Source organism: Thermobia domestica, chromosome 11 (genome assembly GCF_964235325.1).
Source record: "Thermobia domestica chromosome 11, izTheDome1.hap1.1, whole genome shotgun sequence".
NCBI classification, from domain to species: Eukaryota; Metazoa; Arthropoda; class Insecta; order Zygentoma; family Lepismatidae; genus Thermobia; species Thermobia domestica.
Window position 1 is genome coordinate 109784060 of NC_137464.1, and position 144179 is coordinate 109928238.

A 144179-nucleotide genomic window follows, 5' to 3' on the forward strand; every position below is an offset into this window, starting at 1 on the left:
TAGTTACGGGATACTAAAGATGGTCAGGGACTATTTAGGGAATTTTTACAGGGGGAATACTAAAGAAAGTCATGGGGTATACTAAGAATAAAAAAGGACTATTCAAGGAATATTCAAAGGATATTCAAGGACTATTTAGGGGATATTTAAGGAATATTTAGGGGATATTAAAGGAATATTTATGGTATATTCAAGAACTATTTAGGGGAAGCTTAATTATAGAGTACAGAATGAGGGCCTTTTCTTTTTTGTTATACTTAGTTTGAGAATGAATATTGCGGTGGGGCACAGTACAGAATGAGGACCTTTTTTATTGGTATATTTAGTTTGAGAATGAATATTGTTGTAGGCAGCAGTACAGAATGAGGCCCATTTGTTTTGGTATATTTAGTTTAAGTATAAATTTTGCGGTTGGCCGCAGTACAGAATGAGACCTTTTTTTTGCGATACTTAGTTTCAGAATAAATATTACGGTGGGGCGCAGTACAGAATGAGGACCTTTTCTATTAGTATATTTAGTTGAGAATGAATATTGTTGTAGGCAGCAGTACAGAATGAGGCCCATTTGTTTTGCGATACTTAGTTTCAGAATAAATATTACGGTGGGGCGCAGTACAGAATGAGGACCTTTTCTATTGGTATATTTAGTTTGAGAATGAATATTGCTGTAGACTGCAGTACAGAATGAGGTCCATTTGTTTTGGTATATTTAGTTTAAGTATAAATTTTGCGGTTGGCCGCAGTACAGAATGAGACCTTTTATATATATATATATATATATATATATATATATATATATAGAGAGAGAGAGAGAGAGAGAGTTTTAGAATAAATTTTGGGCTGGGCTGCAGTACAGAATGAGGGCTTTTTCTTTTGGTATATATATATAGTTACAGAATAAATTTTGTGGTGGGTTGCAGTACAGAATGAGGGACTTTTTCTTTTGGTATATTTAGTTTCAGAATAAATTTTGCGGTGGGCTGTAGTACACAATGAGGGCCTTTTGTTTTGGCATATTTAGTTTGAGAATAAATATTGTTGTGGGGCAGAATGTTCCTTAGCTTATTTTAGAATTGGAATAAGGCAACATACAGGTATACTGTTAACGCAAATGTGTATAAAATGGGCTTTAGGATATTTTAGGATTGGGATAAGCCTACATAGATGTATACTGTCAACGCAAATACGTATAGAATGGGCTTTAGGATATTTTAGGATTGGAATAAGCCTACATAGATATGTACTGTTAATGAAAATGCATGTAGAATGGGTTTTAGAGTATTTTAAAATTGTAATAACCCTACATAGATATGTACTGTTATTGCAAAGGGATATAGAATGGGAATCGGAAAAAAATGCGCAGAGACATGTTGTTTTATAATTTTGCTTGCAGACGACTTAATACTATACTGAATGCTTTTGAATAAGACCGCTAAGTGGCAATACTTAACATATGAATGCATGAAAACATGGGTGAACTTGTTGATGATATATATATATATATATATATATATATATATATATATATATATTATCATAATATTTTACTTGGCATTATTTTGTATGTCTAGACATATATGATTACAGTACTAAAGACGGAGTCTTGTTTTTGTACATCCATTAACGAAGAACTTAAGACATGAACTGAGGTTTTGCGCGCGTTGAAAACCCGGATGAATTGACCTTTGTACGATTAGATAAACTTGTTGAACGACGAAACATCATGTGACGATGAGTAATTTTGACCGTTGATACATGACTAAACATCATGTGACTATGAGTAATTTTGACCCTTGATACATGATTAAACATCATGTGATAAGTAATTGGGGTCATTGACGTATGACTAAACATTATGTGATAAGTAATTTGGGGCTACAACCGTATGATTAAGTAACATGTGATTGATAACTAACCACGTTTGATTATGCATAAGGTGAACACGTGATGGGATGTTCACCAACAGATGAATAAACAATATATGACACTGCCACAAGTAATGTTGATTTTGCGTATTGTGAACATGTGATGGGAACGCTATGATAAGATATTATAAAATAAACTGTTGACGTACTACGAAATAAGATAGATAGGGTATTGAACTTATATGATTAAAGATCCTTGTTACTAATTAAGATTGCCAGAGCGTTGAATACACAAGCGAGAGATTACCAATGATAAATAAAACTGAATTTAACATTATAGATGTTTTGAACTTTGAAAACTTGTTGTTTTCGAAATAATATTTGTTTTAATAGGTCGGTTTAAAATATCATGTGGTTTGACTACAACATGATAGCATATTGTTTACGTGTTTTTGTATATCATGTGCTTATGATGACGGGTTGTTTTTGAAATTATATTTGAAAAAATATAATGATCATGTGATATGACGTTGGTGATAAAATGTTTCCTTATATACTGGGGGTTTGAAGAGAAGTTGTTCATAGAGGCATCAACGCTGTAGAGTCGATTAAAAGTTAAGTAGAGAGGCAGATTTGAGATGGATTCTAATATTGAACCGGCATTGAAGAAGTTTAAGTCTTTAGACGCTCCGGAATCTCCAGAAATAATTATTGAGGAGGAGATTATTCATCTTAGACATGAACCGGTTTTAATTCCAACATCACCAGTGGGATCACCTTCATTATTGAGAGCATCAAATACTGGATCATTGTTTGGTACAACATTAAAAGTACCAACAATGAAATGGACGCTGGATGTTGAGAAAGAAGAAGAAGCAAGACAATCACCACCACCAGCGATATATGTGGAGGATGAGGAAGCAAGACCCCCATCGCCGGATTTATTTATTGAAGAGGAGGAAGAAGGAAGAACAGCAGCACAACCACCATTGATATATGTGGAGGAGGAGGAGGAAGAAGGAAGAACACCAGCACAACCACCATTGATATATGTGGAGGAGCAGGAGGAAGAAGGAAGAACACCAGCACAACTACCATTGATATTTGTGAATGAGGAAGAAGCAACATCAGCACAACCACCATTGATATATGTGGAGGATGAGGAAGCAAGACCCCCATTGCCAGATTTATTTATTGAAGAGGATGAAGAAGCAAGGGTTCCATCATTATATGTGGATGCGGAGGAAGCAAGACCACCATTGACAAGTTTATTCATTGAAGAGGAGGAAGAAGCAAGACCACCAATGTCACATGTAAAGGAGGAGGAAGAAGAAGTAAGGCCCCCATCGCCAGACTTATTTAGTGAGGTGGAAGAAGAGGAAATTCTTCGTTTATTTGAGGAATTGGACGAATGTAAACCTGATACACCAATTGCAAGTGTGACACCGTCACCACAAAAAGAACCAATGGATTTATCAGTGCGACGAAAAGAAAAGTGTGAGTGCGGTTTTGATATTGTGGACAAAAACTGTGTACATAAAAGTATTTTAAATTGGAAACCTGAAAATGTATTATTGTGTCAAGGCTGCAACTTTAATTATTACAATCAGCTTGGGCATCATTGTTTGCTGGCTAACCAACTGTCATTAGAGGCGGAAGCATGGCTTATTATGTCAAGGGAAAATGTAAGAAACGACGTTTATATTATTTATCTGATTTCACATGCTAATATGTATGTTAATGAACAATTGTTTAAGAAACAATATAATGAATTATTACAAAATCCGAAATACATTGAGGAATTACCCAATATACTATTGGAAAAAGATAGAAATGTAACATTTAAAGCATAATTTTTGTATACATATTTTGTTTTGTACATATATTATTTCTTTGTATTATTATTTTGCTTGTATATATTTTTCTGTTAGTGAAATAAATATTTAACCAAAATTTTATTTTTGATTTTTATTTATTATTAAAAACTTTTCCTGAATAATAATAAAAATAGGTAATATTATTGGATATAAGAATTGGTATTTACAATGAGCTTTAATCCGAAGAAACTTATTTTTCAAATACACAACTTGTAAATTATAAAAAGTTATACGTTAATTAGAAATGCAATATGAAAACTAAAAACTTTTTCATATACATATGGCATAAAAATTTCAAAACAAGTTTAAAACAAAATGAAAATAAAAATACAAGTTTAAAAACTAAATGCAAAAAAAAACGCAAACGAAAAAAGTTTTTTACTTGCATGCATTATAAAATGCACAAGTAAATTTTATGACATGTGAATTTTGTCTTGTTATATGCACATGTTAAAGTTTTTTTTACTTGCATGAATTAATTTTCACAGAATACTTTAAGTATAATAATATTGTAAAACGCATTTACACAAAACAAAAACACATTTAAGGAAATAATAATAAAAAAATGAAAACAAGTAATATACACTGATAAAATTTTATTCACAATAAGATATACACACAGATACATTTGTATTTTTAATAATGTTAACATTCTTTGATATATTGTTTAATACATTTAAGATTTATATTAGTATATGAACATTTACATATTGGTCAGTTTTCACTAATTTATACACATTGTTTTATTATTTGTAATTGATTAACAGAAGAGTTTCCATTACAACTTTTTAAAATGTGGATTATATAGTAAATCTTTTTGTAAAAATAATTTGGTAATTAATTCAATGTTGTCTTTGTTTAATAAAATGTTATATAATGTCCATGTAAATTCCCAATCATCAATTTCAGTATTAGAATGCACTGTTGCAAATTGTTCATATAACTCATCAAAAGTTTGTGCGCTTACCATTGTACGCCATGCATTATAGCATAACATATTATAGTCCGAAGTAATACAATCGTGTTCTTCTATTTTGCTTCTGTTTTGAAAACATCCGTAACACAAAAGTTCTCGATGTGGTTTCCAACGGGCAATACACATTAACACACAGTGTTCTTTTATAGAAAAAGAAGAACAATGATATTCGCATTCCTTGTATCTATTTAGGAAAATACAACGATGTTTACAATAACGATTTTTGAAACACATTTTTGTCCTTTTCCAGATATGCTTCTCTTAAATCAAAAATATGATAATCATTTAATGTAATTTCTTGATATGAATAGTTAAATTTGTTTATAAGATTTAGAATATTGTTGGTATTTATATATTTTACATGAATTTTCAAATATTGTTTTAATATTTGATCACGTGTTGATTTTTTAATTAGAAAATTCCACACAACAGTATTTAATTCCTCATCGGTTTCAGTTAAACATTTATGCACAGTTTTATTTTCACTACGATTTGCACAACCTTCACAAAGTAAAGGTTCAGAAAGTTTATAATTTTCTAGTAATTGTTTTACACAAATTTCACTTACGTTATTAGGAGTACAATTACACTTTACTTCATTGAATATAAGATTATCATTAGAAATTGTATCTTGACTTGTTACTTTCTCTTGAAATGGTATTTCACTTAATTCTCTAAAACTTCTTCTATACACTTGTTCGGGTATTGGCTCCTGTGTTGGAAATATTATGCGACATGTATCATCTTCTTCAGGAATTTCAGGATCATTTGGATTAACAAGTATAATTTTCTTTTTGTTTTTCAAGTTGAAACTGTTTTTCACGTGGTGAAATATACTTAGACTCTACAGTATTACTTTTGGATAATAAAAGATTAGTTTGAATTTCACCTTTTTGTTTTTTATTATAAGAAGTTGAAAATGGTTTTATATGTAGTGATGTATTTCTTTTTCGTTTTGCACTAGCTGAAACAGACGGCCTTTGACTGTACATTTTATCACGGTAGAATCCGCTTTATATCAGTATGAGCCATGACCTGATTTATAATCACAAACCTGCGCAGAAGATTGAGCATGAAATCTTATGAGCATAAGCCTTTTTACATAAGATTTCATGCTCAATCTTCTGCGCAGGTTTGTGATTATAAATCAGGTCATGGCTCATACTGATATAAAGCGGATTCTACCGTGATAAAATGTACAGTCAAAGGCCGTCTGTTTCAGCTAGTGCAAAACGAAAAAGAAATACATCACTACATATAAAACCATTTTCAACTTCTTATAATAAAAAACAAAAAGGTGAAATTCAAACTAATCTTTTATTATCCAAAAGTAATACTGTAGAGTCTAAGTATATTTCACCACGTGAAAAACAGTTTCAACTTGAAAAACAAAAAGAAAATTATACTTGTTAATCCAAATGATCCTGAAATTCCTGAAGAAGATGATACATGTCGCATAATATTTCCAACACAGGAGCCAATACCCGAACAAGTGTATAGAAGAAGTTTTAGAGAATTAAGTGAAATACCATTTCAAGAGAAAGTAACAAGTCAAGATACAATTTCTAATGATAATCTTATATTCAATGAAGTAAAGTGTAATTGTACTCCTAATAACGTAAGTGAAATTTGTGTAAAACAATTACTAGAAAATTATAAACTTTCTGAACCTTTACTTTGTGAAGGTTGTGCAAATCGTAGTGAAAATAAAACTGTGCATAAATGTTTAACTGAAACCGATGAGGAATTAAATACTGTTGTGTGGAATTTTCTAATTAAAAAATCAACACGTGATCAAATATTAAAACAATATTTGAAAATTCATGTAAAATATATAAATACCAACAATATTCTAAATCTTATAAACAAATTTAACTATTCATATCAAGAAATTACATTAAATGATTATCATATTTTTGATTTAAGAGAAGCATATCTGGAAAAGGACAAAAATGTGTTTCAAAAATCGTTATTGTAAACATCGTTGTATTTTCCTAAATAGATACGAGGAATGCGAATATCATTGTTCTTCTTTTTCTATAAAAGAACACTGTGTGTTAATGTGTATTGCCCGTTGGAAACCACATCGAGAACTTTTGTGTTACGGATGTTTTCAAAACAGAAGCAAAATAGAAGAACACGATTGTATTACTTCGGACTATAATATGTTATGCTATAATGCATGGCGTACAATGGTAAGCGCACAAACTTTTGATGAGTTATATGAACAATTTGCAACAGTGCATTCTAATACTGAAATTGATGATTGGGAATTTACATGGACATTATATAACATTTTATTAAACAAAGACAACATTGAATTAATTACTAAATTATTTTTACAAAAAGATTTACTATATAATCCACATTTTAAAAAGTTGTAATGGAAACTCTTCTGTTAATCAATTACAAATAATAAAACAATGTGTATAAATTAGTGAAAACTGACCAATATGTAAATGTTCATATACTAATATAAATCTTAAATGTATTAAACAATATATCAAAGAATGTTAACATTATTAAAAATACAAATGTATCTGTGTGTATATCTTATTGTGAATAAAATTTTATCAGTGTATATTACTTGTTTTCATTTTTTTATTATTATTTCCTTAAATGTGTTTTTGTTTTGTGTAAATGCGTTTTACAATATTATTATACTTAAAGTATTCTGTGAAAATTAATTCATGCAAGTAAAAAAAACTTTAACATGTGCATATAACAAGACAAAATTCACATGTCATAAAATTTACTTGTGCATTTTATAATGCATGCAAGTAAAAAACTTTTTTTCGTTTGCGTTTTTTTTTTGCATTTAGTTTTTAAACTTGTATTTTTATTTTCATTTTGTTTTAAACTTGTTTTGAAATTTTTATGCCATATGTATATGAAAAAGTTTTTAGTTTTCATATTGCATTTCTAATTAACGTATAACTTTTTATAATTTACAAGTTGTGTATTTGAAAAATAAGTTTCTTCGGATTAAAGCTCATTGTAAATACCAATTCTTATATCCAATAATATTACCTATTTTTATTATTATTCAGGAAAAGTTTTTAATAATAAATAAAAATCAAAAATAAAATTTTGGTTAAATATTTATTTCACTAACAGAAAAATATATACAAGCAAAATAATAATACAAAGAAATAATATATGTACAAAACAAAATATGTATACAAAAATTATGCTTTAAATGTTACATTTCTATCTTTTTCCAATAGTATATTGGGTAATTCCTCAATGTATTTCGGATTTTGTAATAATTCATTATATTGTTTCTTAAACAATTGTTCATTAACATACATATTAGCATGTGAAATCAGATAAATAATATAAACGTCGTTTCTTACATTTTCCCTTGACATAATAAGCCATGCTTCCGCCTCTAATGACAGTTGGTTAGCCAGCAAACAATGATGCCCAAGCTGATTGTAATAATTAAAGTTGCAGCCTTGACACAATAATACATTTTCAGGTTTCCAATTTAAAATACTTTTATGTACACAGTTTTTGTCCACAATATCAAAACCGCACTCACACTTTTCTTTTCGTCGCACTGATAAATCCATTGGTTCTTTTTGTGGTGACGGTGTCACACTTGCAATTGGTGTATCAGGTTTACATTCGTCCAATTCCTCAAATAAACGAAGAATTTCCTCTTCTTCCACCTCACTAAATAAGTCTGGCGATGGGGGCCTTACTTCTTCTTCCTCCTCCTTTACATGTGACATTGGTGGTCTTGCTTCTTCCTCCTCTTCAATGAATAAACTTGTCAATGGTGGTCTTGCTTCCTCCGCATCCACATATAATGATGGAACCCTTGCTTCTTCATCCTCTTCAATAAATAAATCTGGCAATGGGGGTCTTGCTTCCTCATCCTCCACATATATCAATGGTGGTTGTGCTGATGTTGCTTCTTCCTCATTCACAAATATCAATGGTAGTTGTGCTGGTGTTCTTCCTTCTTCCTCCTGCTCCTCCACATATATCAATGGTGGTTGTGCTGGTGTTCTTCCTTCTTCCTCCTCTTCAATAAATAAATCCGGCGATGGGGGTCTTGCTTCCTCATCCTCCACATATATCGCTGGTGGTGGTGATTGTCTTGCTTCTTCTTCTTTCTCAACATCCAGCGTCCATTTCATTGTTGGTACTTTTAATGTTGTACCAAACAATGATCCAGTATTTAATGCTCTCAATAATGAAGGTGATCCCACTGGTGATGTTGGAATTAAAACCGGTTCATGTCTAAGATGAATAATCTCCTCCTCAATAATTATTTCTGGAGATTCCGGAGCGTCTAAAGACTTAAACTTCTTCAATGCCGGTTCAATATTAGAATCCATCTCAAATCTGCCTCTCTACTTAACTTTTAATCGACTCTACAGCGTTGATGCCTCTATGAACAACTTCTCTTCAAACCCCCAGTATATAAGGAAACATTTTATCACCAACGTCATATCACATGATCATTATATTTTTTCAAATATAATTTCAAAAACAACCCGTCATCATAAGCACATGATATACAAAAACACGTAAACAATATGCTATCATGTTGTAGTCAAACCACATGATATTTTAAACCGACCTATTAAAACAAATATTATTTCGAAAACAACAAGTTTTCAAAGTTCAAAACATCTATAATGTTAAATTCAGTTTTATTTATCATTGGTAATCTCTCGCTTGTGTATTCAACGCTCTGGCAATCTTAATTAGTAACAAGGATCTTTAATCATATAAGTTCAATACCCTATCTATCTTATTTCGTAGTACGTCAACAGTTTATTTTATAATATCTTATCATAGCGTTCCCATCACATGTTCACAATACGTAAAATCAACATTACTTGTGGCAGTGTCATATATTGTTTATTCATCTGTTGGTGAACATTCCATCACGTGTTCACCTTATGCATAATCAAACGTGGTTAGTTATCAATCACATGTTACTTAATCATACGGTTGTAGCCCCAAATTACTTATCACATAATGTTTAGTCATACGTCAATGACCCCAATTACTTATCACATGATGTTTAATCATGTATCAAGGGTCAAAATTACTCATAGTCACATGATGTTTAGTCATGTATCAACGGTCAAAATTACTCATCGTCACATGATGTTTCGTCGTTCAACAAGTTTATCTAATCGTACAAAGGTCAATTCATCCGGGTTTTCAAAGCGCGCAAAACCTCAGTTCATGTCTTAAGTTCTTCGGTGATGGATGTGCAAGAACAAGACTCCGTCTTTAGTACTGTAATCAAATATGTCTAGACATACAAAATAATGCCAAGTAAAATATTATGATAATATATATATATATATATATATATATATATATATATATATATATATATATATATATCATCAACAAGTTCACCCATGTTTTCATGCATTCATATGTTAAGTATTGCCACTTAGCGGTCTTATTCAAAAGCATTCAGTATAGTATTAAGTCGTCTGCAAGCAAAATTATAAAACAACATGTCTCTGCGCATTTTTTTCCGATTCCCATTCTATATCCCTTTGCAATAACAGTACATATCTATGTAGGGTTATTACAATTTTAAAATACTCTAAAACCCATTCTACATGCATTTTCATTAACAGTACATATCTATGTAGGCTTATTCCAATCCTAAAATATCCTAAAGCCCATTCTATACGTATTTGCGTTGACAGTATACATCTATGTAGGCTTATCCCAATCCTAAAATATCCTAAAGCCCATTTTATACACATTTGCGTTAACAGTATACCTGTATGTTGCCTTATTCCAATTCTAAAATAAGCTAAGGAACATTCTGCCCCACAACAATATTTATTCTCAAACTAAATATGCCAAAACAAAAGGCCCTCATTGTGTACTACAGCCCACCGCAAAATTTATTCTGAAACTAAATATACCAAAAGAAAAAGTCCCTCATTCTGTACTGCAACCCACCACAAAATTTATTCTGTAACTATATATATATACCAAAAGAAAAAGCCCTCATTCTGTACTGCAGCCCAGCACAAAATTTATTCTAAAACTCTATATATATATATATATATATATATATATATATATATATATATATAAAAGGTCTCATTCTGTACTGCGGCCAACCGCAAAATTTATACTTAAACTAAATATACCAAAACAAATGGACCTCATTCTGTACTGCAGTCTACAGCAATATTCATTCTCAAACTAAATATACCAATAGAAAAGGTCCTCATTCTGTACTGCGCCCCACCGTAATATTTATTCTGAAACTAAGTATCGCAAAACAAATGGGCCTCATTCTGTACTGCTGCCTACAACAATATTCATTCTCAACTAAATATACTAATAGAAAAGGTCCTCATTCTGTACTGCGCCCCACCGTAATATTTATTCTGAAACTAAGTATCGCAAAAAAAAAAAAAGGTCTCATTCTGTACTGCGGCCAACCGCAAAATTTATACTTAAACTAAATATACCAAAACAAATGGGCCTCATTCTGTACTGCTGCCTACAACAATATTCATTCTCAAACTAAATATACCAATAAAAAAGGTCCTCATTCTGTACTGTGCCCCACCGCAATATTCATTCTCAAACTAAGTATAACAAAAAAGAAAAGGCCCTCATTCTGTACTCTATAATTAAGCTTCCCCTAAATAGTTCTTGAATATACCATAAATATTCCTTTAATATCCCCTAAATATTCCTTGAATATCCCCTAAATAGTCCTTGAATATCCTTTGAATATTCCTTGAATAGTCCTTTTTTATTCTTAGTATACCCCATGACTTTCTTTAGTATTCCCCCTGTAAAAATTCCCTAAATAGTCCCTGACCATCTTTAGTATCCCGTAACTACCCCCCTTGACTATCTTTAGTATACCCCGTTTGATTATCCAGTAAATAGTCCTTGATTATCTTTAGTATTCCGTAACTAACCCCTGATTACCACCTAAATAAACCTTAACTATTCTTAGTTTGCCCTAAATAGTCTTTCATTAACACAATGTTTCTTACTAAGTTGTCTGTTACTAACACATTGTGTCTTACTAAATTGTCTTCGCATTCTAGTTTGCGTAAATAATCCATCGCAAAGTACATAAAATAAGCAAATGTGTTACATTATAGTCTGTGGCTTGCAGTCTAAATATCATAAAGGGTAGTAAATCGGCTCATATTCCTACAGGCTACAATACAAATTGACCTAAAGCATTTTCATTTATTTTTATTTTACAAACTAGGCAACACATATACTTTTTCTGCACTTGTAAATAAAGTATACCAAAAACAATTCCCCATTTCATAATAATTTCTTATATATTAATCTCTTTAAATCAAAAATCTTCCATTACCATTCTCTAACTAAACACAAAGTATTAAGATTTACCAACACTGCTACAGGAAGTTGAGTCACTTCCTGTCCACGCGCATATAGGAGTACGTATAGTTCAAAATGTGGTTTCGAGATGTAATTCAAAAGAAGATTATATATAAAGGTAAGTTTAATATCATTTTTAGCATTAAATTATTTAGTATATAATAGAAATGAAATATTTCAAATTGATAATCTTTTTTTTCTACATTTATTTTATAAATACTTATGAAAATCGTATTCGTCACTATGTGCGTTAAGCAAATGATGGTACTCTACACTATTTAATGGTATTTCAACCAAGTAAATGTTAGCCGAATGCAGGCTAATGTTGTTTTCCGTGTTTTAAAATCAATTATATTTAGTATTTGTTAATGTAGGTGCATAAAAATATAGCAGTAATTAATTTTAAAAGCGTGGCAATTGGTTCCCATGCGTGCGTGCATTTATACGGAAGCATGTTTATAATTATTAATTTCTAGCCGTAGCAGTCGATTTCCATGTGGAAAAACGTGCCTGCATTTATACGGAAGCATGCATGCATTAATTACATTTATTAGTTTAAACGTATAGCAGTGCAAGTCCATTCGGAAAAATTGCAAGTCCATTATTAGTTCTAATCGTGTAGCAGACGGTGTACATGTGAAAAACGTGTTTGCATTTATAGGGAAGCATGCGTACAATAATTACATTAATTAGTTTTTAAAGCCGTGGCAGTCAATGTCCATTTATATAACAAAAAAAAAACATCCGCGGCAACAAGTGTGCAGGGCGGGGCAGGGCAAAACATACGCGCAAACAAGTGGTTCAGGGTAGGGCAAAGTCGGTGTGCATTTCCAAGCAATTATTCAGTATTAGCAAACGCGTAGCAACAAGTTAAAACAAAATAATAATTATTTTATACATTATTATCAAAGGTGAATAATGTTGCGTTAAGTTAGGTTATACGGTAAAGGCGCGTTACCGACGGTTACGTTACCATAGGTGGCGTTAGCAGGTATAACCAGTTTAAGTTACTTTAGTAAGGAACCATATGGTTTTCCAGTAATGGCGCGTTAGCGACGGTTACGTTACAATAGCTTAGTAAAAAAATGTGGTTTTCCACTAAGGCGCATTAGCAAATATAAACATCTTAGGTTAGCTTAGTAAAAAAAACATGTGGTTTTCCACTAATGCACATTAGCAAGTATAGCCATCTTAGCTTAGCTTAATAATGGATAGGCAATTTAATTTTTGTGCTAGGCAACTAATTTTTCCGCGGAAGTTATATATAACACAAACTATTTTATAATGCGTTCTTAAATGTAAGTTGGTGGGCGTACATACAATTTTAAAAAGTACAACCAGTATGTGCTAGGTGTACACATTAATTTTTATTTTATGTTCGCGTTAGTGCAATTGTAAAAAGTGCAACCAATATGTGCTAGGTGCACACAGTAATTTTTATTTTATGTTCGCGTACGTGCAATTTTAAAAAGTACAACCAATATGTGTTAGGTGAACACAGTAATTTTTATTTTGCTTTCGCGTTAGTGCAATTTTAAAAAGTACAACCAACATGTGTTAGGTGAACACACTGATTTTTATTTTGCTTTCGCGTAAGTGTAATTATAACAAAGGCGTAACCAATATGTGATAGGGGAAAATGGTATTTTAAAATTATTTCCGTAAATGTTTGCTATAATAAAAATAAATTTTTGTGTAAGCGCTCAACATAAATAGCATTCTAAACAAACGCGTAGCATTAATGCCAAAATATTTTACAATTAATCACTTTTTTCTCACGTTTCAATGTAAATGCCTGTGGTGGCACGTTAACGATTATGTAATATACTTTTAAAGTGAATTACAATTTTACATTTGTTCGTTAGCCCTAGGTTTAAATATTAATGTACAAAAGGCGCGTCAGTGAATATGTGTAAATATATACATCAACTACAATAATAACTTACAATTTTCGCTGGTCGTCCAAACTTTTTAAAAATAGCAAACACACAGACACACACACACACACACACACACACACACACGTAAAATCATACAATTAATTACTATAAAAGACACTATCAGTAGCAATAATTATAATATATAAAAAAGGGAACATAGGGATTTATATATAAGTACTTTATTTAGTATAGGTGGAACCATTTTTTTTTTTACCCATAAGTCCATATGCTTTATTGCATATAAGTGGTGCATGCTCAATGTTCTCACCGTGAACATTAAATCCATACAATAATAATAATAATAATAATAATAATAATAATAATTGTGCAGTTCAAGGTATTAATCTCTAAAGTTGCAGTTTATTTTTTTTAGTATTAAATTCTAATAACAAAATAAATGTTTTCGCCATTCTCTGGTTATCTCTAAGTAATAACGTTTCCAAATTGTTTATATATATTTACAAATACAAGTTCAGTTTGTAATAGGGCAAGCGTTCAATAACCCATCAGTTCTCGTAATTATCGGTTTATTTTTTCTCTATCGTCAATATCATTTAAACTTAGACACATAAACTCGTGATCCATCTGTGATTAACTCTGTTAGATATCACTCATGGTTGTCAATAATAAAGGTTTTTAACCTTGCACGTGATTGTTATTCAAAGTTCTGATTAAGTTCAAATCATACAAATGTTTGTAGATGATTGCCAGTAATCTGTGATTCGTGTAAATAAGTAAAGTCTATAATCACTTTTATCATTCTGATACGGTACAAAGTTAACCTTGACGTCACTAAAGCCACGCCAAACGCCTTCTTGCTCGTTCATTTCAATTTCAACGGCTCTCAAGGAAGGACGTCTGTGCCACTCAGTCTTCAGCTCACAAGTAAAAATAATGTTTTAATAAATATTACTCTTTTCATAGTATACTTGTAGGAGGGGGAGGGGCTTATTTTTAACTTTTCACTTTGTTCAAGTCGAGGGATGCTCACATCTTTTTAACAGGTAGCTTCTAATCAATTATATATGCTCACATACTGTTCGTATAGGTCCTGCATAGGGGCAATGGGTCCTGGGAGTCATATTTTTACCAACGAGTAATATTTTACATATTACGAACCATTACATAAGCTGCAAGGCAGGGAAGGGAACCATTTCCTTTTATCTGCTCCTACCTTTTTAACATGGAGTATGGCTTGCCATACGAAACATTCTCACATCTTTTTAACAGGTAGCTTCTAATCAATTATATATGCTCACATACTGTTCGTATAGGTCCTGCATAGGGGCTATGGGTCCTGGGAGTCATATTTTTACCAACGAGTAATATTTTACATATTACGAACCATTACATAAGCTGCAAGGCAGGGAAGGGAACCATTTCCTTTTATCTGCTCCCACCTTTTTAGCAATGAGTATGGCTTGCTATATTTTTCACTTCTCACATTCTGTTCGTATGGGTGCTGCATAGGGGCCATGGTTCCTGCACAGGGGGCAATCTTCAGGGGCCATGGGTTGGGGTCATTTCCAGGGGGCCATGAGGCCTGCTGTCATTCACTGTTCCTGCAAGCAGGGAAGGAAACCATTTCCTTTTATTTGCTTTTTAATAGGTAGCTTCTATTGAAGCGTAGGGGCCATAGGTCCTGCATAGGGGCTATGGGTCCTGCATAGGGGCTATGGGTCCTGGGGTCATTTCCAGGGGTCATGGAAACCATAATTTGTACCATATAATCTTGCCTTTTGTCCGAAATATTGTAACACTTTCTATTTTCTACCAAATTTTCTTTTCTTTTTTCTTTTCTCAAACCACACTGACGCCAAAAATGATTTTTCATTCCACAAGAATAACACTGTCTATTTTGACTCTGATTGACTCTAATATTAGGTACATTTAAACCACTAGGTACTTGTGACTGCAAGGTCGCATTAGCATAATCTACATTATACTTCCGGTTAGAATCGTATGTTTCAGCAAAGGACAATAATACATGCTTTTGATTGGGAGTTGAAGTTAACAGAAATATGTTACGAATCTCAGGAGTGATAAGATTTACTATCATGTTACAAAATTCTACGTCACCCATATACATGTTAAATATTTCTAAAATGTTCTCTTTTTCTAGAATAAATTCCTTAAATGTTTCCTCGGGACGCATTACTCGGTACAACTTTCCCTTTATAATTTCTGTTTTGATAATACTGCTTACATATTTTTCTACAATTCTATTGCGTACTATAGGCCAATTTGCGTTTTCATTTATAAATTGTTGGAAATCCAGAAATAATGGACCTGTAATTCTACCTAATAAAAGCACTAATATGATATCTGAAGGTGCTACATTCTGTTTTATCAAACTGTTAGCCTGCATTAAGAAATGACAAATATGGTAGCCATCTACGGAATTTAATATGGGTATATCATTAACCAAACTTTCTACTGCTTTATATGCACTTAAATTTTTAAATTTACTGAAATCACATCTAATACCTGAATTTTGTCCTATATTAGGAGCATGACTTACGGTGTCGTGAGGGATTGTAGCTCCCGCAAAATCAATCAGATCCTCAACGGGTCGCATCTGACTGCTTCTGCCCGGTTCCACATGCCCAGACGAACACAAATTTCCCACATTAGCATTATAACCACTGCTATTTAAATGGGAAGTTTCTTGATAGCGGTTAGGAATATAATTCCCCCTATTAAATTGGTTATAATTATCATATGCCTCTGCAGCGTACATGAAATTCATACTGACTTATGTATAGTTTAACGTGTTTCTCGGTTACAAATCTAAACTTCAATTTACAGGTTGAATTTATCAGGTTACAAATTTTCCTAATAGGTTTACAATCCAAACAAATATAAATTTTCTCTTGAGCATAAAGCTCTGGCTTAATGAGAAACACCTGACTTATGAAGACAGGGTATTTTTGTCTTGTTGCGGTATCTAAGTAAATTAATACTAAACCGCTCGGATAGAACGTTTTGTGGTGTTTTCTCAGGTTAAATATAGAATTAAAGATTTGGATTTCAACTAAACAAATATAACAAATTTTATTAATAAGCCAAATGCGGAAACAAATGTAAAAATAACTTCTTAAAAAAGAAATATTTAATTCAAATGAATGTAAACGAAATGTCAAGTAATATCGACTATCCGCGAACTGCACAAAATAGCAATTTAACAAAAAGTTTACTAGATAGCATGTTATCTGAATGTACAAATTAAGTTTCAAATTAATGTTCCTTTCCAGTCGGCATGCCAAATATAGAAAAAGACATACATACCAAAAGTCTTCTTGTATTAACATCTAATAGTCCAATTCAAAGTAACTTTCCTTATGTCAAACTGGTACGAAATAAACTTTCCTTTTATATATTCACTTTTCACACAACTAAACATTGAAACAATTTACACATAACTAATAGCAATTTCTTTTCACTTTTAGAGATTCACTGTATGCCAAAATTATGCCTAAATTAACAAATAACATGCTTCCATTCGATAAATTATGCCTACAAAAGAAAAGTAGGTGTTTCGATACGTACCCCGTCTTCATAAGTGAAGAGGGGAGGTTAGATGCACAACCACGAAAACTCGTAGAGGGCACCACCTTCCACAAAACAGTCATGAGACAGGATAGCCAACTCGTAAGCTTCTGGGATAGTTACCTATCTCAGAGGTTTACTTCTGTTGGAACTTCTTTACTTTTTTTTTCTGAACAAATAAATTTAGTCACACAACAAAAGCCATGGGGCAAATCAAATGATGTTGTTGCGGGGCCATCCAGGGCCGCCTTTCATGGGGGCTCAGGCCCAACTTAGAAATTTTAAACGAAAATATGGGTCAAGTGATACCTCTTTCGATAATCTTCATACACTAAGCAGCGTTGTGGCAAAAGATTGTCCATATGGGTCACCATTTTCAAAATGGCCGCCAAGACATGGTGTCTGTATCAGATAAAACGTCCAGTACCACTAATATGAAAATTATTGGAGATAAATGAACACGATAAAACTCATATAGGAACTCGCAGAAGATATTTATCATTCCACGCCTCGAGAATAATCCAACGGAGAAAAAGATTATTAAAGTGTAAGTGACATAATGCTAAAGAGGAAATCTAATTCTTAGAAAATTATCTTTCCCATTTCCCTCCCTAAGTGGGTGAAGTGGGAATGAATGGTAAAATCTCAAATGAGAACCCCGCTTTTACTTGCAATAGGTTTGGTTTGTCTGAAACACTTGGGTGTACAAGTGACTGGTACTGTAATGAACCAATATTGTACAGGCGGCTTTTGAGCAAAACCAACGTTTGTACACATTGTTCTTAAATGGCATTGTTCGACAAATTGGTTTCGCATTGCAATTGTTTCATTTTTGTACAAATCCTTGTCTTTAATCAAAATGGAAGGTACAATTTAACAAGAATTTTACCTATTTTTTCCATTACAGACATCTATCTCTTATAAAAACACATTTCAGATAATTTTATTGTGTAGACACAATTTGAAAAAAACTAAGATTCTCATTTGCAATTTCACCGTAACTTCCCGTTCTGCTTCACCCACTTACGGAGGACGTTGGAACGATGATTTTCTACGAATTAGTATTCCTTCTTTGCACTACGGCACTTTTTCTCTAATCATCTTCTCCTCTGTTGCAACATTTTCAAGAAGTGGAGTGATAAATACTCTCTGTGATTTCCCATAAGAGTTTTATTCTGTTCATCCGTTATTATCTTCAACCGCTTTCATTTTAGTGGTACTAGACGTTTTATCTGATACAGGCATCATGACTTGGCGGCCATCTTGAAAACGGTGACCCATATGGACAATCTTTTGTCATAACGCTGTTTAGTGTATGAAGATCTATCGAAAGAGGTATCACTTGACCCATATTTTCGTTTAAAATTTCTAATTTGGGCCTGGGCCCCCATGAAAGGTGGCCCTGAGGGGCACCGTGACATCACAATTTGATTTGCCCCATGGTATTTCCTATTTGAGTATCTGTTGAGTTCCTTATGTTCAACCGTTTTAGAGATATTTCCGTGGAAAGATTAAAATGTGCCACCCTGTATATAGTAAGAGATATATAAAAAGGATCCTATAGGTAGTCTATACAATGATTTCGTAACTTTTTAAAAAATTATCTTCTGGAATAGCTACTCTCCAATTTAATAGTCATGACTAAAACAGAAATTTTAATTTCCCAAATTCTTATTCTCTTCTCTCTTACAGATCCCTTTGATATTTTATACCTACTAATTATTTCAGTGTAGATCTGTATCAATAGGCAAAAGTAATCAAGTTTGATTACGACTTTCTACTTACTTGCTATGTAAATTCGATCATATGTAGGGTAATCATTAAACACCAATTTATTGAGAAAAATAATGACCAAAATCAGATTGATTGATAAATAATAATAATAATAATAATAATAATAATAATAATAATAATAATAATAATAATAATACTGTTTATGGAAAGAATATTGTTTAGAATTTACAATTATATCGTTTCTGCAAATTTCAGATTTACAGTTTTGGTTTAAGAGAAAATTATTTTTCTTTCTTAATGTGTACAGTAGGCTTTCAATACACGTAAATTTTAGTTTATTTTTTTTTTAGAAATAATTAACGTTTTATTTCTTTTTTTAATTATTGTTTTACCTTGTTACATACTCCGTAAAACTTGTTGATGTGTTAATTAAGTTTCGGTTTATTAAAAATTTTATTGTCGTTAAAATATTCAGGATTTCTTTTATATTAAATTCAAGAATTGAAAAGAATATTTCCATCTTCTAATTAGCTCAATTAGAAAAATTACATAAATATTACTATTCATTGTTTAAGAACATGATATTTTATTTTTCATCTCTACTGTTTCTAATTCATAACCAGTTACTTTTTAATTTCTATAACTGAATTTTCAGTACTGAGATTTTTTTTATCTTTAGTTACTATTTCGTTACTTACCATTTCTTGCATAATTTCTAATTCATCTATTCTTTGTTTTTTTTCTGAATTAATAAGGACTCTTTCGAAAAAAAAATCCCCTTTCATACTATATTTTCAAACTGTTCATTTTTTTTTTTCAAATTTGGCTTTTAACTTGTAAATATAATCATCACAATCATCAAGTAAAACTTCGTTTTCTCTATTTACTAACATCAATAATCCTTTCTTCAACTAAGTTCTCTGTTTGAATCATTATTAAGCAGCTGTTTAAAGAGATCTGAAAGAAGACTCTCGTCTGTTAAACCAATATTTATATTAATTCCTTTCTAATTATTCAATGATCGAATTTCTAACCACCTCATTATCTTGATTATAAGCTATGTTACTTCTACCAAGTTCTAAATCGCGATCAAATTCTTCCTTAAAACCCTATTCCTCGGTTTCGAAAAAAAAAAAATATTGACCGCTAATAGTAGCAGCACTATCCGCAATATCGCTTGAGTCGCATCTACTGAATACTTCTTCCCTAAGTGATCTATTTTGTGAATCTAATTTATATTTTTTATATCAAAAGTTTTCTACAATTTTATCTGAAAAATAACTGTACATAATATAGTTTATATTTGATTTACCTTTGTTTTCAATAGCTAATTCTATAAATAAATTTTCTTCTTCTTCTTTCCACTATTGAGAATCCGAATTAACTTTATCTCTTTTTTTCCCTTTCGACTTCCTCCCGCTACTATTCCCTAGGATCCGTCTCCTTTAGCCTAACCGGCATAACTGTGGGACGTAAAACTCAAAGATTTCATTTCATTTTTTCCCCTAGGATTTCTTTTTTTCTCTCGGTGTATAGCAAGGCTGCATAACTTGTCCAATGACACTGAAAGAAATCACTTTTCGCTATCTGCTCTACAGTGATCAACGAAAAAAGCGGAATCCCCAAGTTACTGTATTTGTGGATAATCCATAAAATAATAATTAAAAAATATTATCTTTCCATATAATCGTAGTCTTCGTTGTTTCGAGGTAATCTCTGTCTCATCAAACTCGAGATATCGATACTTTACTGTATATGTTAAGTGAGTATTTCTGTAGGAGTAGCAATAACAATTAAAGCCTGCATTAGTGGCGTAAACAAGGGTAGACTTCGGGTTTGAATCCCCCTTTCCTTCAATAAGATATTACGAAAAATAAATATTTACGTATTAAGATCTATATATTTCTATTTAAAAAAAAAATCTGAAACGATTCGAATTTTGGAGCTTGAATTTCTTCCTTGATGTAATACTATGTACATCATTAGCCTGTATAAATATTAAAAGACACAAAATTAAAAGAAAATAACTCGTGTGGGCTTTTACAAGGAATGCGATAAATAACCTCTTAGAATTCAAAAAAAAGAAGAAAGAAAGAAAGAAAGAAGTAAAGCCATCGATGCTAAATTAAGAAACATGTTTTTCTTTAATATACATGAAGGTTGATATTCTCAAATTCTTGCATCACCTTTTCAATTATGAACATGTCTTTCTTCAACTCTATTCTAAATAGAATATGTAGGAATAAGAGACTGACTTTTTTTTTTTTTTTTTTTTTTGTTAAGGTGGGATGATTCTTAAGAGAATCAACTATGTCAATAACAAATTCCCGAGGAAATCTTCAAAAACTGCAATTTGCGATCTTGTTTTTCTTCTTCTTTCTCTACATCTCCTTTCAAATTTCCTCTGCTTCTAGCAACAACCAGTTAAATGAAGTTTTCTTCGAACCATAGTTTCAAACTTGCGTAATTTTGTTGAAGCTTTTTGCTGCTGGGTCAAAATAAAAAGAAAATATAGGGCAAATTGAAAATAAAAAGTAAGGGAGAAAGAAACAACCATTAAATCAATGCAACGAAACAAAAACCATAAATTATGAAAAACATTTTGTTTAAAAGAAATAATGTGAAATTAGAAAACTGTTTTTCACATCAACTATGAACTATGATTCTCACATTAGTAATTCCTGGACGTAATTAAAGTATATTTTTATTACTATTATTGCGGTATAATTCTAGAAAACGGGAAATGATGTTATTTAATCCCTTTTCAACTGTTTCAAAAGCACATTTTTCTTAAACTACATTTAACAAAAGGAAAACAAATTAGCAGTTTGTGAAGAAAAAAGAACTTGGTAATAAGGTATTCTTGTCATAACCTTGAAGTCTTTACTTTCTTAGTTTAAAAAATAAAAATAGTTCTTTAACTATTTGTAACAAAAGCTTTAAAAAGAAAAATACAGCACCTCTATGGCTCCCATGTCTTTGATACTGAATACTCGGAATAAATGTCCAGTAAAACGTTAGTTAGAGACACTGCAATACACTGAAATGCCAAAAGTCTACCTACCTAAGAACCTGAAGGATCTCCTCGAACACGGGGAAGTATGGCAGCTCAACGTGGCAGGGAGTGACAAGTCCCTCGTATTCCACTGGAGGGATGTGCAGTCATGCAGCTTTGATTGTCATACACAATTCCGTGGTTGTCAAAAGTGAAGGATTCTGAGCAAGAGTCGTCCGCTCGATGATATCCCATATGTGCTCGATAAGATTCATGTCTGGAGATCTAGGGGACCAAATCATGCTTTGGACGTGGCCAGTGTGTTCCTCAAAGCAGATTCGCACCATTACAGCCTGATAACATTGCACATTGTCATCCTTGAAAAGCTCATAGTTGGCAGAGTGCAAGAAGTCCAAAAAGGGCTTCAGATGGTGTACCAAGCAACTGAGTATAGCGATGACCGGTCAATATCTAGTTCAACTGGACCAGAGGACCCAAACCATGATACGTAAATACATTTCAAACCATTTCCGACTCACCAGCAGCTTGAAGAATGTTTTGTTGACAACTTTAGTCCATGGCCTTATGCGGTTTGCGCCACTACCATCCGACCGTATCAACTGGAAACAAAACTCATCTAATCACGCTACAGGTTGCCAGCAAGCTAAGACCTAATCCACGTGTTCCAGAGTCCGTGTGAATCGCCGTTGCCAATGGCCAGTAGTTAGTAATGGCATTCGTATCGGTCTGTAGCTGCGCTATCCCATGTATATTAAATTATGTTGCATTAATCTGAGACATGTTGATGGGACATCCGCATTGATTCATGTTGTCAGTTCACACACTATCTGGTTGCCCTGACGAGTATACCCAGACGTAACCGGTTGCAGTCATTCAGCACATGTGGGTGGCCCCTGTGTTGTCCCTAATGGGTCGTAATCCCTCCCATGCTTTATTCATGGTCCATCCTTGACACTCTGGAGCAAGAAAAGTTTAATGTAAGGCAAACTTTCGAAATCGCATGCCATATTCGTATTACACCACTTATCATCCTGCGACAATTCCCATCGGGTTGCTATCACTACCGTAACGAAGTTTCAATGTACTCACAAAAATCCAACTGACAGCACTGAAACTGCTTCCCGTCTTTTGACCGTTTTCCGTTATGTTTCCATGACTCCATGGCCCCCATGTTCCCATGTTAATAAGTTTCCTACTACTATCCCATGACTTTCGTCGCTTTAGTTTATAAATTGTAGCTCAGTTCTCATTGAACGTTATTTACAATCTACTATCGTTTTCAGCTTCGAGAAAAATTGTTTCTTTATTGAAATTTAGCGTCCCTTTGTAGTATCAAAGTTATAAGACATTGAGACTATAAGATAGATTAGGAACTACTGTAACACGATTAATGATTCCGTATCGAAATTACAATCCAGGAGCATGTGCAAGAAATGCCTGCGTCCTAACCACTACATCAGAAGGAAGGTTAGTTCAGCACCGAGGAGATGCGAAGTAGATGAACTCCTACTGGAAAGTTTAACTCAGATTTTTCACTCTTGAAATAAATTGGAGATGTAACCATTTCCTCAAGAAGGAGCCAGAACACTAAGGTAGCCTTCACACTAGGATCCTGTGAGCCGCTCCCGTGAGCTGTAAGTGCTAGCTTTACATTGTCTTAAACGTACGCCTTCACACATGCGCTTCGGTGCAAGTGAGTCGTGGCTCTGAGCTGCTACGATCACCCCACCAGTAACTGACTCGAGCCGGCAGCTGGCAGGGAAGAAAATAACACAGTCTTATGAGAACCCTTCACACGTGAGCATGAACTCAATTGGAATGGAGAAAAGTGTACATATATTTGATACTGAAAATTTTCTCATTTTGGTGTTACTGTCATGAAATGCACACTTTATACTATTATGCAGTTCGACAAAAGAAGATATAGACATCTTGTAGTAACTGAAAAATTTTCTTTCATGTTATCTCAGTTTAGGAAACAGACTGTAAAATGAACGTTCTTCCAATATTGATTGATTTATGGGATGAATCCACATTGTCCTATATCTTCTTTTCCTTTCTTCTTGGCAATTATTATTATTATTATTATTATTATTATTATTATTATTCAATAATCAATAATTAGATTGTGGATTTCGGAAGAAATAACCCTGTGGAAATCCAACTTTGGCACAAACTGAAATATAATGGTAATTATTCTAATTACAAATTATATTCTAGTTATTAGCTTGTTGCGTGCTTTCTCCAGTCGTAGTGATTGCCGTCGTGGCATTTCCCCGTAATGATTCTTTATCGTGGTAATTGCCCGAAAATATTGATTCCGAGTCTAAGGTTGAAGAATTTGTTGCTTCTATCTGAATAGCAAAAAAAAATCAAAGAACAAATTTGAAAAAAATTAAATTGGGTTTCCTTCATCTTCAATTGAAACAAAACGACACACTATAATTATAGATAGATAGATAGATAGATAGATAGATAGATAGATAGATAGATAGATAGATAGATAGATAGATAGATAGATACACGTTTTCTTACATTTTAGATTGCTGTTTATATGAAGTTGGTTAGCCTCCTTACCTGTTTTGTTCATTTCTTTGAAAGGGGAATGTTTTGAAAAGTAACTTTGAATTTGCAAATTTCTTTGCAAATATTTGATATTAAATACGAGTTCGGTATGTTAGAAGAAAATATAATTTGTATTGGGCATGTACGGTTATAGCATTTGATTTTTCGGTTTTCCATGGATGTAGAAATTCTTGTATTTTTTTTTCCTAATCTTTCAGTGAGTTTCATTTCACGGTACTGTTTATGTAGATAGGAGCTTTTATTCTTATTTCATATAATTTTAATTCATGTGAAATTTGTACACACTTCGAGACAGATCGGTCACAAATATTTCCTAAGATTGATTATAACAATGTCCACCTGTGATCAAAATAAGTAATCTTGTGTCAAATTCTGACTCTGGCAAGTTGTTCGATTATTAATTCCATAATCCTTCGTTACAAGTATCTCATTTTCATACTACAACATCCGTGGGTTTCCTCGGGATACTCCCGTTTCCTCCCACAGTCTCATTCCACCAATTCTTCCATTATCATTCACTTGCCTTAATCACCCGTCTCCCTTAGCCTAAAGGGCATAATCGTGGGACGTTAAACGAACTATTTCATTTTTCAATTTCGTACTAACAAAGAACTTCGAGTAACTATTGGCAATTAGTTACTGGAAAATTGTTAAGAAAACCAAATTTTAGAAAAACTAGAAATTTCCTTTTTAATACCGTGGACAGGGTTTGTTCACATTTTTAAGTTTTGTCCAATCAAAATCAAGCATTTGTTTGTATCTTTTAGGTGTGTCCTTTACTACGTACCCTAGTAATTTCCTTTCATTTTTCTATAAATTATCCCAATATTTGTGTATACACCATAGTTATTGTTCTTAAGTTCTACGATAAAGATTGTCAAAATTATAGTGCACAATTTTGCTATTTTCAAAGTTTCAAGATTTGAATGCTCTAATGATTAATAATATGTGCTAGTAAGTATAACTATTCATTCTCTTTTGATTTATTTTGTACCCTTGAGCAAGACCAGTTCTTTTAGGACGAAAACCATAACAAAATTCTTTTAGAGAAAAACCGTAACAATATTCTTTTAGAGAAAACCACGAAATTTGCGAATGGATAATCACCATGACAGGTAAAAACCACGTAGCTGTTTCGCTACACAAGAGGAAAAAGTTAAATTTTGTGTCAGCAAAGTACGCTGAAAATTCAAACGAATAAAAAGATATACGTCCTTCTCATCCCATATGAATGAGCTAACCCATCGAAGTCCCATTTCTGAAAATAAATAATAAAAATAGAACGAAAACAATCCACTCAAATCTTTTTCGGATTTCAACATTTTGCTGCATGGTAACCCCACCTCTTTTTAAAAAGTAAAGGTGAGAACTTACACTCCGTATTGTATCTCAAACTAACAAATGTTGCAAGTTTTGGTTGGAGTAGAAGAGAGAAATGTCCATCTACGCTTTAAGAGGTTCCCATCTGGATCACGCTTAAAAATATATAGATTCAGTAACTACTACTGTATTTTAAATGCGACTTCGCATCTGATGTTTCAGAAATCTGATTTAAAATCCTAATGAGCACACAAGACTTAATAGTATTCTACTTTTCAGTTAAGCTTCGATCAGCTAAATTTCCTCAAAATTATAGAGTTCTTTATTCTCATCTCACACCAGAACGATAACTTCCCTCTAACATCATACATCCGTTCAGCACCTCCAGCAATGATCAAAAAACTGGAAACTTAAAGAAAAATTGCTATAACAGCCCGGAGCTGAGGTCTTTTTTTCCCTCAAGAAATATTTAAACAACGAGAGGAAAGGCCCTGCCCTTACCAGTGAATTTCAATCATGTTGGCATTTATGTTAATAACGGCCGGCAATTGGCAGTTGTTTTGATTCTGGGCGTATGAACGAGACGTCTTTCTTTCCTCTTGCCAAGTGGCTGTTGAGTTTTCGTGCTGGGAATTTTACTGGGTGAACACACTTACTTTTTGAATATTCTTTGAAAATGTTTTTCCTAACATATATGTATATACATACATATATATGTGTCCTATGTATTACTTCCTGTGAATATGTTCTATATGCGTGTAAAATGTACGTTTAACATGTCACGACTTGGTTTTGGTAAGATTTTTTTTATTATTACGTTTATTGTTTGAATTGTTATTATCCTCTGGAAATGGTAATAACTATATAGAAAAGGAATGATTTTCTTCACACTCTAAACATTTGAAACGTTTTTCTTTTCGAAATGTATACAAGTTGGTAGATAAGTGCTGTAGCTCTCAGGCGGAGTCAATTTTCAACATGTTACTGAAGTAAGCAATTTACATGCATTTATACAAACGTATCCATTAACCTCACAACATTAAGAGCTAGAATTTTTAGGAAGATATTGTGACAATAACACATATAATATTCAATCATTTCTATTCATACTTGTAAATAATTTGACTTTTAAAGAAAAATAGACAAATTTTCTGACAAAGTAGCATTCTGAATATTCAACATTTTTTCATCTTAACAGTAAAGTATCAACATTATAACTATTTTGGAATCATTAGGCATTACTTATTATATCTAACCATTTGCTTATCAAATTTAAATCTCTAGCTAAAAGGAAGGATATAACCAGATTTTTTTAATGATTAATACTCGTACTTTCTAACGAAACAAGAAATAACGGTTATAATGTAAAATTAATTTGGATCGTAATTTCATGGGAGATTAATTTGTTTGGCTTGTCACTGACACAGTTTTCAAAAAGTTTTATAGAATAATGACTTTCTTAAAGCGCTTTATTATTACTAATGCATGTAGTAGATTGCCATTTCTTTGTACGGAAAGAATAAGCTTTATGAAAAATATTTGGAGGCTATATACAACATGTTTCTTGTTTCAAATACTAATCAATGCAAAGTTTGATTTCGCTTAAATTTCCTACGTAACTACTATTTTCTGCGTGATAACCAAGTCCAGTCGTTTTCTCGCGATTGGAAATAGTCAATTCACTCAGTTTCATAGAAATCGTTGGGCAAATTGTTAGTCGATTTCTGACTCTTGAAATATATATTTTCAAATGAGTCTACTTAGTCAAAGTTATATTATAAAATCGCTTCCTCATACGCGGAATCGGAATATTTTTCTCAATTTCGCCGAAATTGTTGCTTAAAATTTATATCTCTCGAACTCAGTTTTCAAAAAAAAAATAATAATAATAATAATAATAATAATAATAATAAAATAAATAAATAAATAAATAAAAATAAAATTAACCTTAATTCTTATTCCAGTGTCGATCATTAGCCACATTGTCTTCTTGTATGAGTTATTCATATTGTTCGTATCAAAATACATCACAGTTTATGGTTGTATATGCTGAACGTTTCAAAACAAATTCGCAATAATAATGTAAAACTTTCAACAAATCTTTAGAATTTATATCTCACAGTAGAATTACTCAAAGTTCGTCTTAGAAAATGTCAACTTCCTAGACCGAAAATAGTTTTATTCCCCTTTCGTGCCCTCTTAAATCTCGAATTTCAGAAATGTGTATCTTATCCGTAATCTAGAATCTGAGAAAAATATTTTTAGTAAATTTAATCACCTACGCCCAACTTTTCTGCAGATCTGGTGAACAACGAAAAACACTCCAAGCCCGCTTTTTCCACTTAGGTTCACTTTTCATAAAACTCTATTCCGTCCTCAGCCTAGCATTCAAAGATCAAATTTATACAAAATATCAAGTTCTATAGCCGTATTTCAGAAAAGTACATCTTATCTAGAGTTTAAACTGCAAGGAGGAAATTGATATAAAATTTGAGAGCTGTACGTATAATAGTTTTGGAGATCTGACGAACAGCAAAAACTCATCCAAAATCCCTTATCTTCTCTTAGGGCCCGCATTTCTCAAAATCCCATCTTATCTACAGTCTAAGACTCAAGAGCAACATTTGAATAAATTTTCAAGGTTCTATACTTAATAGTTTCGGAGATCTCTTGATGAGTGAAGCAATAAGTGAGTGAGTGTATTTACTTTTATATATGGATTATTATTTTCAGAAACTTTCAGTGAGTTAAGACAACATTTGGAAGTAGTCAGCTAATCAAGTAAAGTATCTCCCAAATTCATATTTATCAAATTTGGTTCCTAAATTTTAGAAGCATCTTGGACTCAAACATGATGAACATGATGTGTGAAAAAAAAATGAACAAATTTAAAATTTAAAATTTTTATACTAAAAGGTTTTATTCTTTTTTAGAGTGCAAAATGTTCAAACTTGGAAAATTTAAACAAATATCTTCAAAAACAAAATTAAAACAATGATCGAAAAGAATTAAAAGTTTTCAAAAATAATTTTTTAAAGAATTAAACAACGATTTGAAAGTGATCAACCAATCAGATGACGCCGAAGATAGCTATCCACTAATGATCTTAGACTGAGTTGTGATTAAAGTTCAAAGTGTGAAATTGTTGCTAAATATCAAAAAGTTTTAATAATTAACTATTAGGTTTCAAGCTCTAGATTTTTCCACCAATGATCTTAGACTATGAGTCGTAACTGCAAATTCTAAGGTTCAACAAATTTTTGAAATAAAATTTTAAAACAGTTATCAAAGAAATAAAAGTTCTCAAAACACTGGAAAATATTTAAACTAAAATTTCGAAGTAATAAGCCAATCCGATTGGATCAAGGAGAGTTTTCACCAATGATCTTAGACTATGAGTTGTGACTAAAGTTGAAATTGTGAAATTGTAGTTGCACATTAATTGGTTTTAATAATTATTAATCAGATTTCAAGTTCTAATTTTCTTCCACAGTAATAATAATAATAATAATAATAATAATAATAATAATAATAATAATAATAATAATAATAATAATAATGTTATGTTCAATATTATTATGTTCAATGCATTTTTTGCATAAAATATGATTGCTCTTTGTTGTTGCCATTTCAGATTCTATTACAATAAAATATCATAAATAAAAGTGAAGTTTTTGCTTCTCACAAGTCTATGTTTACTCCATATCCTGGATATCGCAATGAATGATAAGGAAAAAGAAACTCCTCAAGCAACCGAATGAGTTAGTGTCCTTTTTTCTTTTTTTCATCTTGCTCCGTGGTCCCGGCTTCGATTTTCGATGAAGACTGAATATTGGTATTGATTCAGTACATCCAGCAACAACGTTTCACGTAAGTCGAGGATAGGGAAACGAGCGAATTTAAATCCTGCTTTATAAATTCACGTTTATTGTGAGACAAAGAGTGAGAAAAATGGATCTTTGTGACGAGATTTCAATATTCCTGTCTTTTGATTCTTCATAAAAAATCATTTTGCTCCAAAAATACATTAATTAAATTAAAAAAAAAACGGTTGAGAAACTTTAAAGGAAACAAATCTAGTTACCCCTTCTTTCCTATTAATTATTAAGTTATTATTATCTATTAGTAATCTTCCAGATCAATAGTTAGAGATGAATGGAAAACTTCTCTTATCGTAAGCCGTAAGTACCTATAATAAATGGCAGGAAACAGTGGCGTAACTGAGGGGTCCGCAGGGACTGCAGTGCGAAGGGGGGGGGCAGAGATTGAGGGCCCACCGCGAAGCAAATGCCAAGAATTATAGGGTACAAAAAGTGAGCTGAATACGGAATATCCATTTCCTGAATATTATTTACTTTAGAAAAGAAAAATATGCTCTGGGTGAAAATTCATCCATTCTAGCAACATCAGTTTTAAAAATCATCTTAGCACTCGTAGGTTAAAGGAAAATAATTTTTGATTTTTTCGGTGAGTATTAACTTTAATTGTAATTTTATTATATAGCATGGATCTATTAACCATTGTCTTCTACAAAGACATAATATAGTGAGAATTTAATGGGCGTGGGAAGGAGTGCCCAAAAATAATCCTGCGGAGGGGCCGACATATTTCTGTTACGCTACTGGTAGGAAAGGATTTGTTACAAAGAAGTTGGCTGAATCCAATACATACACAATACACATAAAATACAAGACGTGAGGTTTTCCTAGATTTTGTTCCGTCCTATATCGCAAATACCACTTTAAAAGTATATCTATATCTACGTGCATATAGGCTATAGATGTAGATAGGTATTTGAAGTAGTATTTGCCTAGTAGGACGGATAATACAAAACCTAGGAAAACTTTCGTCAGATTAGATTACCCAGCGTATGCTTCTAAGCCCAAAATATTCTGATCCCGAAGCGAGAACTTTCGCTCATTCTAATATTCAAAATTCAGAATTACAACTCGAAAGCCTCGGTAAAAGTTAAGATCAAATAATTTCCCATTATGAACATAAACACGAATTTGAGAGGGGTGCACTGAAATTGCGCAAAGTTTTACTTCCTTATCTGTTCACACAGATAAAGCCTTAATGACCAGGCAACAAAATTGGAAATTGCGCAAAAAACGTTGTGCAACGTTGCCATCATCACCATAAGCATTTCGGCTAATAAAAACAGTAATCAAAACGCAAGTCGTTTTAGAAAAAAAAAAAAACAAAGTAATAGATGACAATAGCTTTTTCAGTCATCGCTATTATATGTGTGCACGGGTGTCGTTCAAGAGCGAGATGGGGCAACATGTCCTATTTTCTGTATCATGCCTAACTGTGAGATTGTCCGTAAGATTAAAATTGTAATAAAATAGTTAATGGACAACTGTAAAGAAAACAAACTTAAATAAACTAAAAATATAAATATTTCTAGAAGTTCCCTTTAAATATCGTGGACAGACGTTCGACCAATAAGAAATAAGGATTAGTTAGCATTTACTAGTTTTGGCAGATCACAAACCAGCATTTGCTTACATATTTCAGGTGTGTCTACCACGTATCTTAGTAATTGTCCTTTCATCTTCCTTTAAATGATCCTTATATTTGCATTTGCATCTTAGTTACTGTTTTTGAGTGCTGTGAGAAAGATTTGCTAGATATCATCACCGTATAAATTGTTACAAGAATGAGTGGTCAGTGTCGCACAACAAATGGAGCAGGTTTTCATAGACACTACAATAGTCAATATTACTTCCCTGCTCCTGATGTTCATACGGGATTTCTGATTTGCTAGAGATCCAAACGGAAACTGACATGAAAATGACGTCGATAATGAAAGAAATTTCAAAGGACCAAAAACTAGCAGAAGTCAAAAGGGGCGGGTGTTTTGAGGAAATACGCTGAGTTCAGGAATTCACAGATAAACCGTGAGAAGGCACGTATGACATTTTTAAGAGCTGTAGGATTTAAATTCTAAGGATTCAACCTATAAATGTGAAATGTTCTGTAAATATATAATTTGTTTTGTAAATATTGGAATGTAATATAAGTATATCTCACAAAGGAATGGCGCTTATACAGTTAATTTCGGTGCAAAATTTCACACAATTTCCTGAATCCTGATATTCGCAACGTCGTGGTGGAAATTTGCGCAATTTCAGCATTTTCTCCTCTTCGTTAGTAAGTCATAGATTACAAAAATTATTAACGATCTAATCCTTAGAAAAATTTGAGCAATGTCGTTGCACCGTTTGAGAGTATAGAGTATAAAAGTCTAATGAGCTCACCAATAGTGTAAAGCGTTCGATTCCATATCATGAGAGTTTGTGGTGGGAATTATGTTCCTGAGTTATCTCAGCGTTCTACCGTTTTCTCGGTATCAGATCACCAATTCTTATTATTGTTAAAATTCCTTTGTGTTCAGACCTCACGTTACACTATAGACCAGTGGTATGCGGTGGTTCTCAAACCTACTGAAACAATCCAATTTTAATAGAGATAATAAACTTAATATTAGATCTATCCATATAAGCTTTGCAAATGCCAATATATAAAATTACAGATTTGGATTTATAACTTGAATATTGTTGCGTAATTCTCTGTTAAGAGGGGACAATGTAGTCTAATGATCAGAGCGTTTGACTCACGCTCGCATAGTTCCGGGTTCAATTTCCGTCCAGTGTTTCCTAATTTTCGTGAGGCAAATTGGGGAGTCACATGAATAAAAGACGTGACGGACACGAGATTCAGAACGTATTCCCTGCTCAAAGAAGAACTGTGACTTTCAAGCGATGAAGTTATTGATGCAATTTTTTAAAAATATATTACCAGGGTTTGCAAAGCGCTGGCCAGAAACTGTATGCCAAGTTTGAAGGAGCAAGATCAGGTAAATATCCTGCATATGGAAGAACTTCAAAATCCAGGTTGAAGATTATTTCTTTCTTAACAAAGTGACATGTGGACGAGCGTTGTCATGCAACAGTGTGACCTCCTGCGTTTCTTGGCCACTAGAAGATCGTTTCTCCTCGATGTTTTCGTTCAGACGGAGCAATTGAATTTTGTTGCGTTCGATCTTGATGGTTTCAGCAACTCGTAACAGAGCACACCCTTCATGTCCCACGAGATCCATAACAAAATCATTTTCTCATGCAAATTTTCTTTAACTTTCATCTTTTGGCTACCAATTCGACAATTCAACGAGATAAGGCCGATTTTTAGAAGAAAACCTATATTTCATAGTTATTTTTAAATGTTCATAGCTCAGGTCCTAATTGGTCTAGACATAAGAAAGAAGAGGTAAGATACCAAGAATAGAACAAGGACGTAGAAAATGTATGATTTACATACATTTATACACATTCAGAGGACAAGAGATGCGAAGGTAAATGATCTGCAAGTATGGTTCTTATTTTGTTCTATCCATAGGTACATTATAACTTGGCTATCACTGCAGGGTGGATTTTAGGAAGTACAGAATCCAATTGGGATTAATTGTGCGGAGCTCCACATTCCCAACCAACTTTCACCAAAGGTCTACAGGCTCTCTCTGTAGTAAAATGGAAAACAATCAAAATGTACTCTTAAAAAGTACATGTGAGTTAATAAATAAAACAGATGTAAGACATATTTTAATATAAAATTGCATTATATATATATATATATATATATATATATATATATATATATATATATATATATATATACCAACAAGTAGGCTTAACTGACAATTTGTAAATCATCTCTTAAAAGTACATTGTCACAATACCTTTTTTATAGCAACTGTGAAATGATTAATTAATTGAGGAAAATATTTACTTATCAGAAAAAAGAATGAAAATTTAAGCGCAGTTAGAAACAAATTATATTTTTTAAACTTCTAAAAATTAACATTCATAACATTAAATGAGTAATTACTGTTTATTTCTATTAAATTTATTTCTCTTGCTTTTTTTATCTGCGAAGTTTTAGAATTTAGTCTAACAGGTAAATTCAAATTCCTGGTAATTTCAGATTCGATGGACAAAATTACCACACTAATCAAATGTTCTTGCTCAATTGATGATTTCAACTGTTTTGATCAGTTTCAACTTGGGAAAACTTCTTTCTCCGAATACCACAGTGACTGAAATTGTCAACAAAAACGTATATTGCGATACATTTTTTTGTATGTATTTGACAACCAAGAGTAGATTACATCTTAGCCCGGGGTCCGATTCAAAACACTTGGTCCAATCGACTTAAATCCGGCCCTGTATCACTGTGTTATGTTACATGGGTAAATGTTGATACCTAAAGGATACCTCCAGAACAACTATTAAGAATCGGTAAACGTGTAAATTTTAACGTAGAAAATTTCCTCCAAAATATTTAGTCCATGTTCATTCGTAGTAAACTTGGGGTCCTCTTTTTTTTTATCAATATTTTAGTTTAGACCATCCTTCCAAGAAAAGGGATCGTCTACGAATCTGAAAGAGTAATAAATCAAGGAAATAATTAAAAGTAAATATTCAAAATAAAAAAAAAATACTGGCACTAAACATTTAATTAAATACTTCAATCACACGAATTTTAATAAATATAATGTCAACCGAATAACATAAAACAAACTTTTAAAAGTTCAATAAAAACTAAATAAATACCATTTTTCAGTGCTTGTAGCAACACCCCATAGGAATATTATTATTGTTGTATTTACATTACATTATTTAATGGTTTTCATTCCATTTCCTCCATACCAACGATATAACTACCTATAGGCCTATATTATAATTATTTTATGACGTTAATTTTGATACTTCTAATTTATGCATTATTCAGTAAGTTTTACCATCAATTGTCCACCGAAGAGCTGGATAAATTGGTTACTACTACTAATTTATCCATTTGCGCAAATTTCATAGAATATTATTATTATTATTATTATTATTATTATTATTATTATTATTATTATTATTAACAAGGTTAAGTATAAATTCAAGACTTATGATTCGTTGATTGAAACAATCTTTCACGACAATAGTTAAGTATAATGTTCAACTATTGAAGCGAGCGTAGTAAGTTTCTACTGTTAGATTCAACCGACATTTCTTTGTCTGTTGTACGATAAACCTCGTGAAATTCATTCGATTATAATGAAACTTCCTCCAACTTTGAGAAGTAAATTTATTGTTTAGGGATGCAATCCAACAATAAGATGTAAATTCGGACAATTCAACCTTATATTGCAACGTTGCACTTATACATACAATACAATGTTTCAGCAAAAAATACGTAAAAATTATTCGATTTTGACAAAACACAATCCATACTTTCTTTAGAATATTCTGATCATCCTCATTGCATACTGATAAAATCGTCCATGGATACGTGAACAAAAGAGGTTCACTTTCCCACACTTATCAGTTTCTTTGTTGAAGGTCAGTGTAAAGATACCTCAACTGCAAATAGAGGCCAACACGTTCTCTTATCTTTATTTCTCATGGATCAACAATGACTAACTAACTCTATAGTCTATGGAACCCGGAGGTTCAATGCCGCGTTCACAGAAGCTCTCCACTGACTTCTATCCTTAGCCAACTGCATCCAGTTTCTACTTTGTATTCCTATTTCTGCGAGATCCATCTTAATATTGTCCTCCTATCTGCGCCTAGGTCTTCCTAATGGTCGTTTTCTGGTTGATCTTCCAGTCAAGACTTTGAAAGTGTTTCTACTTTCTTCCATTCTAGCTACATGACCTGCCCACCTAAACCTCTAGACTTGATAACCCTAACGATGTTTGGTAAACCGTATAAATTATGTAGTTCCTCGTTATGAAGTTTCCGCCATTTCCCATTCCCGTTCCTCATGGATCCGAATATTCGCCTCAAGATCTTGTTTTCTATGTTCTCCCCTCAGAGTAAGCTTCCATGTTTTGCAACCATACAGAACAACAGGCATGATTATATATTATATATTTTACAGGCGTTTTATATATTTTAAGCTTCAAATTCTTCGACAGAGTTCGCGACGACTAGAGATTTTGAACTGAATAATATCACGAATTCCCTGCTTTTAATCGACATTTAATTTCTTCGAGAATATAATTTTCGTCCGTTAATATTGATCCTAGATATTTCAAACTATCCACTTCATCAAAAGTATTATTTAATATTTTATCGCATCCATAATTTGCCGTATTATGATCCTGACGCACTTCCATGTATTTAGTTTTCTCTGCATTTACTTCTAAACCCATGTCCCTGCAAGCGTTTAATAAGACCTCTGCATTTCTTTCTATTATCCTACTATCATCCCCTATTAAATTTACATCATCAACCGGTAAACACCGCTCAACTCTAGGCCCTGGTTGCTATCTTTGATTTTCCTTATAGCCTATTCCAGGACAAAGTTGAATAATAATTGCGACAACGCATCTCCTTGTTTCAGGACATTCTTGACGTGAAAGCTCGTGGACAAAAATTTTCCTACCGGTCTTTACTTTGGGATTCATTTAAACATACCTTAATTAATCCAATTAAGTTTTTCGGTATTCCAAATTCTGTAAGGGCGTTGTACAATGTTTCTCTCCTAGCCGAGTTGTACGCTTTCTAAAATCAATAAATAGTTGATGTACCGGAGTTTTGAATTTCCACTTCTTTTCGAGTATTTGGTGAATTGTAAATATTTGGTCGATAGTTGATCGATTTCGTCCAAAATTGCACTGATAATCTCCAATAATTTCATTTGCGTATGGGGCCAATCTTGCTAATAGAATGTTTGAGAGGATTTTATAGGATGTTGACAGAAGAGAAATGCCTCGATGATTATTAGTCAGTTTTGTTGCTTTGTTTTTCTTTGTGAATTGGAACAATGATTAATTCTTTCCACTCTTGTGGCAATTCTTCCTTGTTCCAGATAAGGAGAATGTGTTTGTGTATCTTGTTCCACAATTTTTCGGATCCAGCTAAAATTAATTCAGCCGGAATTTTCTCTACATCCGGAGATTTGTTTCTTTAATTTATTTATAGCGTTTTCTACTTCTATTCGGTTGGGTTCTGAAATATACGGTTCTGCGGTGTGTATCTCCCTTTCTCCACAAATAGAGCCTATTAGTTTTTGGCTGCGTGTTAAGCAAATCGTAATATTAAAAAAACTTTCTATCTATTTATGAAGCTATCTGTATCCGTGAGAACTGTTTCGTCAGCTTTCTTTAATATATACAATAGCCCTTCTTAAATTCATTGATCCCCTTGCACATGTCTCGAATGTTTTTGTTTTCGCTAATGTCTTCAAGTTCCTTAATTTTAGCTTTCAAAAAATCGCGTTTCTTTGTTCTAAAAATTTTGGAAGCTTCCCGCCTGATGTCTTCGAACTTTTGTATAGTTATTTCATTCGGATTTTGTAGCCAACGTAATTTTGCATGTTTTCTCCTCTCTGCTAGTTTAATGCATTCCCGGCCGAACCATGGTTTGTTCCTATGTATTTCCGCGTGTCCCAATTTTTCTTTTGCTGAAATTTTAATGCTAACTCTAATTTCAATCCAAGTATCATCAACACTGGTGCACTCCGAATCTTCTAAAGCCAAGAATCTATTTGAAACTTCAATTGACAATAATTCTATTCAAGAAATGAAAAGTTGAAACCTCATTAAAAAGAAAAGATATGAAATGAAATCTTTCAATATAATGTCCTACAGTTATGTCCTTTAGGCTAAGGGAAACGTATGATTAAAGCAAGTGAATGATAATGGAAGAATTGGTGGAATGAGAAAATAGGAGGAAATAAGAGTACACCGAGATAACTCACGGACACGATGTTGCCCACCAAAAATTTGCTTAGCCGGAGATCGAACCAGAGACTCCCACACACGAGTGAGCCACCGTACCCTCCACTGAAGATATTGAATCAATTAGTAAAAGACATTGAATCAATCATCGAAGAAGAATAATCCGTGTCCCTTTTTAATATTATTCTGTTTCTTTGAATGTTGAAAATATTTTCATTTACAACCCGAAAACATGTTTCCAATAATAAATATATCTCAACAATGATGGAAATACAATAACAAAAGAATGCACGGATTAAAGCAGGGGCGTCATTTGGGGATAGGAAGGGGTGCCCCTTAGTTTGAGAAACACAGGCTTTTTAGTAGAATATATACAAATATATATTATTTTTTTTAAAAAAAGCGTGAAATTCTAACGTCGGTAGACAATCTTGTCCCCTCCTTGCAAAATCCGAAATGACGTTACTGGATGATTCAAGGTTGATTATTGAATGAATTTGCTTATATTTGTGACGAAGTTTCAACATTCATATCTTCACATTGCCTGAATTATTAAGAGTACTTATTACTTCGTTACAAATACATTAGAAAGTTAGAAGAGATGTGCTGCCATCTATTGACAATACTGATATGTTTTCTACTCAACTTTCCTCACTGTTATTCGATTTGATGCATAAATTCGTCGTAGTGACTTCGCTCCCTGATAAGCGGCGCTGCTGGTAATAATAATAATTTTCTTTTTAACTTTCTTAGGAAAATTTCGGGAACTTTTACCATATTTATGGATCGTGACAAGCATGAATTGTGTCACTCAAAAGCCTGATTCAATCTAAAGACAATGATACATGAACTGTTAGTCTAAGGCAGGATTTCTCAACCTGGGAGTCGTGATCCCTAGTGGGGTCCCAAGAGGCTTTCATGGGGGGTCGCGAAGATAAGCAAAAGATATAAATATAATTAGAACCTAATATAGGAAAATTTTAAAACTATTTTGAATTTTTTCTGATAGGCATATTTTTATTTTTATATATACTGTTAAGAACAACAAAAAATAGGTTTACTAAATATTTTCAACAGGTGCAAAGTTGTTTAAAAATCAAATTAAATGAAAGAAGTACGATATGAAACTAATGAAAACTGCATATTCAAATATTACAAAAATACAAATGCCTGCATATAATAAAATACAAAAAACTTGCATATTGAAATACACCCTCCATTCCGAAAGAAACCGAACTTTTGAAAACAAATAGTACCACTAGTGCCATCTGTTGTAATATTTTACCGGTAGATGGCGTAGTCCCTCATTGACAACTGGTATAAATGTCATGACATTTGGATGCACGGCAACAAAGTTATTGCGTTTCAACTATCAGTGTGTTGTGTACATCGGTCGGAAATCGGCCCGAATATCGCGAAATCGGCAGTTGGACTCTTTTGGACGATAATGCACCATCACATCGTTCGCGACTTGTAACTGAATTTTTGGTCAAAAATCACATTATTCGGTTGCATCATCCGCCCTATTCACCAGATCTCGCTCCGTGCGATTTCTATCTGTTCCCGAAACTGCATTTGGCGATGAAAGGAAAGTGGCACGCATCGATTGATGCCATTGAGAAGGCGACGACCGCCGTCCTAAAGACCATTCCAATAAAGGACATGGAGAAGTCGTTTGACAACTTGTTGGAGCGTGCAAATATGTGTATCGATGCAGAAGGGGAATACATTGATTAATAAAAATGATTTGTTCCAAAATGTACATTGCTTTTTTGTTTTTTTAAAACGTTCGGTTTCTTTTGGAATGGAGGGTGTACAATTAAACTTGAAAACACTAATCCGCAATAGCTGTGTTGCGTTTGTTGATAAATCAACAATGGACAAATTATTCTGTCGGCAATAAAAGGGATTGCTTTTGTTTAGAATCCTTTGTTGTTATTTGCAGAATTGTATATGTGTGAGCGAATAGTCTTTTTTCCAGCTAGTTGCCCACAATGAACTGGGGCGCGGTGGCTCAGTGGTAGAACATTCACCTCCCAGTGCTTGGGGTCCCTGATTCGATCCCAGCTCGCGCCGTGTGGACTTCGTGGTGGACCAACACCGTGTACGTGGGTTTTCTCGTGGTTTTCCCGTTTCCTCCCACTTTCTATATTCCACCATTTCACTCATTTCTTATTATCACCGTCTCGTTTAGCCTAACCGGCATAACCGTGGGACGTTAAACTTAAAGATTTCTTTTCATTTTCATTTCATTTTGGCCTCAAAGAAGGTATATTTTTGGTGTGGAGTTTTATTTGTTTCCTAAATTTTAAATCTAAACAAGTTGCTTTTATCAGTTTTTGTAATACTGAACACATACACAACAATGTACCAAATTCACAACAATATTAGGTAACTCAAGATGGCGGCCTCTCGAAAATTAAAATACTCAATAACTTTTTCAACAACTGTCCAAGTTTTTTTTAACAAAAATTAGAAATAATTTGCGTTTTTTAATCATATGAGCCAACATTTAGGGAGTTATGAAGTTTTAAAATTTTCAAACGGCCTCCATTTTGAAACAGTATGACGGATCGGATTTGATATTTGTAATATGAATGAACTAACCAAATTTGGTTTTAATGCATTCGCTTTTAGGGGAGTTACTATATCCATTATACACAAGAAATGGATTCTACTATTATAGATATAGATGGATATCCTTATTACAAACCAGAAATTATACGCGGGTTGCTGGCAAGAGGATGCGATAAAATGGGGGTCGTGATAGGAATTAGATTGAGAACCGCTGATCTAAGATAACCATACGACAGGGCGCAAAATTTCAAAGCCAGACGCACTCACCAATCCAAAAATGATGGTCGCCAGTATCTCTCACGTAAAAATCATGAGAGGTGCCTCGCTCTCCCTAGCCTTTGGTTTGAGAAAGAAAGAAATTATATCAGGGCATAAAATTTCAAAACCAGACAACTAGATTCAGGATAATCAATATTTTGAAGTGGACAATTCATATACGTGTTAAAGAATATCGTACCTTAAGACTTCATGTTTGTGTAACGCTCTCTCTCTCTGTACTGAATTACCAGTTGTCGACCGCAGTTTTCGGAACAAAGTCCTTAAGTGAAGGACCATTGGTGGAAATTGTCAACAAATCTGCACAAAATGTGACAATTGGAAGCTAATTTGGGAATCTCGTAATGAAGTTTTCACTGTAAATCTTTTTCAGTGTCTGATTGAGCGTCAGTAAACAAAACAGAAGTTTATATTCTGCCCACTGTGCTAAAACAAGGTCCACTTTTTCACTGTATACATCTGGTTGCAAGTATTTAAAAAACAGTTCTATTTCTTCCACACCAAATTCAAGGAATTTCAAGACCACATTTGATGTCCGTTGTGAAGACTTACTCAGGAACAATTATTTTCGTGCGGAACAGACATTACGCAGGCCTGTGCGTTTAGGCAAAAACCATTGCTAATAACCACTGGTCGCCAGCTCTAAATTTCTAGTCGCCAATGGCGACCTGGCTACTGAAAATTTTGCGCCCTGCTGCACTACGATCTCAGGAGAACCACTTTTATCTTCAACTTCCTGATTGAAAGTCTGCAGTTTCCTAAGGAAATCCATGGTTTTAAAAGGATAAAATATTTTTTATGCAAGCAAAACTTAATGAATCGAGAAGTACCGTTCATAGAAGGGAGAAGAGGCTACGACTTTTACAATTTTGAAAAGTCTTGTTATTCCGTAACCTGGAGAAGATGTCTGTCAACTATCTTACACATATTTTACATTGAATTCCATTATATATTTATTTAAGATAATTTTATTTTTTAAAAATATTATCGACTGCAGGTGATGGAGATACATGTACTTCGGCTGCTAAGTTAAACTGTAGATCTATCGCTCCTAAAAAAAGGGTGTTAAACTACAGCAACATCCTAGAAACAAAATTAATTCATAACCATATCCGTGCTTACAATTTGAAGTTCTCAGTTAAAAAATAATAATAATAGGAATAAAGGAGCACGTTGAGAACAACGTGATACTAAATATTACATAAAATGTTGTGAATGTTATGAAGCGTCCTTTTGTGTCCTGTGTTATATATAGGCCTACTACTTTGTATTGCTATTACTTTAATTATCATTACGTTACACCCATATTACTTTATGTTAACTACAATGCCATTCTTATTATACTGTGTTTGTTGTATTTATGAGTCAAGGTTGCTGGTTGAAATTCTGCTGTTTTTCTCTTCACAATTCATCTTTTAATAGGAGGATTAAGGCGAACATATTCCTGACTTATATACAGGGTAGCCCAAAACTAGGTATACGATACCGTACTGATCATTTCTTATTGTTATCCATCAGGTAGACTTATGTGTTTGTTCTTTAGTGTTTGTTCTTAATTTGTTTTTACTTATATCTTAAGCTCGGAAGAGTTGAAGCAACTAAACTCATAAACTTGAATGTTATACTTGATCAGTGCAGGGGTATATACCTACTTTTCGGCCACCCTGTATATAGTTTTCTTTAAATTCGGCGGAGAAGGGGGAAAGAGAGGTGGAAATTATTACCTTAATATGCCCATATCTCGGAACCTCTGAATGTTAGAGGCATGAAATATGGTATTTAGAGTTTTCATCTTAAATAATTAAAGACGTATCCCGTTAATAGTTCGTATATCAGCAAGGGCGCCCATGTTGTAGTTTCCATGGTGGGGCAAGTATAAGCGACATTTCAAATATAGTTTCAAATTTTGCTTTAACTAATGTAAAAATTCTATTCGGTTTTCGATATTCTCAAGTATAATTTCCTCTTAGGGGGGGCGAGCGCCCCACCTTCCCCCCTAATGAGCGCCCTTGTACCAGTGTCTTTAGAATGAATTAAGCTTTCAAGTTACACAATTCATGCGTGTCACAACCATAAATACAGTAAAATTTCCCGGAATTTTCCAGACAAAGTTAAAAAGGAAATTATTAATACCAACAGCGCCGTCCATCAGGGTGCGAAGTTACTACGGCAAATGTTGAGGAGGCTTTGGGGACCCCGTAAAAAAAAATATATATATATAGGTCTATATATATATATATATATAGGTCTATATATATATATATATATATATATATATATATATATATATATATATATATATATATAATTCGTGATTTTTTCCATTTAAATTTCCAACCGAATTATTCTGGGAGCTCATGAAAGCTATGGGTGGCACCGCTACCAGGTCACCAGGTTTAGGTATGTGCACGACAGATATCCCCAAAAATACCATGTCTTGAAGGCTACACAATTTATAGATATTTCAAACCATATCTAACAAAAGTATTCAGTTGGAGCCCAATTGTGTTATTACGGTGGATGATTTTGTGAAAGGACTTTTCTTAAATGTTATTTATGCGGAAATGTAGGATTTTCAACGAAACATTGTTAACTTAATATGAAGAAAATGTCCTCAGTCTCTTCTGAGAAAATCGTCAAAAAAATCTCAAGAATAAAAATCCATCTGGAATATTTTTAAAAAAGTCATTTACACTATATTATAGAATTGTTAATGAAACATTGATTTATGAAAAAATAACAAAATCGGTTTTGAGGAAATCGGATTATTTTTAATTTCATCTTCCAATAAATTAGCCTTATTTTGGGGGGTGGGGAAATTCGAAAACTCCTCGTGGAGAATCTTATAAAGTCCTTAAGTCTAAAATATGGTTTGGGTACATCCAAGTATGACCTCTATACGAGTAGGTATACATCGCAACCAGTGGATGGAGAAATATGCAAATATAGCTTACATAGTATGTGTTGCCATAAAATGTGTAAATCCGTGAAATGTCGAAATTAAAATTTCAGAATCACTATACTTTCTTCTCTTCTATAACCACTCGAAAGTTTTGTCTTTTTTTAGAAAAAGAAGACCAAGTAGGCATCTTTGTGAATCACTCTATTTTAAAACTATTTCATGTGTCTTCTGAACTCGCAAGAGTTGATTTCACACCGTACTAGTGATAAGATTTATCTCTTTTTATAACATTGTCCCATACACATCAGCATTACGTGAAAGTGACACTCGCGTAATTCTAAAAATCGACTGCATTACTTGGAAAAATTCCGACTACGAGGTGAAAAACGGAGATTCACCCACTGAAAACTAATGCCTATGTCTTCTGCTCTACGACGATAGTTGTATTGTGATCTATTCATCTGTACAGAACTGTCTAAGCTTATGGACACATATAGAAGACCATATTTTGTCCACCTTTCTAGTAGTCTCTCTCTCTCTCTCTCTCTCTCTCTCTCTCTCTTTCTCAAAATGGCATTTTGTCGTTCTTTCCTTCTTTTCCAGACATTCCTTTTATAGAACTCTCTTTTGGAATTGTGCCCTTTTCTCACATTTTCTTTCTTTACTTTGTTCTTCGGGCAATGTTATTGAAGCGAAGAACGGAAAACAATTTTGGAAAATGCTTCATGTTTATTGAACCGTTCAGCAGATATGTGCCAGCAGCCCAAAAGTGCCGTTAGGGAGACTCATTCGGAAGATCTTTCCAGAGACGGTTTCAACAAGAAGTCAACGGAAATAGGGGAGAGAAGTGTTGCAGAGGGGAGAAGTGCTGAATGTGCTGAAATATCAGGAGAAAAAACTTGAAAAAAGAAAATTGTAAAAAAAAAAAAAACGGGAAAATGTAAGAGAAAATTTAGAATGAAAAAATATATCTTTATTCACAAAAATAGAGACTAGTTTGCTCTTGCATAGGTATTAGCATCAGCGTCTGTACTTCGCACGAGGACAATAAAACCCACAGAAAATATTCAATAAATATAGACATTTCTGGTTTTAGGATACTTGTTGACAAAAGTTCAATTTCACTGGAGTTGCGTTAATCCATACCATCATCTGTAAATAACTTTCCAGAACGTCAGGACAGAATCTACTCTGTTTTGTCACACCCATAAGCAGTTAATTCATCCTAATTCATACAAAACGTTAATAATAATAATAATAATAATAATAATAATAATAATAATAATAATAATAATAATAATAATAATAATAATAATCAGGGGTGCCCACAAGGGGGGGCTATGACGCAAACTGCGTCATTGAAATATTGGGGGGTTAAAAATCTATATAAATATGTTTGAGGGGGTGTAAAAATTAATCGAAAAGTTTTTTTTTCATGGAAGAACACCTACGGATAGACAATTGAAGGGGGTGCGTCATGGACATGAGGGGGGTTGGGCACCACTGTAATAATAATAATAATAATAATAATAATAATAATAATAATAATAATAATAATAATAATAATAATAATAATAATAATAATGTCCATTCCCATCGCACCCATCTCTCGAAATTCACTTTTTCAGAGGCGCTTTCTAAATGAATTTTTTGTCCAAGTTAAGTTAATTTGAATCGCTTTCTTTTACCCGATATCCGAAGATTATCTTCTTTGTCCGGAGACTGTTACTCAAAACTTTCCCAAAAAATGTCCAAAAGTCGCCCAAAAATGTCTCTTATGTCACCTCTTTGCATTAGATATTCACAATAACACTGTCCATGGCTTTGGTTTGGATATTGAACAAAAGGAATACTGACAAAAGCTTCAACAAACACTATATTTTAAACTATAATGTGTTACAATTTCTTATATCTACCATATCCTTCATCAGACACTATATAAACACATAGAACATAACTGAATATATATATATATATATATATATATATATAGTCATCCTTATGAAAAAGTCTAAATTCGATTGGCTGAAGCTAAATTCTATTAATTATTCTGAAGCAATTAGCTAAATTCTATTGTTAATCATACTTGTTCGCACAGATTGCTGCAACTTCAAGATGGCGTGGCGTTTGAACTAGCCATTTTCAACCTTCGATTTCCTATCTCAAAATACGTATATTCTCTCTTCTATCATCTGTATAAATTTGACCGAAGAGGTTATGGACATCCTGTATATATAAATCCCATGTTAAATTTTATGAATGTTTGCTAAACGTTTCAAAGGAACATAGAAAAACAGTGGAAAACCTTATTCTCCTGCTCACTCTTTTGAATGGAATTTCTCCGTTTTCAAGTGTGGATCACTTTTATTAACCAAACTTCAAATCCAAACTTTTGTCCCCTTCAAAATCTTTTTTAAAACTCTTTTTGTGTTGTGTGTGTGTGTGTGTGTATCTACTCCGTCTACCCATGTTTTCGTCCGGTAGAAGAATCTCCAGAACTACCGTAGTCGATGGACCACCATCAAGCTCAATCAAGACGCAGAGAGTCGAAAATTAGGAGTTAATTTCGTTGAAGATGATGGTATTCAATCCGGGACTGGTAAAAATCAACGATTTCCGGTTTGAACGTTGATCACTTATAAAGCAAAAACTATAATAGATAACGATAAGTGGTTTCCTGCAATCGATTAAACGACAAAAAAAACTACCCTTACACTCTATTTTTAATCTATACTGAAACCGGAAGTGATAGAAATCCACTACAACTTCCGGTTTTAATTTTCGATCTACATAGAGCAAAAACAATAAGAGAACAAAATTTTTAAAAATCTAATTTAGCGTTCTAAGAATACCAATATCATGTTCCTTCTTAATCCGTATTTAAACAGGAGGTGGCAAAAATCATCTGTTTGGTTTTAACTAGGGATGGGCAAAACCGGTTTTATAAAAATCGAAAACCAGTTTCTAGAAAAACCGAAATCCGAAAAACCGACATTTTGGTTTTCTCCAAAAACCGGTTTGTTTTTCACCGAAACCGGTTTCGATTTTCTTAAAAACCGGTTCGGTTATAACCGAAACTGGTTTCGCTGAAAACTTTTGGAAAACACATAAAACTATTTCTGTTGAAACGGAATCGGTTTACGGAGAACAACGAAACACTATTCTGATCAGAAATAGAACAAATTTTGGAAGAAACCGAAAGCGGATACGGTGAAAAACCAAACCGGTTTTGGAGAAAACCGATAACCGGTTTCGGTGAAAACCGAACCGGGTTTTAGGAAAGCCGAAACCGGTTTCTGAAGAAAAACGAAACCGTTTTTGAAAAGTTTCAAAAACCGGTTTTGGTTTTCCAAAACCGGAAATTGTAGAAACCTACTACTGTCTCCGGATTCAAAGTTAACTAAGAAAATATCACACTTACAAAACCAAACTCCTTCACGTGGTGTGCACGTGACGCTGCTACTTGTTTTTATTTTATATTTTTCATTTTTATTTATTGTTTATATTGAGTATATACCAGTATAATTACATTTTTAGAATAATATTAATTAAAATTTATTTTATATTATTTTATTAACAGAAAAATTAGTATTCTTTTAAATAATTAAAAGCTATCAAGATTTTTTTATAATAGAGTCTAATGTATCTATATAATCTATTAGAAATTCCATGCTCTTTACGTTATCAAATTGAATAATTTATATTTGTTTGAATTTCTGAACTATAGCAATTGACACGCAATTCATTTGAATTTATTTTGTTTTATTTATTTTCAGATACTTATCAACTTAATGGAAAATAGAATTGAAAACATGCCAACTCTCTGGTTTGGCAACGATCAGGCGGCGACTGCAGCACCGAGATCTTGGTGTTGTTGTATTAGTGCAAACTTCGTACTGCATGAGGAGTGATAGAACGTCAGCGTGCAGTGAACTGAGCACGTAATGATTGTGTAAATAGGGAGACCTCTCTGATTTTAAAACGGAGTAAATTGTTAGCACTCGGTTATATGATACAGAGTGACAAAAGTGGCAAGTGTGTAAAAAGTGTCGCGAGGGACAGTGTCCAAGGTGATGACAGCATAAAGAACTCACTGTAAAATTCCATCGGCAAAGAGGAATAGTGGTAGAAGGAAAATTCTCAGTGATAGGTTCCGCCGAGGGTTAAAAACGGATTGTCACTCAATACCGCCGTGCGATTGCGGTGTATGTGACAGTAACTCAAGGAGTACTTCCTATAGTATGTGTCGACTATCACAGTACGCCATGAGTTACATGACATGGACATAAGGGGTCGAATTGCATGGGTAAAACCGATTATAAGGTTTCATAACGTTTTAGTACAATTCTAATGGAGCTATGAAAATGCAACATGGACCGCTGATGACTAGGAACGTGTAATAAAGTTGTATGAGTTACGTTCACTTTACTTTAAATCACAGGTCATTTTTTTGTGTGTGGTGTGCTGTTTATATTTTTTTATATTATGTTCTCTTTATAGGTCAGGTTTTGTATCAACAGAGCGCATTGGTATACAACCTTTCCCCTCATACCAATTTCGTCTATCAAAACAAAACTTGGCACACTCATTTCTTATCCCCCATAGTTTTTTTCGAGATACATTTGGATTACGTGCTTTTACTCGGATTCACTCCAGAGGGGACCAAAATTGATGGGAGGGATTTCTGGAGGAAATTTTCCAGACATTCTCCCAATTTTTCCTGTTCAAGTACATTTTTCACTGTGAGTCTACCATTTTCTTTATACCAACAGGTTAGTGTATCCCACGGACTTACCCCTTGTCAATGGCACTTTTTTTTATTTTCTTTTGCATGAACATATCTTTGTTATGTTTATCGAATGGACTAGGTTTGATTCGGATGTCCGGATCACACGTTCATGTCCGTTCTTTGTTAGTATCCGCAGAATTTCAAGATTTAGTAAACGTCAGAAAAAATGTTCAAAGCCCGCTTTTACCCACTTAGGGGTACACAATAGCAAAACCACTGTCACATTTGCAATTTAGGGTTTATGGAGAACACTGCAAAAAAAAATTAAGTTCCCGTGTTCAACAAGCTTTGGAGATCTGTTAATCCTTTGGATATCCAAAGGAGGTACAAATGTACCCCATGCATATGTTTTACTGTATATTTTATGTCACAGACACCAGACGTTGACTAGCGTTCTTTACATTGTGGGCCGGACTGTAAGGAAACTTATTTCCTCAATAACAACTATGTCGTAAGATGATCTGCTTACGTATGTGGCTAAAACTACACTTGGAGTATATTTGTATCTCCCTTGTGTATCTAATATTAGAGCCTATTGCAATATTGCATTCATATTGCAATTTTGCAACCTTTCCTGCCACAAGAATGTTACGAAATTAAGACAATTCTGTAGCGTATAAACAAATTTCCGTTTCGCTAACGTAACCTACCTAAACTTACCCTAAAGTAACCTACACTAATAAAACCAACATAACCTAACAAACACAACCATACATAAACTAACATACCAATATTATCGATGCCACAAATAAGGGTTTCTAATTGAAAAGAAAATATTGGGGTACACCTTTACCCCTGCTGGGTATCAGAAGGTTAAACGAAAAGAAACGATTCAATCCCCTCCTTTCTCTTCATTGCCGAGAATATTTGTAAAAGCTCCTTTGTTTCACTGTTGATCCAGTGTCGTGAGACAATTGACCATCAGAAACTCAGAAACAATGGAAATGGAATTAATCCTATGTGCTGACCACACATCACCTTGTACCCCTGCGTGAGGTGTAAAGCAAGGAAGATTTTAGGTTTTTATACATTTCCTATACCGTTAGTTCTCTTTCATATTTTTTTTCGTTAATTAATCCAAATAAAATAAATAGGTAAATACGGTATTCCATTTCTGCATTCAGTTATATTTTAATATGAACGTTACATGTTCATTTGAGTTTTAATAAGTTCACTAAAGCGAAACGCAGGTGTACTATATGTATAGGAGAAATGGGCTTGTCATGACTCACTCCACTACCAATTTGTGATTCCCCCGCAGACTGAACGACTGAGTGACTGCCTCATCAAAACTGGTGTTGTGACATGAGATCAAACACAGGCTACACACATTTGCGTGTGATTATTAAAGAAAAGAAGAAAACAGAAACAGAAGCGAAATAAATAAAAGAAAAAAATATAACGAGTGCACATTTAATAGTCGAAACGGGAGCATTTTGCGGGTTTTTATCTTCTTTTTTCCATCTCTTTATAACGATTATCATTTGTCATTTCCCCGTGAGCGAATATTCATCACATTTTTATGTACATGCTACGTAGCAAATATGCTCTTTTACTCTTCTTCATATGCTCCTATTCTGTATTCCGAATGAAAGATTGTGACATGCATGCTGTAAGTTGATGGTGTTCAGGTGCTTAATGTCACTTTATATATGACCGTGCGACGACCATTACCCATTTAACTGGAAACTCGAGAAATGAGACGTGTATCAGGTTTTTTTTTTTTCTTTCTTCAGAAAAGTTAGTTTGTATAGATAAACAAAACAGCTTGCACACACGCAGATCACAATATATCGTTTTGACTGTTAATATTTAGTCCCATAAAATTTAATCACACAGATAAAGCAGAAAGTCTCTCAACAGTGAACAACAAAGTCTAGTACAGGGAGGGGGGACACGCTGATATTATTATTTACTTTATTATATGTACTGAATATAAAACAGTTATATTCCGTAAATGTGAATGGGAACTACTTCCACCGGGAATCAAGCCCAAGATCATTTCACATTACAGGAAAATGTGTTAAGTTTCTAGTCTCTCAAGAATAGAACTAGATGTTTACACAGATCTGTTCAAGATTCGAGCGTAGACCGGACACGTAATTGAGGTATGACATCATCTATCGCAATCAGAACAAAAGCACTTTAAAAAAAAAAAAAAAAGTTTTGTTTCTCATGAAATATCTCGGTTATGAAGGATAGAACGTACTATTATTAACGTGAACACCAAACTAATGTTTTTAAAATTCGAATAATTCATTATTCGAACATTCGGGTTCTTAAACTATTCATTATTCTAATATTCGGATTCTTACAATATTCACTTTTCGAATAGTAGATTCTTAGAAAATTAACTAATCGAATATTCGTGTTCTTAGAATATGCCACGCAAATACTTGCATACAATATTTGGGTAGACAACTACCATTAACGGCAACGCAAGCCAGATTCCGGATTTTTTCCGAAATCCAGAAAGTGGAATTTCCGATTCCGGAAAGTTTTTGGCATCCCTAGTACGAACCTTTGTTGCATTGCTTACAGTACTGACCCTCGGTTCGGGTTTCCTGTCCTCTAGTTAGTATACGGCCTGGCCTAAACTGATAATCATATCAAGATGAAGGACTCATGTTGGTTACTTGCTTTGATTAAACTATCAAAGTCGAAACTTGTCTACAGGAAAGCGGACGCGTGCTGAAATACATCTATCAATATTTGAAGTGATTTGTAAATGTTGAAAAATGAAAATGAAATGAAATCTTTGAGTTTTACGTCCCACGGTTATGCCGGTTAGGCTAAAGGAGACGGTGATGATGAGAGATGAGTGAAATGGTGGAATGAAGAAAGTGGGAGGAAACGGGAGAACCCCGAGAAAACCCACGAGCACGGTGTTTGTCCACCACAAAGTTCACTTGGCGGGGGCTGGGATCGAACCCGGGACCCCAAGCACCAGAGGTGAACGCTCTACCACTGAGCCACCGCGCCCCCCATGTAAATGTTGAAAGATATACGAACGCTTTAGTGTTCAATACATCATGGTTTAGAAAAGTAAAACTAAAAGCACGTAACTAAAGTTTAAAAAATCTTGTTAATGCAACTATTTACGTGTGTATTATTTGTATGAATGCACTTGTATAATATTAACAGAAATACAGTGATCCCTTCAGTAACATTATATGAGATGTTACATTTCTTGCAAGAAGAAGTAAAAATGTAAGGTTTTCAAAAAGAAAAGAAACAAATTGAGGATTGTAATATTAGTAGTACGGGCCCTGGCCATAGGTCTCGTAGGAATGGTACGTCTGACAGCTCTTCTCTCCGGATCCGGAAAATACAATCAAAAACAAGTAAAAAAAAAAAAAAAAAAAACGGGTGACATTCTGAATTCCGAGCAGATTTTTTCTATGACGTCATCAATATGACCGCCAACGAATTTCGACTTACCAAGTTTAAAATTTAATAACCTTCTTACTGTTCAAAATAAAAGCTTCGTTCTTCTTGTATTTATCAGAGAATATATTAGGCTTTTATTGTAATTATAGAAATTTGCCTTCTATTGCCGCCATTTTAAATATGGCCGCTCAAACTAGAGAGAGGACAATTTTCACTTTTTTTTTGTTTGTTTGTTTGTTTGTTTAATTTTATGGCAAATAACGTTGAAACGGCTATGTTTAAGGAAAAACATCCTGCAAGAAAAGTTATGGAGCATTGCAACAGCTTTTAAACGCGACCAGAATCATTGATGTATTTCAATTATTAACAGAGATATTCAATTTTATGTTAAGTGTAAAATTTTCTTCAGTAAGTTCGAGGCATTAAAATTGTATCCATAGATGTCGGCGTCGTGAACTTTCGGTGCCAGATCTGAAAATACCGAGAAGTAAGGTTTCTGGAAATATTTAGAAATAGATTTGCTTTGGAAACGAGAAGTAAGGTTGAATTGGTTAGGTTGAGGATAGCTTTAAAAGACTAATGGGGCGTTTACACTTAGTCGATTTAGTCGCACGACTAAATCGACTCGCTGCATTTGCCACTAAATCGAAGAAACTAGGCCGAATCAGATTGATGCATGTGTTCAATTATTTCAACCACAGAAAATAGAACGTCTTTTAATTCAGTTGCCAGTCGATTAGTCGCCTTCGATCAACAAGCGATTAAGTTGAAGTCCCGTTTACACGGTCGATTAAGTTGAAAGTGACGTCAATTCAACTGAATCGAACGCAAATCGACTAAGTGTAAACCCCCCATAAGCCGCAAAACTCGAAAATCAAAATTAGGTTGGATTAGAGATGCTTAAAATACTAATCATTTCAAATCTCTTTAAATGCCTTTTCACCTTAGTTACCTTAGATTTTCGGCTGTAATTCCTTAAAATATACACTGGGTTCCCAAACATAACGCACCCATAACTTATTCAGTAGTCTGACATAACTATCATTATTTTCTGTAAAATAACGCGATATTGAGCATAAAATAATCACTTAACATTCCTTCAGGTGTATATTAATATTATTGCTACTGGAGTTAGGAATTTCTTTTGATGTTTACAAAGTACTATTTCCACTTTCTGGATGATGGCCAGATGTGCAATTTATGTTTAATTATTATTTATTCAGTTACTATATATATATATATATATATATATATATATATATATATATATATATATATAGGGTTGATTAATTCGTGTGTCAAAGTGGTATGAGGTAAAGCCATGCATTTGGTGTAACTTTAGACGAAGGACATAAGTTTTGTTTCGTTATAGAAGCATGCCACTTGTACTAAAGATTTAAGAGATATAGGTTGAAAGGTCAAATTTTGATTATTTTTTTCTTATGGGACTGCAATGGTAAATTCTGAAAGAGCCTAAAAAAACATAAATCGAAGTGTTAACAAAGAGAAAGCTGTATGGTATGATTCTATGTCGCAAGCCGACCAAATATGCGTCAATCAAGTGTCAAGGTCAGAGGTCACGGTCAGATCAAGGTCACAGGTCATTTTGAGAACCCATTTGAATTCACTGAAAACAACGCAATGTCCGTACCTCATCATGTCAAATGGGTTCTCAAGGTGACCTGTGACCTAGATCTGACCGTGACCTATGATCATGACACTTGATTGACGCATATTTGGTCGGCTTGCGACATAGAATCATACCATACAGCTTTTCTTTGTTATCACTTCGATTTACGTTTTTTCAGGCTCTTTCAGAATTTAAAATTGCAGTCCCATAAGAAAAAAATCGAAATTTGACCTTTCACCCTATATCTCTTAAATCTTTAGTACAAGTGGCATGCTTCTATGACGAAACAAAACTTATGTCCTTTGTCTAAAGTTACACCAAATTGCACGGCTTTACCTCATACCACTTTTGCACAGTGAACAAATGAAATTGACACACGAATTAATCAACCCTCTGTGTATATATATACCAATAATTCTAATTATATTTTTCTTAGTTTCAGGCTATATGAAATATTGAACTTGTAAGGACCAGAAACATCCTGTACCATGGCATCGAAAGCCTATTCATCTCAATCATTAGTTGGAATTATATTGGCAGCAGGAAGAATGAAAGATCATGAGACTAGTATCCATTTTGACATTAACAAATGTATTATCTGTCCACAAGCTATGAAAGGAAAGACATGTACACCTTGTCTCAAAAAGGTTGAGCGCATTCTTTATTGGTATTTTGAGGCAATAATTTTCTAAGTCCAGCTTCGGGTATCTTCGGGAAAAAGTAAGCCAGATTCGAACCTCCAAGCCAGCCTTTGCAATCGGGAAAAAGTTTGCAGATGTGTTTTTCTTCTTTCAAATATAATAAGACGTGTTACCAAGTGTTTAAAAAAGCAACATTGATTGAAATACTTAATGATACAATATTTCGGAACTTTTTTTTTTCAATGTCAGCACATGCTTGTTAATCATTTAGCTCTCCATACGTAATGGAACATTTAAATACGTTAAAGAATCTTTTCATATGTAAAAGAATGCTCAAAGTTAAGAAATAGAACATAATTATCGCCTGAGTACTAAAATAAAAGTCAAAGTAGAACAGAAACAGAGTTTGTAATGGATATGAATGTCATAATTATCTTGAGATCCGTTATACATCGCTAGAAGCTTGTGTTCATTCGTGCTCGTGCTTTCGAGCAGTTCAGATCGCAAAGCCTGCTGGGAGCATACTTCATACGATTGTCACCCATTGGTAGTGTGGTGAACTGAGTGGCATCTTGTTTTGCCTATTTAGGCTCGTACGTTTAATATTTGTGGTGATTCCAATTTCTGTGTCTAGAGACTTTGAGCGTCATGTCTTATAAGAAAGAATTACAATACAAATTCATGTTCGATAAGCGTTATCGAAGTTCTCGACCTAATTCCAGTCAAGTGTACCAATGGCTGTTGGAGAAGTTTCCTCGCCTGTTTGACCAGATTTGTGCTCTTCAACTTCATGAAGAAACTTTTAGTATTTATATTAAGTTTAAATCAATCAAAGATTATGACCAGTTTGCCTCGACAGTGCCTGAGACTGTGAACTTTACTCACATGGACGGAAACGTAAGTACCGTAAGGATTTTACCCGCCGAGGACCCTGTGAAATTGGTGAGAGTTTATGATTTTCCATTGGAAGCTCCAGTACAATTATTGGAAGAACATTTTCGTGCCTATGGATTGGTAAGGCGAGTAGAACGACAGTATTGGGCGGCACCGTTTCCTACAGGCATTGACAGTGGTGTGCGGGTCATACATATTGAGCTAACTAAGCATATTCCCTCTAGATTGATCGTCCAAGGTTACAAAGTGAATGTTTCATATGAAGGTCAGCCAATTACTTGTTTTTTTTGCCAGAGCACGTCGCATACCGTCTCTAATTGTCATTTGAAGAAGAAAAATAGTACTATGGGGGGGAAACCGACCCCGCCGCCAGTGGTAATGACTGAATTGGGGAAGGTATGGCGATCTAATCCACTTCCGGCTTCTTCCGTTCATGTAAGTGACGAACCAAGTTTATCTAAGACTGGGTTTGCAAAGGATAACAGTGTTCCCGATGAGTCTCAGTTTCCTGCTTTACCAACGAGTTCCGTCGCGCCTTTACCATTGCCAACCATGTCGTCAGTTTTGGAGGAGAAAAAAATCTTGGTGTCTGAGCAACAGCCCTCCGAGTCGTCTCTGGTCTCTACGATACATTCGGAGAATCTCAAGAATGTAGATGTGCCCATGTGTCCAAGTGACCCCCTCCCCCCCTCGCAGGGTCTTGATCCTCTTAGCAATTCCGTTATCTCACCCAGTGCTACGATGATTGCCGTTGATCCGGCTTCCCAACAAAAACGCCGAAGGGTATCTAGATCGACTACAAAAAAGAAAGAACAGACAGCTGTTGTTGGTGCTTCTCAAGGTACAATACAGTCCAAGTCACGTGATCACAGCCTCAAAAGCCGTGCTACCTCCGATTCCGAGATATAGCGTGCCTGCATTGTGTGTTTTTTCTTCTTTTTTGCGCCTTCAGTTCACGAGTGTTTTTTAGTTGCATTGAGCTGTGTGTTTCGCACGGTGAAGCTTTCTTTTTCCAGTTTTTATGTGTTATACATTTCTTGTCTACTGCAGTGTCTTTTTATGGGAGATACAAGTAAGTTTTTGTTTGTATTGCTGTTAGTGTTTTTGTGTGGAAGTATGGCGCAGATCAATGCTTTTACTTTAATTACACTCAATATTAATAGAATTAGTTCTGCACAGAACTTAGCGTTATTACAACAATTTATTGAACGGAATCGTGCAGACGTTTATTGTTTAACTGAAGTAACTTTTCATACAGTTGACTTTCTCTCTGACTATAATACTATAGTGAATTCCGAAAAAACCACTGGTGTCGCGATGTTAGTACGAAAGGGTCTACATTATGATAGGGTTATGCTATCTCCGGATGGGAGAGCCATCCGTTGCTATATTAACGGTATATGTATTATTTGTTTATATGCCCCTAGTGGTTTTCTTAAAACACGAGAGAGGGAAGATTTTTTTTCCAGTGTCATTCCATCGTTATTACCTCCCGGTCTTACTTATTGTTTATTTGCCGGCGATTATAATGCGGTGATCGACGCCCGTGATTCGCTCACGCCATCACCTCCCTGTCATGCCTTAGTTGAGTTGGTGAGAGTTCTACAGCTCCATGACGCTCTTCTAGCATCTCACTCTAAGCATGCAATGACGTTCACCTGTACTACGACACGCAGTCGCTTAGATAGGATTTACGTCGATGCTCGCTTAGGTAAGGCTGTCCTCGCTGTCCATACACGGCCTGTATCGTTCACAAATCATGCAGCTGTATTAGTTCATTTTAAGCTGCCTTTTTTTCTTCCGGCGGGAAGGGGTCGTTCCTTCTGGAAAATCAACAACGAAGTGCTATTAAGAGAAGACACTGTTGAAGAGTTTACCGAGCGTTTTAAGTACTGGCGTAAAATGCAACGTTATTTTCCAACGGAGGTTGCGTGGTGGACTACTTATTGTAAACCCAAATTCCGTAGTTTCTTTCAATGGAGAGGGAAATTGTCCCAACAGCACGATCGTCAGCTATATGAGTTTTATTATAGGGCACTATGTGACCTCTGGGCTGCACAGCCTTCCCTACTTAATCTGGCTTGTATTAACGATATTAAACGTAGAATGCGTCAAATCGATACTCGAGTATCGTTGCAGGCGTATTTTTCAGACGATCTATATCATTGTTTTCCGGAAGAATCGTCTTCCTTGTATCATGTAGATCGCCTTTTTCGACAGCGACGAGCTACATGTATTGAATCGTTAGTATTGGCCAACGGCGATACCATTTCCGACCCTTTACAGATCTTACAAGAATTTACGCAACACTTTATAGCCTTCACGAGCGCATCGCATTCGGATCTTCTTTTTGCTCCTGAGTTTCTATCAGCAATTCCCCAGCGGCTGCCTGCAGAAGATTGTCAGGCTCTATTGCGCCCAATTACGGCTGACGACATCTTGGCGGTTCTCAATAAGTCTAAGGGACGTAGTTCTCCCGGCATAGATGGCTTGAGTGTATCTTTTTACCGTCATTACTGGCCTATTCTTCGTGGTACCCTTGTGACACTTTTTAATTCCTGGTTGTCTAATGTGCCCTTTCATTCTAATACTGCGGTTGTCGCACTTATACCCAAATCGTCCAAGGCGAAGGTTGTGGCTGATTACCGCCCTATCTCTTTATTGCCAGTTGATTTGAAATTGTTTACTAAAGTTCTTACAGCCCGATTACGACCCATCATACAGAAACTTATCAGTCCGTATCAAGCAGCCCTGCACGAATCGAATAACATTCAATTCACCCTTCGTACTCTTCGAGACCTCTTTGCATACTTTCAGTCTCGCGGTGTCCCAGCCGGAGCGTTAGCAGTAGACCTAGAGAAGGCTTATGATAGTGTCGATCATAATTTCCTTCGTCTAACCCTCGACGCTTGGGGTTTTCCCGCAGCTTTCTGTCAAGTAATTTCGAATTTATACACCACCGCCACGTTTCGTCTCCAAATTAATGGACATCTATCTGACCTCATTCCCTTAAAACGAGGATTGCGTCAGGGCTGTAGTTTAAGCTCTATTTTGTTTTCTTTAGTTATAGACCCTCTTCTCCATCGTTTGGCGCTAATGTCTCCCCCAGGCCCTACCCTCTTTACTTGTCAAAACATCTATTGTTTCGCTGATGATTTGACTATCACAGGGGTTGACGCAGTTGCTCTCCAGGGTGTCTTTCTGGTTCTCAAACGATTCTCGCGTTGCTCTGGTCTTCAGTTTAATGAAAAGAAAACTCAAGTGTTACAATTTCACGGCTTTCAGTTACCCTCTCCTACCCCAGGTACGCAGCCTATACCGCATGTGACATCCTTAACTATTTTAGGCATTCCATTCACGTCCCTTCCCACTCCCCATTATGACGAAGTTTGGCAACCTCTCCTTCAGCAAATTCGAGGGTTGTTCTTCACCCTCCGATTTCGTCGACTTCATTTATGGCATCGCATTCAGTTTATCAATATCTACGTGGCATCTAAATTGTGGTATAGGGCTCGGGTCTTTCCCCTCCCTGAGATTTACGCCAAAAGATTTGAATCTCTGTTCCTTTGGCACATATGGCGGGGTTACTATTTTCGCATCCCCAGAACTGCCATTTATCTCTCACGTTCCCGCGGTGGTCTCGGTTTAGTTCATATCCGTCTCAAATGTCAAACTCTCTTCATGGCAGATTCCTACGTGGGTCTTTCATCCGTCGATTCTATTACGAACCATTGGTTTAGTTGTTTTTGGCCGGAGTACGCTCACCCTGTCAATCCCCCTTTTATTCAATTTGCCGATCAGTGTCCGAAATATGTGTTGATCTTTATTCGATATTGGATTTATGCCGGGGTGCCTTTGGTCCCCCAGCAGCACAATGCTCGCTCATTATATTCTGTTCTCTTCACATTGTCCTCTCAGCCGACTCAGTTACGAGTAGTACAACACTTTCCACATATAGAGTGGCGGCAAGTCTGGGCTAACATTTGGAACCCAATCTTACCTCCCTATATGCAAGTGTTATGGTTTCAAGTAGTCCATCAACTTATCCCAACACGTGCGCGGCTTTATGCTATACAACGAGCACCTGATGCTTTGTGTACTATATGTCGTTCTGAGGACACTTTGGCTCATCGGTTTACAACATGTGAGGGAGCGCCAGTGATATGGAACGCCTTGCAGGTGATGGTGGGTCGTATCACTCGTCGTCCGAGTGCACAGTTTCACATTGATCATCTGCTCCTGCCGGACTTTCATTTTTTTCCCCCCACTAAGCATCGGACAGTGCTTTTCCTGCTAGCCAGCACTTTACTATATTTCCAGCGGCATATCACGTTACTGGATGCACGCACTTATTTTGATTTTCTTCAACGTACACGCCGGAAATGTTATTCTCCGCAGCAGGAAAGGATTTCTTTTAGTAGGTTTTTAGAAGTGCTTTTGTCATGAACTAAAGTTCCTCTCTCGTGTTTTTTTTTTTTTTTTTTGTTATTATTATTATTATTATTATTATTATTATTATCATTGTTCATATTATTATTATTATTATTATTATTATTTTTTACTTTTGCATTTCTTTATTTCTAGTTCTCTGCATTTATAGTTGTAGACCCAGAATTGGTGATTTTTATATTTATGTCTAGTACTTTTCATGTTTAGACTCAGCTAGTTGAGTCCATTTTGTATTTTTCAAGAAGGTAATAATAAAACTAGTGTTGGCTCATTGGTAAGCTGTCGGATTTCAAATCATAAGGTTGAGAGTTCGAATCCCGTCTAGGTTAATCCTTTTTTTTTAAATCATATTTTCCGCAATGCATGGAAAATTATATAAAATAATTACATTAGAATACATAAGTTGTGTATATATAACATAATCATTGCAGAACATAGTAATTATTATGTTTAAAATATAACATCTGAGATAATTTTCACAGTAGGTCGGTATTATACATGAGGATGTAAATACAAGTTAGGAAAAACATTTAATAGCAATAAATAAGTTATTTAGTGTATTTATTTGCATCTATTTGTCATACAGATGTAACTTCTCAATATTCTGATTACAGAATGTCATTTACATTCGTGAAATACAATATATTCCTACGGATATAGAAAGTATCCAAAGACGTATCCTGCTTCAAGACACATAACTTTTCCCGATCCCCTTAACGTCACGGGAAGAAACACAAATTCTCTTTAGAACGGAATGTCGTTACTTAGAGTCTCATTCGAATACGTTGAATATGTTTTTGTATATTCATCTCTCTCTCTCTCTCTCTCTCTTTCGCTTTGTTTATTTGTGTGTGTGTGTGTTGCGGAATATCCCAAGTTGAATACAACATTTGCCAAGTATATGAGCATCATTGTCATCGAATACCAGAAATTGAAAGTCGTGTTTCTTCAGGTTGGGTTTGCGTGTTCATGTTAGCTCACTGGTAGAGTACGGACTTGCCAATAAAGAGGTCTTGAGTTCAAAGCCTACAGCTAATTATCATTCTTTTTTTGGTAGGATTGCACAGAAATCGGATACAAGGAGTGGTTTACTTCTAGAAATATTTTCAGAAGCGTTTAGGTAGCCCTGAAAAGGGCTGTTTTCGGGAGTTAAGGGGGGACATTAATATTGTGTCCAAGGCCCTTCTGAATTTATTACACGCTGCATTCTTCTGGGCATGGAATCTATTACATGGGTGACAAATCTATCTCCTTCCCCTACCTCCAGCCATGCTCCGGAAACAAGATGTCACAGGTCATCCTGAGTTCTTGGTGGATCTGCCTCAGGCCAACTGTCCCTTAGAGTACGCTTCACTTCTGCCCACATATTTTCTATGGGATTGAAGTCTGCTCCACGAGGCGGCCAGTCAATTAAATCAATCTCAGGCTGCCCTGCGAACCATTCCTGAACCACACGGGAAGTATGTATTGGCGACTGGTCTTGCTGGAACTGAATTACACCATCAGGCTGAAATACTCGTACAGATGGCACCATGATATTACTCATAATGTCTAAGTACTGAGCACTGTCCAGATGTCCTTCAATTCTGTGAAGCTGTCCTGCTCCGCGACTAAAAATCCATCCCCAACATGAAATAGATACATGGCCACTGCGATTGCAAGCAGCCACATATCGAGGGTCATATCGGGTGCCTCTCGGACGATACACAAAACGGCGTCCCTCATTTGATGTTGTGAATATGGATTCATCTGAGAAAACTACGTTTCCCCGATTGCGACACATTCGCCTGTGCAAACGCGAGACGGTAAATTTTGTGGTCGTCTGAGAATTTTTCCTTCACGGCAGCAACACAGCCACGTAACCCAGCATGACGAAGCCTTCGTAGAGCTGTATGCTTACTACCAGGAAAGAGAGAAGCTTCCCTTAGCTGTCTAGACGTCCTTAGTGGGTCTAACCGGGCTTCGTTTACTAATCTCGCATCTTGGGCTTCGGTTGACACATGCGGACGACCAGGAGATCGTAAATTATCAGTCTGACCTGTAGCACGATATTTCCGAATCCATCACCTTCCTGTAGAGGCCGGGACACCTACTCGCCTGCTAGCTGCAGTTGCAGAATAACCTTCCAACTCCCATAAAGTAATTACTGCTGTACGTCTATCCATAGTTACCAATGTTCTGAGCTGTGAGAAGGAAGCAATAGGTAAAAGCTAGTACCTGACGTGTGATTGGTTACTTGCACGACACGCCTATTGTGGGGTGGGGAACGACTTGGTCAACGACTCGCAAAAGAAATCTGAAAATGGTGCGCTGTAATAATAATATTAAAAACAGTTTTTATAAAGGAATATTAATACATACGAAAAGCTGTTTAAAGAATGAATTGTTATACTGACTTTACACGTATAAAAACATATACCATATACCAAACAGATTGAGCGATATGATGATAGCTGTTTTGAGACAAACACTTTCGAAGTCCAACTTCGGGTATCTTCGGAAATCAGTAAACTAAAGCTGCTGGTTCGAACCTCCAAAGCCAACCTTAGTAATCGGGAAACGATGTACAGATATGTTTTTCCTTCTGTTAAATATAATAAGACATGTTGAAATGGTATTAAGTGTAGAAAAAAGTAACATTGAAATAATTAATGATACAATGTTTCGAGACTATGTATTCACACTCTCGTTTCGTCATTGTGATTTCCATACGGAAAAGAGCATTTACGTATGAGCTCAGTTATATTTCAGAAGCAGCTTCCGAAAAGCGGTCATGTTAGCTCAGTTGTACACCACCGAACGTTTAAATCGTGAGTTCGATTCCCGTTCAGGTGAAATTCTTTTATGATATTTTACTTTCCTCAATGCATGAAAATTATGTAAAATAGTTACATTACAATTCATCAGTTGTATATATCAGTTGAATATATATATTCATATCATCAGTTGTATATATCAGTTGAATATATATATTCATATCATTTCACGACATAAGTAATTCTTATCTTTAAAATATAACATCTGAGGTATTGACAGAACGTCGGTGTGTTATGTGTGAATATTGAATACAAATTTAAAAAATCGTGTAATAGCAATAAATAAGTTATGTAATGTATTTATTTGCAGCTACTCTCATCGCAGATAACTTCTCAATATTCGCATTACAGCATTTAGGTAGAGCATATCGAAAATCGGATCGTGGTCCAAGACAAAAAACTAGCTAGCCCCAAACTGTCACGCAAGAAATTCGCGAATCGCAAAAGTAAAGTGAAGAGATTGAGAGCGGTAATTCCTTAATCGCTCTCTCTCAACTCTCTCTTATCTGCATTTATACACATAAAAGTGTATGTATGTATGTTCCAACATAACTCATGTATGCCTAGAGCATGGTTTCTCAACCTGGGAGTCGCGACCCCTAGGGGATCGCGAAATAGGCGGAAGAGATAAATATAGTTAGAATCTAATACCAGAAATTATTTTTAATTTTGTTCTGATAAGCACACTTTTATTTTTTATACACAATGTAAAGAACAATAAAAAATAAGTCTACTGAACATTTTCAAAGGGTGTAGAATTCGTGTTACTATTCGGTTCAAAGTCTCTTGTCGTCGCGAATTCTGTTGAGAAATTTGAAGCTTAAAATATACAAAACGATAATCATGCCTGTTGTTCTGTATGGTTGCAAAACATGGTCGCTTACTCTGAGGGAAGAACATAGACTGAAAGTATTTGAGAACAAGATCCTTAGACGAATATTCGGACCCAAGAGGAACGGGAATGGGGAATGGCGGAAACTTCATAACGAGGAACTACATAATTTATACGGTTTACCCAACATTGTTAGGGTCGTCAAGTCTGGAAGGCTTAGGTGGGCAGGTCATGTAGCTAGAATGGAAGAAAGTAGAAACGCTTTCAAAATCTTGACTGGAAGACCAATCGGAAAACGACCATTAGGAAGACCTAGGCGCAGATGGGAGGACAATATTAAGATGGATCTCGCTGAGATAAGAATACAAAGTAGAAACTGGATCCAATTGGCTAAGGATAGAAGTCAGTGTAGAGCTTTTGTGAACGCGGCATTGAACCTCCGGATTCCATAGGCCATAGAGTTAGTTAGTTAGTAGAGTTGTTTAAAAATGAATTTAAATCAAAGAGGTATGATATAAAACTAATGAGAACTGTATATAGAAATACTAGAAAAATACACATGCAACAAAACCTGCACATTGAAATACAATTAAAATTAAAACCTAATGAGATACCTAAGCATGGTGTAATTTCATTAGTGCAGCAATGTCCGGTTCAATCTTCATGACGAACATTATCAAGCCATTTCCAACTGATAAGCGATTTCTTATCTTTGTTTTAATGTTTACCATAAAAAAAAAACACACTTTCGCACAAGTACGATATAGCAAATGGAATTATTACTTTTAAAGCAGCAATCCCCAGACCAGGATATTCTTCTCTCCTCATCAGGCAGAACTTGTCCAAGTCTTCGTTACAAAAAAACAGTTGCAAAGACTTGTCGCATGATCATTCTATTATTTGGTCAAGAAGTTGTGGGCTTAGATCGGATACGTTAATGGCCTCTTCAATGAAGGAGTTTAACATTCATCTTGAACCAGCACCTTCGTCGTTGGGAATATAGATATTACAGTTACTGTATCCACTGTCAGTGCCGGGCGCCGAAAAAAGGGGCCACACATTTCGGAGGAAGTGTGTTACTCATGTTAGGAAAGTACATGTGCACATGTGTAAAATAGAAGGAAAAAAGTAATAAAATGTGCTCAAAATTAAGGAAAGGTAGGGTTTATTTTGAAAATGTTATTGAGCTTCGTGCCAACCATGGTGGCGCTTCGTAGGTAGTCTGTCGACGTCACTCATATATACGGTGACATCGTACTATACTGTCGCCCCGGGCGCTGATTTTCCATGGCACTGTTCACTATAAACAAAAAAATGGATTCTAGTATTATAGAAATAGGTATGTTAGAAATCCCACACAAGCTTATTATAAAACAAATTATAAAAGGGTCGCTGGCAAGAGCGTGTGATAAAAGGGGATCGTGATAGGAATTAGATTGAGAACCACTGGCCTAGAGTAATTTTAACCACATTTCTTATAGTTTCAAAAAGATTGCTGTCGGGTTACCTATGGTGAATGGGAGAGGGATACATATAAAAGATTGCTAGAAAATGATCGATATTAGATTCATAGCTTTTGGGGTCGCTTAGATAAATAGTGAGACTTTCAATTTCGCTTAACTCCGATTAAGCTCTCATTAGTAGGGATGGGCACGAACGACTTTTCTTTGAAACTCGACTCGACTCGAAACAGACATCTTTGAGGTCTACTCTTGGACTCGGCGCGAAAAATATCTTCCAACTCGACTCGGATTAGAGTCAAGTCGAACCAAAACGAGCCAAATCCTGTGTGTAGTCCTACCTAGACAATACATAGACAATAATTATTCTATCATCAATTATACTATTATTACTACAAATAATAATAATAATAATAATAATAATAATAATAATAATAATAATAATAATAATATTATTATTATTATTATTAGTATTATTATTATTATTATTATTATTATTATTATTATTATTATTATTATTATGACAACACCGTGTACAAACATGAACAATAGATGGTTAGTAAAGGAATACTAAAAGCTAGTTGACTGCCGACGTCTGTAGTCATGAACTCTACAAGGCAAAGACATCGTTCATTACTCTATGCCGTAAGCGTCGGTGGACTACAGATGGTCAACTATTGACCTCTCGCCAGAAATTGGTGACCCCGCAGCGACGATCCGTGGTGGCCCAAGTTCCATTTTGAAAACTTTACTACCAGCAGCAGAGACGCGATGAAACGCCAACGAACCACAAAATTACTCTCCCAAAATATGTCAAAATGCCTATATGTGTGATTTGTTTATATTTAGGTGAATCAAAAAAAACACAAAACAAATACCCGGGGTGGACACAAACTATCAATATTACGATTACTAGGCACGTGTTCTTCTGACTTCTCCACGGAAACGATCATAAAAAGCTTGGTTGTTGAAGGATAAATCATTGACGTCTTAATTTACCCAATCAGACAAACCCCTACATCTCGAGTTCTAGAAGGTGATACCGTGAACCGTTTCAGATTTATTGCTTCCTGGTGGAGTACTATCCATGAGCAAAATTTGAGCATAATAGCCGACATGCATCTTCGGTGCCTCTTATCTTTAGTACAATTTTAACCAGAGATAGTGTGGGTCAATGAAAATTTGATCCACGACCCACCATGACCCACTATCACCCACCACCCAAATGCCCCATTGGCCCACTCTGACCCATCAACCATCGTGATCCACTCTGACCCACCACCAACTATGAACCACTCTGAACCATTGCGACCAACTCCGACCCACCAAAACCCATCGACATCAACTCTGACCGATGGCCCACGTCCTCCTCTCCATTGACTAAAGAGGTTACACTTGTATTAATAATAAAACAAGACTGTGAAATTATCACTTATCGGAGTTTGAATTTCTACCGTCAATGGCTCAAGCACCTCTCTGTTACAATACTGGTGAGTCTGGTGAGTCTGGTGAGTCTTTACGATATATAATGGCAAAGTGTTTCTCATCTTCCAAATTAAAATGAATTTAAATTTATCATATATAATTATTTCTTTGTTGCCTTACAGACACATTTCAGTAGAAAATAGGGTGAAATTTGAAAGTTTCAAATCAAGGAAAAGTAGACCAACGTAAAAAAAAAAAAAAAAAAAAAAAAAAGAGAGAGAGAGAGAGAAATTAATTTTCTATATAATTAAGCATGCCGTACTAATTGAAAATGCCCATGTAATTAAGTTTAGAATACAAATTTTATGGCCATTTTTCTCTAACTTTATGGCTTGATTGCCTTATGCTCGGAACGCTCCATATATTAAACACCAGCTTCAGCAATTATAAATAGAAAGCAGTGGGTATAAAATTCAAAAAGAACTTTAGTTTGTATTACTCAATTTGTTTCTCAACTAATATCCCCAATCGTTTTCGATTATTTTTACAAATCAACCCACTACCAATTTCCAATATATAGAAAATGCACCCCCGTCCCCCCGCTCATAAAAGATAATTTTAAAAAATGCCAGGACATATTCTCTTTATTTTTAATAAAGAGTTATATGCTGAATTTCAGCTCTCAGTTGAACGGCTTGTAAGATACTAAATTTTTCGCAAAAATTCGGACTTCTACTCCCCCTAAGGATATGTATTATAATGAAAGTGACACGCGTATGATAACTTCCCAGTTGGGAACGGAGACTGATTATATACCGAACGTCAATTCATTTGACTTTGCAATTTGACCGTGATGATTACGCATAGTTACTTTCAATTTTTTATGATACATATCCTTATTTCATATGTTACAGATGATTCAAAAATATTTTTTCAAGCAGTTAGCTCCTCTAGAATCTCACAGGCTGCATCCCAAAATCCAACTCCTACTATCCTATGACAATCCAAAAGTAACTGAACTTTTTTTATTAGGAACAAATGACAAAAGAAAAATGGAGATCTTGAAAGTAAAATGTAGAAAAGCTCGGTGCCCCCAATAACTACATACTTCTCCGCCCCTTCATCCCGAACTTAAAAATAAAACTTAATTCGAATATGGTTAATTAGTGAATTTATTACAGTTAAATTCCACTCACTACATGCTACAGCTACAACTATGTAACAAAAAATAACAACTGTGAAACATGTTCTCAATTACTATTAGATTTCTTACGCTATTATTAAACATATTAGAATAGTAAAAGAGGATTGTTCGTGAAGTAGTATATTTGCTATTGATTTATAACTTTTTCATACGGAAAAAAATTAAAATTTTATTCAAGTTTTAAACTTTGCACTCTGCAAATATGTTGTCCTCTAGGCAATGGGACTAATGTGAAATGTGGACTAATGTGGACTAATGGGAAATGCTGCACTGTTAGCGGCGCTGAAAACTTACGATTCGATTCTAATATCGAATGATTTCGATATCTTTTTGTCGCTACGTAACCACCCTGGGTGCTAATGGAAGCTTAATTGGACTTGAATTGAAAGTAGAACTATTCACCTAAGCGACCACGAAACTATGGATTCGATACTAATATCGACCCGTTTCTAGCATTTTTGATATGTATCCCGACAGTACTCTTTTTCCAGACTGTAAGAAATATAGTTAAAATTGCTCTAGATATATCAGAATTATGTTGAAATACACACATAAATCCACTTTTATATTCTGTATAAATAGAGAGTGAGCGAGCGAGCGAGCGAGAGAGGTCGACTCAAGGCATCACCACTTCCACATTGCAAAAGCATATATCAGGAATTGAATTGAAAATCTATGTAAAGACTTTCTGCTGTGGCATGTTTCACAAGGACAATTCCAGTCTGCTCACGTGACCTTTGGGGTTCATGAATTTTTTGCGAGCGTTCCGACTTTGGATTCTCTGTTTATACCTTCTGTTTATGCATCGAATAACTTTTCAAGAACATAAATGACAATCTGTATTATGAATGTTGAGAATTACCCTCTATATGACAAATAGCTGCAAATAAATACACTACATGATTTATTTATTGCTATTGAACGAGTTTCTTAACTTGTATTTACATCCTCATATATAATACCGACCTACTGTGAAAATTATCTCAGATGTTATATTTTAAACATAATAATTACTATGTTCTGCAATGATTATGTTATATATACACAACTTATGTATTCTAATGTAATTATTTTATATAATTTTCCATGCATTGCGGAAAATATGATTTAAAAAAAGGATTAACCTAGACGGGATTCGAACTCTCAACCTTATGATTTGAAATCCGACAGCTTACTAATGAGCTAACACAAGCTTCTAGCGATGTATAACGGATCTCAAGATAATTATGACATTCATATCCATTACAAACGCTGTTTCTGTTCTACTTTGACTTTTATTTTAGTACTCAGGCGATAATTATGTTCTATTTCTTAACTTTGAGCATTCTTTTACATATGGAAAGATTCTTTAACGTATTTAAATGTTCCATTACGTATGGAGAGCTAAATGACAAACAAGCATGTGCTGACATTGAAAAAAAAAAAGTTTCGAAATATTGTATCATTAAGTATTTCAATCAATGTTGCTGTTTTAAACACTTGGTAACAAGTCTTATTATATTTAAAAGAAGAAACACACATCTGCAAACTTTTTCCCGATTGCAAAGGCTGGCTTGGAGGTTCGAACCTGGCTTACTTTTTCCCGAAGATACCCGAAGCTGGACTTAGAAAATTATTGCCTCAAAACACCAGTAAAGAATGCGCTCAACCTTTTTGAGACAAGGTGTACGTCAGTACTTGGAAGGAAAAATACTCTTCATGCTGCTGAAATAAAGAAAGATGTAGTTTATCAAAGAATTTCTGCAGAAATTCTGCAAACAGGAATAGAGTTTATTTATCATTGCACTAATACATGTTACAAACAGTACACTTTAAAGAAGATATTGCTGAAGTTAGATTAAAGCTTAATTGGAGAAGAAGGAAAAGATGATGATGGACTTGATAATATTGAGCAGAAGATGAAAAAAAATTTCGATCAGATATCACATCTCGAGAAAAGCATCCCAAAACATAAATCCTTTCGTAATGAATTGTGTACTGTGTGGTTATAACAAACGTGGCGATAGCAAAGAAAAATGTCGTGTTTGTGAAAGTTCCAGAGATTCAGTATTTGTTGAAGTAACTTTCTATATGAAAGATGATGTATGTACTTGGAACATGAAACATCTATTGAGACTTGGAAGATGAAACATCTGTTTTTGGAGCTGACCTGTTCTATCACATGATATGCCTTAAAACTTTCTTACTAAGAAAGCAGAAAGAAAATGAAAATAAAGAAAAGTTAGTACAGGTAATCAACAAAGAAGAAATGTTGTTAAATGTTTTTCTATTAATTAAAGATATTCTAGATAAAGGTAAAGGTTGACACTATGTATATATTTCCTGAAAACTTGGGTCAAGGTAAGATCAAAACCGGTTACCAAAATTGGGGAGGTCTCATGCATTCCGCTTGGGAGCAGCACCTTACTCATTGTTATTAAAATCTTTAAGCGTGTCTATAAAGCCCAACGGTGAGACAGATATGAAAACATAAGAACATGTCTTTCATCATTTCAAAAGTACAACGTATCGAAGTAAAATAAATTGTTTCAGGGTCCCAGGTGGGGTCCAACTCAAAATTGTTAAATGGAAAGGGGATCAACTTGCATATCGTAGGAAAATTGGTGTTAAATGAAAGAAGGTAAATCAAGTCTCGACTCTCTATGATAAGCCTGTGCAAAATAGTAGTGGGTCAAAATATCAACACAATCTTCATTGCAAAGTCTATGGCCACTCGTATGAATCTGAAACTGTGGGATACGTGTAAAAGCAAAAACACGGATATGTTATTACTTCAAAAGTATAATGATTCAAAGTAAGAAAAGACGTTCTAGGTTCCCTCGCAGGGTTCCAGACGGGGTCCAACTAATAATGTTGAAATGGGGAAGGGGTTCAAGTTGAGTATAGTATGAAAGCTGATGAGAAGTGAAAGATGAAACAAATCTCCACTCTTAATATGTATCTTCTGGTATTGGCACAGGAACCGCATTCTGATAGTTTAGCATATGTCGCCTAGAAATGCCAACTGAGGGGGGAAAAATCCCCACAAACTGATTTCCCTTGGTTGCTCTTTATATCTAAGAATATTATCCTACACGTAATCAGTGTAATATTTACGGGGTTTGGGGCTTTCAGGCTGAAGCCCACTCAAATTGCATAATTTCTTTTTTTTTTTTTTAAATATAATGTTAGTCATTCCTATGCATATAAGCTTCAGGCTTCTCCCCCCCCCAAAAAAAAATCTAGTGCTTTCAAAAAAAACTATGCTTTTCTGAATGAAGCCCCTACCAAACTGTTTTCTGGATCCGCCACTGTTCGTAACATTTTCAAACAAGAAATCCATTCCGGCATCTACCTAAATAGGAAATTTACCTCAAATTAGAGGCCATATGGTACCAGTAGTAGTAATTTCCTATCTAAGGGATTATTTTGGACCGATTAGAGGCTGAAACTGCGTTCTCCCTCTTTTTTTAATGAGTTTAAAACGTTTCACAGTTCAATTTCAACTATTGCTTCAAAGTCCTGCTACACACAGTAGTGTTGTATGAAATTGATTTAACTATGACGGAAATTCTTGTAGGCAGTGACGGATTTACGTATAAACTAAACAAGCTATAGTTTAGGGTCCCACTTGCTTGGGAACCAAAAAAAAAAAAAAATGATTGTAATGTAGATTTTCAAATAACAAGAAAAAGCAAATAAAGTAAAACGCACATACAACAATGGTGTTTTGTATTATGTACTAGGCTTTTATGAAGCAAGTAAAGGGCTCTATTTCTCAGTCCCACTTGTAATGAGGCCCATGTTATCCAGCCCCGATTATAATGGAGCCCCGGTTTCCCAGCCCTGCTTGTAATGGTCCAATGTTTCCAGTTAGATATCCATCAGGTCCATAAATTAGCATATAGCATATATTAAAACCTAAATTAACGGTAACATTTTATCGCTGAGAAAGAAAGCTTGACGTATAAGGGGCCCCTAAAGCTTGAAGTATAAAGGATCCCTTTCAATAGCTTAGGGCCCCATCAAACCGAAATCCGGCACTGCGTGCAGGTGATCTCTTTTAAATTTTGTCGGCCTTTACAGTGACTGCTTTCCATGCCTCTACAACAACAAACCAACTGGGTAATTAGAACCGCCAACATTATAGCCAAAATACAATTAGATGTTCTATCTTACGGTGGCAGTTGAAAGTTTGTCTTTACAGTTCATGGTTTTACCGACAGGGGACTGTGAAACTCATTTCATATTTTATGCAAAGTTACCCTTGATGTGCAAAGTAACCCTGTCTTACGGTAAATGTAAAGTGAATGTAAAATCATTTCAGTAATATTATCTAGAAAACAGATATGTTTAATTGTGTGTAAAGTTCAAACACACAATTGCGTTGATTTGTTGTGTTAGTTTGGCTGATAATTGAAGTTTATTCTGTCCTTATATAGCCCCAAGCTATCACAATCAGCCAATGAACGGTGCCGGTGCAACGACATTGCACATTTTTTTCTGAATATTAGACCGTTGATAATCTCTTTAATCTATGACTTATTAACGAGGAGCAGAAAGTGCTGAAACGGCGCAAATTTCCACTGTGACGTTGCCAACAACAGGATTCAGGAAATTTTGACCGAAATGAAATGTATAAACGCCATTCCTTGTGAGATATACTTGTATTGTATTATAACATATACAAAGCAAAATACAGCTTGAATCCTGGGATTTAAAACTTACCGGTAAGGCTTCTATCTGTGAATTCCCAAGCTTTGCGAACTCGCTCCTTTTGGCATCAATCATACAAAACTCCTTTCACTATCGACGTCATTTTCATGGCAGTTTCCGTTTGGATCTCTAGCAAAACAGAAATCACAGTATGAACAGCAGGAGCAGGGAAGTAAAATTGACTATTGTAGTGTCTATGAATAGCTTCTGGTCCATTTGTTGTTCGACGCAGCGCGGATGGTGAAAGGACAGTTACTAAGATACGTGGTAGACATACCTGAAATATGTAAACAAATACTTGTTTGTGATTGTCCAAAACTGGAAAATGTAAACAAATCCTTATGTCTGATTGGTTGAACGCCTGTCCACGATATTTAAAGGAAACTTCTAAAAATATATATAAGAACATATATATATATATATATATATATATATATATATATATATATATATATATATATATATATATATATAATCTTACGCGCAATCTTACATTTAGACATGATACAGAAAACTATTGACTGGACATGTTCTCCCGTCCTCCTCTCTAACGACGCCAGTACACACATAATAGCGATAAGTGAAATATGCCCTTTAGTCTAAGGGAGACGATAATTAAGGAAAATGAATGTTGATGGAAGAATTGGTGGAAAATGAAATCAAATCTTCCAGTTTCACGTCCCACGATTATGCTGGCTAGGCTGAAACAAACAGTGATGATGAGAAATGAAGAAAATGGTCGAATGAAGAAAGTGGAGAGCCAGAGAAAACCCACGCACACGGTGTTTCTCCACCACAAAGTTCACTTGGCGTGAGCTGGGATCAAACCAAGGACCCCATGCACGAGAGGTTCACGCTCTACCACTGAGCCACCTCGGTCCAAGAATAGATGGAATGTGATTAGCCGTGACAAGTCATAGACACGATATTGTCCACTTCAAAGTTACTTGGCCGGAGATCGAAACAGGGACCTCTCGCACTTAGGTAAGCCCTCTATTACTGAACCCCTTTAGAATCTTGCTGTTGCATAAGAATGAAAACACAGAAGCTCTGACCCAAAACTTAAATATAATAATAATAATAATAATAATAATAATAATAATAATAATAATAAGAAGAAGAAGAAGAAGAAGAAGAAGAAGAAATGAAATCAGTAATAACAAATGCTCAGAAAATTACCCTGACCTAACTTGCAAACGTTTCTAGGTCTAGCCCATTACAAATTTTAATTCTTGGAATGTACGCTGTTTCAATTACATTTTAATACATAGAAGCCATATTTCCATGTTAGTAATACTAGAATTACTCTCTACCACAAACCCTCCAAGCGCCTATCCTATTTGCACAATTGGATATTCGAAACAAGACTTGTAAAAAAAAACGACAAAATAAAAAAATAGAAATGGACAATTGTATTTCTTTTATTCTACACAATAAAAACGAACAGAATACGAGAAATAGTAGCTACCATGTTAAAAAAGAATAAAATAAAAGTTCAGTTTACAACTTTGAATGTAGGGAGTCGATAAAAATGCATGAGTACACATTTTCCTCTGCGACACTGGAAGAACTTCTATAACGGACATTCTCTGTAGGCCAATAGGAGCTGCAGACGGAAACGACATCACAGATTGGAATACAACACCATAGGGAAATAGTTCATCCATAGAGAGAGAATGAGGGGAGTTCCCTTTCACAAATCTCCCCACCTAGTTTTGGGACCCCTCCCACGAAAAATAGAATATACAATAACGCGAAACTCAACCCTCCCTACGGAAAAATAGCAGAAAAGCACTGAAATGTACAGAGTATATCTCGTTGACTCCATACACGACTTTCTATTTATCTTTGCATTTCAATTTTTTTTTTATTAGTATTCATTTTTTCATAGACGGCCCTTTTATTCATGGCGTAATCGTTCTCTTTTTAAAAGGAAAAAAAGTAAATAATGTTAACAGATGTTCATTCAGATATTCTCCTGTGTAAGAACTCGTTTTGGTTGTTATGACATGCGTATGGGAATAGCAGATCCAGACCCCGCCTCCTCCCCCCCAAAATGATAATATTGATACGTAAATTTTTCTAACAAACCATGTATGATTGAAATTAATTTTTTTTAATGATTTAAAACATATAATTTACTCCCTGTTCATAAAAAGTACTATAACAGTTTTGTATACTATTTTCTTCATAATAAAATAGCTTTCGTAACAACAGCTTATCCTTACCAATGTTAGTTCTAAGGAGTACCTCAAGGTTTAATCCCTTCAGTGTGGGTGGCGAGATAACACGTTTCTTCAAAACGCACCTGCTGTGCGGATGGCGTATATATACGCTTTCATTGTGCTTTGGCTATTTTGTATTGCGTATGGCGAATATACTTGCCCATAGTATTATTAATGTTATTTCTGACAATATTTATCGAGTTTGCGCTCACATAGGAACCCCAAGAGACAACACAGAAAAATTGGGCTTAATCTGTTGAGGCATTCCAAAATTTTGTGTAACCTAACCATATGATGATGATGATGATGATGATGATGATGATGATGATGATGATGATGATGATGATGATGATGATGATAACCATAAATACGACAATGACAAGTTATAGTAGCTAATTAGAAGCAACAAAGATCATAATGCAGAAAATTTCATTGTGATTGCTTGAGAGGTTCAAAAGTTATTAAAAGGTAACAAATTCCAAACTTCTAAAAAAAAAAAAAAAAAAAAAAAAAAAAAAAAAACTACACTTTTTACAGCGGTTCGCATCTGAAAATTACGCACTGAAGGGGTTAACTTTATCTCTATTTTTGTACCATATCAACAAAAATAAATAATATATTTCATATGTAATTTGCGTATAAACACATATTCTTTGCTCGATGGCTGTGTATCTTATGCGTAAGAGACCTAACAACAATGCTATCCGGCATCTTTGTATTTACATTTATCGATGATAAGTTCAGTCACGTGGTACATCAATACAATTAACACAATTTTAAAAAGTGATATAAACCTGATGCAGTCACTAACAGCTTCGAAGTAACTAGGCTTGTTGTCGCCCGGGTCAAGAACTCGCCTTAGCGCTCCCCCTGAACAACCAAACCAAAACATTCCCTCAAGTAGGGGAAGATGGGGCAATAAGAAACAAAAGTAATTTAAAATGTTAACAGTTTTCAAGTCACCTAATGCATATTTTGTTACTGGGCAGCACAATAGAAAATTATTTTATTTCTTCCCAATGAACAGGAAGATAGAGATTAAAAAAGAAAAAGGAAATTCAGTTGTCTCTTATTACCACATACGGGGTAATAAGAGACGCTACCCAGGTTTCTTTAATGTTGTGCTTTCTTATTAAACTGAGGCTACAAGGGATATGCCTAAGATATATTCTATTGTCCTACCTCAGTGGTAGAGCGTTCACCTCTGGTGTTTGGGGTCCTGGGTTTGATCCCAGCCCCGCCAAGTGAACTTTGTGGTGGACAAACACCGTGTGCGTGGGTTTCTTCGGGGTTCTCCCGTTTCCTCCTACTTCCTTCATTCCACTATTTCATTCATTACTCATCATCACCGTCTCCTTTAGCCTAACCGGCATAACCGTGGGACGTAAACTCAAAGATTTCATTTCATTTATTCTATTGTCCTACCTTTTTACATGTTTTTATTCTGGCTACTTTTCTGTCAATTGTGAAAATTACGGTTAGTGAAAGTCGCACTTGAAAGTTGAATGCTTTTACTTACAAACTACACCAATTATAGCCTTTCATAATTTGTGAAGTTTCTCACTCATTCTGAACATTTTGAAATGACAAAATTACACATTGTAGTCATATATATCTTTTTTTATTAAAAAAATAGGGCCTACATTGTAAAACAATTCTTTATGCTACAGTGACTTCTTACACAGTAGGCTATACAAAATTAAACTGGCAATACCAAAGTGAAAAATAGTCTGCGTGAATACCTATAATAATAATGAAATGAAATTTTAAGCCCTGAAACACAAAATAGGCCTAAACCAAAACTTTTTAAACAAAACATTATCTCTTTTTAACAGATATTTACAAGTTCTGCTCTTTTAACAACGAACGGATCATTTCCTAATAACGTTACAGAACCAAAAAAGATAAACACTTTATTCACTTTCTGAATATCATCATGAGGAGGCTAGTGGAATTTTAATCTACAGTTAGTGAAAATGGAAAAACCAAACGATTGTCTCTTATTACTCCGACAAAACAAAAAGAAAAATGGACTAAGACACGCATTTTCTGGCAAACTCATTTATCAGAGAAAAAGTGGAATAATTTCACTTTGAAGTATCACTAATGCTGTACAAATTTATACAAAACATATTTTTAGAAACATTTATAAATAAGTTGTAAAAAAATCTTCGACGAAAAAGACTGACTTTAGATACCTAAAGTTTTTGGTATACACTTGTTGAAAGGCAGAAAAGAAGGTAAAGAAGTTTGCCCTAAAGCAATGGTTTTTTCTAGGCTTGTACACAGAAGGATACAGTAAGCTGTGGATTTTTTCGGTTTTTTTCTGATGATAAACCAACCTACCAGACATTTTGTCTCTTATTACCCCTGTCTCTTATTACCCCATCCTCCCCTATTTGCCCAATTTTGCGCCCTTCCAATCCGGCGCCCGGGGCACAATCCCCGTTTGCCCTACTCTAGTTATGTCACTGACTGAAAGCTTAATATCAATAGTATTAAAAGATAAGCATTAGTTATTCAAACACCAAAGAATCGAATTTGCATACAAGGTAATTCATCACTATTCAATGTTCAGATACACAGAACTCATTAAATCCAACAACTAGTGTATAACATTTAGGACCATGTAGGATTTGAAACTTACCTGAAAACAACGCTTGACTGAAAGTAGCATACTATGAATATCAAAGAGAGAGCAAGGACAAGATTCAATGTTTAAAGTTATTTACTTGAACTACTTGAAGATCACAAGCTGATATACTATCACTAGAACTTGAAGCTTTTCTTAGTGCATATTCAACCGACGTACATATAATTTGAGTCAATGCTGGCATTAAATTCTATAGTTTCTGTTTGAATGTCCGATGAAGATTTAGATTCTGTTTGCGTCAAAGAAAATTCCAATTAAAATTAGTTGTTTTCTTCTGTAGTCTTAAAAAAAAATGTGTGTATATAGAATGCTGGCGATTGTACGCTCAAGTCTAAAACATTGTTCCCAAAAATGTATTTCCGAGTTCCTTCGAGGCGAATATGTAACATCCAGCTTTCCAGAATACTTCGATCAAGGCTATCAATCACTTATACCAAAGGCTTCCAAAGAGCCCTCATCGCTTGTCTAGTGGATAGCACATACGCCTTCAACGTATGCTGTTCCAAGTTTAATTCCCAGTGAACATTGAAAGCATTAGACTGTAGGTAGGGACCGATTCCTCTTTAGACTGTGGTTTCACGTGTCATATGGCCTCACTGTTGAAAAGAGTCGCTAAACTTCAACAAACAAACCGCATCTGCAAATTTGGCCAAAATTAAGTTATTAACATTAGCCAAAGTGTAAGAAGCACTAGCTGACAAAAGTAGAAAATATATATGTATAATGTTGACAACGATATCATAAAAATAAACCTTACCATATCCGTAAGTTTATGGTTAAATAAAAAAAAATCGTGATTTTCTGAAAACCCATCTTTCAGCAAGATACGGTTCTTTGGATGGTAGTTTCCTGAAAACAAGATCTAAAGACCTAAACAGAAAATAAGCCCGAACATATTTCTTCAGATTTCCCCTAATATAAGCCCTACCCACCAAATATGCCCCAATGTAGCAGAGCTCAAAACGGTTTATTAGTAACGGTTACACTCCGAGTTAGCATGCACAGTGTTCCCTGGAAATAAACCCTAATACTGGTAGGTCTATTGGGTAAAATATTAATATAAAACCCGGTCTTGTTTTCGATGAAATACTGTATACTCACGGTGGGCCATTTATCTTGATATGTCTTGTAAGTTTTAAACTAATACATACAAAACACTGAAATTTTATGCCATGCAAATATCGATAGGGCAATATTGTTTGACGTACTCTGCGATGGCAGCTGTTTTATATCTTTTTCAAACAGAACTACGTCAGGTTATTGCATAGGACGCTACAGTATCCTTTATGAATCTAGAAATCTTGGCTGTAAGAAAGAAGGGTAAAATAGAAAATAATATTAATGTTATTTTTGCTTGTGATGTAGTTTCCGAAAGTTAAGTTGGGGTCTTATATCTCGAATCTCATTTAGGTGCTTTATTTCCAGATGCAATAAAATGCTAAAGCGCACAGTGTCTTTTTGTGGTCAACTCTACAGCCAGTCTCTAGTAACGTAGTCTCAGTTCCGTACTGGGTTGGTTAGTAATATTGAGAATCTATAGGTACACATTAAGTTTTCGAGAAGCCATTCATCAACGAGTTTTAATTATGGTGTGGTAAAAAGAGAACTCTTTTGTCGTAAAAGAAAGACAATGATGTACTTCTTTTTTCGCCGAAATAGGCTAAGCTGATAATTAATTGTGACCATAGATACATAACATTTTTCCATTCAGCTTCTATAGCATTTCTACGATTTTATGTAGCATACTGTAACACCAACTGTTTCTCTCTTTTTTATTTATTTTTTTTTCTTTCTAAAAAGCAACTTCATTCTTATCTAAAGATGGCCGGGAAACGAAAGATAATGTCTTCTCAAGGGTCAATAATTTTTTTTTTTTTTTTAAAGCTAGCCTGGGGTTAGCTATCCTGTAAAGGACTAACTTTCTTTCAAAAATGGGTTGAAATTTAACTAAATGGACGAAGGTACATTGAGTTGGGCGTGCATTAAAAATGTACATACAATTTGAACTACAGTATCTTAGAAAATTTATTTTCCAAACCACAAGGTTACATTTCTGGGAAAAGTAAGGCTACAGTCCAATTTAAAAAATAAGTGTCCTTTCCGGTGAAACTGAATGTTCCAAATGATCGTTTAAATAAATGTTCAAAGTAGTAGCCTTCAGCATCGATAGATTTCTAAGTACGAGTCGCGACTGCTTCCGTACTTCACACCAAACTTCAGTAAGATTTCTGCGCACATTGTTTGGATTTCATCATATAGTGTGTCCTTGTTACATAGTTAACTACGGTACAGCCTGATCTCTTACTGTATCTATAAGTAAAAATAGAGCGGCGTAAGATCTGTAAAGCGTGCAAGAAACTCTATTGGTCTCCTATCCACTGGCTTGGTACATTTTGATTTATAAATTCCTATGATAGTGCCGTGGGATACCATCTTGTTGGCAATAAGATCTGCTGTTACCGTACCTTGCATGAACGGTAGGGAAAATGGAATCAGCATGCATTGCTAGGTACTTCTATCCAGTTACAATTACAATATCGTCAAAACCAAAAGACCCAATGAGTCCTCTAGAAGAAACTACACTACACATTTACACCACACAAAATTTACAGCCTTTTCAACAGTAATGTGGGTATTATCTACAACCCAGTACTCACAATTATAGCTATTGACAGTTCCATTAAATTTAAATTGTGCTTCATGCGACCAACAAATGCTACTTATAAATCCTGGCTCACATGTAACCATCTCCTAAACCCATTCATAAAATTGTATTCAGCGATCTGAATAGTTGTCACTTAGCTGTTGAACCAGCTTTGAAATATACACACGCAACTTACCTTTCTTCAGTAAGTTGCACACCGTAGCACACTACTAGCACTTACATCACTCGTACGTGACTCTTTCTCTTGCAGATTTTTGTGGTGAACGTTGAAACAGTTCCAGCACTGCAACTAAGAATTCAACACTTGTATCAGTGCAAGCTCGCCCCGATCGGCCTTTATGCAAATCGCACATTGTTAAATGTATTTTGGGAGCGCGGTGGTTCAGTGGTGGAGCGTTCACCTTTGTTGCTTGGGGTCCCTGGTTTGATCCCAGCTCGCGCCGTGTGGACTTTGTGGTGGACAAACACCGTGTACTGGGTTTCCTCGGGGTTCTCCCGTTTCCTCCCACTTTCTTCATTCCACCATTTCATTCATTTCTCATCATCACCGTCTCCTTTAGCCTAACCGGCATAACCGTGATACGTAAAACTTAAAGATTTCATTTCATTTTTAAATGAGTTTCAAATTTATATTTTATATCGTAGATGTGTAATTGTTACCTTCAAAGTGGATCAGTCCCATACTCACGCCTCCACTGTCTCTGGACCGCAGAAACATTCCCGAAGTTTCAGTACCACTTAACAACATACTTCCACTCATGGAATCCCAAACATCGTCCGCTATATTGATGTTATTTTCTTGCCACTAACTGTGCTGTCCAGCTTAATCGACGATTCTGCTGTTATTTGTTGAAGAAACGTAATGTTACTTTTTCCACAAATTTAATATTGTACAAAGGGAGTACAAAGTTTTGCACAACGGGTCATAACTTTTTTCTTTTTTTTTTTTTTTTTTTTTTTTTTTTTTTTTTTTTTTTTTTTTTTTTGCTAGCACTAGAGCCATATTTCTATGTGCGTGAACGTATATCCTTTATGCTGAAATTGATGGCAGGGTTTCTTCCTCTATTTAAAGATACGCCCACAATGGAGAAGGAACTAAATAACTGCACCTACCAACGGTCGGTCCTTGAGTTTCCGTACAATACTGGCGATTACTCAGCCATATCCATCCGACGCAAATTGCTTCTTGTGTATATGGATATGACACTGGACAACAACAATATTCAGCGATGAGTATAAAGGTTTCACAGTGGTAATTTCAATCTGCTGGACCAACAAGATCCGGCAGACCATCAACTGCAGTGAAGGATGTTAACGGGATGATCTACCTTTTCTCGGCACAAACATTTTTATATTGGACCTTATGGGGAGAACATGGCTACCGAATTTCCTCAGTTTCTAAGGAACTAGGTATCTCTAATGGTAAAGAAAAATTTTGCAGCATTCTACAGAAGTTTATAAACGGGTTGAAATACTTAAATTGTATATTTGTTTGCTACTTTAGCAGAAATAAATTATTAAAAAATAAATAAATTAGTTTCTTTTTATACAAATTATAATATGTCTAACTTTGGAACCAATTATGGTAGAAAGATCAACTTTTTTTGTTTTATTCCTTGAGAAGAAACGACTCTAATAGTTTTAATCACAACCATATCTAATACGTCAATTAAAAAATAGTATTTTAATATAAGTATTAAAGTCCACCTGTCAAAGTTTGACGAGGGTAAGTCACGCCCCACTCTAAGCTTGGCCGCGGAAAGGGTGGGGGTTGGTGAAATGGAGGGGGAAGGGGGTGGATGTCTGAATGAAACAGATTCTCGACCAGTTTCTGAGATTACCTGTCAGCTGCCAAATACTGTTAGCTTTATAGAGTTTGTCTCCCTCAATGGTTCCATACTAAGAGACTGGACGATGTGGTGTGAAGTATCCTCTTTTCCCCGTTACCTCTGGAAGTTCATCAAGATGCATTCTAGAGTGCGCGGGAAGAACAGTATATATCAGAAAACGCTGTTATTTTGGGAATTTTTTTCCCTTCCGGACAAATATTATAGCATACAGTAGTGGCGAAGGGAAGGGGGGCAGAGGGGTACTCCCACAGGATTCCGACAATGTAAAGTCCTGGCCCCCATATATAGGTGTCCGTTAAAAATCTGTCCCCTAAGTTCTTTTTAAAATAATGGCTTGGGAATATATTTCAAATTTGAGGTGTTTTTTGGTAGCCGTCATTTTCCAATATGGCCGCCGCCCTACGTAAATCTCTCTCTCTCTCTCTCTCTCTCTCTATATATATATATATATATATATATATATATATATATATATATATATATATATATATATATATAAGAGAGAGATCGTGAACCAAGGCACTTAGAAAGATAATTTTGGTGTCAAACTATAGGTTTCTGAGGCCGATGAATTTAAATATGGCATTGTTTATTGCCACTTAGAAACCTTACAACCTGGCAACACTGTTGTCTAACGATTAACTGTACAAAGTTACAAATGCGTATATGCACGCATTACTCTAGGATGTAACGTACTTCCTTAGCAGTAAACGAAACCTACTTTTTCTGGTAGCTTTCATCACGACAAGACATATTTTACATGGTAACATGAGAGAACATTTGTCTAAATCCAATATGACAGCCAATATGATGGCTAATTACTAGGCAACCAAGTAATGGACTTATTCAAATGCCTGTCAGTCCTAATTGGCCTAGAGCCTAGAGAATGGGAGAAAGAGGCAGGTACGGTCTCATTGAAGAAGCGTCTCCTGAGGGGGCGAGGGAAATTTAAAATACTCCATTTTTTAATGAAAAACACGGTTTTGCCTCCTTGTCCGCAGACAACACTGCACACCAAATGCTCTATAAGACGTTCTCTAAATAGCCCTGTTAGATCCAACCTGTATTGTGTGTAAACCGTGCATTTTCACGGGGGAACAGCGGAGCAAAAGCCCTGTTTTTTGTGATATTTCTGGTTTCTCGTGCTTACTTCGCTAAGGCTAAGCACTGTAAGCCAATCTCTAATTATCCTATAGCAGTGTTAATTTCAGATCATTTCCTCCGGAGGCACCACGCACAGGGGGGAAAGCGACTAAAAGTTGCGTGTTCCACAGAAATTTTTGCGAAGATCTCAAGCACCCGAGGGTGAATTTCGTAGCTCTTGGGAGAATTCCCCCCCCAGAATCACCCCTGAAATCATCACTGTCCTAGGGAGTTGAAACAAGAAGCAGGATACGCAAAAAAGAACAAACTTTCAAAGCATTTAAAGTTTAGGCTCGTTGCGCTAAGCGCCTTCTTAGGACGAGGATATGGGAATTGAAAAATGCACGTTTTCTTTTATTTATTTATTTATTTATTTATTGAAAAACATGTTTGCCCTTTTTTGTCCCCAGACAACCATGCAGACGACACACACCAATTGTCTTATACAAAAATGTTGCCATGATAGCTCCTATAAGACCCATTTGGAACGGTGTCCATACTGTACATGTTATATGGGGACAAGGGAGCAAAGCCCTGTTTTTTTTTTTTTTTTTTTTTTTGGACTTTTTCGTTTTCCGCGCTTACCCCGCTAAGACTACGCACTGTCAGTTAGTCTCGACTTATCCTAAAGAGTTGAAAATCAGATGTTTGATAAATGTTAACATGGGGCCTTCAGTGTACAAGGGATTCAATTTATTTACTTCTTATTTATTTGTGAACGAGAAGGACATTAGGAAGGGGTCGGGCCTCCAATTTCGAGGTTACATCGGCCCTTTAGGGAAAGCTAGATTTGAAAAGGAAGTGGTCGTGGTCCTGACCGTTTTAGAGAAGGTACCATCCCGGCATTCGCCTGGTGAAACTGAGGAAAACCTCAGCCAGGATGATCGGCATAAGCGGGATTTGAACCCACACTCAACCTACTCAGTGCCGCGTAGCAGGCGGCCGCTTTTCCCCTACATCACCGGCTGGGTTAACCACCGGCAGAGAGTTTGCACTATCTTCGTATTAAAAAGGGACATATTTCAATGCTTTTTCATGACACTTGTATCAAAAAAGTAAAAATGTGGGATTTGAATTCCTTGTGCAATCACGCCCCCATATATCAAATATGATTTTTTTCTTATGAACGAGCTAACTGCCTTGATTTCAATGGAAAGAAACAAACTTGATACACAAATTGATTTGTACAATGATCTTGGATGAGTTCGTTAACCTGAATGACCAAATAGAAAATTTGAAAAGACGCCGTTTGAACCTCTCAAAAATTCTTAATTCCTACAACTGAATCGTTTCATGCTAAAAGAGTGTTAGTCCATAATCAATGTTTATTTTAGTTTATCAAGCCTGGGAGGCATGCAACTATAGTGGTCCTTATGTAAGTTGAATGGCATAACTTCTAGCTACCCTATGGCCACATACCATAAGTAATACATTTAGAGTAGAGGGCGGAGGGCATTTGAACAATAAATTTCCCGAAATTCTTATTTTCTCCTTCACACTCAGTAAATTTTCTTATACAAGTGCATCAAAGTGCTGAATATGATATACCAATACTTGCCCGGAAACTGCCTGAAGTTAATGTTCTGGACTCGGTCTGAAGGACCCTCAAATCTCAATAAATAGACCAAATAGCATTCCGATCGCTAATTTTGATTCAGTTCATCTTATAGACACCGATTTAACCAATTTAAACCTTGCTTAAAATGTGTCCCGCACTCTTCATTCAAAACTGTCCCAATACGTATGACACACACACACACACACACAGACACACACACACCAAAAAAAGTCCGAAATGAAACCAAATTTGGTTCAAAATTGCCTTACTTTAATGTAAACGCCAGCATGATCCAGAAAAAAGTACAAACGACAGCCGTTTCAATTTTTCAAGGAAAGTTGTCTCTTGTTGCCCTGTGCCAAGAGTTTTTTTTTTTTTTTTTTTTAACTCTTTGATTTACTAATGTACTCTCGAAAATATTCATCCTTTCTTTACATACAACATATTTTCTGAGGCAGAACTAGAAATATTTCCTGAGATGACAAAAATAAACAGTAATGAAAAATATTTTCTTTGAAATGTCAAACGAAGTGATACAGGGGAGCGAGGTGGGGGGAGTCTCAATTGAAGTCTCATCAGATCACACAAGAACTAACTCGTTAAATTTCACTACAAAAGATTCTTTTGCAAGTTAAAATAATTTTGCACAATGTACATAACCTTTTTAGTTGTCGTTAGAAATAAACAAAATAATAATGTCCTAAAAAACTTCATTTCTCCACTACAGCTGTAAAAATTGTTCAGAACTTTGATACTTTTGAGACATCTTTTTGGAATATTATCCTGTTGCTGTTCTTGAGATAATAATAATAATAATAATAATAATAATAATAATAATAATAATAATAATAATAATAATAATAATAATAATATAATAATAATAATAACTTTTGCCTCCTGAAAATAACCAGATGGTAAAGTTATGGTCGATACATTTTTGGAATTCGAAGGCATTTTAGAATGCTTGTCTATAGCAGCCCATACACGTAAACACATGCCTGAAGAAACAGCCCGACTTGTATGAAAAATGATAAAACCACAGACAAGTTGATCGTGTATGGCCTCGTTCATTCATGTTGAAAGTTTTCAAAATTTTCTGAAAACATGTTTGATGTTTTTGCCGTTCTGCATGCATGTTTACCGTGTATGGGCTCGTTCATGCAAGGTGGATGTTTTATATTTAGGTCCGCCAATCACGACAGCGGAAGAAATCACGTGAGTCTCTCCTCCGTCGCATGCCAAGGTCGTGCAGTTGCAGAAAGAAAAAGCACGCGTTTCCTCGTCCTCCACATTTCTCAAACTACTTTCAGTATGTTGGACAGCACGTTGGTACGTGTGTGGGCAAAAAATTCTTTCAAGATGCATGATGAAAGAAACCTTTCATACATGTTGGTAATGCAAGTGCGTGCGTCTATGGCGCGCGTATCATCTGGCTATCAGAAATAATTGATCACCATTTTCTCTACATATCTATAATTTTCTTACAGAGTAGAAACACCTCATCGGAAGAGAGAAAAAAGAGAGAGAGAGAAAGTGGCCGAACTTGGGCTATTGAACGTGAGGACAGGATGTTTACATTCGCATTGACACCTGCTGTGAAAAGGTCCCTTCATATCTCTCGGGACGAAAACAAAAGAAAAGGGTGGCCGCGGATGCCTTACCCTCGTCAAATTTCTTGACAGGTGGACTTTAATACTTATATTAAAATACTATTTTTTAATTGGCGTATCAGATATGGTTGTGATTAAAACTATTAGAATCGTTTCTTCTCAAGGAATAAAACAAAAAAAAGTTGATCTTTCTACCATAATTGGTTCCAAAGTTAGACATATTATAATTTGTATAAAAAGAAACTAATTTATTTATTTTTTAATAATTTATTTCTGCTAAACTAGCAGACAAATATACAATTTAAGTATTTCAACCCGTTTATAAACTTCTGTAGAATGCTGCAAAATTTTTCTTTCCCATTAGAGATACCTAGTTCCTTAGAAACTGAGGAAATTCGGTAGCCATGTTCTCCCCATAAGGTCCAATATAAAAATGTTTGTGCCGAGAAAAGGTAGATCATCCCGTTAATAAAGACCACATTGACAGATGTGTAACCAATATGATAGCTTATTAAAGCGATTGGGTTATCTGTGGTTGAGTTCTAACATGAATATATATAGTCTCTAGGATACAGAAAATTTTGTGCTCGTTGGGTGCTATGCCTACTCGCAAAGGACGAAACAGAAACAAACCTAGTTTGCTAATGACATACAGCAGAAAATCAGAAGTATGGGATGAGAAGTGGTCTCTCAACCCCCTTATAATCCGGACCTAGCTCCGTTCAATTTCTTTCTGTTTGATCGTGTGAATATCCCTTTGTGATAGCAGTAGTTTGCCAGTGATCAAGAATTCATTGCGTCTGTGAAACAATGGTGTAATAATCACCGTCTGGAATTTTACCAAAGTGCATTTACAGCATATAGGGCTAAATGTATCACACCGGATGGAGAATACAATGAGTAACGTGCGTGTGTACATAAAAGCCACATGTACATGCACACAGAAAATATGGTTCTAGTGTTAATCATAAAAAAAGTTATGACCCTTGTGTGAAATTTTATGGAGACCCTTTGTAGATTGGAAAACATATTTTCTGTTACAGTCCACAGTGTGTATACATTTTTTACTCACCCAATATATATATTTTGTGTGTGTGTGTGTGTTTCACTGTTTATTGACAAGTATTTCTTAGGATTATTATGGAACTTATAAACTTGTAATGCTAGAATGTCCGTTACTCCACACGATAAATTTAAGTTTTTAATTCAATTTCTTGCAATAGACAGAATGATTATGTTGTTCATATCGTTAATGGAGTCAATTCATTAATATTTTCATGGGTAAAGGTGGCTTTGATAGTGGCTATTTATATTCCGTTTAAAAGCTATAAATTCACTAGCTTCTATGCAACGTGCACAGCAGAAAAGAAATGTTTGTTTCCTATAATAAAAGGATATTTTGGAAAGTGGCTATCCATATACGATACATAAATCTTCTAAGTGCCATTTGGACCACTTTCGACGCCAAAGGGCCTAACTCCAAGCAACAAAATCAAAAAACCCAAATTATGTTTTCATTCACTTCAGTAGAAGAGCACATTATATAAAAGATGTTCCTAACAGTAAACTATAAAACTATAAACTCCAAAGTAAAAATTTTTCTTAGCCAACAAAGCGGAAATACAAATTTTCATGAGATATTGAAGTTCAAATTTCACTCCTGAAAAATCTTATGTTGAAGTTAACTATTATTATTATTATTATTATTATTATTTTAAAGAAAACATTTTTATTGTCTTTTTTGAATATATATATATATATATATATATATATATACACGATTCCTTAAAAGAGATAAATAGTTTCTCAAGAAATATGAAGGTGATACAATAAATAAAAAACGTAAATAAAAAGATATCATACATGCTTCGTTTACTTACTCACTTGTCACACCATATGAAAAGAGTCTTTATTAATTAACACGTCCAAAATAATTTCACAAGAAAATTGCTTTTCGCCCTCATTTACAATCCTTCCTTCTTTTACTTTTCTTTTTGTCCTTTCTTCTTCATCTCATATTTCTCAATTTCTTTTGAGCGTCTGAGTGTATCATTTATTTTCATTATCCCTTCGTTTATACGAACACAGAAACATCCATCATTCATTTTTAAACTTTTCCCTTTCCTTTTTGTTGTCTCTTTATCGTCATTAACCGTAATTTTCGCTGTCCTTTGTCATTGCAAAATTTTAAAATAATTGCTTATTTCAGCCATCAGTTCATTTAGTCGTGGACAAATGACTCTTCACCGTATCTTCAGAGCAGGTGACTACTACTAGAGCCACCAAATGTTGTCTTCCCCTCTCGGAATAAGGTATACAGAAATAGCACTTACATACATAAAGATTTACTTCTTTTCTCTTCCCTCATTTAAATTTGTCAAGGTTTTGTGTTGAACATATTGCACGTTTTCTTCAAAGGAGAACTTTTGATATTTCTAGAAGAATAAAGGTACGAGTCACCATACTAAGCTTTCTCGCTCCATTTCGTAAATTGAATCATCATATGCTGCAATTATTATGGAAACAAATTATTTACGAAATACGAATAAAATAATAAGAGGCTATCTTGAAATACTTTGTCCGAAGAAAACTCACATCCAAGAGTAAAACTACTCTTTGCGGATTGTTTAATGATTTATTTCATATATGAACAAAGTGAGTGAGGATTACCCTAAATAAACTCATCCTCAAGAAGAAAGTAACTCTTTTGAATTGTTTAGATGACAAATGATTTGAACATCATTATAAGATTTTTGCTGTTTTCTTTTCTCTTGTGAAATGTCAATAAAAATCAATTTCGAACTTCCGTAACAAGTGAGTCGGAGAAGTTGAAGTCTTCAGAATCTGACTCACCAGGCTCGATGACCCAGTCTGGTACGATGACCCGGAAAGATCCTTAGCTAGTGCTGACCCAGTCTGACCTAGACGGTATCAGAACATTTCCGATCAACTTAAGTATCAAAACATTATTGATACTCCATTTTTTTTATAAAATAATAGTAATTGTTGTTATTATTATTACATTAATATAATAATAATATTGAATAGACTAAATATCGACACTTAAATACCGATTTCTCTTACACTTTTTCGAGGCCTACCTGCGACTGATAAAATAGTCGAAATTGCGAGCTAATGCGCAACTATTTTGACATGTTTAAAAAATCTGTGTTAACCTTCAGTTCATGTTTTTTTTTTTTAACATTTTATCTAGTACTGTTATTATAAAACATAATTGAACAATGAGGTATCAACATCATCTAGTCGTCAGTTTCTCCGCAGATTGAGGATTAATCTAGCTTCTGAATATGAGCCAAAACGTTTAGATATTTTCTGAAATCACCAGTAACTTTGTACTTCTGAACGATTTTATCAATTCGCTCGCCCATCTGCTTGTATCGTTCAGAAACTAGTTGCCCAAGAGACGAGAAATTTCTCGTCTTGTCAGGAAAATGAGACGAGGCTGGTGAGGCGACATGTTTTTCCAGATTTGAAACGAGGCACGAAACATAAAAAAATGTCATATTATTTCCGAGACGAGAATCGACACGAAAATTTTCTCGAGTGTCGTGGTCAACTTTACTTTACCCCAAATCTCAGACCTCAAACACGACTTTAGTTTTACAGTATTCATAGGGTAAAAATTATAAATTGATAAAGTAATTGTCTGAACATAATGAAGAGAATTTGATCAAATGTTTAAAGATACACAAGGCATTACACAATATATTGTAATAATAAATGTTGTTGTTATATCGCACCCATCGTCAACCTCTCGTGATGTGGAAAGGAAAGCATAAATAATGCGTATATATATATATATATATATATATATATATATATATATATATATATATATATATATATATATATATATATATATATATATATATATATATATATATATATATATATATAAAACTAAATGAAAAATTTTCGAGACAAGATTAGAAAACTTTCCGAGAATAAAGACGAGGCGAGAAGAAAATGTTCGCAAATCGAGACGAGTTGAATCTTGTACAAAATTTACAAGACTGAACAAAATTCTCGGAAAACCATGTCGTCTCGTTTCATAGGTAACACTAAATGTAAGCGTACAAATTGTTTTCAGCAATAGTTTACGTGTGATAACTTGTACAGTACATATTCTGAGAACGTGATTGAGAAAGAACCTCTAACATTTGTTTCTTCACAAGTATAACAGAAAAAAAAGGAAGAAAAAGGACGAAGGTGAGGATGGAAGCACAGAATATGAAAACGGGTGTTGATGAATGTTATAAGAGAAGACTGAACTCTGGTTGGCTTATGCAATATAGTCATTGAAATGGATAGATGAGATTAGTTGAACTGCTCTGACAGGGTCTGTTTGAATTATTTATGAAACAGAAAGAAATGTTTTATGAGGATAAGCTATTTACCATCAGCAGTGTTTTTAAATAATAAATAGGAACACACACGTATATTTTTCAGTTTTCTATATACATATGTGCATATATGTCAGTGTGTGTGTGTGTGTCTGCATTTCACCTATCACATGAGTAGACCACACATGCACTGTCACAAACAAGCATTAAAAATCCTTTGGTTATATTCTGGATGGATCTTTATCTATGTTTTTAAGAGACCAATGTTTTTTTCTGGTCTATTGTTGTTGTGCCTTCTCATTGATTATCTATGAACTTTGTTGTTCTTGTTTTGGTGACGAAAACACTTCTTTAATGGTTGTTGTGGTAGTTGGAGAGAATTAAAGCATTTTTAGTGTTGAAGAATTCTTAACTGAGACTTCTTGTAGCGTACAAACAACTTTACGTGAATTAAATAAATATTTTAATGAGTTATGTTAGACATATATAAAACAAACTTTTACTAGCAAAAGTGTCACTTTTTCACACGGGAAGCAATGGTTTATGGAAAAGAGTTTTAAAAAATCAAGCTTGTTTAGCCTATCGTATTTCGCAAAAGCATGTCTTGTCAATAACATAAACCATTGGCGCAAAGTTCCTAGGTCCAACGGTTTCAGATATCTGATGATCAGATTTACAATGATTGGCTATGTTAGAATGCAATAGTCACTTTGATGGTGAATTATCTTAACTCGCAGATAGCTGATATTTGTTGTTGTTGTTGAGTTGTGTTTAACGTCCCGTTCAGCAGCGAGACTATATGAGACGTGGACCTACATATTAACGTGGAATCCGAACCAAATGAGCTCCCGCCGGGAATCGAACCCGGGCCTCCAAATTCATGTCCAAAATGAAACTATTCTCCCCGTGCGAAGAACGGGTATTCTGTTAGTGTGAAATAAAAGCAAAGATTAATAATATCGAACGAAGCTTTCCGAAGGAAGGTAATGTACGAGTATATATGTTGGTTGGTCTATCAGTAAAGAGTTAACTAAAAATATCGTTAGATGCTATATATAGAATATTGTATTCTACGACAAGGAAGAAAGATGAACATTAAGAAAACTGAATAGAAATAACTTGATACTTTCGAAATATGGATGTGGAGAAGAATGAAGATAATTTGGATGGAATGTGGAGCACTCCGATCTTAATTACGAATTAGTAAAAGAAAATAGCATACAAACCATTAAACAAGTGCTAGATATAATACTGTACTAAGGGAGAAAGAACAGTGTTGTAGTTAATAAAAACAGGAAAACAAACTAGTTAGGACATTCTTTTGTCCGCGTGTTCTCTAGAGGTTTTCCGAATCTCTGTTTTCCAACTATATTCTCTTTTCACCAATCCTTTCTTAATAATTTACTTTCATTAATCAATTGTCTACTTTAACATAAAGGTCGTGGAACTTAATTATTTCATTTTTTCAGTTTCATTATTTGAGAAGTACGTGAATTATGAGAAACATGATAGAATGAATAATGAAAGGAAAATGAGTGAAGGAAACAAAAGACTGCATTAGATGACGCTATTAAAACGTTAAACGCTAGCCAAAACAAACAGGTTAGCTAAGTGGTGTAGTGCATGGAAGATTCTCAATTTGCTGGAAATGACCTGCCATGATTACCAGAATACCTATAATGATGATATCGATGATGATATTATTAAAATTTGAGAAATATCTCCAGCTATGATTGAAAATTTAGCTCTAAAAGCAGTGAATCGAAATTTACCATGAAAAATCTCTAAAGTCAGTGAATGAAATGATTATTAGGTATTTGCTATGAAAATGTATCTCTAAAAGCTTAAATGAAATGTTCATAAAGTACTCTTACATTTGCTATGAAAATTTATCTTTAAAAGCAGTGAATGGAATGATGGTAAGATACGCTTAAAGCTGCTATGAAAATTTATCTCTAAAAGCAGTGAATAGAATGTTCACAAGGTACAAAATTTATCTCTAAAAGCGTGATTGGAATGCTAATAAAGTATGTTGTATTTGATATGAAAATTTATCTCTAACAGCAGCAAATGGATCTCTAAAAGCGTAAATGGAGTGCTAGTAAGGTTCACTTATCTTTGGTACCGAACTGTGAATGAATAAGACTTTAGAACTTCTAAGAAATTTGATTTGATTTCCAATTTAGCGCCTCTTTCAGCAGCGAGGCAATATGAGACGTGAACCTACAGCTTAAGGTGGAATCCGAACCACATTAGCTTCCGCCGGGAATCGATCTCGGGTCTCCCACGCCAAAGTCGCGTACGCTAACCGCTTAGCCACGAGGGAGCTTAAACTTCTAAGAAAGAAAGGGTGTTCATTTTGTTTTAAAAAACGTGGCTGCTATTTTATGTAGTACAACATTTTCATAATAGTCTACTAATTTTCGAGGTGCTTACTTGCCTTCTTCTCCCTTTTTCATAATGTTCTGTTGCCATCAACAATGTCGTCAAGGCAATTTAACTAGTATCTTCGATCCAATTTTCAAAGTTTAATTATACTCAGCTTACGAGCTGTATTCATCAATCCTTAAAATTGGCCTTTTGCGCGCTTGGTGGCGTTCTCATACACAGCAAGGTCGTTCATCATTGTCAGCTCCACAATGCGGTAACACCTGCGTTGCTCCAGACATCTCTTTTTATATAGATATACCGTACGTATATAAAATCATATCCAACAAAACTTTTCTTTTAAACATTCAAGTAAAGAGAAAAATGTGTATTTTTTTCTAATGAATTGTTTTTTCCCTATTGGTGCCACCATTTTAGTTAAAAACTAAATAAGATGAAACGTGCTTTCCATAACTATAATATTATCTAGTGTAAATAATTAGCCCTTTTTTTAAAATTATTTATTAATGAAGTTTAGCTCTTGTTGCTTCTAGTAGTTCGTAGGTATCAACTAGTGCTGTTGGATTTTTGTGACATTTGAGGTTTTCGGTTTTTGAGAAAACCGGTTTTCTGAAAACCGAAAACCGCAAATGCGGTTTTAAAAACCGACATTTCGGTTTTATGAAATTTCACTTTTTTTCAAAAACCGATTTCGACAGCACTAGTATCAACTAATCTCTGGATAGATTCTGAATTTAGAAATCGCAACGTGTAATTCGATATTGAAGCAATATGTTATAGTAAGTGTTCATGAGATTTCTTTCAAAACATTTGAAGGGTCCAGGGGAAAAATATGATAAGTCACATTTTGCAAATTTTACAGTACAACAAATTTAAAGTTTGAAGTTATATATTTTTCAAAATGTCATTACAACGCAATGCTTATTGTTCTTAATATTCATTTTAGTTATATCTTATTGTGATTGGATATTATAAAGTATGAAAAATAATATAGTAGTAATACTTCTTTAACAATAAAAAAGTACTGTGCTTTGTTTATCGGACTTATCAGAGTTTTCCCCAAACAATCAGTACTGTCTTGATACTGATGATTATTTTATTCACAAGATTGCTGTAAGAAATATAATAAAAACACATCTTTGTAACACTTGTACATATTTTGAAGGGTGGTTTCTTGATTTACTGTGCCTTTGGAAGGTTTCTGTACTACTCCACTGCCTTTAAAGAGCAATAGTTTTTCAGTGACTGCAAATCTGCATATTTTTCTTGAGATATCTCCAGGAACCATAAAAATGATAGGCCTAGGTGAGTTATGTTTTTAAAATTAGTTGAGGTGAAAACAAGATAGGTTAGAGGCAGTATATAGAAGTAGTGCTGTCAATCGGGTCGATTCTGACCCGAATCGGATCAGCTCTTTTCAAGTCACTGGTTGGTCAGCTCGGGCCATGGATAGTCAGCTAGGGTCGTGTTACGGGTCAGTCGAGTCAGCTCGGATCGGGTCACGTGTCAGGTTGGTTCGAACATTTTTGTTTCGGGTAAGGTTCCGGTCGGATTTTGGGTCAACTTGAACTGACCCAAAACAAAAATGTTTGACCTAACCTGACCCGAGCTGACTCGACCGACCTGTAACACGACCCTGGCTGAATCTACTCATGACCCGAGCTGTCCCAACCAGTGGCCCGAAAATAGCTGGCCCGGCTCGAGTCAGAATCGACCAGATTAAGAGCACTGTTTATAAGCTAAGTTAAACATTTGTAGGCTAGTTTACGTTAGGGTAGGTTACGTTAGTTATTCTGTAACGTGTATTACGTTAAAACTTGCCATCATAGGCCGTGGATTACCAGTATTTTTCAAATGTTTCGTAAGATCATCAACTTTCCCGCGAGCAATACCATGAGGTGAAGCGAATGCAGCTTTACAAACAGTGACCTCCTCTGTCTATCCTTCTTGTACCACCCGCAGTCGGTATGAATATGATGCATTACAATAAGACGCTTCACTCTCGTTTTTCCTAGGCCTACGCCTCTTCACAGGTACTATTACAATTAGGCCTGACAGGTATATGTTAATTTCGTCATTTGACACCATTTCGTTCATTCGTCTAATGATTTCTTGTTTTCCTACATCATTAACCTTCTCAAAACGTCGTTTGCAGGTGCACTCTGGGCCGGTCTCATGGCTCTGTCGTTTGAATTTTGCATTACATCTCGAATTCTTCCATATGAAGGTTTTGTCTTAGATGTTGAAGGTGGAGCAGATTCTTCTTCACTCAGGGAATCATCCATGCTTTGTTGATCATTACTACTGACCACAACAACTAAAGAAACCCACGTTTTATTGTAAACTTCACGTTAACTAGAACACGTTTCTGAACGGAGACTGTGAACAAGTAATTTCTTAAATGGCCGATATCAATGCTGCCAGTTGTGCAACACAACAATAACCTGGACTTAACAGCGTCTTCCCCAGAAGGTCGTGGACTTAACATATTCTTCCCCAGGATGGGTTTTCTTTACTCCTAAATATTTTCGGACTTATCATAGTGTTCCCCTCGTCATTAAATCAACAGAAACGTCCGTTTTCATAGAACAACACAGTATCAAAAACAAAAAATATCGATTTTTGGACTTATCAGTTTCTTCCCCTGGACCCTTCATTTGTGTTCAGAGCCAATAACAAATAATACTTATAATAATGATAATAATTTTACAATATTATTAGGGTTTAACGGGAAAATGTCTAAAGATGGGGAATAATACAGTTTCCGGGATGGGGTGTTTCCAGCGATTGCATATATGCAACCCATGTATTATTCAACTTGTCTTCACGAAAGAAAGCGACCAGTACCGGAACTGATCACTTCCGGTTAGACGAGCACCCAAAAACTTGTTAAGAGGAGTAAAAAGTTTGGAGTCAGGGGTCCAATACTATATAAGACACTATGTCCATAGAGTATTGAACCGTTCTATTTTGCATCCACAAAGATAGTGTTATTATATATATATATATATATATATATATATATATATTTAAATGATATAATTAGAGTGTTTTGTAAGTAGCGTAAAATCATAGTTTTACAAAGGAGGCGTACAGATGTGTGTCGAATACCGGAATTGGTCACTTCCAGTCACCCATTTTTGGATCACGCTTCGATTTTTTTCGTCGAGTTGGGGCAGTCGCTGGAAATGCACCATTCTCGTAAACTGTTTTATCCCCCAAAGATGAGACATACCAATCCATAAATGTAATCAACTTAAGCATAATGATATAGAAGATATGAGCAAAATGATACCAACTTGAGTAAAATACATGCGTAGTTTTCGAAGAAAGTAGAAAAAAACTTTTCTAAATATATATATATATATATATATATATATATATATATATATATATATATATATATATATATATATATATATATATATATATATATATATATATATATATATATATATATATATATATATATATATATGTATGTATATAAAGCTAAAAACTCATTCGGTATGATAATTATGCCACTTATTAAGATGAAACTAAGTCTGAAATATACCTTCATCAAACGTTTTGGTATAACATTGGCAAAACACAACTATACAGTATGTCTATTAACATATAGTCCAATTTTATGATTAACTCTTAAACTTTAATTTCTGTTTAACACCAATATTGTCCAAAGATAATACATAAATAAATCGATAGATGAACATCGAGTTGAACAAAATTAAATACTTCGGCTTAAATTCTTATGCATCGTTTTCGAGAAAATCGCCGAAAACGACTGTTTAGGGTGCTATAAAGTATATCGTCCGGTGCTATTATGAATTGAGAACTATTATCTGCTGTAAAATATTGTTTGCTTATTTATGTATTGTATATGCAAATAATATGCTGGTAAGTAGTAAATTATCTTCTGACGGTGACACATAACCCTAATAATGATACCCATTCTATTTGTAATAAAAATAATAGTATAAAACTGACACAGGCTAGTGGTTACAGTTCGTGCTTCGCAATCGGCAGGTCCCGGGTTCAAGTTCAGTGGCCAAGAATGCTGACTTTTGTTTTCCAGGATTTTCCGCAGTTCCACTAGCCAAATATGGATACGGAAACTTTATATATACACAGGATGTTTCAAAACAACACCGACAACGTTTGGGAGGTGATTCCTGACAGTAAGATAAAACAAAAAAGTATAGACCAACCTGGGTGCACTAATGCTTCCTTTTGGAGTTAGAGGCTGCCGAAAACACGAAAAAAATAAACTTTAAAAGTCCATAACTCAAAAACTATGGGACCTGCCGTAGTCGGGCCAAGACTTCACTTAGGAACTAATATGTGCGCTATCCAAAAATCCATGTTTCAGAATCCTAAGATACACGCTTAGGGAGTTTGGCTACGGGCATAAAATTTGAAGTACTCACCAACTACCTGTATATCTGTAATATATATTTGTAATGTTTCTACTTCCTTTCTCATTTCTATTGTTATTATTGTTGTTCTTACTATGCCTACTAACGATTCTAGTGTAAATTGGACTGAAAGGCTGTGTTTGGAGGTTAGCATTTACTGTAAACGTTGTATAATTCAGGTGACATAATACATACTTGCCTGACTTCTCTCCCAGTCTCCACGTTATTGGATTATTTTTGATTCAAGAGCAACCTCACTGTATGTTTTGTTTACAGGTTGCAAAGTAGTAGTTGGTCCCTCCAATTGACCCTGGTTTCTTTAAGTATTGTTAGAAGTTTGGTCCAATTGACCCGGTCTATGAAGCGGTCGACAAACGTAACTCTTCCCTTACGTCAAGAATTCGTTCTGATATAATTCTCATCAACTCAACATCATGTCTGGTAGCCTTTTCCTTTCCGAATTTCAAATTGATCTTTCTCTAACATATTTTGTTTCTTACTTTCCAGCAGCCTGTTCAGTATGCACGCAATAATCTTTCCAGTGTGGGAAATAAGGCTAATGGTTCTGTGATCACTGCGCTTTTTTTAAAAGTAATGCAACCATTGTGACATCTAGAAAATTCTTGAGCCATTCTCTACTCAGGTAGATCTTGTTAATAAGTGAACTCAGAACTCTAATTGCAGTGTCTCCTAATCCCTTGAGCAAATCCACTGATATATATATATATATATATATATATATATATATATATATATATATATATATATATATATATTGCCGTCTTTGATGAATTGTACAACTTCACTTTTCAATATTTCTAGGTGTTTATTATTCCTTATCCACTTTTCTCCTGTTTTGATTGCAATTTTTTCTTGGTCGGTTCTTCTGCTCATATAGATCTTTAATGTATTCCTCCAAAATGCTAAAGATGCGTGATGGTCAGTGATTACGTGACCTTGATATTTTTTTTATTTATTCCAAACGTGCGTATACTTCTGGAGTTTTCCCTTCCAATTCCATACTTTCTGATAGATCATATCTTTCTCGCTGTTGAAGTTCCATTATTTCTTCACAAATCTCTTCCATGTACTTCTTTCTGGCTCAGTTAGTTTCTCTTCCCAACTCAATATTCAACCCTCTGTATTCTTTGATGTAGGTGACTTTCTTCTCTTTTGCGTTCTTCCATCTTCTTATGCATCCCTTCAGTTACCCACGGTTTTCTCTGTGTTTTCTCATCTTGCCAATGTTGTTATTGAGTGTATCTAGCAGAATCTGTTTAACTTTTTCCTACTTATTTTTCTACACTGCTCATCATATCGTCCATTACACAATAGTTTTCTTCTATATTTTTCAGTCGTTCGAAATTCCATTTACGATTTCTCATCCCATTTTTGTTGGTTGACTTTAACTAAGCTTCGACTTCCCCCACTAAAAGGATGTTTTCCGAATCAGTGTCCGCTCTTGATAGTGTCTTCACGTCATGAAATGTTGCTTGAATAGAATGTAATCAATTTGGTAGTATTTCTTTTGACTTTTTATCGGGTGCAACTTGGTTTTTCTTGTCTTGAACCATGTATTCGTAACCATCATATCATGTTGCCCACAAACGTCGATACGCATCTGACTCCGTGTTTTCCTTCTGTCTAGTTCAAATGATCCTACCATCTTATTCATAACTTCTTCTCCCACTACTATAGCATTGAATTACTTCTTCCCTCCTGATGTAATATGTCACTAATCTCGTCATATATTGCTTCTGCTCAATTGTCATCATGGTCTGTTGTTGACATATATTTATATTATCACGATATCGACTGATTTTGCACTTAACTTTACAGAAATCAAGCGATCACTACAGCATTCCAAGTTGGTTACGCTTTCTTCTATTTCGTTTCTCATTGCTATCGCGGTACCATTCTTGGCGTTAATGTCACCCGAATAGAACATTGTGTAGTTTAGCTGCACAAAAAAGTTCTTGCAGATTATCAATTTCACAAGGTTATCAAAAAATAACTACTTTATAAAAATAGTTACATTTTTAACGATTATAAATTAAAAATTAAATAGTGCAAAATTTAATTGATTAAATCTTAAATTATTGAATTTTTAATTGATTAATTTAATCGTTAATTTTTAACGGATTAATTAGAAGTCTGCTCCTATGGTAAGGATTTTTCTGATGGAGAAATACAAGTATATCCTCATCAAGCCTTTCGTTAAGATACTAGCAAGACCAAGGATCTTATAAAATAGAGGATCTGCCCTTACAACAAAATCTTGAAGCCATACGTCACAGTTTCGCCACCCCTACTCTGCCCACTCTGCCCAATAGGATCGCAATGTTTTGAGCCAACAATCATGGAGGAAACAAAAGTAGCCAATCAGACGATGGTAGAAACGAGAGTAGCCAATCAGATGTGCCGATGCTCGGTTGTTTTTGGGCTTCACCGATTTAATAGGATGAAGATACATATGGGCGGATCCTCTATTTATAACATCCTTGAGCAAGACAGCAGTGCACACTATGGTGAATGAGATATACCATAAAATTATGACTATCTCTAAAACTTGTTTTTGTTTAACAATGTTTTAGCCTAAATACAAAATATACAATCAAGATGAACAAAACGTTAAATTGTCATGCGTAGCTTTCGGAAAGAAAATAATAACGAATTTTTATGGCATTCAAATCGTATCTTTCATTGCAAATAATAATTTATAGTTTTTTTTTAATTCTTCTCTAACAGATTATTTATTTATTTATATTTATATCATGGTCAGTCCTAAGAACGTGCTAAGAAAGGTGGATGGACCTCCTTTACGTAGCTAAGCATTCCGGGTCTCAGAGTCGGGAGGGAGAGATAGAACCATGGAGGAAATTCATAGTCCCGTATGGACGGAGATTCCAAGATTGCTGCCCTTTATGGCTTGTTCGGTCAGCAACCTGCTAGCGGAGATGATACTTATGTTATCCTCCGAAATGGGAAACAAGGTCTGCCCTTAGGTCCGGGAGATAAGATTACATGCTACCTCAATACGTATGTAAGGCCACATTGCCACGTAAAATGAATCTTGTAGCTGTAATTTAAAAAAGTATATATATATATATATATTGAAACCCTACCATATTTTACCATGTAAACATAGTCTTGAAAGGGACACACAACATTTTTTTGCATCTTGCAAGGAGCTGAACAATGTGCAACTTTTTGGGACGTCTTGCTTGCTACCTTCTATCGCCCTCCCGCTGACATGAAGGAAAAAACAGTTTCGCCGCTTCCGAAACAACGGATTCTTTTGGACAGGGAGGGGAAATGTGCCAAAATACACATTTTTAATAAGGAGGTTCACTATTTGTCCACTAGAGTGCAGCGCTGCATGTGTGGAGACACCTTTCTTGCTTTCAAGAAGTTGTAACATCTAAATAGTAAATAGAAAGATCGGGTTGCAAGGTTACGTTTATGATAGCTACAAAATTCATTTAACGTGGCAATGGGCCTTAAGACGGGGAGTGGACCGTGCGCACCCTCACCCTACCAGGAGGATGATGTAGTATAGCTCTCAAAGAGCGTTTCGTGTGTGCTTGGGTCCGAGATGGGATGTTTATATTCTAAGGCACGCTCGTACCTAAAGGGTAAATGAGTTAGTGGAATCCTTCGCCCCAGATAGCTCATACTAGTTGCAGGATCCAAGTCTCTGTCAGGGAAGCCGTCGCTCCCAAATAGACGTTGTCTTAAAAGTGAGACAATCTACGTCAGCCATTAGGTCTGATAATGTACGGTGTACCACTACCTTGATTATAGTCTCGTATTCCTTGGACGATCCTACCTGGAGGAGAATGTCGGTTTACTGACTCGAGGGGGACCAAACGGGGACTGGAAAAAGGTTTCGATGCTAGGTTTCTGGGTAAAGGTTTCCGATCCTAGTGGAAGGGAGGGGTCTCTCGGGGATGAGGGACTAGTATCAAACTCAAATGGGGACTTAAAACGTAAATTGGGTTAGGGATGAGATACGGGAGTATCTCGACGTGTATACGGTTACCTCTAACCGAATAGCGGTAGGGCTGGGAACGAACAAGCCCCCTAGGATATGCCTGGGGCTCCCGGATTCGGTTGAACTCTGCTGGGGTGTGGTCATACCGTGAGATTCGGTAGCCTATGTGAGCTTATCCCAGGAATCTGGGTAACGGCCAGCATAGGCGGTAAGTGAACTTGTCTTATGGGAGGACCTGGCTCGCTAGCTGTACCACCTCGACCGGTAGGTACAGTGGACGTATCTCACTCCCTAGGGAACTAGGGTCACATCGCCAATTGCAAATCAAAGTCGAGGGACACATCTTGAAGGTGCACATCGTGCACAACGACAATTCGTCTAAATATAGAGGAATTTGGGGCCGGATGCATGTAGTGTTGCCGGTCCATAAATTACACCAAACGGCCGCAGCTCGTTATGAGTGACGAGCGAAATGTGGTGGTAGACTACTTCTATCTAATGTACAGTATAACAAATAACTAACAGACTCTATCTAGTTTTGTCTTCTACTGACGGTGACACGCGTGTTCTAACAGTAACCCACATACTACTTCTAAATGTTCTATGCTTATTGATCACCCTGTATGCTATGGGAATGCAGTTCATATATAGGTCGCCTACAATAACCACTTTTCGGTTCTTGTCAGTTCAAGAGATATCCAATCAATCTCTGATAGATCTGGCAGCTCTGGTTTCTTGTTAGTTTTTTATCCACACACTATTGAAAAATATTCCAATAACGTTTTTTCTTTTTCTTCTTCTTTTCCGAAGTCCAGAAAGTTTCGTAAGTTGTTGAAACTTAAGTCAATATCAAGAAGAATTATGTTTGAACAACTTGAGTTGCTGTGGTTTATTTACAATTCCAAACACTTGTATTCTGTAACCATATTTTGAAAATAATTTCCATTAAAATTGCGCAAGAAGAAGAAGAATCAGGAGAAAGAAAATTCTCACTTGTATGGGGTAAACATCGTTATGAAATCATTAAATTCTTATTATGCAGTACGCAGCAGGCTAGTATGTAAACTTACTAATGACTACCCTTATATCTTACCTTGAACTTTATTTCTTAACTTAAATAAAAACAGATTTAATTAAAAGATAATTAATTTTGTTGGGAAACTAACTTGATGTGTATGTATATTTTTCCTGAAAGTTGTTTTCTTAATCATGGGAAGAGGTAGTAATTTGGTTTCTGTACGTGAAGAAATTCTTTTAAAACTTGGTAAAACACGCAAATTCAAATAAGAATTATTTCCACACAATTGTGTGTTAACCAATAAGAAAGTGGTATTAATACTTGCTTACTGTCACTATTCAATATTAAATATAAGAGATAAGGCGTATGATTACAACACAATCCGAATCAATACTATTATTATTATTATTATTATTATTATTATTATTATTATTATTATTATTATTATTATTATTATTATTATTATTATTATTATTAATAATAATTATTATTATTATTATTATTATTATTATTGGTTGGTTGGTTGGATTAGAGTTTCCTTTAATCAGCGAGACTATATGATACGTGATCCGCAACATTTTGCTTCTCGCGGCACACCATAAATTATTTATGACTCAATACGCTACACCAAAATGTAATTTCGCTCATGTAATGTTGATATTGACACTGCTAATACAAACATGTAATATAATCATCATACAGACGTGGACAAATTATTAGCAATTTTAGAAATTTTCACATGTAAATTGAAGAAAATTACAAATTAAAACAAGAATACCTGTGTAAACGTTTTAATATCTGAATAATTTTGTATCCCACTATATTTTACGTACTGTTACAGTATGTCAGTGCTTTGTATGGAAACCCTTGACTTGACATTGTGTCTGGATTCGTTTTGGTATATGGTTTATTAACGTACAGCAAAAGTTCTTTATTTCTGGATCACCGTGCCATACACTTTTCATCACTTCTATCAGCTGGTTTCTTGACGTTGGATGCTGCTTCGTAACTTTTTTTTTCTTCAGGAAGGGCCCACAGAAACTCTATGGGGTTCATATCTGGGCTGTTTCCAGGCAACGGAAGGACTCTGACCCCTTTCTTCTCCAAAGATTTGGAAATATCCTTAGCCCTGTGGCATGACGCACCATCATGCATGAAAATCGGGTCCCCAGATGGAAACCATTCACGCAACTGTGGCAAAAGATGTTCTGTGATGACTTTTTGATATTGCTCTGTGTTCATATTTCCTTCTGCTACATAGAGACAGGGAGGAAGCTCCGTTCCTCTCACACTAATGCATCTTCATACCATCACTCGTGTTTGAGATTTTACACTTTGTCTTACATACTTTGTCTTAAAGACTTCGCCTTCGGTTCTCATCACATACTGCAAGTTCTCCTCTTCTACAGAAATTGTAGTCTAATCACTGAATACCATCTGTGGACAAATGACCATGTTTCAATGACTTTAAAATTACTGAAGTCCACATGAATCACATTAAAATTCGTTCAGTAATCAACAATACAGGCAACCTTTACATTTGCAATCTATCAAATTACACTTAAATGATAAATGATGTATTATTACACTCAAATGACTAATAAAATACTTTTTCCCAATCATCTGCAGTCCAATCCTGGTAATCCGTGGCCTACTGATACCGTTTCTTCACCATTGCTGGAGTCAGTTTTTGTTTCTTTCTGGAACGCCTAGCTTTCAGCCCTCTCTCAAACAATTGGCGATGAACAGTTGTCGATGAAACATGGACACCAGCATTTGCGAGCATTCCCTGTAGTTGTGTAGAAGTTGCTCGGCGATTTTTTCTTGATTCCCTGCATACGATGCACTGACCCCTAGGTTTCTGCTAATCTCCAACTTGGACATGCTTTTCAAGTTCAACAGAGTCCGAATTATCGCTCGTTTCTTTGGCGGCACATCTTTTCTCGTACCCATTTTTTTTTTTTTTTTTTCAAAACGACAGTTCATAATAATTCAAAGAATAATCTCCAAGCAAACACACAAAATCACACTTGAACCACCCTACATGCACACAAGACACTCGTAAATGAACCAGTAACTGCTCCAGCAGGTACTTTTCCTATCAAGAAAGGTTTTAAACTGAATATTATCAGTGATTTTATCTCCGAAGACGAATTTACTTTTCTTTTCCTCCATTAAACATTCCTCGCCTGGAAACCACATGTAATCATGTTACGTCAGATTACTGGAGTAACCATCACTCGCCTGCCGTTAAAATTCGTAAACAACTTATAAATGTCTCTCAGTGATAATACTGTCATGTGGTTTCTCACAAATGACTCTCTTCAACAAAATTTACGAAATACAGTAAATCAACAAATTTGCATGGATTACCAAAAATTGCTAATAATTTGTCCACGTCTGTATATATTATTATTAAACAGAAATACACTTCTAAATTTGTTAATAATTCATGAACTTTAATTTATTGTAGATGGAGTGTAAAAAATATAACAAAACACACTCTTCTATTAGGCCTACTATTAAAATAAATCATTGTATTCGTGCTTTACACAGCAACGAAATAAAATTTATTTTTTATACAATAATAGGCCTTAATATCAAGAGTGTTTTTTTTTTTTTTTTTAATTGCTACCCACAGATCCGAGAAATGTAGATTTATTTGCTACAAGAGTGGGATAAGTGTATATCAACTCAGTGACAAACTATACACGAAAGTCTATTCTTGCTTTCACCACAGTTCGTTTTGCTTTCCGACAAGAATGCTCTATGTAAAAGGAGCAAGTAGAAACTTGCATGACTGCCACACTAATAAATCAGTGTGTATCAAAGTGGTGTGATCAACAGTCGCTCCTTTTTGCGCTAAGAGAGTAGAATCATAATAATGGATATCGATTACTTAAATTTAACTGATAGTGACTTAGATCCACCATATAAGCCGAGTACATCTGATGAAAGTTCCACGGACTCAGATGATTACCAACGGAGATCTGCTGCTAGACAAATCAATTTGTTCCATAATTATTCTGCGCCAGGACCAGCAGCTGCTACAGGTACGTGTAAGGTTCCTCCTATTACTGCTAGTGGGTAGAGTAAATGCAGTATAATTACTGGAAAGTTAAGTGCAAACGCACTGCTCAACGCTCAGCGTTTGGGTTCGATTTTTTCGTCAGTTTTTCTCAATGTGCGCAAAACTGTTCCCTATTCTAATACATTGTTAATAAAAGTTATATACTTTTTTTTCGTAGGTTCCAAACAACAAAGCCAAACAGCACAAGGATCTCAGAATTTAGTACGACTGCCTCCTTCCCAAGCAAGTGGGTCCACTTCTATCTCCCTACAAGAAAGCTCTATGGGTAATAGTGACAATGTCATCCCACAAACAGACGAAAGTGCTGAAAGAGGTCACCAGAAAGAAGCAGAAGGTGAGGAAAATTTTTATATTAAACCATGAAAGCAAAATTATTTTACGTTTTCACTGACAAAAAGAATTTAGCCTAGTTTTGTATTATGAGTAGTATGGAAAGTTTTCATAAACCTATTTAAAATAGAATTAGTTAAGATTTCCTTATTAGCTTCTCTTGTCGTAGTAGATTTAGTCCGATTCCCTTTATGAAGTCATTATTTATTTATTTATTTATTTATTTGTTTATTTATTTTTGTACAAATCTCCAATTGTTTTAATGACATCAACATAAACAATGAGAATAAGTTGGCTTTTAATATACTCTCTCTCTCTCTTATTCCTCAAAGTATTGCGAGTTTATGACAAAGTTCGCAGTATATTAAGAAATAACAAGAAAATAAAAGAGGGAGAGAGAGAGAAAGAGAAGTACATTAAAAGCCAACTTATTTTCATTGTTTATGTTGATATCATTACCGTAAAACAATTCTTTCTTTGTAAAAAGAATTAAAGATTTTTTATGCTGTTTATTATTAATGCTTCTTTCAATAATTACTGCTCACTTTTTAAATTGTGCCTCTTTTCGTAGACTCAAAAGTTACTCTTCATTAACCCAAGTGTATTCTTTTTGTGTATACACCAGCCTAATAATATCCAAAATATAGTATTGATGTTCCATGTTATAGAAGAACAGAACAAACATTGACACTTATCATAATTTAATAATTACAGAATTTCGGGAAAGATATGCTCTCAGGAATTACAAACATGAGTGGTATTTTTAATAATAATGTCCTCTGCTGTTTTTTAATAACATCAAACATCAAAATTATGTTTTGAATGTCTTCGTTTGACTTGTACACTGAAAAATTATTTTGTCTGTCTTTCGTTTAGGTAATGGTCAAAGAAAGCAAACCCTACAGTTGGAGGAAAACTAAAACTATTAAAGAAAAGAAGGAATTTGGGGCAATCCTATACGTCTACTTCTGGGAAGTTCGTACCCGTCAAAGCTATGAATCCAGTCGACTGCACAGCTTGTCCACTTAAATGCCAATCCAAAATCACCGAAGAAAAACGGAAAGCTATATTTCATCAATTCTGAGGTTTAGGTGATCTACAAGAGCAAAATATATTTGCTGCTGGTTTAGTTAACATGCGTATGATTACAAGAAGGAAAACTACTAAACGTGGTCAGTATCGAAAGGCTTGTGGGTGCGAATACACTTTGATAAGCCCCTCCGCTCAAAACATTACAGTGTGCAAGAAAATGTTCCTCGCAACACTTGCTATATCCAATGGCAGACTTGATAGGCTTCTGAAGAAACAACGAAGGAATAGTGACGTATTTCCGTACGATAGGAGAGGTAGGGCTAGTGATGCGCACGAGTCGAGCTCTTCCAATAGGAAAATATACTTTTTTCGAGTCGAGACATCACATTTACAGTACATTTTCGAGACGAGACAGCCTCAAATCTTGTCTCGTGCGCATCCCTGGGTAGGGCTTCTTCTGTGAACAAGACACCTGACTCCAAAATAAGAAAGGTTGTTGCTCACATAAAAAAAAATCGCTGTCACTACCAGCCACTATACCAGAGAAAAGAATATAGAAAGACTCTATTTACCACCGGATTTTAATCTTTAAAAAAATGTATGATATCTACATGGAAGAGAATCCTGATCAGGAAAGCTTCGTTTCAGAAAAAGTGTACAGGGATATTTTTAAAAGAAAATTTCCACATCTTCGCTTTCATCCATCTGCAAGACTTGCGATTTACTTAATACCCAGATCTCAGCAGCTCCACCATCAGGAAAGTCATTTTACAGGAAAGATCTAGAGCTACACCAACGCCAAGCAGAAGCGGCAAGATCTAGCCTCAAGAGAGATAAAGACTTTCATCTGCGGACTCCGTTACCATAACATTCGATCTTATGAAGACTCTGCCTACTCCAAAGTTAGAAGTTAATGAAATTTACAATAAACAACAACTATGGACTTTCAACTTAGACGTCCATGCATACTTTCAGGACCAGCAAGTGGGTACATGTATATGTGGCACGAAGGTATAACAAAATACTTTGGATAGTGTAATAATTACCTGTACCTTGGGCAGAAAGTGCTCATACATATGCACTATACTTCATAGAATGTTAATTGAATAATAACAGAAGAAGAATGTTTTTAATATATGTAAAATATTATTATGGGATAGTTGTTGCTATGTAAATGTTTTATGGATACCTCGTCAGCAAGTTTGTGTGCTTGACAGTTTGAAGGAAAATATATTATAAAGTATATCAGCTAATAAACCATTTTAGCAACGTTCATCGACGTTATCATTCTAATAGAAAAGGTGAGAATAATGGTATATAATTATTAAAGATTTTTTTTACTTGTCAATGAGTACTACCACTCAAGATTTATACATCTTACTTTATCGAACCAGGTTGACGACTACCCTTGGTGAGTCGTTATAAAAATTTTTGGTGCCTTCACACCGGGATTAGTTAAAAATTTTGGTTTACCTCACCCGGGATTTGCTGTAAATTCGTACCCCGAAGAAAAGTAAGGGTGAATTTACTTTTATAATTTAGTTAATGAATACAAATTTGACCATACTGAGAAGTGGTAGAATAATTGTAAGAAAAATGGACAATGAAACAATGGAGCATGAATCCACTAATAGTGACAATGGTGAGCATACTGTAGCACCAGAAATGACATCGTCAGAAGATCGAATCTTGTTAGCTTTACAGCGACAATTGATTCAGATGTCTACTGAGTTAAAGCAGACGATGAAGCATAACTCTGAAGAATTAAGTAGACGAATAGAACAGAAGTCTGATGAATCTAACAAGCAATATGAAGAATTAAGTAGACGAATAGAACAGAAGTCTGATTAATCTAACAAGCAATACGAAGAATTAAGTAGACGGATGGAACAGAAGTCGGATGAAACGAAACAATTAATTATCCAGACGATGAGCGATATCACCTCGCAGTTCGAGGAAAAGTTAAAAGGAATATCGGAGGAATGCCAGGGTAATCACAACCACCTGAGCCAAGAAATCAGTGATATAAAAAAGGATTTAGAAGTAACCGAATCTTCTGTTCAACAACAAAAGATCCAGGTCATCAATAATGCTAACAACATACGAGCAAATACGCAGTCGATAGCTACGTTACAGGAAGAAATTAGAATGCTACAGGTTAAGGACAACACATACCGTAATAACATGTGTAGTGATCGCATGGAGTTTCCCCACTCACCAGAGATAAACTCGCCTTCGCCGGTGTCTGATGAGGATATTATATTGGAAGAAATACATCCGAAGGGTACAGATGGGCGAAACATAGATGGTCTAACGACACATCACGTCATGGATAGGAACTATCACCCAATAAGTACACGGAATGATAAAAGGAAGGTAAAACTAAGTGTTAAGATGAGTGAAATTCGAGCTATGAGCAAATTCAGTGGTAAGTGTAACGAGAATGCTACTTCTTTCTTAGAGAAATTCCAGGACGAATGCAATATAATGTGTATAGATAGATCACAATATATGAAATTAATCCCTCATGTATTACTCCCACCTTGTTCATTATGGTTTAAAGCAGTACGTGATCACATCAGTACATATGAATTCAAAGCGGCACTGATCGCCAATTATGAAAATGACTTTTTGTTTGCGAATAGAGATGCCACCATTAGAAATCAACACTTCAATCCTCGATTGCATAAATCTGTTGTAGAGTTTGTTGTAAATACCTACAACGAATTAAAGGTCGTTAATCCATTGCAATCGGAATCGAGAATAATAGCATCGATTCGAAATTTGCTTCCATTTAAATTACAACAGATCTTATTTTCCACACAGTGTATGAGTTTCAACCATTTATTAATGCTTGTCCAATGCTATGAAACTCAATACCATGCCATGAATCAACAAGCAGGAATGGGTAAAAATAAGAATAATTCAGATCATTTGGTGCCTGTTCGGAATTTAAATATCCGAAGTGTGAATAATACGGAACATAACCTAAGCCGAGTATACTCTAGCAATCAAAATGAGCAAAATAGGCAAAGTTATGTAGGGAATCCGCCTAACCTAATTAATCGTAGCAATCCATATGTTAGACCATATAATCAAAATAGGTTTAAAAATAGACGGAATGTATGGCGAAATTCCAGGAATACAGCGAACTACGTGGATAGACGTAATGGGAGGACAAGAGATGGCACTTTGCATCAAGATCCAGGTATTGAAGTAATTTCTGTACAGAACAATAATACGGGACATAATCATGATTGTGCTGTGCAATGTACTTTATTAGAATCGTATGCAAGTACGAACGTAACCTGATTACCGTTAATGAAATTAGGTTAAATTCATATCAGCTATAGATTTTCATGAACATTTATTTTATTTTTATTCAATTTAATTTTCTTCAATTCTCATTAATCAATGATAATTCTCAAATGTTTTTAATATATGTAAGAATTATAATTCGATTCATGAATGATTAAAAGCAAAGGTTATTTATATTAGATTGATTTGTGTAAAAAAACTTAACTGTCAAAGATTATGTTAAGAAGAAGATCTATTCTATAAAACTAAATATTCGACAACTATCTTGAATGAGATTCTTCTATGTTGTGATGCCTTATTAATCTAATGTTTATTTTAAAATATCACCTAAAATGATTATCATATAATGCGCCCTGACTATTTGTAACTCATGTTTGTCCCTTACGATTTTTGAATTCGCACCCTTCAACGATTAAGTAAATGAGCGACGATATTTTTTAATAAGAAAATATAATAATAATATAATGAATGTAATTAAAAATAAGTATTGATGAAGTGTAATATTTGTTATAAATGTATATATATATATGAAATGTAATGAAGATATATACAAGGTGCGATCAAAATGTGATGGACATATGCAATGTAAGAACAGTATTGTAAACGGACCAGTGGTTCTTGAACATAAAAGCCAAACTCGCTTATGACTTTTATATTCAGTCCATTTGTCGGGCGACATTTTTATATAACAAAATACTTTGGATAGTGTAATAATTACCTGTACCTTGGGCAGAAAGTGCTCATACATATGCACTATACTTCATAGAATGTTAATTGAATAATAACAGAAGAAGAATGTTTTTAATATATGTAAAATATTATTATGGGATAGTTGTTGCTATGTAAATGTTTTATGGATACCTCGTCAGCAAGTTTGTGTGCTTGACAGTTTGAAGGAAAATATATTATAAAGTATATCAGCTAATAAACCATTTTAGCAACGTTCATCGACGTTATCATTCTAATAGAAAAGGTGAGAATAATGGTATATAATTATTAAAGATATTTTTTTACTTGTCAATGAGTACTACCACTCAAGATATATACATCTTACTTTATCGAACCAGGTTGACGACTACTCTTAGTGAGTCGTTATAAAGGTAGCTTCTAGAGGTTCCCATGAAATAGCATCGTGCCTTTGGAACTTTGTTACGGAAGTGTGTCTGCCAAGAGGAATTCGATACATAACAGCATTTTCCGATTCATGTAGTGGACAGAACCGGAACTATAACATTGTTCTTCTATGGAGTCATGTAGTTTCTGTGACACCAATTTCCCAAGTTGATCACAAGTATCTGGTCCCTGGTCATTCATACTTACCGAGTGACGAAGATTTTGGTGTCATCAAAAAACAGAAACGCCACCATTCTCACGTATACACATCTGAAGGCTGGATGCAAGTCGTAAAGAAACCCTGCCGTAAGAATCCATACACTGTTGTTTAGATGAAATTCTCAATGTTTTTTACTTTCACAAGCAACTATTTAACAAACAGAAAAGTGACAAAAAGAAACGACAAGGTCAAATGGCTACAGATTCGATGGATTAATTTTCAAAAAGAAGATCCTTTTGTTCAAGTACACTCTCAATGACGATGCGGAATTTGAAGAAGTGGATTTTGCCAAAACAAAGGTACAGAAGAATCATGTACGTAATGTCATCATGTTAAACAAGTACGTTGCGGAACCCATAAGTGTCGCAAAAGTTAAAGATCTCTACTCTTTCTTGAAGTACATACTCTCGGTCAAGCAGCGGTTATTTACGTCGTTAAAGGCAATACCACTTCGAGAAAGTAATGTGGAATAAGAGATTGAACTCGACCCAAGTATTATCGAAAGTGAGTGAATCATGTCGCCTTTCTTTGGTGCATAATGACTGAAACATCTTTCTATTATCATTGTATAGTTTTGTCTTTTTGTATATACATATTACAATCTCTCACATGTTATATTTTATTGTTTATGTCAGATAACAGTTGCATTGGTATTATTATTATTATTATTATTTTCATATCACTACGAATTTCTCTTACAACATAATTCAGGTAGTGTTCCTAAAGCAAGTTCCGCAAGAATGGACTATGTGATTTTTTTAAAAGAATTTTGAACATAAGAACTTCATCTACATCTAAAATTGTACAAACGAGAAGTATGAAAGACATTTTGTATTTGTGTACAAGATAGCAATAGGGGCCGCGGTGGCTCAGTGGTAGATCGTTCATCTCTGGTGCTTGGGTGCTTGGCGGGAACTGGGATAGTTTCTGCTACAGCGCGTGAATACATAACAATAGTTCTGATTATTATTGTCCTATATGTGGTGATAGTTAACACACACAGCCAATCAAATTGCATCGCCGACATTTAATGAAAATTTCCAGTGCTTACTTGTCATACATATTCCAGATGATTTAAAGCAATAAGCTACTGGAATATTATTATGCGCTTTTCCAAAGTGCAAGTTACTAATAAATCCCTCGAACATTAAAGTGGCAATGATGGGCAACATTGTGTCCGTAGGTTTTATCGGGTTTCTCGTTTCCTCTTATATTCTCATTACAGAAAATCATTCATAATCAATCACTTTAATTAATCAACCTGAAGTGCATAACCGTTGAACATTAAGAAGCAAATAATCTGACAATAGCTTGTAACAGGCAATTCATACGGCAAATGACGAAGTTGATCCTGCAAACAAAAACGTAGCATACAAAAAAACACACACATAATGTCACGATTCGGGAGTCTGAAAATGCTTAGCGTTAATGGAACTTTAAGAGAGATAGTCTTCAATGACCATATTATGCATAACAGAGTTCTTAGGCCATTTTTCTTAGGCCCTTGGTGTGGGAGACCCAGGTTTGATTCTCAGTGGAAGCTCATGTGATTCGGATCACATGTTAAGCTAGAAGTACACGTCTCATGTAGTAGAGTGTGCATTTCCCGTGTGTGAGGGTTAATGCGCAATCCGCAAGAAACCTCTTGATTGGAAGAAATAATGTGTGTTGGTATGCCTCCCCTTTGACCATTGGAATTGTTCGACTGCATTCTTGAGTTTTTCATAAGTATGTGGTCCCATAATTTGTATGATGTATTCCAATTTAGTTCGTGGAAAATTATATTTATTTTGCAGTATATCCAGTTGTGCTTCGTTATATGCTGGTAGATTGCTACAATTTTACTGTTGCGTAGTCATTTTAGTTGAATTTATTTTAATGTTCATATATTGCCCCAAAGAGTTGAAGCCAAGGTTATTAAAATGCTTTATATTCAACTTATTTACGTTTTATTAATAGAATTTTCCACGCGGGAAAATTTAGCGCAAAAATACTGACAATTGGTGCAGGTGTTGCTCCTATTCCAACTCTGCCCTTCTAATATTATCCCACTGTATAATGTGTTTGTTTATCTTCAACACCAAGAGTGATACCTTCTGAGATCAGTGTCTTGATCTTGATGGGATCAGTAGAGAACAATCGTACTAGTGAAGTTAATCTAGCAGAGTTTCGAATCGGGAGCGTCATTTCAATTTTGCTTGGGGGGGGACAAGAGCTCTTGATATAAGTAAAATTTCACTCATTTACTATACTATTTAAAAATCTATATAAATCTCAAACCCAGGGAGACAATTGCCCCTCCCTGCCCCCCTAAATAACGCCCCTGTTTCGAATATGAGAAACGTGTGCAAGTCTAAGTTGACCCCACAGAGCATTAATCTGACATTGTGAGTTTGATCTTTATGGTTGCTGACATTCTCGATGATAGATGTAAATTGTTGCTCCTTGTAATTAGATTCTCTGAGGAATTGGTCGTTGCTATCGGCAAACACTTGAAAATGATAATGGTTGAGAAAGCACATTCTTGGTTCTTCAACTGAAAATGCTAAGGTAAGAGAAAATTTCTCATCACCGTAAATTAAATAGTCCAGCTATAGTTGGGAGTTCGCTGGCTAAGGTAAGGCAGGTAGTCCCTGTTTCGAATAAATTCATTCATGCTCTTGGTGTAAAGAAAACGTTTATGGTTCTTGGACTTCTTGGGAGAATCTAATAAAGAGTTCTGAGTGCGGAGATGCTGTCGAATGTTCAGCAGCAAAGCATTTCCTGTTGTGTGCGTGATTCCTGGTTAACAGAAGATTTTTTAAACCATTGTTACTGTTTGTGCAGGGCGATATAGCTTCTTCACACTGAGACGTCTCAACGATGATGATGTGAAATATAAGGTGTCGGAAATATATTAACCTACGCAGGCGCGGATCCAAGGGGAAGGCTATAGAGGCTATAGTCCCCTCTTGACGCTCAGGTATACACTGAATAAAATGAGCTAGCTTCAATCCTACTTTCTTTACACTGGATAAAGCGGGAAACTATGGTTTAGCCCATCCCTTGATCATATTCTGAATTCGCGGATGAATCTATGTATTCTGATTGGCTGCTAGTACCAAAGTTTTAAACAGGTGGAAGAAATAAATAGTAGTTGTTCTCACCTATTCATTGTAATACTCTAATTTTTGTCCCAGTCTTCAAATCGACTTAAATTGTAAACTGTATTTAATAAATAGATGGTTAGAGAAATTGTATTTTAAAAACTGCATTATCCAGCAGTAAAAAGATGCAGGCACGTACGACCAAACAAAAATTCTGTTCATTATGATTACACATTGTTCATTCTACGTGAATAAATACTCGTAAATAAACTATTAAACATCTGTCGAGATATATTCTACATGTATATACAAAGAAAGCAACTTCCTTGTGAATTAAACTAAGCACTCTTTAATGTATGTACAAAACCACATTAAAATGGAACTTATCTTTAGAAACTCCCATTACTCTTTATTCTTTTATATTTCCAAGTATCCTTATAACTACTTTCAAAAAAAAAAAAAAAGGAGTAAAGAATAAAGAGAATAGAAATTTTTATTATCATTTCAAGGGAAGGAAGGGAGGAAGGAAAATGTAAACTGAGAGAGAAGATGAAAAGATATAATTTTTAAAGAAAATGAGGGGAGGGGAAGGTTGGAAAGGATAGGAAAGAAAGGAAGAGATTCCTACAAGAGTTTCCATGACAACGGATCGGTTGCTTTAACAGAATGCGTTATTAACTTCTAACAAAGAAACGTAAATTTTGCGCACGTTCTTCAAAATCCTTTCTAATTGACGAAACGAAAAAGGTATCTCTTGTATTTTAATTGGTTTCTTTCAATCTATTTCTCTTTGTCATTCCTCACTCACGCATACAAATTACACACACACACACACACATATATATATATATATATATATATATATATATATATATATATATATATATATATATATATATATATATATATATATATATATATATATATATTCCACTCTGTTTATTCAATTAATTTCTTCCAAGTGTATCCTATTTTTTGAATAAAATACACTAGTAAGGAAATTAAAACAACTGAAAAATATATCAAAATAGAAGTTTAAATAGTATCAACAAGTACACATTTTTCTTTCATTAGGATTCTCATATTGCGTTTACGGTATTTTGTTTCTTTGTGCAAATTTGTATCGTAATGCAACTGAAAAGATGCTTTCCTTTTTAGTCATAGATCATTTTGTTCCTTTATTAACTTGAATATTTACAAAGCAGTACCAAATCTAAATAAATGTACTAATTTATTTGTTGGAATACAATATTTATTTACTAGTTTTTTTAATTCGTACTTATTATTCAAAAGCAAAAATCACCGTTCAATCAGAATTATTTACTGTGAGCATTTCCAAAACAAGCAGCATCGTAAACCATTCCCCTTCCCCCTGAATTAATTTTTCAAAAAACAAACTGCTCGACACTCATTTGACTCTTCTCAAAAGGGAGAAAAAAGTCACAAGAATAGTTGGCGTATACAATTGTGAAACTCATGGGATCTCGGCAAAACTCAGCATATTGATATACCTCAACGAGTTTCCTATACATATGAAATACGGTGTTTCAAGTTATGGGTCATCAAAGTTGGGATTTGGACTTAGGAAATCTGCACACTCACCGACAAACTGTCGGTTGCAAAACATCCAAATTCACAGACTTCTATAAACGAAGACGTGATTCTCATGAATTGCAAGGTTGCCAGACAATCTTTTCTTAAATTGTCACTGGTATTTTCTCTCTTACGAGAGTTAGCGCCTACCAATAATAGGCGCATCAATTGAGTAGGGTAGGAGGAGCAATTGCCCCTCCTGAGTTTGACAAGCACATGCTTTTCAAAAAATTGTGTATTAATATATTAATAAAAGCGTGAAATTCTTGTGTTGATAGACAACCTTGCCTCTCCTGGCAAAATTTACACTATAAAGAAAGTTATTATATTTGTTATGTTTAACATTACGCTAAGATCAAATACAATCTATTAGATGAAAATAGAAGTTTCAGATATCAAAATGAACGCTTTGTAAACTCACAGAAGCTAGTTTGTGAGCGGGGAATATTTTTAGAATAATAGGTAATTACGTGGAATATTATTATCATCATCATTAGTAAGCATCCAAAAATTGTTTTTTTGAAATGAGGAGACTTTAATTTTATTATCATCACAAGGTTGAACTGCTTTATACGAAATTTGATATATGGATTCTACAGAAGTGTTCAAGTTATAAACTTACGCTAGAAAAATGCAAAATTGATGTAGGAGTCCTAATTTCAGATTTCTAGAACATTTAATATAATGGTTAAACCACCAATATAGGATCCTTCATTTGCTTACTGTACAGTTGAAGTGGTGGCGTCACCGTTGAACAGCAAATGGTATTAGTGAGGAAGGGAAATTCTGAAAGTGGTGTTTCAGTTGTAGATAGCTATTGTTGTTCCTATCAACAAGTAACAGTCTGAAGTGTTGTTGTTGCTGTCGTAAGAAGTTAACGACATTCAATGCGTTCAACAGTTCGAATGGGCCAGTTTAAAATGATCGTGACGTATTTCGTGTATCAATCTTTTATTCTGTGTAGTCCTGTAATTGCAGCATAATGGGAAAAGCAAAAGAACTTTCTCCGCGTAAAATGAAAGTTAACAAAATACTTCTGGTGGAAATAAGATATACACGGCAATACATTGCTAGTAGAGTTGGGATAGAACAAAACTCTGTGAGTAGAATCTCTGTTGAAATGAACAAGAGGTGGGCGAAAACCAAAGCTATCGCTAAGAGGTATCGCTATCGCAGCAAAATAAAAAGATTGGATCTGGAAAACAGAAGTCCAAATTCTAATAGACTTAAGCATAAAAATGGCTGAGTATGGCGCAGACATTTGGCCTAAAAGTGTTCGAAGGATTATTTTTGCCGAGGCAATAAAAGCACACTGTCAAGAAAGAAAACAAAAATTAGAGTATACTCCAATCATGGCAAAGAAGCGCCTCAAATGGGCACGAGGCCAAGAATATTGGACTGCTGACGATTGGAGAATAGTGCGTTTCAGTGGTGAACCATGTATTTTGTGTCTGATGAATGTTCACAATATGTGCGACGTTGACCTGGGAGGAATTCAAGTTGGAATGTCTTTAATAACCTGTGAAGCATCCTACTTCAGTCATGGTCTGGGGTGTGATCTCTCTCTGTCTTCCGGCCTGGAAGACTGTATATAGTAGAGAGGACAATGAAGCACGACCAATGCCTACAAGTTTTTCAAGAAGAACTGCTTTCCCAGACTGCACTCTGGTTTGATGACGTACAATTCATATTTATGCATGATGGAGCCCCATGCCACCGGACCAAAGCTGTGACAAAATTCTTCGAGGACAACGAAATTAGTTTTCTTCCGTGGCCAGGCACTAGTCCTGATGTAAACCCGATTGAAAACTTTTTGAGCTTTATGAAAGAAAAGCTAGAGAAGAAGCACATTAGAACCAAACTTCAGTGATCAAGGAGATCAATAATTTGTGGTATCACGAAGCTGAATTGAAGGCAAAATGTGCTAAACTCGTACATAGGATGCCACAAAGGACAAAAGACTTAATAAAGAATAAGGGATCTCATACAAAATAGTAATCTTTGTGTGAGAGATATTTTTCTTGTAAGTATTCCATTTCATTTTTTTGTTTCCAATTTGGATATACACACTTTATAGTAATTATATTGAATGTTACGTACGCATTTGTTTTATTGATATTGAAAAGCATATGCCACACCCACTAGAAAATAGGACAGAGTTACAAAGTAGTAATTTGGAGAACTTATTTTCTCACAATATTAAGAACAGTAAAATATTCAGAAACTGAATGTTGAGTCTAATAATTTGAACACGTCTGTATTTAATAGTACCCTGAGTGGTGGATTTTATTTAGTAGTATCCTAAGTGGACCCTATACAAAGTTGTTTTTAGGGTCGTACTAAGAGTTTAAATAACGCGTGATGCTAACTTCCGTGACATGTTGGTGATGTTATCCACGATTTATCTCAAAAAGGCCGGTTTATGTATAGGATTATGTTCCGAGTTTTCACCTCACAAGTTAGCACGTATCCCAAAAAAATTCTCTGGCGTTACATAGAGGAAAGCAATACTGAGAAGCAAGGTATACTTGGAAAATGAAATAGTCTCCATAGCTGCAGTGAAGAAGAAAAGTCTCTTTTGTTTTTGTAGACCCTTAAATAAAGGATTTAGAAAAATAACTCATAAAATGCTTCGTGTGGAGTATTGTGTTATATGGGGCAGAGATATTGACATTTTGCAAAAACGATTTCTTAAAAAAAAAAAAAGCTAGGAAAATGTGAATGTGAAGAAGAATGGAAAGAATTAGTTGGGTCAAACAGGAAATAAACGAGGTGTTAGAATTAGTAGGAGAGAAAAGAATAATTTTAGGTGTAATTGGAAATAAGAAGAGTAAAGGGTTGGAACATTGCCTTAGAAGAAACTGTATCACAAGAGATGTACTAGAGGCCGAGGGCATAAGGAAGGAAAGACAGGAGGGGCTGAAGGAGGCTATGGTTGATAGATGGAATCAAAATAGAAAAATCGTACGTGAAAATAAGAGGTAACCTGAAGACCGTGTTCCATGGAAACTCGTCAATTGCGACAAATTATTGTCAATAATGGCAGAATATCTATGATGATGATGTAGGAATAACTAGTTTGAAATGTTCGGGCAGACCATGATCCACAGTGGACAAATTCAGCAGAATATAAATTCCAATAGTCCAGTCCTTAAGCCACCCGTCAAGGGTGTGGAAACATCGTCTTCTCTGAAGGTTATCTAGTGACTGGAAAAAATGGTAATCTGACAATGCCATGTCTGGGGAATATACAGGATGCTTTAGTGCACTACGACTAAGTCGGATAATGATGTCATGTACGAGCCGGACTAGCAACATACGGCTTGGCGTAATCCTGCAGCAGAATAATACTTCTGTGGTTTGCAAGCAATGGTTTCATGGTTTTCAGTTTTTCATTTATACATCCCAATTGCTGTGAGTACGTACTTGCATTAATCGCCTGACAATGTGAGATACGTTCACGATACACTATGTCAAAAGCAGTCCACAAAACACAGAAAATAATCTCTTGTTAATGTTATAATTATTTGGTTGATTGGGAGTGGGTTCATGAGTCCTAACCCATGATGTTGGCGCTGAGGGGTATCATCAAGAATCCACTTTTCACTGTACAGAACGTGGATCCTTTGCCCTGATAGACAACCGAAAACAGACATTTGTTCGTGTCGCTTTCTGAGCCTAAACCAACTCATGTGGAACCCTTCGTTCCATTGCAGTGAAGAACTGCAAATGAGTGCTTCTCCCAGTATCTCATATGCTTGGCCATAACCGGACATCTCATGCAGTAACTGCTTGAGCACATCATTAATTATTTCTTGTGTACTTTCCATACGTAGTGTGTCCTTCCCTGCTATGCTTTTCTTCCCATTTCAGTAGCTTGTTCCAAGTTTAAACTCGTAAAGGATACAGGACCGTATAATGGTGTTTAGTGTTCCCATGTTTACCTTCATCTCACTAGTGCCTCGTTAAACTGTATCAGTCACAGCCAACAGGCTACAAGATGAATCACTCACTACGATGTTACCATCCTTCTCTTCCTTTACCTCTAAACAAAAGAAGTAATGAGGGTGTGCAGAAGGAATCCGACAGTACGTTACTGGGTTACTAATAACTCGATTGAAATGAATGAGTGAAGAAAAAATTACTGATAGGTTGAAAACTATCTGGCGTAGTCCCAGATAAAAAAAAAAAATCCTCAATCGTGGTAGTGGTTTGGATTCTACTTTAAACTGTAGATCCTGTTTTGTGTAAGAATGTTAAATCAATGAATCAAAGAATTCTTATTCTTGCTAGGGTTGCAATTCTGAAAAATAAAATTACCGGCTCCTGCTCATAATCCTCAAAACAGAATTAAAATAATTGTATTTTAAACCTTGTAGCATACAGTTGAGCCAGGCCAAAAATACCGGTCTGCTGGCAAATATCAGTAGTTGGCAACCCTAGTTATTTTCCTTTACTATACTGTTTCATTGTGTATGGACCTTACTACCCACGAGATAAACATTGGAAGTTGTAACTGTTGAAAATATGAAAATTTTCCAATTGCTGAAATCATGTTCATATCTATAGCAGAGTTGTAGTCGACCTCGACCATAATGTGTTTTCGAGATTATCAGTACAAAAATTCTATTCCTGGCAGGTGTGCTAGTAGAAATAACTATAAACCAAAAAAAACCAAAGTTGCAATGATAGTAAAAAGACGTTTGTTATTATTGCGTGTTCTGATATTTGTGAGGAAATGCAGCTACACTGTTTCTCTGACTGTTTACTACTGATAACATTGTGTTTCAAAGTGAATTAGAATTGTTTACGTAGCATTCCGAAGGATATGGATACGTCATACCATAATTACAGTATGTTGTAAGTATTTCTTTCCTCACAAAAGGCATTAATTACTCCATTATTCTCATAATATAACAGAATGTCCACCTGTGACCTGGTTTTGTATAGCTATCCAGATTAACAGTTTAGCCAATACCAAACTAAACAACTGCATAGTGTATTCCATATACACGTTATGTATAAATGTATGAAGCGAGAAGGGAGAGAGTGTGGGCAGGTTAGTGGTTATTGTATTCTCTTACTCCCTCATTACTTCCCCTCCTCCCAACCCTTATCCAAACCCACTAAGCACCGTTGTTTATATATGATTTGCACATTCAATAGTTTCCGCCCGCTCTTGAAAATTCCAATTAATGTGGAAAATAATTAATAGCAATCTAACCTTCATGAAATATTTCAAAGGTTTTAGTAGGAGGGGGAAGGAGGGAGGATAAGTGTAATTATCCATCAATTGAGGATATGGCTATCCCAAACCACTCTCCCAAATTAACCTGTTCCACAAGAATTAATATTTGTTATTTGCATACTAATAAAGTTTCCGCTATGGAATATTAATTTGTAAATTGATAACCTTTTACATGTATGTATGTATGTATTATTGTAAATTTAACCTTCCGGTTCTTTTTTTAATTCTCTTTTAAAAAATAACATTGATGATGAAATAAATAAATACCATTTTCTCTTTTGGAATTGAATTTTGTATGTTATGTATATGATATACGCTGAATTGTGGTTAAATGTTTATGCATTGTTATATTTATGAGTTTTTGTGGTTTTGTGTGTATATGGTTTGATGAAGAGGAAAAAGTAACAATTAAAAAAAACACAGGGTCTCTAAAAAGTAATGAGAACATTGGTTGCAGTATTATTAAATATTTGTTTTGTTTTGCATTTACATATGACACATTATACATTGTGTGTGTATTTTTTTTTTTCGTGTCTCTGTCTATTGATTATACAATATAAATCATATAGTTTCTCATATATTAACTATAAACCACTCCTATACTCCATGTTTGTTAAAAGCATGTTCAATATAAGGGTATTTCAGAGTTTCTGTCAGCGTTTGAGAGGTGATTCTATTCTCAAAATCATGCCAAAAAGATCAGTGAAAAGTCCCTAATGTCTTATTGCATCTAACTCACTAGCGGATCAGGAAGGATCGTTGCAGGGGTCGGGTCTACCCTGGATAGTGAATGAGGCTCGAAACATGGAATTTTACATTATCCAGTGTGAAGTAGGATTTAAGCTCATTTTATCCAGTATATACCTGAGCGACAGGGGGCTCTAGCCCCTATAGCCCCCCTTGGATCCGTGCCTATATATATATGCACTGTCAAATATATTATAATAGTATATTAGTAATGTGATACTAAATAGCTTAGTTTGGATGAAAAGCCTTTAGTGGTCGCCCTAACCTCCGTACCCCTGAATTCGCCACTGATCCCAACCCCGGCTTATTGCCGTCTTCGTATCAGTAACTACTAGTTCTCTAAAGAATGCAGTTCATTACGGAAAACAAGACTACTAATTTAACAGCTCAAATATGAACTAAGTTCTAAATTATGTTTGGAAAGTTTCGACTGAATGGAATGTGTTTAAAAACTTGTTTGTTTGTTTGTTTGTTTCAAATTGCACACTCACTTATATAAGATTAACAAATTTATTAATATTAAATCGCAGCAATTATAACAGTTACAAAATCTGATAACTATCTTTCGCTTGCTGTGAGTTGACAGTGGCACCATGCGGTGCAACTTTGCTCAGAACGATCTCAGTGTTATTTCTCAAGTAGTTATATAGAGATGTGGAGATTATGGGTAGCCAGACTCAACCGTCTCTTCATAACTCAAACCTACAATAAATTGCAAGACATATAAAACAAATTACGCAATCATTTTTAAATTGCCATTTACGCTAAATTGTAAGATCTTTGTGGTCTACACTGTATAACCAAAGCAGTGTTGGCCATCAGATGAGAAATTTTTCGTCTCGTCACGAAAACGAGACGAGAAGTATATTGTTAAATTCGAGCGTGAAACATGATAATTCTCATCTCGTTTTCGAGATGAGAATGGAGACTAGACAAGCAAATTTTAAAAGTCTTCATCCCGACAAAATTAAAATACCGCTAATTTTACAGTAATTATGTGATATCTTCAAATAGATAAAAGATAATTGAAATATAGAATAAGAGCGCCCTAGACAATATTATTTTGCGTGAGGTACCGTTATCACAAGTCACCTAGTGGCTTTCCGTTTTCAGCTGTTTAGAAACGCGAAAATAAATGCCGATTTTCAAAATGGCTGGAAATCGAAAGCAGATAAGTTAGTCGTGATAACGGTTTCTCATGTAAAATAATATTGTCTAGGGCGCTCTTGTTCCACATTTCGATTATCTTTTATCTATTTGAAGATATCACATAATTACTGTAAAATTAGCGGTATTTTAATTTCGCCGGGATGAAGACTCTTAAGAGTCTCATAGGCAACATTAATTAGCTCACCGAAGTCAGTACAGTGTGGAGAATTGGGAGGTTGCTATGAGTGGTTGCATAACTGTCAGTAAACAAAGTTGCAACCATACCAGAAGCATTAACGTATTATTAAAGGTTAAATTAATTTGTTATCAATGCATGCAACGTTGCACTCTCCATTGGTGGCACCACAAATAACTATGGAGTCGTTTTCGTAACACTTTGTTGTCGAACCCACAAAATAGTATGTTCTAAGTCCTATTGTCAAACCTATCGTCTATATGATATGTAGATTGTCCTGTGCACTGACGCACCCTACAATGGAAATGCAATACGTTGTTTGAAGCTTAAATTACCGTCGGATATTAGGCATCTGCACTCTTTGATATGAGGAAGGATTTTTTAAAACTCTTTTTGTTGTTGTTGTTGTTGTTGTTGTTCCCGCTGCTGTAACAGCAAAAAATCCCACAGCACAGAAGCTTAATATCACATCAGATGAAAAGTAAGAGATTAAGCAATCACAGTACCAAGAATTATCCACTTTGCCATTAATTATAGCCATTTTAAAAAGTATTCGCTTTTCGCTTGATTGTTTTAGAGTTCACAGCACGAATGTCCCAATAGAATTACCTTTTTGCCGTTCTAAGTTTTCATTCCACGGAAAAATCCTTGTTACAAGAAAAAAGAGAAAACGATTTTAAACTTCTTCAAATATAATTGAGGCGTTTCGGGTAGTAAGAGTGAACTCAACACGGGTCAGGGAAAGTTTTGTTGAGTTCGCCCTTATGAAGAGAGTTTAAAACACATTTTAAAGAGTCTTTATTGAGTTCACTACTCGGAACGCCTCAATTGCTTCCTGAAATCTATTTTCGAAAGGATTTTCCTGGGCAAATTTAGCTTCAGTTGGCAACTATAGTTTTAAATGAGTTTTTTTTTTCAAGTAATGTATTAATACTAGTATTATCATGGCTACTCACACTAAAGAATTGTACATGAAATAGTGTATATGATACAGTTCAGATTCTTTATACTATATATATGATAAAAATCCTCTACTTTTTAACAAAAAAATATACCTCTATCTTTCATACTTTATAGGATTAGCGGCTTCAATCAGTTAATCAGGATTTGTGGCTTCTCCCACAACTGTAGAATGAAAACGGATGTAGATTTCTCCTGGTTCTCATTCGTATTCATATGCTTAGATAGTGTGTGAGGAGTATACCCATTACACACACACATTCTTATATATATATATATATAATATGTTAGTGTGAGTGGTAGCTGCGGTCTACGTCCTATTCCTTTAAATTTCCTTTCGGCTTACTTCCTTCAGTTCCTTTTCTTCCTTTTTTCTCTCTCCATTCTATCCCATTCCATCCAACAGTTTGTGGCTTGGTATCCCTGAAAACTCCCTCGGGATATAGAAACCACAGAGGAGGTACGAGAGACAAGGAGAACGAGCGGTAGAGGTTGGAGAACTTGGTCGACGGAAACAGAGATGTGGATGCTTTCCTTTTTGTGTGTTTGTGTGAAGAAGAAGGTACGTACAAAAAAGAAAGCCAATATAATGTGGTGTGTGTGTGTGTGTGCCTCCTTCTTCAGCGGATGTCTTGTCTTCAGTGGGCACACACAGGAAGTGCACTCAGTGACAACCGCACAGAACACCTGTCTTCTTGGTCACGATGCGTAAGATTTCTATCGTTGCCATAGAGATCAGTCTTTTTCTCCTCTGTAGGCAGTGTTGTTTCCTCGACTAATTTGGTACTACCCTCCACACCGAAAACGTTAAAGGGGTCTGATGTTTTGGAACTGGATAATATGGTCAACAAACATGTCGCCTTCGACTGTTATGCAGGGCGTTCCAACTTGCGAGCATAACTTTTGAGCTTAATTGGCCTCGAGTTCAATAATTTGATCGCGAGCACATCTAAGTACAACTGCTATAAGTAACCAGCCAGAGCTTGTATCTAAACGAGTGCGAGCTTTAATACGCTCAGTGAGCACAAACACGAGCAAGCGCGAGTCCCGTTGCGGAGAATAAACTCGAGCCATTAGTGAGTATGAGTCCAATTAGTAACATGTAAATAAGCATCAGATCGAGCTAGCACGAATTTTACTAAGGATGGCGAGCCCAAGCTAGATAGAATGCGAATCTGAGTTAGAATGAGCCTCGCTGTGGCAAGTGAGCGCGAGCCCACTCGAGTAAAATGGCGATTTCTGTGCAGCGGGTCATTACGGTCCACGAAACGCACACACATCCTGACATTTTCTGCCTGTGTCTATTTTTAAACTTTTTTCGCAATGGTTGTCATCTACTTGCTCCTCTCTCTCTCAATAATGCGCAGGGCCGCATCTAACATTTTTGCCAGTCCAGGCCATTAAAAAATTGCCATCTCTTCAATATCAAAAAATACCAGTGTGGAAAATTTGAGACAGTGAAATGAATAATTAATATTTAAGTGGAAACAATAAAATTTAGAACACTAATAATATAATATACTAATAATAATATACCGTATAATAACATATAAATAATAATTGGAACAATTAATTTATCTGAGTTCAGAAAATATGCCGCTCCTGGCCATGACCCATATGTTGGCCCACGCATAAATACGGTCCGCATAATGGGATAGCTTTGATTAAATGTGTAATAATTTATACGCTCATATAAACGATTATTATTATTATTATTATTATTATTATTATTATTATTATTATTATTATTATTATTATTATTATTATTATTATTATTATTATTATTATTATTATTAAGTTTTTTTTATTATTTTAGGTTTGAGCTTGGAAATTTTTCTTCCACGTTTCTCGATCTTCAGCTTCCTCTTGTAATTCCCAATTTTCTTCTATATTTCAAATTATCAATTAGTTGTGTTCTCCTTCTTCCTATTCCTTGCTTTTCTTCTATCTTTCCTTCTGAAGTAGTATTAAGGATGGTCTAAAGCCACAAAAAGTTTGTTTCTGTGATAAGAGATGGCGTTGCTATCGCCCTATCTTTTCAATGTTAATTAATATTCACAAAAATGTCTAATAACTTTTACAAATACTGAACTATGTTCTTCACTGTCAGTCTGTTTGAAGATAATGACTATACGCAGCAATTGTTCCGTGCAGATTTTCGAATTGTTGACTTGTTCATTGTTGAGTTCAACTAATTGTTGCAGAGGAATTCAATGCCTCTTCCCTTACCATTTGTTCTAGGACTCTGGAATTTTGGTATTTAGTACAGCATGATGTAGTCTATAGGTTCCAAGGTGACAATTTTTCGACATTTTGTTCTTTCCATTATTGCAAGCTTTTAATTGTTGCAGAGAAATCCTATATTTCTCCCGTTACCATTTGTTCTAGGACACTGAAATTCTGGCATTTAGTATAGCGTGATGTAATGTATGAATCACAAGTTGACATTTTTTAAAAATTTTGTTCTTTCCATTGTTGTAAGCTTCTAATTGTTGGAGAGTAATCCAATGCTTCTCGAGTTACTGCTTGTTCTAGGACTTTGAAATTCTGGCATTTAGCAAAGAATGTAGTAATATATGAATATAAAGGCGAAAATTTTATTATGTATTTTCGTTCCCATTGTTGTAACCTTTTAATTGTTGTGGAGAAATCTGATCCCTTTCCCGTTATTGTTTGCACAAGGACAATGAAATTCTGTCACTGAGAACACAATGAAGTAATATATGAACCTCAAGGCGAAAATTTTACAGCATTTTGTTCTTTCCATTGTTGTAAGCTTTTGATTGTTGAAGGAATCCAATGCTTTTCCCGTTATCGTTTATTCTAAGATTCTGAAATTTCGGCATTTGGTTTACCGTAATGTAGTGTATGATTCATAAGGTAATCATTTTTCGATATTTTGTTCTTTCCATTGTTGTAAGCTTTTAATTGTTGTAGAGGAATTAGATACCTCTCGCGTCATCGCTTGTTCTAGGTCTCTGAAATTCTGTCATTTAGTACAGGACCAAGTGATCTATGAGTTTTTAGATGAAAATTTTACTACAATTTATTCTTTCCATTGTTGTAAGTTTGTAAACCAACCATTGTTGTGAACCAACTTAATTTATGCAAAATGTTTTGGTTATTCTGGGTATTATAATAATGGACATATTCAGTTTAACCGAACCCACAGTTTTCCCCTGCTTTCTTTCACATCTGTTTTCTTTCCAAGTGTCCAATTTCGTTTCTCCCTCCAATTCGTTTCAGTGTCCTTGAGGGGAGGGATAACATCCTTCTGAAGACACTGGACACGACCGTCTTGTGAGTTTCTCTCTAAACACCAAACACCACACACACACACACACACACACACACACACCTACACAATATAACTAACTATACATTCACACGCACCTTTCTGTTACACATTATATGTGGAAACAAATACCAACCACTCAAAGGTTTCTCAGGAACATTTATGAACAATTTAGAATAATTATGTAACTCTGAAACTGCGATTAGAAAATTTTGGTTTCAAATTTGATAAATACAATCAATACGGTTTTCAAGCGAGCAAATGCAGCTACATGCTATGACAACTCGCCGCGTGTTGTTGAGGGGAAACAATATTGTTTCAATGTCTTATTACTGCATCCATAAAACTCATGTAAATGGACTAGATTAGATTGGATAAAACGCTCACCGCTGACAGCAAAAAAACCTTCGAGTTATTTTGTCTTTACACCACTATACTGATCTTATGAAATTATGTAAAATTATTTAACTAAATAAATACATAAAACTAAACCAAGGATTGTTTACACTTGCTTGTTATCTTTAATTAAAAAAGTTAATTATATTTCTGAAATTTCCTCAAACACGATTATTTGTATTCAAAAGCATCATCAGTTAATTTATTAATCTTCCCAAGATTACTCGCAATTGACATTGAATGAAATGCATTTATTTCTCGAAGTGTACTTAGCCTCATCAACTTTTTTTTTTAATCGGTTCTTTTTATCGTAGTCCCTTTGTGCGCTGTATGTGCTCGTTTGAGGACACATGTCAAATTTGTGCATTTACTATCAAAAGACAAACTAAAATAAATGTTTTACTCTTCTCCACTTTTGAATTTCCAAGCCCTTTCTTTGTTCGAGTATTGTTCATATAAGAATCTGTACACTTTCCCAACTATATAGACGCTTAGAGACTGAGATCATAAGATTTTAATAAGATAAGTAATCACTTTGAATTTCAATCAATCTTTGTCGCTTGGAGGACGATACGATGGGTCACTGGTAGAGCGCTCACCTCTAGTGTCAGGCATCCCTGGTTTGATCCCGCCAACGCAAATTTGTGGTGGAAAACACTGTAGCCGCATTTTTCTCGGGGCTTTTCCATTTCCAAAAGCATTCTCATTCCGCCAATTGTATCATGATCATTCACTTCCATTACAGTCACCATGGTTTCTTCTCTTATCGTTACTGGAAAGTAAAAATTATCCAGAAAGCAACCAAACGTTGAATTAAAGCATTACTGAGAAATCGGACTATTCGATTATGCATATAGCAGTGATGGAATGGGACATGGACCACTTGGGTCTCGACTTTTGTCTGAGTCATCCGGGTCCGGGTTCGCTTCTCAGACTCGGTCTGATTCGGTGACTGAACGAACCCGGAGACCCAATCATATCCGGAAACTCGGATACACCTGGTGACTGAGAATCAACCGAAATAGCTCTGCAGAATTACTGCAAAAATTTTATTTATACTTCATTAATGATGTTCACTGCTTGGGCTAGAACATTCATTTGCCCGATTCTTGATGTGTCATTTTCTAATCAATATACCATGTTTTGAATATTTCAAATATAATTTCATGTTTATTCGTCTTCAAGCATGTGGTTTTTGATTATAGCCTATACAAAAAAGAATTAACAAAAACTTATTAACCTCAGCGGTATTTTTTATGTTCTAAACAAGAAGCTTTACAGGTCGATTAAACAATAACGATCTCTCATAAGAGAAACATGTGACTTATCTTTTCTTTGCAATTTTGAATGTTAGTACCCTTATAAGCGTTGTAGTTATCTTTCAGTGCAACGCTTGATACAAGGAAGCAAACAAGCGAAAAATAAAATTATATTTAGTGAAAAGGCGATGAGAGAGGAGAGAATCAGGTTTGCTAGAACTGCATTAGTAGCCTCACACACACTTCTCATGTATATGACAACGTTCCATCTCTGGGTTCTATCGAATCATCGGGTCATTCCGGATGATTGGTCGTGGTTTCTCAGTCATGGATCTTTCTGGGTCTGATTGCAGTGTGTCTTCCGAGTCATGTTACACGAAATTCGTGACCTATTCCATCAGTGGTGGACTATCTATATGGCAACATCAAACATGTTATAAGAAAAACGAAAAACAGAAATATGGAAAGATATTGAAATATATATATATATATATATATATATATATATATATATATATATATATATAAAATCGAAAACATTGAATATTGAAAATATGAAATACCGAAAACATCGATTCGTAAATATTTCGGTATTGATGTTTAGATATTCGAAAATATCTTATGGATGGATCAATATATCGAAATATCGCACAGTCCTAGTTAGGATGCAGATAAGCATGTAGCCACACGTCTCATATAGACTCGTTCTCACATTCTCGAAACAAACTATGTGTAAATACACTGTCTGGTATCAAACTCGTTATTTGGCTTGGTCTTCAAAGTAGAATTTCTACCACAGAATTATTGTGGTTTCTGAACCCGCAATAATCAAATTTGCGTGCTGTCAATAATTACCTTTGTTATTAAATATGGAAAACAAGTGACGTTCTCTACCTGATCTTCGCTTTTTCATCATATACAACTCAAGCTCGCATTATGATATACCAAATACCGTATTGGCCGTAATATAAGCCGAACATTTTGTTACCATTTCAATTCTGAAAAATTAGGGTGCGTTATATGTTGCCGACCTTACTAAAATTATGGCACTTCTTCATATCATATGCTGCTTCAAGTATGTTGATTCATCATTTTGAAATAACGATTATACAACAGCATTGTAGAAACTGGCCATATTATACAGCAGCGTTTCCCAACCGGTGTGCCGCGGCACACTGGTGTGCCGCGAATGGGCCGCTGGTGTGCCACGAGAAAATGAAAACAAAATTATTAATTATTAGGAACCTAATTGCAAGACAAAAAATATGTGTATTTAAATTTCACATTACTATGAACCTCTACAATGAAAAAATACTGTAATTGTAATATATTATTGTACATACATTATTACTACATAGATTGTATTGTGAAAACAGAATGTTATTAATATTTAAAATTGTGACTTATTTAAAATTGTGACCATGTTAATAAATTATAAATTTCACACTGTGTTACTTATCTGTTCATTTTTAATGTTGAAAAAAGTATTAATTATCATTGTTATGACTGTTTCTTTATTGTTACAGATTATTTCGTAATTTGAAATTTTAAAATCTCATTCTATCCTTCCGACAAAGCAAACACTCATACAAATTACCGCAATTATGTTTTAAAAGTACAAGAGATTTGTTTGTTCGTTCGTAATTTAGTTATCTTCCTTGTGAAAGGTTGGATACATTCTTCGAAAAAGAAAGTGTATTTTTTTGAAAGACTGAGTTCTATATTTCATTGGAATTGTTTTCTATTTTTTAATTTGAATGAAAAATAAGTATAATGATTTACGATGAGGAAAACCAGTGATCGAGCTTTCTTCTTTGTGAGAAGGAGGTCAGTAATGAAAGAAAACAAATACGACGGTATTTTCTATTTACAAATAATAATAATAATAATAATAATAATAATAATAATAATAATAATAATAATAATAATAATAATAATACCTATGAGTGTGCCGCGAGAATTCAAGTTAGACCCGTAGTGTGCCGCAAGTTGAAAAAGGTTGGGAAACGCTGTTATACAGCATTGTCGAGACTAACTTTCGGTAGTTAACAGAAGTAGTTTGGCAACGGTTGGTGACTGACAAAAGTCAATAGGCAGTGCAAATTTTAGGGATGCACACGAGACGAGTCGAGACACGACTCTTTCAATAGAAAAATATACATTTTTCGAGTCGAAACATCACTTTTACAGCACATTTTCGAGACGAGACAGAGAGAAATCTTGTCTCGTGCGCATCCCTAGCAAATTTTATAATATATTAAAATATGTTAAATCACTCAAAACAATTAGAAATACGTCAGATACACATGTGTGAAATTGTCCCCTTCTAAATTTCGATTCAAAGCCAAAATCAATCATTTGTATTCTATTTGTGATTGATTCTTTTGAAGAAATAATAATTTATTTCACAAACAAAAACAAAATATTTAAAAAATAAAGTTCATACTTCACCCTATCCTCAATTTTCAAAATTTGATTCAAAATTAGGAACGCGCACAATACGAGTCGAAATTTAAGTCTGTCTCTACTCGTATGAAGAAAATGCTGTCTCGACTCGGCGAATTCAAAATCTAAAGCCATCGTTTGTTTGAAAAATATATAAATAAATTTTTACATAATACATGTGTATATAGATAATTTATACAGACACACAAACACACATTGTATATATAAAGATATGCTTGGGCCTTGAATCGAAATTTTGAAAATAAGTGAATATCGTTTCACAGTGTGGAACTAAGACTTCCAAACTATGTGAATTGAATACTCAAACATGAAGTAGTGCACCTGTAAGAACTTGTTGCAATAGAGTAATAAGATCAAAGATAGAACCTGTTACTCGGACGCTGAATTCATATCAAAAAGCCATTAGTCGCTGTCACTTATAGTTTTTATTCTATGTCGATAAAGGTTGAAACTAAAAATCGTTTATTTCAACCACTTTCGGATTGAATAGAGAGTTAACGGAGGAGATGGCAACTATCCTTGGTATTCTGAATCGATTGCAAAAATTCGCATCACGATATCTCTTGCCGTTTTTCCTCTGATGCTTGTCAAGGGACCGACAGCGTGTCTTATGCACAGCATAGTTTGGAAGTCTAAAAGAGGGATCAGTGTGAAGTTGGCCAAATTAATTTTGTAAATATATATTGAATTGTTTCGAAACGAACTATTTTTTTTTTCAAAGCTGTCAATAACAAAGAATTGATTTTGGTTTTGAATCGAAATTTAAAAAGGGAGAGGCTCCATACACATATCAAAATACCGATATATTGTTTTTGATGCATTTATTTTTATACAGTCGTGCAACAGCATTATCACTCTGTGCATACATATATTCAAAATTGCGAGTAAAATGAAAAATTACTCCATTTTACGCAACTAGGTGAATCGTATGATGTATACCGATGCTTGAGTCAAAAGTTACTCGCAGTGGCGGATGTAGGTACATATTTTGGGAAAGGTTTCTCATAGTTTTTTAAAGGGGGCGTTAATCTACGGCTTAAGTGGAATCCAAACCATATGAGCTCCCACCGGGAATCAAATTCGGGTCTCCTGCGCCGAAGACGCTTATGCTAAGCATATAGGCAATAGCTTATAGACTATTTTGTGTTTACATAGCTTAGATATATAGTATCTAAATTTCTACTTTGAAAAAAAAAATGGATACACTGTAACAGTTCTTTTCTCCATAAATACAACACTGACGCCCACCGCTATTGCTTCATTGCATGTATTTACGTTACATGCTTTCTTAACAAACAAACAAACAAACAAAAAATCGAATTTACACCTTTGATCTTTTTCTGCATCTCATAATGCATAGGAAGGAAGTTCATATATAAAAATATACTCTCTAACATGTAAGAGTACAGTTTTTATATATAACAATAAACTTAGCAATATAATCTCACTATACTTGTTTTCTTCATCCGAAGAAAAAAATAATAAAAAGTACGGGTCTCGTTCCCCTTATATTTCCTGGACGTGAGATTATGTTGGGTAATGGAATACACTGTGATGATCGATCTTTCATGTTGATCTATGCACTAGGCCAGAATCTCAAACTTTCCGATAACGCGGACCCCCTGTTCATTCGGGAAGTGATCTGCGGACCCCTTTGCAATGCTAATTTGAAATTTCACATGCTATTAAAAATATACTAATTAGAATTATTACTGACACGAAAAAGATCAAGAAAAATAATGCAATAAGTAATTTATTCTAAAGATACAAGATTGTTTCCTAGTGAAGGAAATTTCAATTGAAAATACAGTAACTTTCAAGACTAAACACCATTTTTTAAAAGGGAATTCACTTGATAAACAACGTTCTCAAATCTTTGGGGTCACTAATGTGAGAAATGAAATTCTTTGTGTTTTTTTCCGTAATTGCATTGAAATGTGGAATCAGTGATGAAAATTTTCCGATTCATAAAAACACTCTACTTATTCCTACATCGTTGTTTAGCCGTGATGTGAGGTGGAAATTTTTCTTCTATATTTTTCCGGAAAATTTTCCGTTCTTAACAAATATCAGTGATCAAGTAACAATTCCTCAGTATTCATTGAATTCATGTATAGAAATGTTAAAAAGTGAAAGATTGTTTAAAGAATCTGAAATTTTTTATGGCTCAGACAATTTTCAGTACTATGTAGGAACAAGTGAAACAATTTTTCATGAATCGAAATATTTTCTGTCTTGTATGGAAAAATTGAAGAACTTTTTATGAGTCAGAAAATTTTCATAATTTTGAAGCAAAAAGTAAAATAACTTTTTGTGAATCGGAAAGTTTTATTGTTCTGTAGAAACAAGTGAAAAAACTTTTCATAATCGGGACAATTTTGGATAGCGTTTCATGTTTCTTTTATTATTTTATTGGAAGAACATCTACACAAATCAGCTTCTTTATTAGTTATATTTCACTTTCTGTTCTGAATGAATATATGAATAAATAAATGTTTATTTCCAGAAAATAGTCAGTATTTGCTTTCATGAGTTACTTATACTCGAATTTCGGGTAGTCAAAAATTTACAATAGGCACTTTATATTATTTCTACTTATTTCTAAATGTTGCAGCATGTAGATCTATAAAAGTAGTAAAGCTATGAGAATACCATCTTATGGGTATTAAACTGACGAAATCTAATATTGTAAGATCAAAGGTGGATTTTGAGGGAAGAACGCATTGAAGTTTTCGAAACATTCTTGAAATGAAAAATCGTTAGATTTTCACTTCATGAAACATTTTAAGACAATAGTTATTACTAATAAATTTTACGGCTAAACAACGAAGTAGGAATAAGTGCAGTATATTTTTATGAATCGGAAAATATTCATGACTTTTAATAAATTGGAATTTTAAATAATAAAATGGGATATTTGTACTCTACGAACTCGATGTATGTTCTCTGCACTTCGCGCACACACACACACACACACACACACACAAAGAGAGAGAGAGAGAGAGAGAGAGAGAGAGAGGAGTTGAATTGAGTTGATTTTGAGTTTAACTTTCCTTTCAGCAGGGAGACTATATAAGACGAGACCAACTGACTAACGTAGAATCCGAACTACATGAGCTCCCGCTGGGAATCGAAGCCAGGTCTTCCATGCCAAAGCCGTGTATGCTAAACGAATTAGCTCGCAGAGGAAGAGAGAGAGAGAGAGAGAGAAACAGTGTGTAAAATTTTACTTCCAACTTGAAATATTAGCAAATTTTCCGGTTCCCAAAAGCTAATTTTAAAATTATAATTTGTTGCTGACTACCTTTCCTCTACTGAAATTCAATTTTGTAGCTCTATGTGCAGTTAAATATAGTGGAAAGTTTTCCACCTAACATCACTATACATAATATTCAAAATTATCTGGCTTAAGAAAAGTTTTTTCCACTTGTTTCTACATCGTGATGAAAATTTTCCGATCTATGAAAATTCCTTTCACCTGTTTCTACAGAACAATAAAACTTTCCGATTGACAAAAATTTGTTTTACTTTTTGCTTTAAAATGATGAAAATTTTCCGACATAAATTTCTTCAATTTTTCAATACAAGACAGAAAATATTTCGATTCATGAAAAATTGTTTCACTTGTTCCTACATAGTACTGAAAATTGTCTGAGCCATAAAAATTTTCTGATTTTTTAAACAATATTTCACTTTTTAACATTTCTATACATGAATTCAATGAATACTGAGGAATTGTTACTTGATCACTGATATTTGTTAAGAACGGAAAATTTTCCGGAAAAATATAGCAGAAAATTTTCCACCTCACTATGTGGAATGATTTTTGTCACCACCAATCTTAGGTCCGATTCCACATTAAGACGATTTCGCTTTAAAGTTTTGATACTGCAAATAAGTTAAAAGATCTGCTTGCATAAGTAAATGTTAGGGAAAGGCATCAAATGTTGCAATGCCTTTTCAGACAACTCTTCAGACAACTCTTCATATTTTGGGAGAGGTTTCTCGTAGTTTTTTTTAATACCTGAATTGGGGGAGGATTGATGTTTATAAGCATAGAAATGACTAACATTTACTTTAAAAAAAAAAAAATTCTGAAATTGGTGGTAGTGCTGCGAACCTTCCGCCACTTGAAGATGAAATCCATGAAATTCCGAAGCATCGTACAGTTAATGTACAACTGCTCTTGAAAAAGTGCCCTAACAAAGAAGAAATTTCTCTCACTTGAAGTAGTCCTATATAACCGTTGACCAGCCTCAGGGCAGAAATTTAGTAAAGTAGGAAAACATTTAAACTTACACACGTAGGTATAATTTCTAATTGCTTTCTTTTTAGTAACTGTTTTAGTGAATGAAAAAAATACTTCTTGCCCAACAGGTGTGAGTTCCATTTTATTACAACACGTTTCAATTTTTAGGCGTCGCGGACCCCCTGGCTAGATCCCACTGACCCCCAGAGGTCCGTGGACCCCACTTTGAGAACTACTGCACTAGCCAATTACGCAGCACTCAAGCCCCGCTTGTGGTTCGGAATTAATAGTTGGTTCCGTCCTTTATAATTTATAAGTTGCATTGTTGCATAAGAACGAAAAACACAAAACTTCAAACCCAAACCGATTTTTAAAATTAAATAAGGACATGCTGCATTTAATACTGGAATATTACGTACAAAATATGAACAAAATCATAATAAACGTTTTCGGAAAACTATTAATACGTCAGAAGAAAACTCACCCCAAAGTGTATACTACTCCTTTCCATGGAAAATAACGTAATATTGTGGGGAAGCTAATAAAATATTTATCTACGAAGTGATTTGCTATAATTTATATATTGATATTTCGTAAATAAGATGCCACTCTAAAATGGACTAATAATTCAGGCACTTCTTTCATTAATTCCAAATATTTGATAATAATTATTGTATCTTCGTAAATACAACACTACTCTCTCTTGCTAATCTTGTCGTTAAAATTATTTTCCATTTCTCTCTCTTTTTCTTATATTGTCTTCATCGCTAAATAGCGTTATGACTCCACACCGATAGTACATGAAGGATTAAAGGAGTAACGCATTTCAAAACTCCTATGCTGGATAAAGAATTCAAATTTTTGTACTTTACCCGTTAATATATTGTACAGATCAATGGTATACGATATGAACTTGTGTGCCTGAACTCCTCTTTATAACGTTGTGTGTACGCCACTGGAGGTTCTTGTGTTCAATTTGAGTTGTCATGACATCTTTGATTAAATCTGTGCTGAGCAAATATATTTCATTGCAAGTCCAGTATCAAGTGAAAAAAGACAAGCAATATACTGCAAATACCGAAAAAAAAAGTGTTCTCAGCAATCGGCATTTTCGCTCTTCAGCGTTCTTTACCAGAAATGGAACGATTAGCTTCAAACTCCTCTTCCGTACAAGCTGCAGATTACTGGACAGTGGTCAGTGGTGTCAGGTTACTTAGAGGGATGGAAATATCGAAAAAGAAAATTCCTACGAAGGTCGCAGACAAACGACATCCCACACCCTCTGCCCCATCCTTCGCGAAGAAAAAAATAAAGAAGGGGAGGTAAACTTCTAACTCAATCTTCCAAATTGGGTTCGACAACACTGCCATCTATTTTTGTAAGTTTCGTAAAAACTGAAAGCTATGCCCCCTGCGAACGTAAAATTGTACTTCTTTCTGACGACACTATTTCATCCCTTTAGACTAACCTCTTAGCAAGATATGTCTAATCCAACTGGTCTTCCTACGAAGGATGCTGATTAAAAGCGTCCTTTTTCTCTCCTATCCGTTTTAAAACATCTTCGTTTGTTACTATTTTTGTACACCTTATTTTCACCATCTTCCTACAACACCACATTTCGAAGCTCTTTAAATGTTTCTTCTCTAACTTCCGTAGTGTTCAAGTCCCTGAGACATACTGTCCAATACTCAATATACAGGGTGAGCGGTAAATACGTGGACAAACTTGGAAGGGTGATAGTACATCTAAAAAGAAACAAAAAAAGTCCTAGTGAACATGGGGAAAATTCCGTCCCGTTTAGGAGTAACAGAGTGTCGAAAGCGTGGGATCATGAACTTCAAAGGCCAACAGCTTAAAAACAATACATCGTAGAGAGTGTCCCGTAAACGTCACTTAGAAAGTCATACCTACTCTATTGAAAAGTGCATGTTTGAAAACGCAGCTATGCGTGTGCACGGGATTCCCCAAAGGAACGGAGGGATTCCCGGACATGCTGTAAAGGAAAGAAGTGTCACACGTTGTTAATCCCGTGCGCACACGTAGCTGTGTTTTCAAACATGCATTTTTCAATAGAGTAGGTATGACTTTCTAAGTGACGTTTTTAACCGCACTCTCTACAATGTATTGTTTTTATGCTGTTGGCCTCTGAAGTTCATGTTCCCACGCTTTCGATACTCTGTCACTCCTAAACAGGACGGAATTTCCCCCATGTTCAGTACGACTTTTTGCTTCTTTTTAGATGTACTATCACCCTTCCAAGTTTGTCCACGTAGTTACCGTTCACCCTGTATAGCATTTGATAAACTTCTTCGTTAGTCCAATATTAAGTTTCCTAATTATAAACTATATATTCCTGTAAATTTTAAATTATTCTTGTAAATTATTTATTATATTTAAAATTTTTTTAGTCACTAATTGTTTTGTGTCATTTTAGCTCCTTCCTAAAATTTTAATGATTCATCTTACGTCATGGCATTCCTTAAGAGTCTTCATCCCGGTGAAATTAAAATACCGCCAATTTTACAGTAATTATGTGATATCTTCAAATAGATAAAAGATAATTGAAATATGGAACAAGAGCGCCCTAGACAATATTATTTTGCGTGAGGTACCGTTATCACAAGTCACCTAGTGGCTTTCCGTTTTCAGCTGTTTAGAAACGCAAAAATAAATGCCGATTTTCAAAATGGCTCGAAATCGAAAGCAGATAAGTGAGTTGTGATAACGATTTCTCGTGTAAAATGATATTGTCTAGGGCGCTCTTGTTCCACATTTTCGATTATCTTTTATCTATTTGAAGATATGACATAATTACTGTAAAATTAGCGGTATTTTAATTTCGCCAGGATGAAGACTCTTAAGATATACGTAACTTTGAAACTAAAATCCGCTACTTCTTCACGTAAGCACGTAACTTTCTAATTTCCTGACTAGGCATGCGCACGAGTCGAGACATGTCTCGAATCTCGACTCGACTCGACTCGAATTCGAGTCGAGATTCGAGTCGAGACACACTCTGTAAAATTCGAGACGAGTCGAGACAAACGTATTTCTCGACTCGAATTTTCGAGTCGAGTCTCGAGTCGAGTCGAGACAGCTGGTAAAAATCTCGACTCGACTCGAATGACTCGAAAATTTTTCTATAATTTTTAATATTATTTTGAAGAAAGTGCTCGATCAGAAACACTCGGCACGAGAATTTCGGAAACTGCAGGACTTGTCAGGTGTTCGAGGAGTGCTATGGTGATTGTCTTCAGCAAGTGGCGAAACCAAGGGGAAAAGACGTCCAAATGTCGAGGGGTTGGGTGCCCCCACCTCATTACAGATGTCGAACGTCGTAGGCTGGGCAGACTGGTAAAACAGAACAGGCGGCGAACTGCGTCGGAACTAATATCAGAGTTTAATGCTGGGCAAAGTACAAGTGTGCCTGAACTAGTGTTGTCAAATTTCCGGAAATTTTGAACTTTTTTTAAAAAAAAAAAACATTTTTTTCGATTTTCCGGAAAAATTGAAAAAAATAAATATGTTTGTATTAGGTTAATTTTACTAGTAATTATATCTCTTTTCTTTTTTCAAACACGCGAAAAATTTAAGTTCAAAAATTTCAACATTGCGAATATTAAAAAATAGCACTCGAAAATAAAACTATTCCAATTATTATCTATATATTAAAACACTAGATTTACGCGTATATGTTTCTCCTCACAGAAAAGTTTATATGTTTGTCTCCAATCCTTTCAAAAATGAGATCTCAAACCCACAAGTGCTAGAAACGTGCCGTTTTCATTTGTCAATTCCAAATTTTATGAAAATTGTCCAGTTCTAATTGAATATTTTTATATAAAAAAACATGGCCATTAGTTCTTTATTACATGTATAGGGGTCTACAAGAAGTACTGTGGGGGCGCGGTGACTCAGTGGTAGGGTGTTCACTTCCGGGGCATGGGGTCCCTGGTTCGATCCCAGATCGCGCCGTGTGGACTTTGTGGTGGATAAATACCATGCTCGTGGGTTTTCTCGGGGTTCTCCCGTTTCCTTCCACTTTCTTCATTCCACCATTTCATTCATTTCTCATCATCACCGTCTTCTTTAGCCTAACCGCCATAACCGTGGAACGTAAAACTAAAGATTTCATTTCACTAGAAGTACTGAAATTTCTGAAAAAGTAAAGCATCATACCCTACGAGTTATATATTCCAACATCACATAGTTGTATATAGGGGTGGTATATCTGTCAGGCGTTTGTTTCATGGCCAAATGATAATGAAAACGAAGGATAACCATTTCTCCAGTCTAAGATTAATCTTCATTGTTTGGTAAGGTTTTTTTTTTCAATAAACACCGTTTATCACTGACATAATTAATTGTGTGTGTACTTTATTTACTTATTAAATAGTGCATGCAAATGCATACATACACGATATGGGCATTCAGTGAATGGATACTTGAATATTTGAATTCAATTATCTATACAAGCCGGCTACGAGTCTTTTGTCCAAACTACTCTTTGGGATGAGCTTCTTACCAGATGTGTAGCCTACCGAAGGACCACACATATGTTATCGAAACTATTGTGCTATTGTTTTTTTTTTTTTTTTATGCTTTGGCAGAAAGTTCTGTAGATATCGAAGCCCGCCAGTGAAGCCATATCTAGCATCTTGGTGCTAGATCTAACATAATTCACTCCCATTTAGCATATAATATCTTGACTTTAGCATCTTGGCAAAATCTCATTCTTTCCTCTGGAGAACAGAAAAAGAACGAAAATTTAGATGGCTCACTGACCGTTGGGAATTATCCCTTAGTTGAAGCGATGGTTGGGGTAATAAAACCAGTTAGTATTTCCGCTGTTGTATTGTTGAATTCACAGAAATGTTCAAAAATAAGCAAAACGTGACTGTACAAGATGTTTACTTACCCATAGTTTTATTATTGTCAACTGAACCCTGAGTGCGTTTGCACACGGCAACGATAATATCGGTGGAACCACCGATAATGTCGGCGGTGAAATCGACTTCAATGTATTCAAATCGTAGCTTGCACACGCCACCGATATTATCGGCCGATCCTCCGACACGCAAATGCTGTCGGCCAAGCCCCCGATACTGTCGGCGGTACCGCCGACACCGATTTTGTCGGGGGCAATGTTTTCTTATGATTGGATGCACACGCCACCGATAATGTCGGCCGGCCAGCGGGTTAGATGAAGAGAGTGAGTGACAAGGCGCTGTGTATTTTTTTCTTCTTGTCTTTGGAATTTTGTTGTTTCCATTTTTTCTATTACAATTGTATAATATTATTATTATTATCTTGTCCTATAAACAACTTCGGAACAGCTTATTATTTTTTTACAGTCTCTGTTTTGGAGTAGCTAATTCCCTTTATTAAATAAATATAAAATGTTGGAAGTCTGAAGAGTACTGGTTTCCCACTAAATAGCTATTACCAAATAGAATATAAGAAATTTAGATAACCAATTTCTTGATTGTTTTCCACTCCTTTTTTTATTTTTGTTCTTTCTCTCTCTCTCTTACACACACACACACACTTTGATGGTATATTTTTAATCTATTAATGCTTTTAAATTTTAATACATTCTGGAAATTAATTTAAGCGTAATTTTCAAAGTTTGATACACTGTGAACATAAGCATATGGAAAAAATCCTGATTATTATTACTTTCTTTTATTTTCATCAGAATTGTGTGCAGATTGCTTTTCCCGGTTCCACTCAATAAGCAATGATTGAATAGAATATTTGTTGACAAGTCAAAGTAGAATTATTATTATTTTGAAACGAAACCGGCACAATCAAACAGTCTTTCCAAAGCTTCAAGGACAAGTTACTCATTTGGCATTTTCTTGATTGTGATCTCAACAATAGGGATGTGACTTCATGCTTCACTTGTTGCAGATTTTTTCTCTCATTTCCAAAACTATCCCAAATCCCCCCTTTTTAAAAATAATTCGTGGAATGGCAATTGAAAACTAAGACCAAAGCTATGTATCCAAGTTTTCCCTCTCCCCTTTGTACCGAGATCGACCCCCTGATAAGAGTTCTGCAGTTTAGCTACAGTGACTGAATGAAAAGGTTGTGTATTATTGCATTCGTATCTTTCTAGTTTTGCTTAGATTTTTAGAGATGGCAAGAATTTTTCCATTCGATATTTTAACCCTTATTGAACTTGTGGAATGTAGACCTTGCATATGGGATAAGATAACAGACTCTTTCAAGGACAGAATTGAAAAGCAAAAAGCATGGCGAAAAGTTTATGCAAGCCTTGCCCAGGATTTTGAGTCCATGGACAAAAAGAAACGAGAAACGACAGGTATATATGCAACAGCGCAAATCTGTCTTCAACATTGGGGGGGGGGGGACGAGTAAGATCGTTCCCATATTATATATATAGCGATGTTCAAACTATTTCTGTAGTCGAGAAACAATGCTGTGGAGGATCAGCGGAGCAGAGTTGTCTTCAACATTGGGAGGCGGGCAGATTTGAGGCTTATTCTGAGTGGACATTAATTTCATCTTACTTTCCTTTCTGGCGATCAGACACAATCAAATTTCTCTCCCAAAAAACACATTTCAAATCGGATTATTGGAGGGGAGACAATCTCCCCAGTTCCAAGATTGGAGGGGACATGTTCCCTTCATTCTCCCAGGATTTGCACCAGTGTATGTATGGAGCAATGTAAAACAGAATTACTAATTCGAATCTTATCATTTAATCTACTATGACATTAATGTTAATTGCATGGAAAACAAAATAATATACATACAATATGTAACAGTGTTCCAACAAAAATTAAAACTAATATAGTTTGCAATGTACAGCAGCATCAATTCTCATCGAAACGAAAATAATATGTTTACAGCAGCTATTTAAAACGGTACTGTTAAATCTAAACATGTTTAGGCATAGGGTTATTTTTTCTAAGTTTTGTACCGTCTTCCACACCTCTTCAGAACAGTTTTTGTAGTCCTTGTTTTGAAAAATAATTTTACCAATTATTATTTTTTTTTATTTGTTTTCATATATGGAGAAGACTTTTTGTGTGTGTCGCTTACTTCGCTCATCACCGGCAACGATATTGTCGGGGCTTCCTCCGATATTGTCGGCGACGTGTGCAAAGTACGCCGACACCGACACCGATATTATCGGGGCTTCCACCGATATTATCGTTGCCGTGTGCAAACGCACTGAGTGTCTGGGATGTTTCAGTCCCTTCTCACTTTACAACTTGAGAGGGGAGGGAGTATGACCGCTAAAAGAAATGCTTCAGTGCTGCGTCGGAAGCGGCATGTTTTGTATATATTTCTTAAAATGTTATCCATTCTTAAAGTATAAATTCCTCCTTCCTCCCCTGATTCTCTTTCCAATACAGAGAACCGACTCTTTAAATGAAGAAAGAACCCTGAACCCTCCCGAAAATGCAAAAATGAATGATGCGTACAAATAACAAATCTGTGGATGAATCAAATAATGCAGATACATGAGAAGATGATGAAGATAACAGTGCTTGATGCAGCGCAGTCTACCACATGTAAATAGATTTGAAGGATTCATATTTGTGTATGTGTACGTGTGTATGTACTTGTTTCTGAGTATTTATATGCGCGTGTGTCTTGTAATTGTTATATTAATATCCACTGGATTAAGTGAAAGTATAAAATTTATTTGATGACTGCCAAATTGACGTCACCTTGGTAAGTCATTATTTTTTAATATTTAGTAATATTAAATTAGATTATAGTTTAGCGTCGTTTTCAGGAGCAAAGCTCTACAAGACGTGAACGTACAGTTTAACGTCGGGTTTGAAACACATGAGCTCCTACCATGAATCGTTCGAGAAAGGCGCATACGCTAAGCACATAGCAACGGGGAGCTCAACATTTAGTGATATGTATATTAAGTTGTAAAATTATATTTGTTTAATTTTCACTAATATAATCTTCACAATGTAAAGCATTCGCTAGGCACGTTATCTTGTTTAAAAACAAAAAGCCTATCTCTTATGTTTCCGTCTCGGGGTTGGACTGCGGGATGATAGAAATCCGAAAGAGATGTTTTTATTATATTTTGTACAGTAGATCTACTCCTTCATAATCTCCGTGTTTGATAAGAATTAACCTACCTGGCTCACGTATACGTAATATAACAAACCATGCATATTATATGCAAGACTAATATAGCAAACATTGAAGATGTCCCCTAGAAAATTTTCTTCGGCCGCCCATATCTGGAGGTACACAATTTCGCAACTCAGTGGATACGATGTGGATATATTCAAAGTCTACTGATTTACCCATAAAATTTAAATTTTATAACAATATTCTCAGTGAATACTAACCTGAGGAGAACTATTTTTTTAATTCGATCGCTAAAGGAGGTTTTTTTTTCCCACCAGGTCTCGGTAATCGTCTGGCACGAAAACTGAAGTTTCTACAAGTGTTTCCCCAGCAATTTTTTTGAGAAAGGGGTCCTCCAGGAGCGTTATTTAGGGTGTAATTCCTGCGTTTGTTATATACATATATAGATATACATAGATATAAATATAGATATACTGTGTATATATATAAAGATA

At 35.0% G+C, this 144179-nt stretch overlaps 1 protein-coding gene across 3 annotated transcripts; it reads left to right on the forward strand.

Annotated features, from left to right (window-relative positions):
* Positions 1 to 54693: 54693 nt before the first annotated feature.
* Positions 54694 to 107664, forward strand: LOC145663645 (uncharacterized). Of its 3 annotated transcripts, none has more exons than XM_081729751.1 (3): positions 54694 to 56151; positions 105092 to 105268; positions 106141 to 107664. In XM_081729751.1, exons 1-3 carry the CDS (start codon positions 56139 to 56141, stop codon positions 106182 to 106184), a joined length of 234 nt encoding a protein of 77 aa, XP_081585877.1. In that variant the 5' UTR covers positions 54694 to 56138; the 3' UTR covers positions 106185 to 107664. The 3 variants fall into 2 exon arrangements, 1 of the variants encoding a protein (XP_081585877.1); XR_014127206.1 differs by lacking the exon at positions 106141 to 107664 and having other exon boundaries at positions 105092 to 105464.
* Positions 107665 to 144179: the final 36515 nt, after the last annotated feature.

Coding starts and splice junctions, on each gene's coding strand:
- LOC145663645 (XM_081729751.1), top strand. Junction 105,269..106,140: donor TCACCAGAAAGAAGCAGAAG/GTGAGGAAAATT, acceptor TCTTTCGTTTAG/GTAATGGTCAAAGAAAGCAA.